Source organism: Oncorhynchus nerka, linkage group LG26, assembly GCF_034236695.1.
Source record: "Oncorhynchus nerka isolate Pitt River linkage group LG26, Oner_Uvic_2.0, whole genome shotgun sequence".
In the NCBI taxonomy this organism is placed as follows: Eukaryota; Metazoa; Chordata; class Actinopteri; order Salmoniformes; family Salmonidae; genus Oncorhynchus; species Oncorhynchus nerka.
In genome coordinates, this window is record NC_088421.1 from 26,569,233 (window position 1) to 26,681,172 (window position 111,940).

The 111,940-nt window shown below is 42.7% G+C and overlaps 4 protein-coding genes and 1 pseudogene across 4 annotated transcripts; 4 read left to right on the plus strand and 1 right to left on the minus strand.

The window, feature by feature from the left end:
* Positions 1 to 13,709: 13,709 nt before the first annotated feature.
* Positions 13,710 to 14,852, plus strand: LOC115110932 (4-galactosyl-N-acetylglucosaminide 3-alpha-L-fucosyltransferase 9-like; annotated as a pseudogene).
* An 18,144-nt stretch (positions 14,853 to 32,996) lies between these two features.
* Positions 32,997 to 69,298, plus strand: LOC115110832 (adhesion G protein-coupled receptor E5-like). The gene is made up of 19 exons (XM_029636755.1): positions 32,997 to 33,395; positions 53,004 to 53,081; positions 54,796 to 54,978; positions 56,220 to 56,372; positions 56,524 to 56,745; positions 57,061 to 57,189; positions 57,366 to 57,409; positions 57,513 to 57,617; positions 58,354 to 58,507; positions 58,759 to 58,878; positions 59,037 to 59,227; positions 59,447 to 59,608; positions 60,084 to 60,278; positions 60,617 to 60,834; positions 60,978 to 61,044; positions 61,143 to 61,234; positions 61,407 to 61,575; positions 62,180 to 62,281; positions 68,338 to 69,298. Exons 1-19 carry the CDS (start codon positions 33,365 to 33,367, stop codon positions 68,377 to 68,379), a joined length of 2,457 nt encoding a protein of 818 aa, XP_029492615.1. The 5' UTR covers positions 32,997 to 33,364; the 3' UTR covers positions 68,380 to 69,298.
* A 17,528-nt stretch (positions 69,299 to 86,826) lies between these two features.
* On the plus strand, positions 86,827 to 88,485 carry LOC115109939 (prostaglandin E2 receptor EP1 subtype-like). Its single transcript, XM_029635189.2, has 2 exons — positions 86,827 to 87,770; positions 88,024 to 88,485. The coding sequence occupies exons 1-2, from the start codon at positions 86,853 to 86,855 to the stop codon at positions 88,285 to 88,287; spliced, it is 1,182 nt and encodes a 393-aa protein (XP_029491049.1). The 5' UTR covers positions 86,827 to 86,852; the 3' UTR covers positions 88,288 to 88,485.
* Positions 88,486 to 89,427: 942 nt separating this feature from the next.
* On the plus strand, positions 89,428 to 103,343 carry LOC115110833 (long-chain fatty acid transport protein 1-like). Its single transcript, XM_029636756.2, has 13 exons — positions 89,428 to 89,913; positions 90,339 to 90,506; positions 90,710 to 91,104; positions 92,576 to 92,743; positions 96,331 to 96,400; positions 98,485 to 98,576; positions 98,739 to 98,848; positions 98,982 to 99,191; positions 99,418 to 99,544; positions 99,734 to 99,871; positions 100,033 to 100,197; positions 100,893 to 101,039; positions 101,185 to 103,343. Exons 2-13 carry the CDS (start codon positions 90,340 to 90,342, stop codon positions 101,340 to 101,342), a joined length of 1,947 nt encoding a protein of 648 aa, XP_029492616.1. The 5' UTR covers positions 89,428 to 89,913; position 90,339; the 3' UTR covers positions 101,343 to 103,343.
* LOC115109940 (zinc-binding protein A33-like) lies at positions 101,275 to 108,268 on the minus strand. Its single transcript, XM_029635190.2, has 6 exons — positions 107,778 to 108,268; positions 106,754 to 106,849; positions 106,368 to 106,598; positions 106,202 to 106,224; positions 105,036 to 105,154; positions 101,275 to 104,891 (listed from the first exon to the last, which is right to left on the minus strand). Exons 1-6 carry the CDS (start codon positions 108,177 to 108,179, stop codon positions 104,350 to 104,352), a joined length of 1,413 nt encoding a protein of 470 aa, XP_029491050.1. The 5' UTR covers positions 108,180 to 108,268; the 3' UTR covers positions 101,275 to 104,349.
* Positions 108,269 to 111,940: the final 3,672 nt, after the last annotated feature.

A 111,940-nucleotide genomic window follows, 5' to 3' on the forward strand; every position in this document is an offset into this window, starting at 1 on the left:
GCCTAACCTTAAATAACTTAGACTCCTATGCCTAACCTTAAATCATTTAGACTCCTATGCCTAACCTTAAATCATTTAGACCCCTATGCCTAACCTTAAATAACTTAGACCCCTATGCCTAACCTTAAATCATTTAGACCCCTATGCCTAACTTTAAATCATTTAGACCCCTATGCCTAACCTTAAATAACTTAGACCCCTATGCCTAACCTTAAATAACTTAGACCCCTATGCCTAACCTTAAATCATTTATTCCCCTATGCCTAACCTTAAATCATTTAGACCCCTATGCCTAACCTTAAATCATTTAGACCCCTATGCCTAACCTTAAATAACTTAGACCCCTATTTCTAACCTTAAATCATTTAGACCCCTATGCCTAACCTTAAATCATTTAGACCCCTATGCCTAACCTTAAATCATTTAGACCCCTATGCCTAACCTTAAATCATTTAGACTCCTATGCCTAACCTTAAATCATTTAGACCCCTATGCCTAACCTTAAATAACTTAGACCCCTATGCCTAACCTTAAATAACTTAGACCCCTATGCCTAACCTTAAATCATTTAGACCCCTATGCCTAACCTTAAATCATTTAGACCCCTATGCCTAACCTTAAATAACTTAGACCCTATGCCTAACCTTAAATCATTTAGACCCCTATGCCTAACCTTAAATCATTTAGACCCCTATGCCTAACCTTAAATCATTTAGACCCCTATGCCTAACCTTAAATAACTTAGACCCCTATGCCTAACCTTAAATCATTTAGACCCCTATGCCTAACCTTAAATCATTTAGACCCCTATGCCTAACCTTAAATCATTTAGACTCCTATGCCTAACCTTAAATCATTTAGACTCCTATGCCTAACCTTAAATCATTTAGACTCCTATGCCTAACCTTAAATCATGTAGACTCCTATGCCTAACCTTAAATCATTTAGACCCCTATGCCTAACCTTAAATCATTTAGACCCCTATGCCTAACCTTAAATCATTTAGACCCCTATGCCTAACCTTAAATCATTTAGACCCCTATGCCTAACCTTAAATAACTTAGACCCCTATGCCTAACCTTAAATCATTTAGACCCCTATGCCTAACCTTAAATAACTTAGACCCCTATGCCTAACCTTAAATCATTTAGACCCCTATGCCTAACCTTAAATCATTTAGACCCCTATGCCTAACCTTAAATAACTTAGACCCCTATGCCTAACCTTAAATAACTTAGACCCCTATGCCTAACCTTAAATCATTTAGACCCCTATGCCTAACCTTAAATAACTTAGACCCCTATGCCTAACCTTAAATCATTTAGACCCCTATGCCTAACCTTAAATCATTTAGACCCCTATGCCTAACCTTAAATCATTTAGACTCCTATGCCTAACCTTAAATCATTTAGACCCCTATGCCTAACCTTAAATAACTTAGACCCCTATGCCTAACCTTAAATAACTTAGACCCCTATGCCTAACCTTAAATCATTTAGACCCCTATGCCTAACCTTAAATCATTTAGACCCCTATGCCTAACCTTAAATAACTTAGACCCCTATGCCTAACCTTAAATCATTTAGACCCCTATGCCTAACCTTAAATAACTTAGACCCCTATGCCTAACCTTAAATCATTTAGACCCCTATGCCTAACCTTAAATCATTTAGACCCCTATGCCTAACCTTAAATCATTTAGACTCCTATGCCTAACCTTAAATCATTTAGACTCCTATGCCTAACCTTAAATCATTTAGACCCCTATGCCTAACCTTAAATAACTTAGACCCCTATGCCTAACCTTCAATCATTTAGACCCCTATGCCTAACCTTAAATAACTTAGACCCCTATGCCTAACCTTAAATCATTTAGACCCCTATGCCTAACCTTAAATCATTTAGACCCCTATGCCTAACCTTAAATCATTTAGACCCCTATGCCTAACCTTAAATCATTTAGACCCCTATGCCTAACCTTAAATAACTTAGACCCCTATGCCTAACCTTAAATCATTTAGACCCCTATGCCTAACCTTAAATCATTTAGACCCCTATGCCTAACCTTAAATCATTTAGACTCCTATGCCTAACCTTAAATCATTTAGACTCCTATGCCTAACCTTAAATCATTTAGACTCCTATGCCTAACCTTAAATCATTTAGACTCCTATGCCTAACCTTAAATCATTTAGACCCCTATGCCTAACCTTAAATCATTTAGACCCCTATGCCTAACCTTAAATCATTTAGACCCCTATGCCTAACCTTAAATCATTTAGACCCCTATGCCTAACCTTAAATAACTTAGACCCCTATGCCTAACCTTAAATCATTTAGACCCCTATGCCTAACCTTAAATCATTTAGACCCCTATGCCTAACCTTAAATCATTTAGACCCCTATGCCTAACCTTAAATAACTTAGACCCCTATGCCTAACCTTAAATCATTTAGACCCCTATGCCTAACCTTAAATCATTTAGACCCCTATGCCTAACCTTAAATAACTTAGACCCCTATGCCTAACCTTAAATAACTTAGACCCCTATGCCTAACCTTAAATCATTTAGACCCCTATGCCTAACCTTAAATAACTTAGACCCCTATGCCTAACCTTAAATCATTTAGACCCCTATGCCTAACCTTAAATCATTTAGACCCCTATGCCTAACCTTAAATCATTTAGACTCCTATGCCTAACCTTAAATCATTTAGACCCCTATGCCTAACCTTAAATAACTTAGACCCCTATGCCTAACCTTAAATAACTTAGACCCCTATGCCTAACCTTAAATCATTTAGACCCCTATGCCTAACCTTAAATCATTTAGACCCCTATGCCTAACCTTAAATAACTTAGACCCCTATGCCTAACCTTAAATCATTTAGACCCCTATGCCTAACCTTAAATAACTTAGACCCCTATGCCTAACCTTAAATCATTTAGACCCCTATGCCTAACCTTAAATCATTTAGACCCCTATGCCTAACCTTAAATCATTTAGACTCCTATGCCTAACCTTAAATCATTTAGACTCCTATGCCTAACCTTAAATCATTTAGACCCCTATGCCTAACCTTAAATAACTTAGACCCCTATGCCTAACCTTCAATCATTTAGACCCCTATGCCTAACCTTAAATAACTTAGACCCCTATGCCTAACCTTAAATCATTTAGACCCCTATGCCTAACCTTAAATCATTTAGACCCCTATGCCTAACCTTAAATCATTTAGACCCCTATGCCTAACCTTAAATCATTTAGACCCCTATGCCTAACCTTAAATAACTTAGACCCCTATGCCTAACCTTAAATCATTTAGACCCCTATGCCTAACCTTAAATCATTTAGACCCCTATGCCTAACCTTAAATCATTTAGACTCCTATGCCTAACCTTAAATCATTTAGACTCCTATGCCTAACCTTAAATCATTTAGACTCCTATGCCTAACCTTAAATCATTTAGACTCCTATGCCTAACCTTAAATCATTTAGACCCCTATGCCTAACCTTAAATCATTTAGACCCCTATGCCTAACCTTAAATCATTTAGACCCCTATGCCTAACCTTAAATCATTTAGACCCCTATGCCTAACCTTAAATAACTTAGACCCCTATGCCTAACCTTAAATCATTTAGACCCCTATGCCTAACCTTAAATCATTTAGACCCCTATGCCTAACCTTAAATAACTTAGACCCCTATGCCTAACCTTAAATCATTTAGACCACTATGCCTAACCTTAAATCATTTAGACCCCTATGCCTAACCTTAAATAACTTAGACCCCTATGCCTAACCTTAAATCATTTAGACCCCTATGCCTAACCTTAAATCATTTAGACCCCTATGCCTAACCTTAAATCATTTAGACCCCTATGCCTAACCTTAAATAACATAGACCCCTATGCCTAACCTTAAATCATTTAGACCCCTATGCCTAACCTTAAATCATTTAGACCCCTATGCCTAACCTTAAATAACTTAGACCCCTATGCCTAACCTTAAATCATTTAGACCCCTATGCCTAACCCTAAATAACTTAGACCCCTATGCCTAACCTTAAATCATTTAGACCCCTATGCCTAACCTTAAATCATTTAGACCCCTATGCCTAATCTTCAATAACTTAGACCCCTATGCCGAACCTTAAATCATTTAGACCCCTATGCCTAACCTTAAATAACTTAGACCCCTATGCCTAACCTTAAATCATTTAGACCCCTATGCCTAACCTTAAATCATTTAGACCCCTATGCCTAACCTTAAATAACTTAGACCCCTATGCCTAACCTTAAATCATTTAGACCCCTATGCCTAACCTTAAATCATTTAGACCCCTATGCCTAACCTTAAATCATTTAGACCCCTATGCCTAACCTTAAATCATTTAGACCCCTATGCCTAACCTTAAATAACTTAGACCCCTATGCCTAACCTTAAATCATTTAGACCCCTATGCCTAACCTTAAATAACTTAGACCCCTATGCCTAACCTTAAATCATTTAGACCCCTATGCCTAACCTTAAATCATTTAGACCCCTATGCCTAACCTTAAATCATTTAGACCCCTATGCCTAACCTTAAATCATTTAGACCCCTATGCCTATCCTTAAATAACTTAGACCCCTATGCCTAACCTTAAATAACTTAGACTCCTATGCCTAACCTTAAATCATTTAGACCCCTATGCCTAACCTTAAATAACTTAGACCCCTATGCCTAACCTTAAATCATTTAGACCCCTATGCCTAACCTTAAATAACTTAGACTCCTATGCCTAACCTTAAATCATTTAACTCCTATGCCTAACCTTAAATCATTTAGACCCCTATGCCTAACCTTAAATCATTTAGACCCCTATGCCTAACCTTAAATCATTTAGACCCCTATGCCTAACCTTAAATAACTTAGACCCCTATGCCTAACCTTAAATAACTTAGACCCCTATGCCTAACCTTAAATCATTTAGACCCCTATGCCTAACCTTAAATAACTTAGACCCCTATGCCTAACCTTAAATCATTTAGACCCCTATGCCTAACCTTAAATCATTTAGACCCCTATGCCTAACCTTAAATAACTTAGACCCCTATGCCTAACCTTAAATCATTTAGACCCCTATGCCTAACCTTAAATAACTTAGACCCCTATGCCTAACCTTAAATCATTTAGACCCCTATGCCTAACCTTAAATCATTTAGACCCCTATGCCTAACCTTAAATAACTTAGACCCCTATGCCTAACCTTAAATCATTTAGACCCCTATGCCTAACCTTAAATCATTTAGACCCCTATGCCTAACCTTAAATAACTTAGACCCCTATGCCTAACCTTAAATCATTTAGACCCCTATGCCTAACCTTAAATCATTTAGACCCCTATGCCTAACCTTAAATCATTTAGACCCCTATGCCTAACCTTAAATAACTTAGACCCCTATGCCTAACCTTAAATAACATAGACCCCTATGCCTAACCTTAAATCATTTAGACCCCTATGCCTAACCTTAAATCATTTAGACCCCTATGCCTAACCTTAAATAACTTAGACCCCTATGCCTAACCTTAAATCATTTAGACCCCTATGCCTAACCCTAAATAACTTAGACCCCTATGCCTAACCTTAAATCATTTAGACCCCTATGCCTAACCTTAAATCATTTAGACCCCTATGCCTAACCTTAAATAACTTAGACCCCTATGCCTAACCTTAAATCATTTAGACCCCTATGCCTAACCTTAAATAACTTAGACCCCTATGCCTAACCTTAAATCATTTAGACCCCTATGCCTAACCTTAAATAACTTAGACCCCTATGCCTAACCTTAAATCATTTAGACCCCTATGCCTAACCTTAAATCATTTAGACCCCTATGCCTAACCTTAAATCATTTAGACCCCTATGCCTAACCTTAAATCATTTAGACCCCTATGCCTAACCTTAAATAACTTAGACCCCTATGCCTAACCTTAAATCATTTAGACCCCTATGCCTAACCTTAAATAACTTAGACCCCTATGCCTAACCTTAAATCATTTAGACCCCTATGCCTAACCTTAAATCATTTAGACCCCTATGCCTAACCTTAAATCATTTAGACCCCTATGCCTAACCTTAAATCATTTAGACCCCTATGCCTAACCTTAAATCGTTTAGACTCCTATGCCTAACCTTAAATCATTTAGACCCCTATGCCTAACCTTAAATCATTTAGACTCCTATGCCTAACCTTAAATCATTTAGACTCCTATGCCTAACCTTAAATCATTTAGACTCCTATGCCTAACCTTAAATCATTTAGACTCCTATGCCTAACCTTAAATCATTTAGACCCCTATGCCTAACCTTAAATCATTTAGACCCCTATGCCTAACCTTAAATCATTTAGACCCCTATGCCTAACCTTAAATCATTTAGACCCCTATGCCTAACCTTAAATCATTTAGACCCCTATGCCTAACCTTAAATCATTTAGACCCCTATGCCTAACCTTAAATCATTTAGACCCCTATGCCTAACCTTAAATCATTTAGACCCCTATGCCTAACCTTAAATCATTTAGACCCCTATGCCTAACCTTAAATAACTTAGACCCCTATGCCTAACCTTAAATCATTTAGACCCCTATGCCTAACCTTAAATAACTTAGACCCCTATGCCTAACCTTAAATCATTTAGACCCATATGCCTAACCTTAAATAACTTAGACTCCTATGCCTAACCTTAAATCATTTAGACTCCTATGCCTAACCTTAAATCATTTAGACCCCTATGCCTAACCTTAAATAACTTAGACCCCTATGCCTAACCTTAAATCATTTAGACCCCTATGCCTAACTTTAAATCATTTAGACCCCTATGCCTAACCTTAAATAACTTAGACCCCTATGCCTAACCTTAAATAACTTAGACCCCTATGCCTAACCTTAAATCATTTATTCCCCTATGCCTAACCTTAAATCATTTAGACCCCTATGCCTAACCTTAAATCATTTAGACCCCTATGCCTAACCTTAAATAACTTAGACCCCTATTTCTAACCTTAAATCATTTAGACCCCTATGCCTAACCTTAAATCATTTAGACCCCTATGCCTAACCTTAAATAACTTAGACCCCTATGCCTAACCTTAAATCATTTAGACCCCTATGCCTAACCTTAAATCATTTAGACCCCTATGCCTAACCTTAAATAACTTAGACCCCTATGCCTAACCTTAAATCATTTAGACCCCTATGCCTAACCTTAAATCATTTAGACCCCTATGCCTAACCTTAAATCATTTAGACCCCTATGCCTAACCTTAAATAACTTAGACCCCTATGCGTAACCTTAAATCATTTAGACCCCTATGCCTAACCTTAAATAACTTAGACCCCTATGCCTAACCTTAAATCATTTAGACCCCTATGCCTAACCTTAAATCATTTAGACCCCTATGCCTAACCTTAAATCATTTAGACTCCTATGCCTAACCTTAAATCATTTAGACCCCTATGCCTAACCTTAAATAACTTAGACCCCTATGCCTAACCTTAAATAACTTAGACCCTATGCCTAACCTTAAATCATTTAGACCCCTATGCCTAACCTTAAATCATTTAGACCCCTATGCCTAACCTTAAATAACTTAGACCCCTATGCCTAACCTTAAATCATTTAGACCCCTATGCCTAACCTTAAATCATTTAGACCCCTATGCCTAACCTTAAATCATTTAGACCCCTATGCCTAACCTTAAATAACTTAGACCCCTATGCCTAACCTTAAATCATTTAGACCCCTATGCCTAACCTTAAATCATTTAGACCCCTATGCCTAACCTTAAATCATTTAGACTCCTATGCCTAACCTTAAATCATTTAGACTCCTATGCCTAACCTTAAATCATTTAGACTCCTATGCCTAACCTTAAATCATGTAGACTCCTATGCCTAACCTTAAATCATTTAGACCCCTATGCCTAACCTTAAATCATTTAGACCCCTATGCCTAACCTTAAATCATTTAGACCCCTATGCCTAACCTTAAATCATTTAGACCCCTATGCCTAACCTTAAATAACTTAGACCCCTATGCCTAACCTTAAATCATTTAGACCCCTATGCCTAACCTTAAATAACTTAGACCCCTATGCCTAACCTTAAATCATTTAGACCCCTATGCCTAACCTTAAATCATTTAGACCCCTATGCCTAACCTTAAATAACTTAGACCCCTATGCCTAACCTTAAATCATTTAGACCCCTATGCCTAACCTTAAATAACTTAGACCCCTATGCCTAACCTTAAATCATTTAGACCCTATGCCTAACCTTAAATCATTTAGACCCCTATGCCTAACCTTAAATAACTTAGACCCTATGCCTAACCTTAAATCATTTAGACCCCTATGCCTAACCTTAAATCATTTAGACCCCTATGCCTAACCTTAAATCATTTAGACCCCTATGCCTAACCTTAAATCATTTAGACCCCTATGCCTAACCTTAAATAACTTAGACCCCTATGCCTAACCTTAAATCATTTAGACCCCTATGCCTAACCTTAAATAACTTAGACCCCTATGCCTAACCTTAAATCATTTAGACCCCTATGCCTAACCTTAAATCATTTAGACCCCTATGCCTAACCTTAAATCATTTAGACCCCTATGCCTAACCTTAAATCATTTAGACCCCTATGCCTAACCTTAAATCATTTAGACTCCTATGCCTAACCTTAAATCATTTAGACCCCTATGCCTAACCTTAAATCATTTAGACTCCTATGCCTAACCTTAAATCATTTAGACTCCTATGCCTAACCTTAAATCATTTAGACTCCTATGCCTAACCTTAAATCATTTAGACTCCTATGCCTAACCTTAAATCATTTAGACCCCTATGCCTAACCTTAAATCATTTAGACCCCTATGCCTAACCTTAAATCATTTAGACCCCTATGCCTAACCTTAAATCATTTAGACCCCTATGCCTAACCTTAAATCATTTAGACCCCTATGCCTAACCTTAAATCATTTAGACCCCTATGCCTAACCTTAAATAACTTAGACCCCTATGCCTAACCTTAAATCATTTAGACCCCTATGCCTAACCTTAAATCATTTAGACCCCTATGCCTAACCTTAAATAACTTAGACCCCTATGCCTAACCTTAAATCATTTAGACCCCTATGCCTAACCTTAAATAACTTAGACCCCTATGCCTAACCTTAAATCATTTAGACCCATATGCCTAACCTTAAATAACTTAGACTCCTATGCCTAACCTTAAATCATTTAGACTCCTATGCCTAACCTTAAATCATTTAGACCCCTATGCCTAACCTTAAATAACTTAGACCCCTATGCCTAACCTTAAATCATTTAGACCCCTATGCCTAACTTTAAATCATTTAGACCCCTATGCCTAACCTTAAATAACTTAGACCCCTATGCCTAACCTTAAATAACTTAGACCCCTATGCCTAACCTTAAATCATTTATTCCCCTATGCCTAACCTTAAATCATTTAGACCCCTATGCCTAACCTTAAATCATTTAGACCCCTATGCCTAACCTTAAATAACTTAGACCCCTATTTCTAACCTTAAATCATTTAGACCCCTATGCCTAACCTTAAATCATTTAGACCCCTATGCCTAACCTTAAATCATTTAGACCCCTATGCCTAACCTTAAATCATTTAGACTCCTATGCCTAACCTTAAATCATTTAGACCCCTATGCCTAACCTTAAATAACTTAGACCCCTATGCCTAACCTTAAATAACTTAGACCCCTATGCCTAACCTTAAATCATTTAGACCCCTATGCCTAACCTTAAATCATTTAGACCCCTATGCCTAACCTTAAATAACTTAGACCCCTATGCCTAACCTTAAATCATTTAGACCCCTATGCCTAACCTTAAATCATTTAGACCCCTATGCCTAACCTTAAATCATTTAGACCCCTATGCCTAACCTTAAATAACTTAGACCCCTATGCCTAACCTTAAATCATTTAGACCCCTATGCCTAACCTTAAATCATTTAGACCCCTATGCCTAACCTTAAATCATTTAGACTCCTATGCCTAACCTTAAATCATTTAGACTCCTATGCCTAACCTTAAATCATTTAGACTCCTATGCCTAACCTTAAATCATGTAGACTCCTATGCCTAACCTTAAATCATTTAGACCCCTATGCCTAACCTTAAATCATTTAGACCCCTATGCCTAACCTTAAATCATTTAGACCCCTATGCCTAACCTTAAATCATTTAGACCCCTATGCCTAACCTTAAATAACTTAGACCCCTATGCCTAACCTTAAATCATTTAGACCCCTATGCCTAACCTTAAATAACTTAGACCCCTATGCCTAACCTTAAATCATTTAGACCCCTATGCCTAACCTTAAATCATTTAGACCCCTATGCCTAACCTTAAATAACTTAGACCCCTATGCCTAACCTTAAATAACTTAGACCCCTATGCCTAACCTTAAATCATTTAGACCCCTATGCCTAACCTTAAATAACTTAGACCCCTATGCCTAACCTTAAATCATTTAGACCCCTATGCCTAACCTTAAATCATTTAGACCCCTATGCCTAACCTTAAATCATTTAGACTCCTATGCCTAACCTTAAATCATTTAGACCCCTATGCCTAACCTTAAATAACTTAGACCCCTATGCCTAACCTTAAATAACTTAGACCCCTATGCCTAACCTTAAATCATTTAGACCCCTATGCCTAACCTTAAATCATTTAGACCCCTATGCCTAACCTTAAATAACTTAGACCCCTATGCCTAACCTTAAATCATTTAGACCCCTATGCCTAACCTTAAATAACTTAGACCCCTATGCCTAACCTTAAATCATTTAGACCCCTATGCCTAACCTTAAATCATTTAGACCCCTATGCCTAACCTTAAATCATTTAGACTCCTATGCCTAACCTTAAATCATTTAGACTCCTATGCCTAACCTTAAATCATTTAGACCCCTATGCCTAACCTTAAATAACTTAGACCCCTATGCCTAACCTTCAATCATTTAGACCCCTATGCCTAACCTTAAATAACTTAGACCCCTATGCCTAACCTTAAATCATTTAGACCCCTATGCCTAACCTTAAATCATTTAGACCCCTATGCCTAACCTTAAATCATTTAGACCCCTATGCCTAACCTTAAATCATTTAGACCCCTATGCCTAACCTTAAATAACTTAGACCCCTATGCCTAACCTTAAATCATTTAGACCCCTATGCCTAACCTTAAATCATTTAGACCCCTATGCCTAACCTTAAATCATTTAGACTCCTATGCCTAACCTTAAATCATTTAGACTCCTATGCCTAACCTTAAATCATTTAGACTCCTATGCCTAACCTTAAATCATTTAGACTCCTATGCCTAACCTTAAATCATTTAGACCCCTATGCCTAACCTTAAATCATTTAGACCCCTATGCCTAACCTTAAATCATTTAGACCCCTATGCCTAACCTTAAATCATTTAGACCCCTATGCCTAACCTTAAATAACTTAGACCCCTATGCCTAACCTTAAATCATTTAGACCCCTATGCCTAACCTTAAATAACTTAGACCCCTATGCCTAACCTTAAATCATTTAGACCCCTATGCCTAACCTTAAATCATTTAGACCCCTATGCCTAACCTTAAATCATTTAGACTCCTATGCCTAACCTTAAATCATTTAGACTCCTATGCCTAACCTTAAATCATTTAGACTCCTATGCCTAACCTTAAATCATTTAGACCCCTATCCCTAACCTTAAATCATTTAGACCCCTATGCCTAACCTTAAATCATTTAGACCCCTATGCCTAACCTTAAATCATTTAGACCCCTATGCCTAACCTTAAATAACTTAGACCCCTATGCCTAACCTTAAATCATTTAGACCCCTATGCCTAACCTTAAATAACTTAGACCCCTATGCCTAACCTTAAATCATTTAGACCCCTATGCCTAACCTTAAATCATTTAGACCCCTATGCCTAACCTTAAATAACTTAGACCCCTATGCCTAACCTTAAATAACTTAGACCCCTATGCCTAACCTTAAATCATTTAGACCCCTATGCCTAACCTTAAATAACGTAGACCCCTATGCCTAACCTTAAATCATTTAGACCCCTATGCCTAACCTTAAATCATTTAGACCCCTATGCCTAACCTTAAATCATTTAGACTCCTATGCCTAACCTTAAATCATTTAGACCCTATGCCTAACCTTAAATAACTTAGACCCCTATGCCTAACCTTAAATAACTTAGACCCCTATGCCTAACCTTAAATCATTTAGACCCCTATGCCTAACCTTAAATCATTTAGACCCCTATGTCTAACCTTAAATAACTTAGACCCCTATGCCTAACCTTAAATCATTTAGACCCCTATGCCTAACCTTAAATCATTTAGACCCCTATGCCTAACCTTAAATCATTTAGACCCCTATGCCTAACCTTAAATAACTTAGACCCCTATGCCTAACCTTAAATAACTTAGACCCCTATGCCTAACCTTAAATCATTTAGACCCCTATGCCTAACCTTAAATCATTTAGACCCCTATGCCTAACCTTAAATAACTTAGACCCCTATGCCTAACCTTAAATCATTTAGACCCCTATGCCTAACATTAAATCATTTAGACTCCTATGCCTAACCTTAAATCATTTAGACTCCTATGCCTAACCTTAAATCATTTAGACTCCTATGCCTATATAACGGATGTGAAACGGCTAGCGTAGTTAGCGGTGCGCGCTAAATAGCAATTCAATCGGTGACGTCACTTGCTCTGAGACCTTGAAGTAGTAGTTCCCCTTGCTCTGCAAGAGCCGTGGCTTTCGTGGAGCGATGGGTAACGATGCTTCGAGGGTGACTGTTGTTGATGTGTGCAGAGGGTCCCGGGTATGGGCGAGGGGACGGTTTAAAGTTATACTGTCACACCCTGACCTTAGAGCTTTTTACGTCTCTATTTTGGTTTGGTCAGGGTGTGATTTGGGTGGGCATTCTATGTTCTTTTTTCTATGTTTTTGTATTTCTTTGTTTTGGCCGGGTATGGTTCTCAATCAAGGACAGCTGTCTATCGTTGTCTCTGATTGGGAACCATACTTAGGTAGCTTTTTCCCACATGGTTTTTGTGGGTAGTTAATTTCTGTTTAGTGTTTTGCACCTTTCAGGACTGTTTTGGTTATTCCCTTTGTTATTTTGTGATAGTGTTCTGTTTTAATAAAGAAAGCATGAACACTTACCACGCTGCGCTTTGGTCCGATGATTCCTCTTCTTCAGATGACGAATACCGTTACACTAACCTTACGTTTTCATTCTGCTGGTTGAATATGCACTTCCTTTATGTTTGGTTATTCATCTCTTTATTGTCTCTTATTGAAACAATTGATCACTTTCATTGTTTTACTGTGAAGTGTGCTGCGATTTTAAATGCAAAGTTTGATTTAATGCAATTTGAGTTTGGGATCAAATCCCTTTAAATTCCTGACTGTTGAATTGGACAAGGAATTCCTCCGTAAGAGTCAAGTCCAATTTGTGAATTGATTAGACTGTAGTTGGAAGTGAACTTCTTTCCTCAGAAGGAAACCCTGAAAGGATTAGTTTTGTATATTTACATAATCTATAAAGTCATCAATGTCTTATTTTATTTTCCAATGTCTGATGAAGCCAACTCTCAACGCACATCATTATGTCTTCATCGGCATTGTGATCGGCTGTGCCCTAACTATGTTCTACAATGGGCTGTCACCATGCCATACAAAGGTACAGTCAGAGGCATCGAAAGATCTCTCTCCAGTTCAACCCAGGTCACAAGACAAAGACACCATACTACTGGTCTGGTTCTGGCACTTCAAATATCACTTTGAACTCACATCCTGCAGGTCAAACGTTCAACATCGAAGGCTGTCATCTGACAGTGGACAGGGAGCTGTACAGTCAAGGGGACGCCGTTCTCATGCAACCACAGAGAGATCCAAGAGGATTTATCCAACCTGCCCCAAGAACCCCAGGCCCACCTTCCACAAATGGGTGTGGATGAATTTTGAGTCGCCAATGAACACACGTAAGACATCTGGACTGGGGAAACTCTTCAACGTGACGTTCAACTACTGTTGGAATGCTGACATTAATGTGTGCAAGAGATTAGTCTTCAAGAACAGTGAGATTGAGGAAGACCTACCCATTGAGAAGAAGGTTACAAACTGCTGGATTGTAAGCAACTGGAACGGGAACCATTATAGGGTCAAATATGACCAACTCCTGAGCAAGTTCATAACTATCAACACATATGGAGTCCACTTTAATAACAAGCAAATTAGTCATGAAGAATATACAAGCACAGTGGCCAGCTGTAAATTCTACTTGTCATTTGACAATACGAGAGAACACCCTGACTACATGACTGAGAAACTGTTCAATGCCATGAAGTTGGGCTCTGTGCCAGTTGCCCTAGGACCGCCCAAGCAGGTTTATGAGAAGTTCATCCCAGGTGATGCCTTTGTCCATGTGGATGATTTCTCCAAACCGGAGAAGTTGGCTCAGTATCTACAGAGCATGAGTGAGGATGAATACTCTAAGTTGTTCAGGTGGAGGAAGTTCTTCAAAGTTAATTGATGTGTCTTTCCTATTAACCATGCCTGTAGACCGTGCCAATTTGTCCATCAGAAACAGCAATACCAGGTCACAACCAATCTGATCCAAATGGCACTGGGTTAGGTGCATGAATTGTTTCAGCAACTGAGCAGATTTCTGCCTGATCCACTTTAGGCTGCGGCCTGTGAAGCCTAAGCTAAATTGGAAGGAATCATTTCTAACACACGTATGTAAATAGTGGTGGAAACCCTTGATTCAGCAGTAGACTAGAGCTTATTGTTCTTGGACATACAGTTCATTGTAATATGACATCATGTCTATGTTAAACATACCTAGAGCCAAGAAACTCAATATTAGGTCAAAGGTGATTGCCTAAAAATGTTAGGCTATTCTGCCCTACAAGGGCAAAGTGCAGTAAAAGTGCAGTAACTGCGAATTCGTCAAATACACTGCTCAAAAAAATAAAGGGAACACTTCAACAACACAATGTAACTCCAAGTCAATCACACTTCTGTGAAATCAAACTGTCCACTTAGGAAGCAACACTGATTGACAATAAATTTCACATGCTGTTGTGCAAATGGAATAGACAACAGGTGGAAATTATAGGCAATTAGCAAGACACCCCCAATAAAGGAGTGGTTCTGCAGGTGGTGACCACAGACCACTTCTCAGATCCTATACTTCCTGGCTGATGTTTTAGTCACTTTTGAATGCTGGCGGTGCTTTCACTCTAGTGGTAGCATGAGACGGAGTCTACAACCCACACAAGTGGCTCAGGTAGTGCAGCTCATCCAGGATGGCACATCAATGCGAGATGTGGCAAGAAGGTTTGCTGTGTCTGTCAGCATAGTGTCCTGAGCATGGAGGCGCTACCAGGAGACAGGCCAGTACATCAGGAGACATGGAGGAGGCCGTAGGAGGGCAACAACCCAGCAGCAGGACCGCTACCTCCGCCTTTGTGCAAGGAGGAGCAGGAGGAGCACTGCCAGAGCCCTGCAAAATGACCTCCAGCAGGCCACAAATGTGCATGTGTCTGCTCAAACGGTCAGAAACAGACTCCACGAGGGTGGTATGAGGGCCCGACGTCCACAGGTGGGGGTTGTGCTTACAGCCCAACACCGTGCAGGACGTTTGGCATTTGCCAGAGAACACCAAGATTAGCAAATTCGCCACTGGCGCCCTGTGCTCTTCACAGATGAAAGCAGGTTCACACTGAGCACGTGACAGACGGGACAGAGTCTGGAGACGCCGTGGAGAACGTTCTGCTGCCTGCAACATCCTCCAGCATGACCGGTTTGGCGGTGGGTCAGTCATGGTGTGGGGTGGCATTTCTTTGGGGGGCCGCACAGCCCTCCATGTGCTTGCCAGAGGTAGCCTGACTGCCATTAGGTACCGGGATGAGATCCTCAGACCCTATGTGAGACCATATGCTGGTGCTGTTGGCCCTGGGTTCCTCCTAATGCAAGACAATGCTAGACCTCATGTGGCTGGAGTGTGTCAGCAGTTCCTGCAAGAGGAAGGCATTGATGCTATGGACTGACCCGCCCGTTCCCCAGACCTGAATCCAATTGAGCACATCTGGGACATCATGTCTCGCTCCATCCACCAACGCCACGTTGCACCACAGACTTTCCAGTAGTTGGCGGATGATTTAGTCCAGGTCTAGGAGGAGATCCCTCAGGAGACCATCCGCCACCTCATCAGGAGCATGCCCAGGCGTTGTAGGGAGGTCTACTGAGCCTCATTTTGACTTGTTTTAAGGACATTACATCAAAGTTGGATCAGCCTGTAGTGTGGTTTTCCACTTTAATTTTGAGTGTGACTCCAAATCCAGACCTCCATGGGTTGATAAATTTGATTTCCATTGATCATTTTTGTGTGATTTTGTTGTCAGCACATTCAACTATGTAAAGAAAAAAGTATTTAATAAGAATATTTCATTCATTCAGATCTAGGATGTGTTATTTTAGTGTTCCCTTAATTTTTTTGAGCAGTGTATATTTGATCTGTTGTAATGGCCAGGTATATTCTCTGATTAATGTGACATTTAGTTTCCTGACACAAGAACAAGCAAGTCGATCAGAATATATCATGAAGTACCCAAAATTGCTCTCTGTCTAGACAGAAAAGACTTTGAAGTCAGATTTTGCAGTTACTTTTTTACATAGCTACTGCTTTTGCCTTTGAGGGCAATATTGTGGGTTTGCTTTGTATTGAAATCAAATAAAAAAGTATACACAATAATGTTATGTATGTAACTTTCTTCATTTAAAATGTGTTTGAAGGCATTCTGTTGTGGGAATAAGTTGAGAATGTGTTGGGAGCAGGTTTGGGTAGGTTACTTTCGAAATGCAATCCATTACAGTTGCTAGTTACCTGTCCAAAATTGTAATCAGTGACATAACGTTTGGATTATCCAAACTCAGTAATGTAATCTGATTACTTTCAGTTACTTTTGGATTACTTTCCCTTTAAGCAGCATTAGAAGGTTGAACAACATCTATTGCAGGATAAATCAATGTTAGAGTTTACATAGATGGCCATTAATGGATGTTGCAGGTGCGTCGGCTGTGTCCGAGGGGGATCAGGGGTTGTCGGTGAACCGCAAACATCCATGAACTGTGGCCTCTCGCTCTGGCGAAGGGCGGTGGGGGAAAGGAGGGCAACCTCCCCCTTGTTACCCAAATGGGCCCCCATCTGATGATTAGCAGAGCAGAAGCAGGCTACCTACATTCTGCATCAAGGGCCCCCTACGGGCTTGGGCCCCAGGGATTCAGACCCTGTAAGCCCTCGCATTAATCAGGCCCTTGATCCGCACTGTGCAGCCACTGTGCAGCCAAGAGCCATTTTTCACTGGCTGCCCACTGATCTGCAGTTTAAACTTCTTTAATTCAACCATAATTGGGTTAAAATACACATTCAGCACCAGTCAAAACTTTGGACACACCTACTCATTGCAGGGTTTTTCTATATTTTTATTATTTTCTATATTTTCTCAAATTTCAGCCCAAATAATTGCTTCAGAGTTCAAGTAACAGACACATCTCAACATCAACTGTTCAGAGGAGATTGCGTGAATCAGGCCTTCATGGTCGAATTGCTGCAAAGAAACCACTACCAAAGGACACCAATAAGAAGAAGAGATTTTTGGGCCAAAAAACACAAGCAATGGACATTAGACCGGTGGAAATCTGTCCATTGGTCTGAGTTCAAATTTGAGATTTTTGGTTCCAAATGCCGTGTCTTTGTGAGATGCAGAGTAGGTGAACGGATTATCTCCGCATGTGTGGTTCCCACCGTGAAGCATGGAGGAGGAGGTGTAATTGTGTGGGGGTGCTTTGCTGTTGACACTGTCGGTGATTTATTTAGAATTCAAGGCACACTTAACCACCATGGCTACCACAGCATTCTGCAGCGATACACCATCCCATCTGGTTTGGGCTTAGTGGGACAATCATTTGTTTTTCAACAGGACAATGACCCAACACACCTTCAGGCTTTGACCAAGAAGGGGAGCAATGGAGTGCTGCATCAGATGACATCACAATCACCCGGCCTCAACCCAATTGAGATGGTTTGGGATGAGTTGGACCGCAGAGTGAAGGAAAAGCCGCCAACAAGTGTTCAACATATGTGGGAACTCCTTCAAGACTGTTGGAAATGCATTCCAGGTGAAGCTGGTTGAGAGAATACCAAGAGTGTGCAAACTGTCATCAAGGCAAAGGGTGGCTACTTTGAAGAATCTAAAATCTCAAATATATTTTGAGTTGTTTTAACACTTTTTTTGGTTACTTCATGATTCAATATGTGTTATTTCATAGTTGTGATGTCTTCACTATTATTCTACAATGTAGAAAATAGTACAAATCAAGAAAAACCCTGCAATGAGTAGGTGTGTCCAAGCTTTTGACTGGTACTGTATACATTTGTGAGAAGCCATCCACAACCACTATCCATAATGTGCAAAAAGCTAATAGCTAAATAAGAGAGCAGCAGTGTGATTCACATCAATGCGCTATGTAGATATCTTTCCTCCCGTATGCTACACCACTGCTGTCGTCCTCCAAGCGTTTATTCAAATTGCATGATCTGTGGATGCTGACAACAGTCACACCATTGGAAGGCATAGCTTGGACTGTAGCCTATAGAAAAATGTTCCTACTAATTTTCTCGCGATCGTTCAAACAAACGCATTTGATGTGTCATCATAATGGTCGCTGACTTTTTTTTTTTAGAAAAGCGTTGCAAAACGTCTATGTGTCCACAAGATGTCGCTACATCCCTGTGTAAATCACTCAACACTTCAGATCACAGCTACTGGTATGCTGATAGTCTGCCTATTTAAGTAACACTGTTGGCTAAATGACTGATTGATGGTCCTAAAATTCTTTAATAAAGCAAATGTTAATAGGGTTGATTGTGTTGTGTGTTCTGTCCTCTCCACCGTATCACCCCTGAACCACATATGACCTGTACAACTTTCTCACAGTCTTCAGTCATCACATTGACTAATTTACACTACAGGACAACAGGAGGAATTTACAAACAAGAAGTGGGAACATTGACTATTGTATACGGCACTTATTTATGGCATCAGATTCAGTAGTAGTTGCACAACGTTTGGGCCCTCCCTACTTATACACTAGCAGTAGCATCCTGTGTGAACACCACAGATAAGAGTTTCTGGAACCTGCTCTCCTCTCTAGCGTTACTGCGTTGATTGAAATAAATAATCTGGCCTTCTCAGTTTTACAGGCCTGTCACTGCTATAACTTCATCAATTCACATCTGTGCAGGCAACAGTATGAACTGTGCTGTATGGGAGATGGAGCTGGTTGTCACATGGGTTGGGTGTCATTTAAAATAAGATACTTAAAGTAGTATTTTACTGGGTGACTTTCAGTTTTACTTGAGTCTTTTTTTATTAAGGTATCTTTACTTTTACTCAAGAGTCTTTTTTTGGATTAAAATTGGTATCTTTACCACTTTTACCTTTTCCACCACTGTATGACAAGTGGAGTACCTTTTTCCACCACTGTGGAGGTGTATAAATTGGAGTGGAGGTGGGTATAAATTGAGTACTTTTCCACCCCTTTTATAAATTGAGTACCCACCACTGTGGAGGTGGGTATAAATTGGTACTTTTTTCCACCACTGTGGAGGTGGGTATAAATTGAGTACTTTTCCACCACTGTGGAGGTGGGTAAATTGAACCTTTTCCACCACTGTGGAGTGGGTATAAATTGAGTACCTTTTTCCACCACTGTGGAGGTGGGTATAAATTGAGTACTTTTCCACCACTGTGGAGGTGGGTATAAATTGAGTACTTTTTCCACCACTGTGGAGGTGGGTATAAATTGAGTACTTTTTCCACCACTGTGGAGGTGGGTATAAATTGAGTACTTTTTCCACCACTGTGGAGGTGGGTATAAATTGAGTACTTTTTCCACCACTGTGGAGGTGGGTATAAATTGAGTACCTTTTCCACCACTGTGGAGGTGGGTATAAATTGGTGGAGGTGGTGGAGGTGGGTATAAATTGAGTACCTTTTCCACCAAGGTGGGTATAAATTGAGTACTTTTCCACCACTGTGGAGGTGGGTATAAATTGAGTACCTTTTCCACCACTGTGGAGGTGGGTATAAATTGAGTACCTTTTCCACCACTGTGGAGGTGGGTATAAATTGAGTACTTTTCCACCACTGTGGAGGGAGGTGGGTATAAATTGAGTACCTTTTCCACCACTGTGTGGGTATAAATTGAGTACCTTTTCCACCACTGTGGAGGTGGGTATAAATTGAGTACATTTTCCACCACTGTGGAGGTGGGTATAAATTGAGTACCTTTTCCACCACTGTGGAGGTGGGTATAAATTGAGTACCTTTTCCACCACTGTGGAGGTGGGTATAAATTGAGTACCTTTTCCACCACTGTGGAGGTGGGTATAAATTGAGTACCTTTTCCACCACTGTGGAGGTGGGTATAAATTGAGTACATTTTCCACCACTGTGGAGGTGGGTATCAATTGAGTACCTTTTCCACCACTGTGGAGGTGGGTATAAATTGAGTTTGACAGATGTGCGCCTGTTTCATTATCATCATCATTCATTCGTTTTGTAGTTAACTGTAACAAAGTTACACTGTAATAACAACATGTGACTGGCAGTAATTGCGTTCTGTAATTATAGAGGTGTAACAATGAATGCTTGTTATCATGCTTTGTTACAAATGGACGGGTTTCCACTAAATTCACCAACTTAGTGTTTTGTTTCTTCTCAGCTGCATCCGATTCTTTGTGTCACAAAGGTTTTGACCCCTCATGGATGCGCTGGGTGTCTGGGAGATTATGCTAAATAGGCTCCAATTACTTAGCCATGAATGTGCAATGTTGAAAAAATATCTCCATGCAATGTTATTGCTAGCACTTGCCAACAAAATAAAGTGTACCAACTGGGTTAACTAACTTTGTCATCCCGGATGAGGAAAAACACATTATTTGAAATGTCACTGCATCCTGACAACTTGGCCCTCATTTTAGAGCTTCTGGAAGTTTCACTTCATTTCTGTACCTTATTGCGAAATAAAGTGAAACTACCAGAATCTTTAAAATGAGGCCAGGTTGTCAAGATGGGTAATGTACTGTATAAGTACATTAATTACAAGTAAGTAACCCTCAAGGTACACTTCATTTTAACTAGCTATAGCCTGTGTAACAACTAGTAATTACATTGTACTTAGGCGAATATGACATGTACAATGCTTTGAAATAGAGTATTTTTCCACATCTGGGATGCCACCCATATTAGATCCCAGTCAGTGAGGTTGACCTACTGATCTGTTTTTACCTGCTCAACCAAGTCAACCCAATTGGTACCCTTTATTTTGGGGGCAAGTGCCAGCAACAACACTGTGTGGAGACATCGTTTGAACAGTGCACATTCAAGGATAAGTAATTGGAGCCTATTGAGCATAGGCTCTAATCTCTCAGACACCCAGCGCATCCACGAGGGGTCACAACCTTTGTGACAGTTGTAACTGTATGCAGCTGAGAAGAAGTGAAACACTAAGTTACATACCTCAATTACTACCAGTTACCTGTTGTTATTACACTGTACCTATGAGTTGTTACACCTTGGTAGTTACATACCTCAATTACTACCAGTTACCTGTTGTTATTACACTGTAACTATGAGTTGTTACACCTTGGTAGTTACATACCTCAATTACTACCAGTTACCTGTTGTTATTACACTGTAACTATGAGTTGTTTACACTGTAACTATGAGTTGGTAGTTACATACCTCAATTACTACCAGTTACCTGTTGTCATTAACAAAGAGTTGTTACACCTGTAACCTAATGACCTGTTGTTATTACACTGTAACACCTTGGTAGTTACATACCTCAATTACTACCAGTTACCTGTTGTTATTACACTGTAACTATGAGTTGTTACACCTTGGTAGTTACATACCTCAATTACTACCAGTTACCTGTTGTCATTACACTGTAACTATGAGTTGTTACACCCTCAATTACTACCAGTTACCTGTTACACTGTAACTATGAGTTGTTACACCTTGGTAGTTACATACCTTACCTGTTGTTATTACACTGTAACTATGAGTTGTTACACCTTGGTAGTTACATACCTCAATTACTACCAGTTACCTGTTGTTATTACACTGTAACTATGAGTTGTTACACCTTGGTAGTTACATACCTCAATTACTACCAGTTACCTGTTGTTATTACACTGTAACTATGAGTTGTTACACCTTGGTAGTTACATACCTCAATTACTACCAGTTACCTGTTGTCATTACACTGTAACTATGAGTTGTTACACCTTGGTAGTTACCTTGGTATGGCAGAGCTGATGATTATGGTGAGGTGTTAGTGGTTTAAAAACATACCTCAATTACTACCAGGCCTGGATGAAGATGTTACCTGGAAGTTATGCTAAGAGAGTGTGACACTAGCTAGGTTTCAATTATCCAATGTTGCATTACATATTTTCATGCAACTATTCTAAAATCTGCATAAACCAAAATGAAGTGTTACCCCATGTTGTTCATTTTTGGTGTCTCACAGACAGATTGAGTTATGAGCAAAGAGATGAGTTTTACTCATCAAACAGACTTTTTATGTGAGTGTTAACAGGCCTGGATGAAGATGATGACACTAGCTAGGTTTCCATCCAATGTGCACATATTTTCATGAAATTCTAAAATCTGCATAAACCAACATGCCATTTTCTCACCAGAATGAGTTTCCATCAAACAGACTTTTGTGGTTAACAGGCTGTGCGTGATGACGTAACGATGCGCAACGAATGAAAAACGATGCGCTATAGCGAACACCTCGCAGATACAGTGTGGATAAGGTACCTATATTATGAGATTATTATTGATAAAAAAAACAATATGTTATCTGTCAAACGGCAGCTAAGCATCGATCATGTCATTAGAATAATACCCTTGATATCTATTGGAAAGGAGCATCAAGCTCATCACCTTCTACTTTCACCACCCTGTGAAGTTCAGAACTTATTTTATCTGTAGTCTCATAAACTGCATGTTTTTCCGAGTTGTAGTGGGAGAACCACACAACATACTGTATCATCACGTGACTACGAATTTACTTTGAGATGGTTATTATATCAATATTTGCGCATAAAGAAAATTACACTGCCATTTCTCGCATAATTAGTTTTTCAGATACAAAAAGATTCCACCTTGTCAGACGAACAAATTGTCAAATTGTCTGTCGGCATTTATAAATAAAAAAATTCCAGCATTTAATGTTTCCATTAACCCGGTCGTTGGTTATTGGTTTAGATTAACAGAATCTCACACTTAGAGAATTCACATCCTCCCATCAACACCTTCAGAAAGTCAACTTCCTGTAAGTTACTGGCCTCTGTTCTGAAAGTCCCCACACTAAGAAATGTTCTCTAACACTTATTGAGCAGAGAAAAATGAATTCATAAGGGAGATTAATACTATATTTCATATATGGATTTTAGCAAGTAATACAGTCAAAATAAAAAAGGATCAACATTACAGGTACAAGGCTTTGTGACATAATGTACAGGAATTCTCAATTACCCACAATCCTCAAGCAAACTTGCTACAATATTGTTTGTTTTACAGAGCATGCTCATCCATAAAACCAGTCAACATTGCAGTCTGAGCTAGGACTGGGCTGTGCCAACTAGTAACCATGAATTCCAGCCTGGTCTCATAGACTAGACGTAACATGGTGAAAGTAAATCCGGGAAACTCAAATTAGTATCATATGTTATGTTTGGTATGGTTATAGAAGACAGAAGGTCACTTGAGGCAAAATCGAAAGGAGGGTGGTTGTTCGGAGTGGATTGCTGGGCATATAACACGAACATCTAGAAAATCAAAGGTTGTGTGTTCGAATCTCATCAAGGACAACTTTAGCATTTTAGCTAATTAGCTACTTTAACCATCAGACATTGTTCTTCATGAATCTTTGCCACACTTGATGTTCTGACTCATTTTCTGTATTCTGACACGTTATGTTCTGAGTTCATCTTCTGTCTCACTTTGTAAAAAAAAGCAGAAACAGACAGAGAGATACAATAGCTGACCCACTCAATCTCCCAGCACACTTTCCTGTGTGGGAGGGTGGATAAAGTCCAAGAGGAAAGCATGTTTGTGTGTGTGTGCAAATTTACGGCTGGTCGCTGTGTGCCTATGGTTTAAACACAGCTGTCTGTGTCGAATACAATACTTCTAAACTCACATCTCAATGTGAACAGCCACTGGTGTTGTTCTATGTACTGCCTGTCATACAATAAGTAACCTATAGCCATACTCTCTGTCATACTATATTTAACCTATATCCATACTGCCTGTCCTACTATATTTAACCTATATCCATACTGCCTGTCATACTATATGTAATCTATAGCCATACTGCCTGTCATACTATATGTAATCTATAGCCATACTGCCTGTCCTACTATATTTAACCTATATCCATACTGCCTGTCCTACTATATTTAACCTATATCCATACTGCCTGTCATACTATATGTAATCTATAGCCATACTGCCTGTCATACTATATGTAATCTATAGCCATACTGCCTGTCATACTATATGTAATCTATAGCCATACTGCCTGTCCTACTATATGTAATCTATAGCCATACTGCCTGTCATACTATATGTAATCTATAGCCATACTGCCTGTCCTACTATATGTAATCTATATCCATACTGCCTGTCCTACTATATTTAACCTATATCCATACTGCCTGTCCTACTATATTTAACCTATATCCATACTGCCTGTCATACTATATGTAATCTATAGCCATACTGCCTGTCATACTATATGTAATCTATAGCCATACTGCCTGTCCTACTATATGTAATCTATAGCCATACTGCCTGTCATACTATATGTAATCTATAGCCATACTGCCTGTCCTACTATATGTAATCTATAGCCATACTGCCTGTCCTACCATACTGCCTGTCATACTATACGTAATCTATAGCCATACTGCCTGTCATAATATACATAACCTATAGCCATACTGCATGTCATACTATACGTAACCTATAGCCATACTGCCTGTCATACTATACATAACCTATAGCCATACTGCCTGTCATACTATACATAACCTATAGCCATACTGCCTGTCATACTATACATAACCTATAACCATACTGCCTGCCATACTATACATAACCTATAGCCATACTGCCTGCCATACTATGCATAACCTATAGCCATACTGCCTGTGATACTATACATAACCTATAGCCATACTATACATAACCTATAGCCATACTGCCTGTCATACTATACATAACCTATAGCCATACTGCCTGTCATACTATACATAACCTATAGCCATACTGCCTGTCATACTATACATAACCTATAGCCATACTGCCTGTCATACTATACATAACCTATAGCCATACTGCCTGTCATACTATACATAACCTATAGCCATACTGCCTGTCATACTATACATAACCTATAACCATACTGCCTGCCATACTATGCATAACCTATAGCCATACTATACATAACCTATAGCCATACTGCCTGTCATACTATACATAACCTATAGCCATACTGCCTGTCATACTATACATAACCTATAGCCATACTGCCTGTCATACTATACATAACCTATAGCCATACTGCCTCATACTATCCTTTCAAATTATCCCAGGTTTCCCATCTTATTATTATTATTTTTAAATTTCACCTTTATTTAACCAGGTCGGCCTGTTGAGAACATGTTCTCATTTACAGCTGAGACCTGGCCAAGATAAAACAAAGCACTGCGACAAAAACAACAGAGTTACATGGCGAGGTTTGTAAATGTCTAAGCAAGATGCCTGGACAAGTCAAATCAAATTTCAAATCAAATCAAATGTATTTATATAGCCCTTCATACATCAGCTGATATCTCAAAGTTCTGTACAGAAACCCAGCCTAAAACCCCAAACAGCAAGCAATGCAGGTGTAGAAGCACGGTGAATACATGGTGACTCCTATAAATGGTGTCTGAGGGAAGCGGTGTTGGCAGATAAAAACAAATGACAGGACTCTAATAGAGGCCTACCCTTCCAACCCTTCCAACCGTTACGATGACGTTGAAGGCTGAATGGAAAAGAGAGACGAGGAGGAGGGAGGGGTGAGTGCTTAGATGGGGAGAGTGGATGAAAGAGACTCAATGCAATTGTGAAAATTCTATAAATAAAAAAATGTAAATCATGATTTCCGGAAAGAAAAGTTTGCTCAGCCACAAATAGGACAGGCTTCATAAAATTTGTTGAAAAATTTGTTTTTAAATACCTAACCAACGTCTCTCTACCTCACTATCCATACCCTGACACAGGAAGCAGCAGATTTTACAGCGTTCCTAAAACAGCTGCCAGGAAATGGAACCTATTATATCACCATCAGGGTATCTATTCAGGGGCTGGTTAACAGTGGTCCCAGGCTATCTATTCAGGGGCTGGTTAACAGTGGTCCCAGGCTATCTATTCAGGGGCTGGTTAACAGTGGTCCCAGGCTATCTATTCAGGGGCTGGTTAACAGTGGTCCCAGGCTATCTATTCAGGGGCTGGTTAACAGTGGTCCCAGGCTATCTATTCAGGGGCTGGTTAACAGTGGTCCCAGGCTATCTATTCAGGGGCTGGTTAACAGTGGTCCCAGGCTATCTATTCAGGGGCTGGTTAACAGTGGGACCAGGCTATCTATTCAGGGGCTGGTTAACAGTGGGATCAGGCTATCTATTCAGGGGCTGGTTAACAGTGGGACCAGGCTATCTATTCAGGGGCTGGTTAACAGTGGTCCCAGGCTATCTATTCAGGGGCAGTGGGACCAGGGTATCTATTCAGGGGCTGGTTAACAGTGGGACCAGGCTATCTATTCAGGGGCTGGTTAACAGTGGGACCAGGGTATCTATTCAGGGGCAGTGGGACCAGGGTATCTATTCAGGGGCAGTGGGACCAGGGTATCTATTCAGGGGCAGTGGGACCAGGGTATCTATTCAGGGGCAGTGGGACCAGGGTATCTATTCAGGGGCTGGTTAACAGTGGGACCAGGCTATCTATTCAGGGGCTGGTTAACAGTGGGACCAGGCTATCTATTCAGGGGCTGGTTAACAGTGGGATCAGGCTATCTATTCAGGGGCTGGTTAACAGTGGGACCAGGCTATCTATTCAGGGGCTGGTTAACAGTGGTCCCAGGCTATCTATTCAGGGGCTGGTTAACAGTGGTCCCAGGCTATCTATTCAGGGGCAGTGGGACCAGGGTATCTATTCAGGGGCTGGTTAACAGTGGGACCAGGCTATCTATTCAGGGGCTGGTTAACAGTGGGACCAGGCTATCTATTCAGGGGCTGGTTAACAGTGGGACCAGGGTATCTATTCAGGGGCAGTGGGACCAGGGTATCTATTCAGGGGCAGTGGGACCAGGGTATCTATTCAGGGGCAACAGGGTATCTATTCAGGGGCAGTGGGACCAGGGTATCTATTCAGGGGCAGTGGGACCAGGGTATCTATTCAGGGGCTGGTTAACAGTGGGACCAGGCTATCTATTCAGGGGCTGGTTAACAGTGGGACCAGGCTATCTATTCAGGGGCTGGTTAACAGTGGGACCAGGGTATCTATTCAGGGGCAGTGGGACCAGGGTATCTATTCAGGGGCAGTGGGACCAGGGTATCTATTCAGGGGCAGTGGGACCAGGGTATCTATTCAGGGGCAGTGGGACCAGGGTATCTATTCAGGGGCAGTGGGACCAGGGTATCTATTCAGGGGCAGTGGGACCAGGGTATCTATTCAGGGGCAGTGGGACCAGGGTATCTATTCAGGGGCAGTGGGACCAGGGTATCTATTCAGGGGCAGTGGGACCAGGGTATCTATTCAGGGGGAGTGGGACCAGGGTATCTATTCAGGGGCAGTGGGACCAGGGTATCTATTCAGGGGCAGTGGGACCAGGGTCGGTACCCTTTTGCCTACACACTGTACTGTACAGCCAACAGTACCACGTTGTTCACACACTAGTGAAAGTTCTGAAGCTGTGGTCAACCACCTCAGACTGTTGTTAGTGCCACTTTCCATTGTGGACAGGCAAGGTGCTCTCATTTTAACATATTTTTTTCCATGAAGAAAGCAATCAAAACCTAATAATCTATCTAGTGCAGTATATCAGCTTTGTGGTGGTGCTGCTGTAATGCTTGACATGATGCAACAGTTATGTTAATGTTTGCAACTCAACAGTTCATTGGTTGCAGAGCAACAGCTTGTGTTTTATAAGGGGATGTGGTTATGAGAGGGTGGTTTTCAGGGTTGAGTTAAATATATTCTGCTTTATAAAAGGCTGGCGTAGAGTAACAGAGCAAGGAGGTCACAGAGCGAGCTGTGAAGAGCTGATCTACACTAGCTATTAGATCATTTTGTTATCTTGTAATGACTTTTGATTGATTCTGTTCAATCTAAAACAGTTTGCGTATGTTATGTTATTTGAACAGTATGTCATATTATTTTTCTGTTATGTGACTATGTGGGTCAAAAACACTTGTTTTCATTTTCCGTTTGCAAAACGATTTCATGGGGTGTGCCCTAATGAACACAACCCTTTCCTCTCCAGATGCTGTGCCGGCTCCAGTCAGGCCCCTGGTCTGGTCCAGGTCAGGAAGTCGTTGAGACAGGCAGCCCATGTTTGAGGGCTGTCTCGATTGTTTGAGCCTTTAGAAAGAAACTCAATAAAAAACAAATAGATCCGAAATAAAGCCCAAACATTTGTCTAATTTATTCATCATCTGCAGGAACAGGAAAAGGGGTGAGGAGACAACAGGATGAGCTGGAACCGTGCCAAGATCATATCTATTGGCCCGTGATTGGCTCGCTAGTATATAACTGGACTGTGTGGAATTGTGTGTGTTGAATGGCTAGTAGAGGAGGAACTTTGGGACAGAATAAACTGGTGTGTGAAGTGAATGTACAATGACCCATAAAAACCACTCCAAGATCAGTGACAAACCACTTACCCACTGTGCAAAAACTGGTTGCATCAACGCTGTTTCCATGTCATTTCAACCCTGAAAAACGGATTTTAAAAATTCATCAACGTAAGGGAATTTTGTATTTTTTTAACCTAACTTTTAACCGATGACAGGGAGAAATTTGTAGTTGATTTCACGTTGAATTCACATTCAATTCAATAGTTGATAGCTCAACCAAATGTAAATCCTAACTAGACGTTGAACTGATGCCCAGTGCCCAGTGGTTATGCATTACAATCAGTCAGGCTATTATGGTGAACATGCCCATTTTTCCAAGTCTGGGGTAATATGATGAAGCAAGAAGGGTAAACTCAAAGGGTTAAACAGAGGGGCGAACTTTAATCTGACATGACATTTGACATGATTTAGGGTTTTTGTGTATTTAGTGAAATGTTTCTTTTCCTTGGTACTGTAGCCCAGTCTCACTGACTGGCTTTAACATCAGCTCTGAATAAAGTCTGTGGTGGACTATGTATACATCTGTGCTTCTTTTCCTGTAGGGTCCAGAACATGTACAGCAGCTAAATACTGTTGTAATCCTGTGTAGAAGAACTACATTATCTAAAGCAAAGGCTTTGTGTACATACTCATTGTGACTGTGAGGAAGTACATCTTCCCACTAAGCTATTCTTTGTGTTTTTATGTATTGTAAGAAAGTTGTTGGGAAATGAGCTACACTAGATTAGTTATTGGCAGTGATTATTTTTTAAGGGATAAATGGTAGGTTATCAAAATGTTTTTCAGGCCCCACCTGCTCAAATATCTCAAAACTGCATCTGTAATCTTTTCTGCATTAGTTCACAGTGTCATTTGACAGTGTAACTTAGCCAGAGTTCACTCATCACTACCATAAGAATCCTTGGCGCCTACGGGCAGTACGTACAACAGACCCACACTAGGAATCTTGATGAATTCTTTGATCCATTGTTGGCACCACTAAAGTCTTGCCCAGGTCAGATTCTAGTCACACTAGGGTCACAGTACAGCAAAACTGCTGCTCCTCCCTGGGCACCAGAAGGAATCCAGTCAAGGCCATGCCAGTTGTCTGTCACCACTAGGTCCACAGGTCACCAGAGCTCCATGCCTGTGCTATTGTTTAGGAGCGAGGAACACTGGCATATTCCACATGGTCGTTCCCACCCGTCACCCAAATGTCCTCACCCCAAGACCCAAAATAGACAGAGCTATACTTGTATGAACAGACCCTGTATACATTTATTGGGAGCTAAGAGTTATAAGATGGGAGGTAAGGCTCATTAGCATTAGTTAGTATCCAATATTTCCTCCATCTTGTAGCAATATCAGTTATTTTTAAGTCTTGGTTCCATTAGTTTACTTTTTTTTAAAGAGATTGGATAGTTGGATTGGCTCTCTGCAAGGTTTTATAGATCATATAAATATAGTTCTCTCACAGAAAAAGGATTCCCTCAACATTACTCTGATGTCCAAAAGATTCCGTAATATAAACGTTTTAAGTTGCATGTATTTGAAAATATCTACATTGGTGAATCCAAAATTGCTTTTAATGCTGTCATGGAAATAAATGTATTTCCTATTACCTAGTCATGTTGTTGATCTCTGCCCTTTAGGGTTCCATGACAACAACACGACCTAAACTGGCCTTCTCTCTCTGGAAGATGTCAGGATATCAGGATGCCAATAAGAGGACATCCCTGTTTTTTGCTTTAGGACATTTATATAATATATATATTTTTTATGTATTATTTTTGCTGGAAAGTTCAAAGCTTCTAAAGTTTTGAATAGAAAAGGCCATTCAAGAAGGTCAAAAGCCTTTTTGGCATCACCAGCCATTATTGGTAAATCTATATAATTTGTTTTTGCGTAAATTGTAAATTGCGCTGGATAAGATGTAAAATAGTCCATCATGTTGCTTGATTGGTGGTTAGGCTGTGTCACACCCTGATCTGTGATTGTCTCCACCCCATCCAGGTGTCGCTTACTTTCCCCGGTGTATTTATCCCTGTGTTTCCTGTCTCTCTGTGCCAGTTCGTCTTGTCAAGTCAACCAGTGTGTATTTCCCGTGCTCCTGCTTTTTCTATTCTCTCTTTTGCTAGTCCTCCCGGTTTTGACCCATGCATGCCCTGACTCTGAACCCGCCTGCCTGACCTCGAGCCTGCCTGCCACTCTGTACCTCCTGGACTCTGACCTTATTGTGATCTTTTTGCCTGTCCACGACCATTCTCTTGCCTGCCCCTTGGAAACTAATAAGTATCAGAGACTCAAATCATCTGCCTCCCGTGTCTGCATCTGGGTCACGCCCTGTGTCCTTATAGGCAGGTCAAAATGAGGCTACATGAAAAGTGGAATACTGTTAAAATAACCGTGTTAGTGTGGGTTTTCAATGAATTTATGTCAATTACAAAGCTCATCTGTATTTCCTCAACCGCATTTCCTGTCATCAAATGAAGTGTCTACAGTGGTGAGGCGTGCCACTAAGGTGTTGACAACACCATAACCAAAAAGAACACTGTGTCTCTATAACGTTGTCAGAAACGCCACATTGCACTCAGCCCTCCTTCTTCCTCTTCTAAGACAAATCATAACTGTACTAGCAAGACTAGCAGAAGTACAGTTGATATACTGTTGAATATGTGTTATAGAATGACAACGAATGTTTAAGAAATAGAATAGTGGCATTAATAGTTAAAATCCTAAAGAAATTGATTATGATTGTGACACAACAGCGATGATGATATTGTTCCTTTGAGTAAAATGTTGAATGTGCATTTTCTGTGTGGACCAAATAAACCACACGTTCTAAACTTGTGGTAAACCTGTGGTTTGTGTGGATGACTATTCTGTTTTCTGTCATTCAAAAGCTAAATTGTGCTGTCCTATACTTAAAAAATATAAAAAATAAGTTTAAAATAAAATGTTTACTTTAAACCGAAATATTTGATTTACGCACAGTTCCCAAAAAGAAAATGGCTTGTTTTTTATGTCCATTGTTAGTGGATTCTACTGGGAGCTTTGTATATTACACTACATTGTTACATTGTTATCAGTATGAACAGACGCCATCTGCTCAAAGACGAAAAGGAGAGAACCATATATTTGTCATCACCACCATTAATAGACAACCACAGCCTATGGGAGTGTGTCCAAGCAGTGTTCTGTATCACAATGAACAGTCTCACTACCCAGACTCCTTAATGTCTGATTCAATTTAGACCATACAGTCTGATAGAGTGGAGGAAGTGGAAAACAAGGTTGTAGATAGAAAGTGAGGGGGTGGAAACTATTTGCACGTCATTACAGCACAGTATATATCCGTAATATGACATTTGAAATGTCTCCATTCCTTTGGGGAGAGAAAAAGAGAGAGAGTGTGTTCACAAACACACCCCGCAGAGCCCCAGGACAGCAACACAATTAGACCCAACCAAATCATGAGACAACAAAAATATAATTACTTGACACATTGGAAAGAATTAACAAAAAAAACTGAGCAAACTAGAATGCTATTTGGCCCTAAACAGAGAGTACACACTTATTTCACTTGCTTTGGCAATGTAAACACATGTTTCCCTTGCCAATAAAGCCCCTTAAATTGGAGAGAGAAAGAGAGAGAGGCCAGTTTAGGTTGTGTTGTTGTCATGGAACCCTAAAGAGCAGAGATCAACAACAAAAAAATCAATAGCAGCAGTTGCAAAACCCCCATCCTCGTTCTCCAACCTCATTTCCCCCCCTCACTGTCTCAGGGGCGTGACTCAACACCAGCGGCTCAACTGAAACTCTTCCCAGAAACCTCTTAGTATGTCAGTGAGCCAGACACAGCCCAGACCACCACAGTCAAACACACAGGGTGGAAGAGAAGGAGAGCGAGTCAGAGACAGAGAGTTCTAGGCAAGTGATGAGAGCACAGTGACTACTTGTCATTTTCTCACTCATCTGGTGATGTCAGCAGAACTCAATCTACTAGACAGAAGCTTGACTGAGTTGATGGTTACGGGTGCCATTTTTCTTCAGTAAAACAACCCTGAGAAACTCCTGAGAAGAAGAGAAGACGGATCTTTATCACACTTTTGAATAGACCGTTCAGATAGGGGCAGAGTTTCAGCCCTGGTCTAATCTTGTGCGTTGTGATTCTCATAGAAGAGATAGTGAGATTCTTCTTCACCATGACAGGCAGACTGCATCTCCTGATTCTGGGTGAGTCCTTTTTGTAAACTGTTTACACAGAAATCATGTTGCCATGGAGAAGGTTGTGTGTTTTTTAGAGAAAGCACTAAATCAGACAGTGTTTATGTTTGGTCGGGGATGGTTAGATGAAGAGTAAAGTAAAAGACATGTGGCTGTTGAACTTGAAGAGGCAAATCCTAACTTGAATTGAATTTTCACTTAGTTATGCTTTGATATCAATGGGAGACTAAGTGTTAATTTGACTTCAATTAGAATTTGCCTGAAATGCTAACGTGCAAATTCATTGGCAGGTCATCATGATCAGGGTCCCACAGGAGGTCACTACAGGGTTGAACACCTCTCAGCTTAGCCTGCTCCAAGATCTGTTCTTACTGTCTTGACAACCCCTATGGTCATGGTCACATGCCAAACACAAACAGATCTGGGACCAGGCTACTCTCACAATGCATTAGACATCATTTCTGACATAAACTGAAACTACATTTAGGAACAACTGAAAAATGTTATTAAGTAAAGCGGAATGTTGGAGTCAGCGGTGGAAAAAGTACCTAATTGTCATACTTAATGAAAATTAAAGGTACCTTTATAGAATATTACTCAAGTAAAAGTGAAAGTCACCCAGTAAAATACTACTTGAGTAAAAGTCTAAAAGTATTTGGTTTTAAACGTACTTAAGTATCAAAAGTAAATGTATATATCCTTTCAGATTCCTTATATTATGCAAACCAGACGGCACAATTTTCTTGTTTTAAAAATGTATGGTTAGCCAGGGGAACACTTCAACACTCAGACATCATGTACAAACAAAGCATTTGTCCTTAGTGAGTCCGCCAGGCAGTAGGGATGACCAGGGATGTTCTCTTAATAAGGATGTAAATTGGACCATTTTCCTGTCCTGCTAAGCATTCAAAATGCAATGAGTACTTTAGGGTGTGAAGGAAAATGTATGGAGTAAAAAGTACATTATTTTCTTTAGGAATGTAGTAAAGTAAAAGTAGTCAAAAATATACATAGTGAAGTACAGATTCACCAAAAATCTACTTAAGTAGTACATTAAAGTATTTTTACTTAACTACTTTACCATTGTGCCATTGTGTGTGCAAAGGTTGGAATCCATTTAAAATCCTGTTAATAGCCTGTTGAAATTGTTGAGTTGTTCAGTTTATTGCAACTATTTTACATGTGGCTAATAGATCTGTCTTGCTTCCTTGTGGAATCCCTTTTACGGCATTAGCATTTATAACTTATTTCCAGTAAGTGGAAAATCAGCAAGTACTTTTTACTGGTTCATTGAGTAAGACAGAGCAATAGGGACACAGCTCTTAAAATGGAAACAATGACACTCATCAGAACTGAATGGAACCTAAAGGACAAACCATTGTCATAACACTGAATGACTTTTGGGAATCTGAGGACTAAAAGCCTGAAGGAGCACATTCAGAGGAATTAGTAGTAGACAGAGAGACCGCCAGAGAGAGACACTCTCCCTATTCTTCATCCTAGACTCTGTTCCTTGGCCTTTATTAACAGTGGTTTCTATAATAGAGGTCGACCGATTAATCAGAATGGCCGATTAATTAGGGACAGTTTCAAGTTTTCATAACAATCGGTACTCTGCATTTTTGGACACCAATCATGGCCGATTACATTGCACTCCACGAGGAGACTGCTGGCAGGCTGACTACCGATACAGTGCCTGTTAATTTATCATTGAATCATAGCCTACTTCGCCAAACGGGTGATTTAACAAGCGCATTCGCAAAAAAAGCACTGTCATTGCACCAATGTGTACCTAACCATAAACATCAACGCCTTTCTTAAAATCAATACACAAGTATATATTTTTAAATCTGCATATTTAGTTAATATTACCTGATATCATGAATTTCTTTTAACTAGGGAAATTGTGTCACTTCTCTTGCGTTCTGTGCAACAGAGTCAGGGTATATGCAGCAGTTTGGGCCGCCTGGCTCGTTGCGAACTGTGTGAAGACCATTTCTTCCTAACAAAGACAGCCAACTTCGCCAAACGGGGGATGATTTAACCAAAGCGCATTTGCAAAAAAAGCACAATCGTTGCACAAATGTACCTAACCATAAACATCAATACACCGAAGCATATATTTTTAAACCTGCATATTTAGTTTTAAAAAAATCCAAGTTAGCAGGCAATATTAAACTAGGAAAATTGTGTCACTTCTCTTGCGTTCATTGTACATAGAGTCAGGGTATATGCAACAGTTTGGTCCGCCAGGCTTGTTGAGAACTAATTTGCCAGGATTTTACGTAATTATGACATAATGTTGTGATAATGTTGTCATCAGGTTGTGCAATGTAACAGGAATATTTAGATTTATGGATGCCACCCGTTAGATGAAATACAGAACGGTTCCATATTTCACTGAAAGAATAAACATTTTGTTTTCGAAATGATAGTTTCCGTATTTGACCATATTAATGACCTAAGGCTCGTATTTCTGTGTGTTATTATGTTAGAATTAAGTCTATGATTTGACATTTGATCCTGGCTGACTGGCGGATCTGGAAGATCCTGGCTGACTGGCGGATCCTGGCTGACTGGCGGATCTGGAAGATCCTGGCGGATCCTGGCTGACTAGCGGATCCTGGCTGACTGGCGGATCTGGCAGATCCTGGCTGACTCGCGGCTCTGGCTGCTCCATGCAGACTGGAGCCTCTGGCTGCTCCATGCAGACTGGAGGCTCTGGCTGCTCCATGCAGACTGGCGGCTCTGGCTGCTCCATGCAGACAGGCGCCTCTGGCTGCTCCATGCAGACTGGCGGCTCTGGCTGCTCCATGCAGACTGGCGGCTCTGGCTGCTCCATGCAGACTGGCGGCTCTGGCTGCTCCATGCAGCCCTGGGTTCTCCATGCAGACCGGCAGCTCTGGCTGCTCCATGCAGACTGGCAGCTCTGGCTGCTCCATGCAGACTGGCAGCTCTGGCTGCTCCATGCAGACTGGCTGCTCTGGCTGCTCCATGCAGACTGGCAGCTCTGGCAGCGCTGAACAGGCGGGAGACTCCAGCAGCGCTGAACAGGCGGGAGACTCCGGCAGCGCTGTAGAGGAGGAAGGCTCTGGCAGCGCTAAACAAGCGGGAGACTCCGGCAGCGCAGAACAGGCGGGAGCACCTGTGTTGATGGGACGGAGAGACAGCCTGGTGCGGGGTGCCGGCACTGGTGGTACCGGGCTGGGGACACGCACCTCAGGGTCGAATGCCTTGCATACTATGCCAAACCAACAGCCTTCTCTCTATTCTGTCCAATACATCCTCACTTTCAGACTCAGCACTCAGCTTCGCCGACAGCTCCAATTCCATCCATGGCTCCTTACGGTAAATAGTGGGAGTTGGCTCAGGTCTGACTCCTGACTCTGCCACACTCTCCCTGTGCCCCCACCCCCCCAATACATTTTTGGGGCTGCCTCTCGGGCTTCCAGCCGCTCTGCCGTGCTAGCTCCTCCTGCTGCTGCTTTTGCTGCTGCTGCTGTTGCTCCTGCTGCACGTGTTGCTTCTCCTGCTGCTGCTGTTGCTGCTGCCTTTACCACTCCGCTTGGTCCTTGGTTGGTGGGTGATTCTGTTACGGTTTTCTTGCGTTGAAGGAGAGGTGGACCAAAATGCAGCGTGGTAATTTTTATACATCTTTAATGAAGATAAAAACGAACAATACAAAACAAGAAATGTGAAAACCTAAACAGCCTATCTTTTTTTTTTTTGTAAAAAAAATAATTTATTACCTTCAATACCATTCATTCTTTACAACTCATAATTTTCATACATATTCCAATAATGGTATTTTAATTTAACTAAACAAAAACCCCAAACAAAACCTCAGGGGAGCATCTTCCCTCCCAGTCACCCTACAAACTACCTTTCCCTATCTCCCCGTCCCTAATCTATCCCCTTACAAATCTAAATGACACCCAGCCCTAAACCCCCTTCCACCTCTCCCGAGCAGCATGCTGCCCCCACTTCCTCTCCTCCCTCTTCATCCTCCCCCTCAAATCTCCTTCCACCCTCCTCACTATCCCTTCCACCCCCCAATATCTCCCTGTCTTCACCATGTTCTGCCTGGCTTCCCACAGCCCCCGTTTAAAGAGACTCATGAGAAGCCATAGCAGAAACCTGTCCCTATCCGTCCCTCTCGCTCTCCCTACACCTCTCTCTAACCTGGCCCACGTCAATACAAAATCCCCCCTTACCAAACCTAACAACACCCGTGCCCTAGCCCATACAACTCCGGCAGAGGCACAGTCCCAAAAGACATGGCGCACAGTCTCCTCCCTGCCACAAGAGGATCTTGGACAGGTGGGGGTTGCACCAAACTATACCGGTACATGATGGAACGTACCGGCAAGCACTTATGGAGGCTCAACCAATTCAGGTGATCCCTCCCAGACCACTTCCGAGATGCCCACTACAGGCGCCGGACTCCCTGCCTTTCTGACCTCCTCGTACAGGTGCCTGTGATCTAAACCTACTCGGGCAACTTCAACCTCAGGGTGCGCACGCAGCCACTTGGCCGCATGACCAAAGTGCCATGGCAGCTGTTCCGCCCGAGGACCCATGTTAGACCACACTATTACGCTTCTCGCCTGATACGAGAAGAACACCCGCAGGAGGTAACCGGACGGTTGTATCACTGGATGAGCAAGCTCCGTTAACAAGAAAGAAACAAAAATTGCGTCCAGCTTGAGAGGGAAATGTGGTACCCCCCTACCTCCCTCCCCGATGGGACAGAGCATGCGTGCCCTGGCGACCCACTCGCACCTGCCACTCCACATGAACTGAAACACAAGCCTCACTAGAGGCCTCCTCAGACAAGCCGGCAATGGGTAGATGTACGCCAAATACAAAAGAGACGGCAACACACCCACCTTTAGGACCAGGACTTTGCCCATAAAAGACAAATACCTAGCCTTCCACATTGCTAGCTTCCTCTGTACCACTGCGATACGCATGTTCCAGTTCAGCGTCGCTGAGCCAGAGGTCTCAAAATGGACCCCGAGAATCCTCAGGGCCCCCTCACAGAGAGATAACCCCCCGGGCACATCCGTTCTACCGCGCCATCTTCCGAAAAACTTGACGGAAGACTTTACATGGTTCAGAACCGCTCCCAACGCTCGGGTGAAATCCCCAAAGATGGCAAGGGACCTTGTCAGGCACGAGTCCTTGCACAGCAGCAAGGAAGTGTCGTCGGCGTACTGCGTCATCTTAACACGCAGCCCACCACTTCCAGGGATCAACAAGCCTTCCACCCCTGTGTCTGCCCTAATGGCAGCCCCCAGAGGCTCCATGTACAGAACGAAGAGGAGAGCCGAGAGTGGGCACCCCTGCCTGACCCCAGATGAGAGGTCAAAAACATCACCCAAGTGACTATTTACACTAACTCGGCACCCCACTCCGACATATAATGTACGAATCCATCCTATGAACTTCTCCCCAAATCCTAATCGACCTAACACTCTGAATAAAAAGGATCTATTCACGCGATCAAAGGCTTTCGTCTGATCTAGCGCTGCTACCATTAAAGGCAGTCCTCTATCTTCAACCCAAGCGATGGAGTCCCTGATTAACTGTAGGTTCCATATAATAGAGCGGCCCTCTACCCCACACGTCTGATCCTCATGGATGACGTAGGGAAGGGCTGTGCGCAACCGGTCTGCTAAAACCTTTGCAAGTAGCTTGTAATCTACACACAGCATGGTCAACGGCCGCCAGTTGCCAAGGTCTGTTACTTCCCCCTTCTTATATAAAAGCGACAGCACACCAACAGCCATTGATCCCCCCCCCCCGGGACCCCCGTCTCAAGGATGGCCTTCAAGACTTGGAGGACCACTGGTCCAAGTATACCCCAAAACTTGAGATAAAACTCAGCCGGCAGCCCATCCATCCCAGGCACCTTCCCTTTTCCCATCCTCCTAAGAGCGCTCTCAACCTCTTCTAGTGAAATCTGGGCCTCCATCACTTCTCTAATGTCCTCCGGCAACCGCCTGGACAAGTGTTCTAAAACACATTTCCCTGCTCTACATCTATTTCCCTTTCCTTAAATAAACCTTGGAAATGATCAGTTGTCACCCTGACCATATCCTCTGGTTCTCTAACTATACTACCATTTTCTTCCCTAACGCCATGCATTACCTTCCTACTCTGTCTGGCCCTAACCGACTTAAAGAACATAGCAGAACAAGTCTCATTATGTTCTAGAAAGCCACTATGCGCACGCTCCAGGAAAGCTCGAGCCTTCCGCTCCTGCAACTCCCTGAGCTGCGCCTTTAGGGTTGCGGATCTCTCCCAGTCAAACGACCCGCCGAGGTTGCCTGCCTCGTATTCGAGTTCAATTAACCTTTGGATACGATCCACCTCCCTCCTCTCCTCCCTTTTTTTTTCCTCTTGCAATACCCTATTATAAAAGCCCTAATCCTCACCTTAACTAATTCCCACCACTCTAACACCCCCTCGCACATGGACCGGAGGCCTTCAAGCCTCAAAAGAAACCATAAAACCCGTCAACAAAAGCCTGCTCCTCCAGCACATCCCGATCTAACTTCCAGTACCCCTACCAAAGAGGCAGACTGGCGACCCCACCTGCAGGAGCACCCCGTCGTGATCCGAAGAAAACAGGCAACAGCCGCCCAGACAACTTACCCAAAGACCTGGGTACAAAAATATAGTCGAGCCTCCGCTCAACCCCCTGGGTTGCGCCATGTAGGACCGTCCATTTTCGGAGTAGTGTGCAGACCACCATCTACCAGACCATGGCAAGCCATTAGCCCGGCAATGGCGCCTGCACTGCTATCCCCCCTATTCCTAAATCTGTATTAAAATCCCCCTATCACTAATTTCCTATTTGTGACACACAGGGGCGTCAGACAGTCCACCATCTCCCTCCTGTCTGCCACCACCTGTGGCCCATACACCACCACTAATCTAAATTTACAATCCCTTATCGTGACATCCACCCCTATAACCCTCCCTGCATTACCACAAAAGAATCCTCCACTTTTACCTCCCTGTGCCCACACAAAATCCCTACCCCCGATGAGTGCACCCCCCCAATACCCCAAACCGACTCCCCCTTGTCCCACTCCCTCTTAAACCTACTAACATCCCCTCCATCCCTCAGGTGAACCTCCTGTAAAAAACAAAAATCAAACCCCACACCCTCCAAATAACTAAAAACCGCCCTCCTCTTAACAAAATCCCTTAAACCCCTTACATTTAAACTAACAAAAGTAAAATTAGACCCCATGAAAGAATAAAATAAAAACATGTAATACACTCAAATTCTAAACCCAGACAGAAAAAAAAAAACAGGAGACTCACCCGATGCTCCCCTGCTCCATATCTACCGGTGAGAACACCATCCGTACTCCCGACATCCCCCTCTTCCTCCATCTCACCAACCCAGGATGCAGGAATAGTGTTTGGCTCGGGGTGCCCTGCACCCTGGGTCTACCCCCACAATCCTCCCCTCCCCAGTGCTGCAGCTGGTTTGGAAAAAATTGGGGAGGCTGAGTCCCCAAACAAAAACTCCCCACCTCCTCCTGTACCCAGTCCTGAGTCTTGTTAGGTGTGTCCCCACCCAACAGAAGTTGAGGGCCTGGGAAACCAGCAGCAACCCAGAGGTTTCTCCCACCCCCATCACTCTCTTGGCCATCCCTCCCTCTCACTGTCGGCCAATCGCACCCTCCTCTTCATTCTCTTCTTTGGTGATGGCGGCAGTGGAGAGATACCACCCCCCCCCACCAGCTCCTCCACCATACCCCTCATCTCTTCCACCAGGGCACTTTCCCCCCAGTCCACTTGCTCTTCCACCGTCTCCTTCTCCAACACTCCTCCCTCGCTTTCTTCTCTCTCATGCTCCTCCACTCGGTTGCCTTCTTCCGCCGCTTTTCCTGGTTCTCCTACTCCCGTGCCTTCCGTTTCCTTCTCTCTTCCATCCGCCGCTTCTTGCTCCTCCTCCTTCCTTGCGGCCTTCCCCTCTGGACCTGTACTCTGGTCATGAGGCGTGCTTCCTTCCCCTCCTCTTCTTCCCCCATCCCCCGCTCCTGCTCCCCCCAGCCGCAGACGCATATGACCTCTGACGAGCCGGGCACCCCCGCCACAGGTGTGCTGACGAGCCACACCTGTGGCACGCCTTAGGCTTGTCACAATCCCTCGCCTCGTGTTCCTCAGATCCACAAAATCTGCATTTTCTTGTGCTGCACAAGGCGAATATGTGTCCGTAGGCCATACAGCGCCTGCAAAATGGGGGCTGACGTGCATAAAACAACGTCCCCCTGTCAGCCCCTAGGGAGAACATAGCAGGAGGATGGAGGTAGCCACCATGTCCCTTTGGGTCCTCTCTGAGGAGGGCCTGGAAGCCTCTCCTCCCATTCCAAAACCCAAGGGAGTCTTTGAGGTGCCTTGCTGAGGAGACGTTATCCATGTATCTCCCCAAAAGGCCCTCACCTCTTCGTCCTTAACGTATGGGTTGTAAATGTTGACAGTTACAACCCTAAAGTTGTTCTTCGCCAGGCTTGTTATTTCAGTGGCTCATCGGCCTCTCACCTCTCACTGCTCTTGCCCTTCTCAGGATATCATCGTGTTTCTCCTCTGTATATAGTGCCACGTCGTATGCTCCCTCAAACGAGTTGCCTTGGAAACAAAACACGTCCTTCACCGTCAGCTTTAGAATCCCCATCAATATTATCCTTCCAAAAGTTTCCCGTCCTAAAGGCTCCAACTCCTTTTCCTTCCAAGCAAACCGAATCGTGTTGGCCAGCCCAATCCCAGGGACCGACCGTGTTGATGTATTTAGCACCATCTCCGCAAGGAGAATGGCGCTCGTTCTCTTCTCTTCCAAAACAAGGAAAAAGGAAAAAACCAAAGTGACTGAGCCTATTTTTTTTTTTTTTAATAAAAATAGTTTATTATCTTCAATACCATTCATTCTTTACAACTCATAATTTACATACATACACAAATAATGGTATTTTAAATAAACTAATTAAACTAAAACATAAACCCCAAACAAAACCTCAGGGGAGCATCTTCCCTCCCCGTTACCCTACAAAATACCTCTCCCTATCTCCCCGTCCCTAATCTATCCTCTTACAAATCTAAATGACACCCAGCCCTAAACCCCCTTCCACCTCTCCCGAGCAGCATGCTGCCCCCACTTCCTCTCCTCCCTCTTCATCCTCCCCTCAAATCTCCTTCCACCCTCCTCACTATCCCTTCCACCCCCAATCTTTCCCTGTCTTCACCATGTTCTGCCTTGCTTCCCACAGCCCCCGTTTAAAGAGACTCATGAGAAGCCAGAGCAGAAACCTGTCCCTATCCGTCCCTCTCGCTCTCCCTACACCCCTCTCTAACCTGGCCCACGTCAATACAAAATCCCCCTTTACCAAACCTAACAACACCCGTGCCCTAGCCCATACTACTCCGGCAAAGGCACAGTCCCAAAGACATGGCGCACAGTCTCCTCCCTGCCACAAGAGGATCTTAGACAGGTGGGGGATTGCACCAAATTATACCGGTACAAGATGGAACGTACCGGCAAACACTTATGAAGGCTCAACCAATTCAGGTCCTTGAGCCTGTTATCCAGACCCCGCGCCTGCACTCCCTCCCAGACCACTTCCGAGATGCCCACTACAGGCGCCGGACTCCCTGCCCTTCTGACCTCCTCGTACAGGTGCCTGTGATCTAAACCTACTCAGGCAACTTCAACCTCAGGGTGCGCACGCAGCCACTTGGCCGCATGACCAAAGTGCCACGGCAGCTGTTCCGCCCGAGGACCCGTGTTAGACCACACCATTATGCTTCTCGCCTGATACGAGAAAACACCCGCAGGAGGTAACCGGACGGGTGTATCACTGGCTGAGCAAGCTCCGTTAACAAGAAGGAAACAAAAATTGAGTCCAGCTTGAGGGGGAAATGTGGTACCCCCTACCTCCCTCCCCGATGGGACAGATCATGCGTGCCCTGGCGACCCACTCGCACCTGCCACTCCACATAAACTGAAACACAAGCCTCACTAGAGGCCTCCTCAGACAAGCCGGCAATGGGTAGATGTATGCCAAATACAAAAGAGACGGCAACACATCCACCTTTAGGACCAGGACTTTGCCCATAAAAGACAAATACCTAGCTTTCCACATTGCTAGCTTCCTCTGTACCACTGCGATACGCATGTTCCAGTTTAGCGTCGCTGAGCCGGAGGTCTCAAAATGGACCCGAGAATCCTCAGGGCCCCCTCACAGAGAGATAACCCCCCAGGCACATCCGTTCTACCGCGCCATCTTCCGAAAAACTTGACTGAAGACTTTGCATGGTTCAGAACTGCTCCCGACGCTCGGGTGAAATCCCCAAAGATGGCAAGGGACCTTGTCAGGCACGAGTCCTTGCACAACAGCAAGGAAGTGTCGTCGGCGTACTGCGTCATCTTAACACGCAGCCCACCACTTCCAGGGATCAGCAAACCTTCCACCCCTGTGTCTGCCCTAATGGCAGCCCCAGAGCTCCATGTACAGAACGAAGAGGAGAGCCGAGTGGGCACCCTGCCTGACCCCAGACGAGAGGTCAAAAACATCACCCAAGTGACTATTTACACTAACTCGGCACCCCGCTCCGACATATAATGTACGAATCCATCCTATAAACTTCTCCCCAAATCCTAATCGACCTAACACTCTGAATAAAAAGGATCTATTCACGCGATCGAAGGCTTTCGCCTGATCTAGCGCTGCTACCATTAAAGGCAGACCTCTATCTTCAACCCAAGCGATGGAGTCCCTGATTAACTGTAGGTTCCATCGAATAGAGCGGCCCTCTACCCCGCACGTCTGATCCTCATGAACGACGTAGGGAAGGGCTGTGCGCAACCGGTCTGCTAAAACCTTTGCAAGTAGCTTGTAATCTACACACAGCATGGTCAACGGCCGCCAGTTGCCAAGGTCTGTTACTTCCCCCTTCTTATATAAAAGTGACAGCACACCAACAGCCATTGATCCCCCCGGGACCCCCGTCTCAAGGATGGCCTTCAAGACTTCGAGGACCACTGGTCCAAGTATACCCCAAAACTTGAGATAAAACTCAGCCGGCAGCCCATCTATCCCAGGCACCTTCCCTTTTCCCATCCTCCTAAGAGCGCTCTCAACCTCTTCTAGTGAGATCTGGGCCTCCATCACTTCTCTAATGTCCTCCGGCAACCGCCTGGACAAGTGTTCTAAAACACATTTCCCTGCTCTACATCTATTTCCCTTTCCTTAAATAAACCTTGGAAATGATCAGTTGTCACCCTGACCATATCCTCTGGTTCTCTAACTATACTACCATTTTCTTCCTAACACCATGCATTACCTTCCTACTCTGTCTTGCCCTAACCAACTTAAAGAACATAGCAGAACAAGTCTCATTATGTTCTAGAAAGCCACTATGCGCTCGCTCAAGGAAAGCTCGAGCCTTCCGCTCCTGCAACTCCCTGAGCTGCGCCTTTAGGGTTGCGGATCTCTCCCAGTCAATCGACCCGCCGAGGTTGCCTGCCTCGTATTCAAGTTCAATTAACCTCTGGATACGATCCACCTCCCTCCTCTCCTCCCTTTTTTTCCTCTTGCAATACCCTATTATAAAAGCCCTAATCCTCACCTTAACTAATTCCCACCACTCTAACACCCCCTCGCACATGGACCGGAGGCCCTCAAGCCTCCAAAAGAAACCATAAAACCCGTCAACAAAAGCCTGCTCCTCCAGCACATCCCGATCTAGCTTCCAGTACCCTCTACCAAAGAGGCAGACTGGCGACCCCACCTGCAGGAGCACCCCGTCGTGATCCGAAAGAAAACAGGCAACAGCCGCCCAGACAACTTACCCAAAGACCTGGGTACAAAAATATAGTCGAGCCTCCGCTCAACCCCTGGAGTTACGCCATGTAGGACCGTCCATTTTCGGAGTAGTGTGCAGACCACCATCTACCAGACCATGGCAAGCCATTAGCCTGGCAATGGCGCCCGCACTGCTATCCCCCTCTTCCTAAATCTGTATTAAAATCCCCCTATCACTAATTTCCTATTTGTGACACACAGGGGCGTCAGACAGTCCACCATCTCCCTTCTGTCTGCCACCACCTGTGGCCCATACACCACCACTAATCTAAATTTACAATCCCTTATCGTGACATCCACCCCTATAACCCTCCCCTGCATTACCACGAAAGAATCCTCCACTTTTACCTCCCTGTGCCCACACAAAATCCCTACCCCCGATGAGTGCACCCCCAACACCCCAAACCGACTCCCCCTTGTCCCACTCCCTCTTAAACCTAATAACATCCCCTCCATCCCTCAGGTGAACCTCCTGTAAAAAACAAAATCAAACCCCACACCCTCCAAATAACTAAAAACCGCCCTCCTCTTAACAAAATCCCTTAAACCCCTTACATTTAAACTAACAAAAGTAAAATTAGACCCCATGAAAGAATAAAATAAAAACATGTAATACACTCAAATTCTAAACCCAGACAGAAAAAAAAAAACAGGAGACTCACCCGATGCTCCCCTGCTCCATATCTACCGGTGAGAACACCATCCGTACTCCCGACATCCCCCCTCTTCCTCCATCTCACCAACCCAGGATGCAGGAATAGTGTTTGGCCCGGGGTGCCCTGCACCCTGGGTCTACCCCCACACTCCTCCCCTTCCCCAGTGCTGCAGCTGGTTTGGAAAAAAATTGGGGAGGCTGAGTCCCCAAACAAAAAACTCCCCACCTCCTCCTGTACCCAGTCCTGAGTCTTGTTAGGTGTGTCCCCACCCAACAGAAGTTGAGGGCCTGGGGAAACCAGCAGCAACCCAGAGGTTTCTCCCACCCCCATCACTCTCTTGGCCATCCCCTCCCTCTCACTGTCGGCCAATCGCCCCTCCTCTTCATTCTCTTCTTTGGTGATGGCGGCAGTGAAGAGATACCACCCCCCCCTGCCAGCTCCTCCACCATACCCCTCATCTCTTCCACCAGGGCACTTTCCCCCAGTCCACTTGCTCTTCCACCGTCTCCTTCTCCAACACTCCTCCCTCGCTTTCTTCTCTCTCATGCTCCTCCACTCGGTTGCCTTCTTCCGCCGCTTTTCCTGGTTCTCCTACTCCCGTGCCTTCCGTTTCCTTCTCTCTTCCATCCGCCGCTTCTGGCTCCTCCTCCTTCCTTGTGGCCTTCCCCTCTGGACCTGATACTCTGGTCATGAGGCGTGCTTCCTTCCCTCCTCTTCTTCCCCATCCCCCGCTCCTGCTCCCCCCCAGCAGCAGACGCATATGACCTCTGATGGGCCGGGCACCCCGCCACAGGTGTGCTGACGAGCCACACCTGTGGAACGCCTTAGGCTTGTCACAATCCCCGCCTCGTGTTCCTCAGATCACAAAATCTGCATTTTCTTGTGCTGCATGAGGCGAATATGTGTCCGTAGGCCATACAGCGTCTGCAAAATGGGGGCTGACGTGCATAAAACAACGTCCCCTGTCAGCCCCTAGGGAGAACATAGCAGGAGGATGGAGGTAGCCACCATGTCCCTTTGGGTCCTCTCTGAGGAGGGCCTGGAAGCCTCTCCTCCCATTCCAAAACCCAAGGAGTCTTTGAGGTGCCTTGCTGAGGAGACGTTATCCATGTATCTCCCCAAAAAAGCCCTCACCTCTTCGTCCTTAACGTATGGGTTGTAAATGTTGACAGTTTACAACCCTAAAGTTGTTCTTCGCCAGGCTTGTTATTTCAGTGGCTCATCGGCCTCTCACCTCTCACTGCTCTTGCCCTTCTCAGGATATCATCGTGTTTCTCCTCTGTATATAGTGCCACGTCGTATGCTCCCTCAAACGAGTTGCCTTGGAAACAAAACACGTCCTTCACCGTCAGCTTTAGAATCCCCATCAATATTATCCTTCCAAAAGATTCCCGTCCTAAAGGCTCAAACTCCTTTTCCTTCCAAGCAAACCGAATCGTGTTGGCCAGCCCAATCCCAGGGACCGACCGTGTTGATGTATTTAGCACCATCTCCGCAAGGAGAATGGCGCTCGTTCTCTTCTCTTCCAAAACAATTGAAAAGGAAAAAACCAAAGTGACTGAGCCTATCTGGTGCAAACTAACACAGAGACAGGAACAATCATCCACGAAACACTCAAAGAATATGGCTGCCTAAATATGGTTGCCAATCAGAGACAACGATAAACACCTGCCTCTGATTGAGAACCACTCCAGACAGCCATAGACTATGCTAGAAAACCCCACTAAGCCACAATCCCAATACCTATGAAAAACCCCAAGACAAAACACACCACATAAAAAACCCATGTCACACCCTGGCCTGACCAAAATAATAAAGAAAACACAAAATACTAAGACCAGGGCGTGACAGCAAGGAACTTAAATGTTAGCATTTTTAGCTTTTCTTCTCCAACACTTTGTTTTTGCATTATTTAAACCAAATTGAACATGTTTCATTATTTACTTGAGGCTACATTTATTGATGTATTATATTAAAATAAAAGTGTTCATTCAGGATTGTTGTAATTGCCATTATTACAAATAAATTAAATTGGCCGATTAATCGGTATCTGCTTTTTTTGGTCCTAATCGGTCGACCTCTAATCTATACTCTGATCTCCCCTGAAGCACCCCACAGTCTGATAACACTCACACCCCTCACCCATATGGTATTTGAAACTCACACATGTTTATGTACACACACAAACACAAAAACACACACATGTATGCACACACATACACTTTGAGAGAAAAACAATATCCTTGTTGCCATGACATCACAGCAAGGTGATAACATTCAGTGTGATTTCTCGCTGCCGTGAAGAAGACAGGAAGTCTTTGATGACACGTTGCAAGGGGTGGCTAATTGAGGTGAGGCAACTATCCCTCTTTAGGTGCATTTGGTTAGTTAGTGTCTCAATGGCTGAAACCTTTTATGTCAAATTCTTTAGAATTTAGAAGTATCAAATAAAATAAAATGTAATACATTGGGCAGACCACACCACCCTCTGGAGAGCCCTGTCTTTGTGGACGGTGCAGTTGCCATATCAGGCGGTGATACAGTCCGACAGGATGCGCTCAATGGTGCATCTGTAAAAGTTTGTGAGGGTCTTATGGGCCAAGCCGAATTTCTTCAGCCTTTTGAGGTTGAAGAGGCACTGTTGCGCCTTTGTCACCACACTGTCTGTGTGGGTGGACCATTTCAGATTGTCAGTGATGTGTGCGCCAAGGAACTTGAAGCTATTCACCTTCTTTACTGCGGTCCCGTCGATGTGGATGGGGGCGTGCTCTCTCTGCTGTCCACAATCTGCTCCTTTGTTTTGTTGAAGTTGATTGACAGGTTATTTTCCTGGCACCACTCCCCCAGGGCCCTCAACCCTTTCCCTGTAGGCTGTCTCGTCATTGTTGGTATCAGGCCTATCACCGTTTTGTCATCTACAAATGAACGTGACGAACGTGGCCACGCAGTCATGGGTGAACAGGGAGTACACAAGGGGGCTGATCACGCACCCTTGTCGTGCCCCTGTCCGTAAACACTCCAGCCAGCTGGTCTGTGCATGCTCTGAGGATGCGGCTAGGGATGCCGTCTGGGCCGGCAGCCTTGCGAGCGTTAGCATGCTTAAATGTCTTACTCAAGTAGGCCACAGAGAACGAGAGCTTATAGTCCACGGCGCTGTGATTCCCTTGAAGCGGGCAAAGGTGTTTCGCTTGTCAGGTAGCAAGACGTCTTGTTTTCCCTTTATAATCCGTGATTGTCTGGAGTCCCTGCCACATACAGTGGGGCAAAAAGGTATTTAGTCAGCCACCAATTGTGCAAGTTCTCCCACTTAAAAAGATGAGAGAAGCCTGTAATTTTCATCATAGGTACACTTCAACTATGACAGACAAAATGAGGAAAAAATATCCAGAAAATCACATTGTAGGATTTTTTATGGATTTATTTGCAAATTATGGTGGGAAATAAGTATTTGGTCAATAACAAAAGTTTATCTCAATACTTTGTTATATACCCTTTGTTGGCAATGACAGAGGTCAAACGTTTTCTGTTAGTCTTCACAAGGTTTTCACACACTGTTGCTGGTATTTTGGCCCATTCCTCCATGCAGATCTCCTCTAGAGCAGTGATGTTTTGGGGCTGTTGCTGGGCAACACGGACTTTCAACTCCCTCCAAAGATTTTCTATGGGGTTGAGATCTGGAGACTGGCTAGGCCACTCCAGGACCTTGAAATGCTTCTTACGAAGCCACTCCTTCGTTGCCCGGGCGGTGTGTTTGGGATCATTGTCATGCTGAAAGACCCAGCCACGTTTCATCTTCAATGCCCTTGCTGATGGAAGGAGGTTTTCACTCAAAATCTCACGATACATGGCCCCATTCATTCTTTCCTTTACACGGATCAGTCATCCTGGTCCCTTTGCAGAAAAACAGCCTCAAAGCATGATGTTTCCACCCCCATGCTTCACAGTAGGTATGGTGTTCTTTGGATGCAACTCAGCATTCTTTGTCCCTTTTACCAAAAGGTTCTATTTTGGTTTCATCTGACCATATGACATTCTCCCAATCTTCTTCTGGATCATCCAAATGCTCTCTAGCAAACTTCAGACGGGCCTGGACATGTACTGGCTTAAGCAGGGGGACACGTTTGGCACTGCAGGATTTGAGTCCCTGGTGGTGTAGTGTGTTACTGATGGTAGGCTTTGTTACATTGGTCCCAGCTCTCTGCAGGTCATTCACTAGGTCCCCCCATGTAGTTCTGGCATTTTTGCTCACCGTTCTTGTGATCATTTTGACCTCCACGGGGTGAGATCTTGCGTGGAGCCCCAGATCGAGGGAGATTATCAGTGGTCTTGTATGTCTTCCATTTCCTAATAATTGCTCCCACAGTTTATTTCCTCAAACCAAGCTGCTTACCTATTGCAGATTCAGTCTTCCCAGCATGGTGCAGGTCTACAATTTTGTTTCTGGTGTCCTTTGACAGCTCTTTGGTCTTGGCCATAATGGAGTTTGGAGTGTGACTGTTTGAGGTTGTAGACAGGTGTCTTTTATACTGATAACAAGTTCAAACAGGTGCCATTAATACAGGTAACGAGTGGAGGACAGAGGAGCCTCTTAAAGAAGAAGTTATAGGTCTGTGACAGCCAGAAATCTTGCTTGTTTGTAGGTGACCAAATACTTATTTTCCACCATAATTTGCAAATAAATTCATAAAAAATCCTACAATGTGATTTTCTGGATTTTTTTTTCTCATTTTGTCTGTCATAGTTGAAGTGTACCTATGATGAAAATTACAGGCCTCTCGTCTTTTTAAGTGGGAGAACTTGCACAATTGGTGGCTGACTAAATACTTTTTTCCACCACTGTAGGTCTCGTGTCTGAGCTGTTCAATTGCGACTTCACTTTGTCTCTGTACTGACGTTGTGCCTGTTTGAATGCCTTACAGTGGGCATAACTGGACTGTTTGTACTCAACTATATTCCCAGTCACGTTGCCATGGTCAAATGCGGTGGTTTGCAAAAATGCTGCCATCTATCCACAGTCGTAATAGTCACAGTGGGAACAACATCCCCTATGCACATCGTAATGAACTCAGTCACCGTGTCAGTGTATACGTCAGTGTTATTCACAGAAGCAACCCGGAACATATCTCTGTCCGCGTGATCAAAACAATCTTGAAGCATGGATTCCAATTGGTCACACCAGCATTTAATAGTCCTTACCATGGCTACTTCCTGTTTTAGTTTCTGCCTATAGGAAGGGAGGAGCAGGATGGAGGCGTGATCTGATTTGGGCGTGGGAGGGCCTTGTAGCCATCCCGGAAGGGAGAGTAGCAATGGTTGAGAGTTTTTGAAACTCGCGTGACGCAGACGATGTGTTTATAAAACTTCAGTAGTGTTTTCCTCAGATTTACTTTATTAAAGTCCCCAGCTACAATAAATGCGTCCTCAGGATATGTGGTTTCCAGTCTGCACAAAGTCCAGTGTAGTTCCTTGAAAGCCGTCATGGTATCAGCTTGAGGGGGAATATACACGGTTGTGATGATGACCGTAGAGAATTCTCTCTGGAGGTAATGCAGACTGCATTTGATTGTGAGGAATTTCTAGGTCGGGTGAACAAAAGGACTTGAGTTCCTGTAAATTACCACAATCATACCATGAGTAGTTTATCATACACCTCTGCCTTTCTTTTTCCCGGAGAGTTCTTTATTCCTGTCTTTGCAATGTACAGCTGGCTGTATGGAAGGGGACAGTATGGAAGGAGATCCTCGCCCTAAACTTGTCTACATTATTGTCCAGGGACTGAACATTAGCGAGTACTCGGGAGCAGTGGGTGGTATTAACGCCTCCACCGGCAGCATCCTGGAGCAGTCACTGGGATAAGTGGAATTGCCTTGGGGGGGTAAAAACAAAGGATCAAAGTTACCGCCGCTCTAATATTCAAAAGTTATTTCTGGCTGTATGTAATAATGCAAAGGACGTTCTGAGCTAATAAGGTGAGAAATAACATAAAAAGGAGCCATGAACAGGGCGACCATGTCTATCAGCGCCATCTTGAAAGCTATGCAAGGGGAAATAGATTATATGCCTTGAGAGGCACCTAAGGGTAGAATAATGACAAGCCCTGATGTCAACTGTCACACTCTAGCAAAACAGTTATCTGTGGAGGGAAAACACGGTAGATCCATTCTGCTACTCAGTTCAGTGGTAGCAGCTGGAAAGTTAGTGTCAGTCTGGTTGGCAGATGGAGTGGAAAAGGATAAATGGAGGGTTGTGAAGGGAGAGAACAAAGCTACTGTATCAGAGAACATTGTTTGACAGATGGTTCCTCAATGAAAAGTTACACTATTTAAAAAACGTTTTTTCTTAATATTTTTTACTAGTTAGAGTGAAACAGAGAGCACAATAAAAGTGGAACTTAAACAGTGCCAACAGATCGTTTAAGAAGACTCTCTCTGTGACCACAACATTCCACACTACTGCTGCCTCTTCTCTCCACCCATTACCACAATGGACTGACTCCCCATTTACTATCATACAGACTGAGGAGGTTTACAGTCATTATCACACAGTCCCATGCCAGGTGATGGCTTCCTGGTAAAGAGGAAATGGTCACCTCCGGACAGCCGTGTGCAATTCAGGGGTTATTATGGGCATATCCTGTGAGCACAGTTGCCGTAGGAACAATCTGCTGAAATCCAGATAGGGGGTATACCTTTTTGAACAGAGAGAGATAAAACCTTTTAAACCTTTACAAATTATTGCTGCAAGTGTCTGTGCCTGAAACCTCTCCAACTGATTAAGGTTACAACCTTACAATCATAGTCAAAGGTTGGTTCTACACAAGTAGTTTTGTCATGTACTTGTCAATATTACACATGTTCAGGGCACTCCCCCAATACCATTAATGTTCTGTGCTATCCAGGATCCTTGGGACATCCCTACCATATTGAATTTGAAATGTAAAAAGGTAAGGGTGAAGGTTAGGGTAAGGTGAGGGTTAAGGTTAGGCTTTAGGGTAGGGATGTTCCAAGTATCCAGGATAGCACTGACCATACGATAATGGGATAACGTATTGGAGAATCTGCCTGTTACTTACTCTGCAGCTCTTCACCTTGCCCTGCTGATGGAACATGCATCAGGCTGTCCTAAAGGATTCTATACAAATGGGAAACATTGCATTGGTATGTACATGTCTGTCTTGTATTATATCTTCTATATAGAGTTGAAGTCGGAAGTTTACATACACTTACGTTGGAGTCATTAAAACTAGTTTTTCAACCACTCCATAAATTTCTTGTTAACAAACTATAGTTTTGGCAAGTCGGTTAGGACATCTACTTTGTGCATGACAAGTAATTTTTCCAACAATTGTTTACAGACAGATTATTTCACTTATAATTCACTGCATCACAATTCCAGTGGGTCAGAAGTTTACATACACTAAGTTGAATGTGCCTTTAAACAGCTTGGAAAATTCCAGAAAATCCTGCTTCTGATTTGAGTCAATTGAAGGTGTACCTGTGGATGTATTTCAAGGCCTACCTTCAAACTCAGTGCCTCTTTGCTTCGACATTATGGGAAAATCAAAAGAAATCATCCAAGACCTCCACAAATCTGGTTCATCCTTGGGAGCAATTTCCAAACGCCTGAAGAAGGTACCACGTTACTCTGTACAAACAATAGTACGCAAGTATAAACACCATGGGACCACGTAGCCGTCATACTTCTCATGAAGGAGACGCGTTCTGTCTCTTAGAGATGAACGTACTTCGGTGCGAAAAATACAAATCAATCCCAGAACAACAGCAAATGACCTTGTGAAGAGGCTGGAGGAAACAGGTACAAAAGTATCTATATCCACAGTAAAAATGAGTCCTATATCGGCATAACCTGAAAGGCTGCTCAGTAAGGAAGAAACCACTGCTCCAAAACTGCCATAAAAAAGCCAGACTGCCGTTTGCAACTGCACATGGGGACAAACATCGTACTTTTGGAGAATTGTCCTCTGGTCTGATGAAACAAAAATAGAACTGTTTAGCCATAATGACCATCGTTATGTTTGGAGGAAAAAGGGGGAGGCTTGCAAGCCGAAGATCACCATCCCAACCGTGAAGCACGGGGGTGGCAGCATCATGTTGGGGGGGTGCTTTGCTGCAGGAGGGACTGGTGCAATTCACAAAATAGATGGCATCATGAGGTAGGAAAATTATGTGGATATAATGAAGCAACATCTCAAGACATCAGTCAGGAAGTTAAAACTTGGTTGTAAATGGGTCTTCAAAATGGACAATGACCCCAAGCATACTTCCAAAGTTGTGGCAAAGTGGCTTAAGGACAACAAAGTCAAGGTATTGGAGTGGCCATCACAAAGTCCTGACCTCAATCCCATAGAAAATTTGTGGGCAGAATTGAAAAAGCGTGTGCGAGCAAGGAAGCCTACAAACCTGACTCAGTTACGCCAGCTCTGTCAGGAGGAATGGGCCAAAATTCCCCCAACTTATTGTGGGAAGCTTGTGGAAGGCTACCCGAAACGTTTGACCCAAGTTTTTTTTAAATTAAAGGCAACTCTACCAAATAGTAATTGAGTGTATGTAAACTTCTGACCCACTGGGAATGTGATGTAAGAAATAAAAGATGAAATAAATCATTCTCTACTATTATTCTCTACTACTGACATTTCACATTCTTAAAATAAAGTGGTGATCCTAACTGACCTAAGACAGGGGATTAAATGTCAGGAATTGTGAAAAACTGAGTTTAAATGTATTTTGCTAAGGTGTATTTAAACTTCCGACTTCAACTGTATATCTCTCTTATATTTTGAATGACCATTCCCATTCCCCAACCATTCTACCTCTCTTCACACTTTCTCAATGCCTCTGTCTTTGACCCCAGATGAGAATGAGTGTAATCCTCCTAGTGATGACTATAACAATGACACTGAAACACCACATATCTGTGGTGAGAATGCAGCATGCATCAACACCAATGGAAGCTTCTACTGTCAATGTGCTCCTGGGTTCAGATCATCATCACAGCGGATGAACTTCACAGCTCTCTCACCTGAAAAATGTCAAGGTAAACAACTCTCTTTTTTAGTTACCTTATAGCATTTACATACATTGCAGTCCTGGCCAGAGATCACAGCACTGCTGCAATTTCGGAATCCATACACTTATTTGCTATAGTGACTATACTGTACTGAACAAAATATAAACGCAACATGCAACAATTTAAAATATTTTACTGAGTTACAGTTTATATAAGGAAATCAATCAATTGAAATAAATAAATTAGGCCATTATATATGGATTTCACATGACTAGGAATACAGATATGCATCTGTTGGTCACAGATACCTTAACAAAAGGGTAGGGGCGTGGATCAGAAAACCAGTCAGTATCTGGTGTGACCACCATTTGCCTCATGCAGCACAACACATCTCTTTCGCATAGAGTTGATCAGGCTGTTGATTGTGGCCTGTGGAATGTTGCTGGATATTGACGGGAACTGGAACACACTGTTGTACATGTTGATCCAGAGCATTCCCAACATGCTCAACATGTCTGGTGAGTATGCAGGCCATGAAAGAACTGGGACATTTTCAGCTTCAAGTAATTGTGTACAGATCCTTACGACATTGGTCTGTGCATTATCATGCTGAAACATGAGGTGATGGCGGCTGATGAAGGGCACGTCAATGGGTCTCTGGATCTCGTCACAGTATCGCTGTGCATTCAAATTGTCATAGATGAAATGCAATTGTGTTCGTTGTCCGTAGCTTATGCCTCCCCATACAATAACTCCACCGCCACCTCTGTTCACAATGTTTACATCAGCAAACCACTCGCCCACACAACGCCACACATGTGGTCTGCGATCACGAGGCCAGTTTGAAGTACTGCCAAATTCTCTAGAACAACATTGGAGGTGGCTTTTGGTAGAGAAAAAAACAAATTCTCTGGCAACAGCTCTGGTGGACATTCCTGAAGTCAATTGCACGCTCCCCCAAAACTTGAGAAATCTGTAGCATTGTGTTGTGTGACAAAACTGCACATTTAGGAGTGGCCTTTTATTGTCCGCAGTACAAGGTGCACCTGTGTAATGATCATGCTGTATAATCGGCTTCTTGATATGCCAGATTATCTAGGCAAAGGAGAAATGCTCACTAACAAGGATGTAAACAAATGTGTACACAACATTTCAGCTCATGAAACACGGGATCAACACTTTACATGTTGCGTTTATATTTTTGTTCAGTGTATATTCTACGTTTGCATTTGAGGTGTGACTGACTATTCCTTTCTCTGTGCCTCAAGACATCAACGAGTGTTTGCAGAATAAGGACACCTGTGGTCCCAATGCCAAGTGTAACAATACATTAGGGTCCTACTTCTGCATCTGCAATGAGGGCTTTGTCACCAGTACTGGAGTGGAAAAATTTATATTTGGCCAAGGAGTCACGTGTGAAGGTAAGATGCCAAAGAAAACTAGGGATTAACACTAAATATCAAAAGATGTGTACAGTACATCCAGAGAGCATATCAGGCATATACAGGATGTCATCCTGTATGAAATGGTGAGAGTTTCCTTTTCCTAATGGTCGTTTTTACCCACATGTAGATAGAAACGAGTGTGTGGACAACATCACAATTTGCGGGAAGCATACACAGTGCGTCAACACACTAGGCAACTACTCCTGTGTCTGCAATCCAGAGTTTGGCCTGAAGTCTGGCAAAGCTCAATTCACAGGGAATAAAGAATCATGTGAGGAAATAACAGATCAGAAAGCCACCACAGACCAGACAGCAACCACAGACAGTGAGGATGCTCAAGGTGCTAAAGGTATGGGAGGAATTGTATTATCACCCTGGATGGGTTTTCTAGAAATCCTGGTTGGAGGCCTCCAGATTTCCTGCTAATTCCAGGAATATTTCAACTGGGATTTGTGGAAAAGCTGGGAATTTTAAGAAAATTAAATATTTTTTATCTATACCCCTTGATGTATTTTGCTCAATTGCTCCTCTTCCTCATGAAGTACCAGATACTATTTTCTTTATGACCAGAATGTGTAATTGATATTATGTGAATTGATCGGTTTTAGGTAGATGTGAACATCTTATGAAAATGTCACCTGTGCTTTCTGTCATTCCTTTGTAGACTTGTGTAAAAGAAATAAGTTTATCTGTGGAGGGAATGGAACGTGCCATAATGCCACCAACAGTGGACATCGGTGTGCGTGCCATGCAGGATTCACCAACTACGGAGACCCGCAGGGGAGATGTACTGGTGAGAATCACATTTATAGATCATCATTCTCATTGAGATGGAGCTGTTTCAGCATTCGAATTGCAATACTTCCACTGCATGATCAAGTTCTCATCACTTAATTTCATTGTCATCAATAGTTTCATCAATAGTTTCATTTAAGATGCCTTTTTCACTCATCTCTTCTCTTTCCACAGAGTTGAACTGTGACACGTTTGCGAGCGAGAAGCATCTTAAGATGGTAAGCCACATGAGTATACAGTGTAATGATTCACACCTGCAGGTATCTGCAGAACAATATACAGACTAACTTCCTCCTCTCTCTACTCATCCCTCGTTCTCAGGTCATCCCAGGTCTGCAGGATGCTGTGGCCCTGATGAGGACCAGTTGTCTGAAGTTGAGTGAGAGTAATACAGCAGAACAAGTCGATGGAGAGGCCCTGCTAGAGGTACTACTGCTTATTTATATATTTATATTTGAGGCCCTTATTTATATTTGAGGCCCTTATTTATATTTGAGGCCCTTACTTATATTTTAGGCCCTTACTTATATTTATATTATAACCCAGGCATCCATCATAGAGGTTGACATATGCAGGTTCAGACACATTAAGGAAAGGATACATGCAGGGAAACAACGACTGATGGTACTTCTAGCTTATAATGGAAACTAGCCTCCTTTCGCTGTATGACTTCTAAACATAGCATTGTGGTTAGTGTATGCCAAATATATAGTCATGTACCCGGCACAACCAGAAGAGGACTGGTCATAGCCTGGTTCCTCTCTAGGATTATTCCTAGGTTTTGGCCTTTATAGGGAGTTTTTCCTAGCCACCGTGCTTCTACACCTGCATTGCTTGCTGTTTGGGGTTTTAGGCTGGGTTTCTGTACAGCACTTTGAGATATCAGCTGATGGGCCATATAAATACATTTGATTTGATGTACATTTCGGAATTGGCCCTGACCCTGCTGTATATTACATTCTTCTTCTTCTTCTCTTATTTCTTGTTTTATTTCATTGATTTATTTGATCAGTTCTACTATTTTGATATTGAATACTGCAATGTTGCGTAGGGCTTGCAAGTTAAGAATGTCACTGTACTTGTGCATGTGACAAATAAAAGTTTCAGCCTCTCAGACTGTGTCTATGTACCCCTCCTCCCCCACCTCTCTCTGTCTCTGTAGACTCTGTTGTCTGCTATAGACAGGCTCCTGTCTGGCGGGCCTCTGAAAAATAACAAGGAAGTGAGTGTCTTGCTGGACCTGGTAGAGACTGCTCTGAGAATTATAGGACCTCTGCTGAAACACCCCGAGACCAGGAGGTTCAAAATTCATACCGGTAGGAGAACATCCTGAACTCAGCCATGAGTCCAGACAACATAAACTCAGCCATGATTGTTTGGCTTTTGAAGCCACCTAACGGAAGACAAGTTGTTATAACTTCCTTCGTATAATATGTTCATTTGTCACATTTCATTGCATAATTTCCTGCACACAAGTCTGCCTTTCTAACAGATAACCATTCTGAGAGTTGTAACATCTCACCTACTGTAGGCCTGTTTGTGAAGATGTGAATGTATTTGCTTCCAGAGGTGGAGCTGTTGGTGCAGAGAAATGCCTCCTCACCCCAGGGGCCCCTCACCTTGTCCTCTACACACGCTCAGCTAGACAGCCACTGGGAGACTGCTGCTGGAGACACCTCCTACCCAGGTTACCATCTTCATCATCCTCATCTTCATGATTAGCTTCAACACTGCCATCATAATCCCACCACAACCATCAGAACCAATCTTTATAATGTAATGATATAATGTGAAATGAATGTACACAGTGTACAAACTCCTAGACTTCAACATTTGCTTTCTCAGGATTTGCAACAGTGTCCCTGCTCAGCTATAAGGGTCTGGAGACATCCACCAACCATTCATTCTCAGGGCTGAAGGCACAGGAGGGCCACAGCTTTCAGATCAACTCCAAAGTGGTGACGGCCACCATGAGTAACAAGGACACATCCTTTCTCAAGGAGCCAGTCACATTCACCTTCTCCCATTTGAAGGAGGTGAGGAGCAAAAGCATTACCACTCTATCCCATTATTATGGTCTATGTGAATGTGGCAGTATCAAATCGTCTTCATATGCTGCAATATATTTCAAGATCTATGCAGACATCTGAGTGAACCTGCTTTGCTTTTTCTGGGATGGTCACTATGTGAAGTGTCCTGGAGTAACATAGTTTTTCTACTTCTCTTCTATGGTAATTATGAATGTTGTTTCCCAGTCAGATGAAGGGAACTACACCTGTGTGTACTGGGATGAGTTGGGAGAAGGGACCTGGTCTGATCGAGGCTGTTTCCTGGTGCAGTCCAATGCCACCCACACTGTGTGCTCCTGCTACCATCTCAGCAGTTTTGCTGTTCTTATGGCTCTCTATGAGTTCAAGGTGAGAGGGATTTCTCTCTTAGTCTAGCTGTGCTTCTGTTGTAAGATAGAGCAGGAACAATGCCTTTTCTAATAGTTTCATTTCACTTTCTATGTAATTGTGCAATAGGAGATCGTTTGGCTTTTAAAAAGCTTGCATTCATTTGAGAACAGTGAAGATTTTTTTTGTTTTAAATTAGTTCTGTGTCTTGCCTGGCTAGATAGGGCTCCATTATTATTTCTCCAGGGGTATGTTGTCTATATTATTAAGACACATGCATGAAAGTTGTGTCAGTCACTGTGACTCACAGGAGGTTGGTGACACATTAACTGGGGCTTGTGGTAATGGAGTGGAATAAGTGGAATGGTATCAAATACATCAAACATATGGTTTCCATTTACTCCATTCCAGCCATTATCATGAGCCATCCTCCCCTCAGCAGCCTCCACTGCTGTGACTATATGGTGACGTGTCTTCGCCTCCATTCCTCCTCCAGGACACATTCCAGCTGCAGCTGATCACCTGGGTGGGCCTGTCCCTGTCCCTGCTGTGTCTCTTCATCTGCATCCTCAGCTTCTCCCTGATCCGCTCCATCCGGAGCACCCGCAATACCATCCACCTCCACCTCTGCCTCAGCCTCTTCATCGCCAACCTGATCTTCCTCGTCGGCATCTCACGCACTGAGAGCCAGGTAAGCTTGCATCCAACCAATCACATACGCTCTGCCCTCGAGGCAGAATTGCCCTCGGGAACAAGATTGAATAAGGAAAACTCCACTGAGCTTTTCTGGCCGTGGGAGGTCAGAGGATGTGACAATATGTGTTACATTTACATGTGGCGTACGTACTCTGTCCATGTGGGTGGTGAGAACAATGTTTTAGTAGGAAGAAATGTTCATGTATGCAACGATTGTGTTGTGGGTAACTTATTGTATTGTGAACCTTATCACTATCTACAGTATATGTCATTTCGTTTTCTCGATCACTCTCACCCCTTTATTTCCTTTCTCTTCATCCCTCTCTTCCTCAGGCTGGTTGTGCGGTGGTGGCTGGGCTGCTTCACTTCTTCTTCCTGTCAGCGTTCTGCTGGATGTGTCTGGAGGGAGTGCAGCTCTTCAGGATGGTGGTCCTGGTCTTCAACACCACCTTCAGGCCCCTCTACATGATGGCGGGGGGCTACGGCGTTCCTGCTGTCATCGTCGCCATCTCTGCCCTCGCCAACGCCAAAGGATACGGAACCGAGCGCCAGTGAGTGACCACTACATTGATCCCTGACAGTGTCATCTCCTGACTGGATTCCCTATATATATATATATATTTGTCTGACTCTCTGTCCTTCTCTGTTGTGTACTATAGAGATCAGGTATTCATGTGTGCATTGTGTGTTTTAGCTGCTGGCTCAACCTTGAGGATGGATTCATCTGGAGCTTCTTTGGCCCTGTCTGTATCATCATCATGGTGCGTATCACAGATGAAAGGTGGAATAGTTTCATCACTCCTACTTACAATGTTTTGTGTCATGTTAGAGTTCTACTTATCTCCCTCTCCCCTCCTAGGTGAATGTGTTTTTCTTCCTCATCACAGTGTGGAAGTTGGCCCAGAAGTTCTCCAGCCTGAACCCTGACCTTGACAAACTCCGCAAAATCAAGTGAGCTGGCAAAGAAATGGACGATCTCACACAGGCTGCGTTATAGCCCATAACAAAGGACCACTGTTTTTCCTGGCCAGAACATGTGGGAAAAAACAGGCCTTACTATAAAATGACATGTTGTGACCCAGGCTCTCGATCTAACTTTATGTGTGTTTGTCGCCTCCTGCAGGGCATTCACCATAACTGCAGTGGCTCAGCTGTGTGTGCTGGGCACCATGTGGATCTTTGGCTGTTTCCAGTTTGAGGAAAGCACGCTGGCCATGTCGTACCTGTTCACCATCCTCAACAGTCTGCAGGGGGTCCTAGTGTTCCTCATGCACTGCCTGCTCTCTAAACAGGTACGTCACGACTCAAGACTCGGTCAATCAGCGTCCTTGAAGCAGTTCTAATATGGACATCGTACAGATGAGTCCAAACTGTTGGGCTTGGTGGGATGAAATGTAATCTCAGTAGTGGGCCGCGAACCAAAAAACCTGAAATAACATTGATCATCAATACATAAGATCATTCTGGAAGCTTCTGGCAGTCCAAACCAAATGTCAAGGACCAAGTCAAAGACCCTCCCCCTAACAAAAGCCTAGGGGGAGTGATTCAGCATTGTATAAATAGTCCCCATGTAGGGCCTACAGTTAAGGGTAGGCGAATATGTGCTTGTTGGACTCATAACAACTATGGTGGATAATTAAGATGATGCATAAAAGCTGTTTACCATTGAAATAAATGGTCAAGGTTCTGTCTATGTAAATGACCCTCTCTCTCATGAGCATGCTTTACCGCATGCTCAAACATGGTCACACTAGAGAAGGAACGCCTACTTACAGAGACAGGAACAATGGAGGAATGAACAGCTGGTTCTGGTCTACTTATTCCCTTCCTCCCACCCCTGCTCAACCAGCTTTCTCTACCGTCTTTGCTCATAGTGCTCTCTTTTGCACCTTGTAGGTGAGAGAGGAGTATGGCAAGATCCTGGACAGCATCTGTGCACTGCAGAAGACAAAGTACTCAGAGTTTTCCTCCAACCAGTCAAGCAACAGCAAATCACAGGTATTATCTCTTACTAATTGAGTAGCCAATATCTAAAAGAGCAGAAAGTCCTTTAATGTGATGTAAGTACATGTCCTCCAACACGGTTGAATTTGAGTGACAGCGAACACGAGGAAAAGTTCTGCATAAAAGTTCTGCGAGTAAAAGTTCTACCATATTTATTGTTTACAGGAAAGTCATTAAGTATATTCTGACGAACTGCCCATGGAAAAAGAATGGGATGGTCAAATCTATTTCTATCATGTACTAAGAAATTCCATATCTTGAGGTGTAATACGTTTTAATAGATCCTCAAGGAAGATGGATTGCTTTGATTATACTACTTGATGATAAACAGATAGCTCATACATTTATATGGACCGAATAATGACCATCCAAACTTCTTTGAAAATATTTATATTAATCTAAATAGATACTTAAAACTGTAAGTGTTATTTGTAAGTCAGTAGACTGTAAAGGAAATCATACTACCAACTATCACCCTCTGGTGCTCATAGAGATTATGAATATTATGGGCACGTTGGAATTGACTGACATTGGCTCAGAAACCCGGATCTCGTAAAATAGACTTGGAGGAGGCTTAATCAAGCTAGTACTGCAGAAGCACTGAATAATCTATACACAACGTAAAAGGAGTTTGAGGAACTTATTCATGAGAAAATCGTGTTTAACTTATCTAAAAAACCGAGCAAATTGGATGGAGAATGGCAAAAAATGCACACAATTTTTCCTAAACCTTCAATATAGAAACACAACCAAAAATAACCTAAGGAAAAAGTTACAAAGATGGATAAATTCTTATCTCACCAAAAGGATAAACATATTTTAAACAAGCTCTTGTCAAGTTCCTCAAACCTCATTTGACAATGAGTTTTGTTATATCTTTCTCCCCCAAAAATCATGTTAAACTATTTCAGAACTAAAAAATATTAAAAATATTAAAAATATTGCGAAGGCCTTAATTACACAAGACAATCTATGGTTGGCACTTTACTCTTTCAGACGGGAAAAACCTCTGACCTTGATGGCATTCCAATAGACATATATTCAACTTTTTATGAACTACTGAAAGATCCACTACTATTATGTTTTAATTAATCATATATTAATTGCCACCTGTCGGACACAGAAAGAGTGAATGATCACTCTCTTACTGAAGCAGGAGCCAGGAAGGCAGTACAAAGCAGTATCTTTTTAAAAAATGCAAAAAAAGATATTGAATTAAAAATGTTCTACCAGACATCATTTATCACGATCAGACGGGATTCTTAAAAGGAATATATATTGGAGACAACATTACACAACTACTAGAAATAATTGAAAACTACGGGAATGCAGGGACACCAGGTCTAATCTTTATAGCAGATTTTGAGAAAGCCCTTTATCCTGTCTAGAATCTGTGTAAGTGCCTGGATTTTTTTGTTTGTTGCAGAATCTCTCATAAGATGGGTAATGTACAACAATTCTTCATGCAAAATAATAAATAAGTTACTTCTCTGAGAATGTTGAATAGTCAAGAGGAGTAAAACAATGTGTCCTCTGTCACAACTTATTTGTTATAGCCATTGAACTGTTAGCTGTAAAAATCTGACCTAGTGATATCATTAAAGCTGCACTGCAGAAATCACACCCCCATTTCCTGGTTGCTAAAATTCTCATTTTAGTATGTGACAAAACAAGCACATAGTGTAGGGCATCCTTGAGCCATCTAATCCACTGTGATATATGTTCCATTACCAAATATATTGTACTTTCAGCTGGTGTACAAAACTGAAATTAAAAGACACAAAACTAAACTTAAGAATGGGAAGAATAGAAATAGCTCACAGAACAGATGTACCGCTTCTTAGACTTGCTTTTGATGAGAATGACAGATCGATAACTCACTTTTTTGTGAATTTGGTCCCCCAAAAAGTTACATATTGCCGCTTTAAGGGGCAAAAGATTTATGAATTAGAGACAAAGGTATCAATGTACGCCAATGATTCAAGATTTTCTTGAGTCCTCAATCTTGAACCTTCAACCTTATTGAGGACCTGTATAGTTTCTCTGGGCGAAACTCACCTATGATCAGTGTATTATATTATGGATTGGGTCTCTAAACTTTAACTTTGCCATGTGAACTCCGGATTTAAATGGGTGGACGGTGAAGTTTGTGCTTGGTGTACATATACCAGAAAAGTTGAACGATCTTGGAACTCTTAACTTCGATAGAAAACAAAATAGATATGATCCTTAAATCTTAGAGAGGGAAACACCTGTCCATCTACGGGAAAGTTACCCTGATTCATTCTCTATTGATATCTCAGTTTATATATTTACTAATGGCTTCAGGAGGATCCTTTTTCAAGTCATGCGAGATTTTTTTAAAAATTTTTAATGGCAAACCTGATAAAGTTATATTTCTATAACGAACATGAGTTTGGATATTAAGGCATTAAACCTCTCTCTTAAAGCCTCTATTACACCAAAATGATATCTAAATCCAAACTGGTTTTCCAGATGGATACTAAGAGGCACATCCAATGGCAAAAGTGAGCTTTTTGCTTTTCTACTGATTAAAACAAACCATTGTCGGCGGTGTGATAACGTAGCCCTGTTTAAATTATTCTTCTTTTAAAATGAAGCCATACAGAGCTGGTCAAAATACTCATTTCATCCTCCAGAAGAGGCAGAACAAATATTACAACAAATAATATGTCTAAACTCCAATGTACTGCTTTTTGGGGGGAAGAAATGTAGAAGGAAGGTATCACGTTTATGAATGACCATGTAACTAAGGACGGTAAAATTATGTCACACAAGAAATGACCAAATGTATATGGAGATAAATATAGAAGTATAACCAAGTCATTGCAGATCTGCCACAAAAAATGGAAGAGACAATTACTCAAAACAGAAACAAATTAATTGGTTTGTCTGCCTCAAACAATAAAACATGCATGGCTTAAAATGACAGGTATAAATCATAAAATGTACCAGTTTCAATATAGGGTTGAGAGGTTTGACAACTATACAGCATAAAATTCAAAATAGTTGGGAACAGGTTTTTGGTGTCCCAATACCTTTGAATCAGGTTTATGAACTAACATACAAAACAAAAAACGGACGCATCAATCCGATCTTTTCAATGTAAACTACTATATAAAATTCTCAATATATGACACATTGAACAGTCAGCCCTGTGCAGACTCTGTCATGAGGAAACACAAACAGATCTCTTTTGGTGCTGTCCTTCAGTGGCTCGGTTTTGGAGTCTTCATCCCCCTTGGCATTTTGGTTTTGGAGTATTCATCCCCCTTGGCATTTTTCCTATTTTGTTGCATTACAGGTTGTAATTTATATTGATTTTTATTAGGATTTCATGTAATGGACATACACAAAATAGTCCAAATTGGTGAAGAGAAATGAAAATAATAAAATAAAAAAGGGAAAAGTGGTGCGTGTATATGTATTTACCCCCTTTGATATGAAGCCCCTAAATAAGATCTGGTGCAACAAATTACCTTCAGAAGTCACATAATTAGTTAAAGTCCACCTGTGTGCAATCTAAGTGTCACATGATCTGTCACATGATCTCAGTATATAATATATATACACCTGTTCGAAAAGGCCCCAGAGTCTACAACACCACCACCAAGCAAGCGGCACCATGAATAACAAGGAGCTCTCCAAACAGGTCAGGGACAAGGTTGTGGAGAAGTACAGATCAAGGTTGGGTTATAAAAAAATATCCGAAACTTTGAACATCCCACAGAGCACCATTAAATCCTTTATTAAAACATTTAAAGAATATATCACCACAACAAACCTGCGAAGAGAGGGCCGCTCACCAAAACTCACGAACCAGGCAAGGAGGGCATTAATCAGAGAGGCAACAAAGAGACCAAAGATAACCTGCCAAGCTCGACAGCAGGGAGATTGGAGTATCTGTCCATAGGACCACCTTAAGACGTACACTCCACACAGCTGGGCATTATGGAAGAGTGGCCAGAAAAAAGACATTGCTTAAGAAAAAAATAAGCAAACACGTTTGGTGTTCGCCAAAAGGAATGTGGGAGCCTCCCCAAACATATGGAAGAATGTACTCTGGTCAGATGAGACTAAAATTGAACTTTTTGGCCATCAAGGACAACGCTATGTCTGGTGCGAACCCAACACCTCTCATCACCTCGAGAACACCACCCTCACAGTGAGGCATGGTTGTGGCAGCATAATGCAGTCGGGATGTTTTTCCATCGGCAGAGTCTAGGAAACTGGTCAGAATTGAAGGAATGATGGATAGCGCTAATTACAGGGAAATTCTTGAAGGAAACCTGTTTGTCTTCCCGAGTCTTCCCGAGACTGGGATGGAGGTTCACCTTCCAGCAGGACAATGACCCTAAGCATACTACTAAAGCAACACTTGAGTGGTTTAAGGGGAAACATTTAAATGTCTTGGAATTGCCTAGTCAAAGCACAAACCTCAATCCAATTGAGATTCTGTGGTATGACTTATAGATTGCCCTACACCAGCGGAACCCATCCAACTTGAAGGAGCTGCAGCAGTTTTGCCTTGAAGAATGGTCAAAAATCCCAGTGGCTAGATGTGCCAAGTTATAGAGACCGATCCCAAGAGGGGGGGGGGGGTAGTTATGCATGCTCAAGTTCTGTTCTTTTTGTCTTATTTCTTCTTTGTTTCACAAATAAAATATTTTGCATCATCAAAGTTCAAATTCAAACCCCAACAAATCCATTTTAATTTGCAAGGCAAAAACTAAAAAAATATTTTGCTGTTTTTTGTCTTATTTCTTCTTTGTTTCACAAATAAAATATTTTGCATCATCAAAGTGCTCGGCACGTTGTGTAAATCAAATGATACAAACCCCCAACAAATCCATTTTAATTACAGGTTGCAAGGCAACAAACTAGGAAAAAATGCCAGGGGGGTGAATACTTTCACAAACCTCTGTAAGTCATATCGCTGTTCAGATGGACCTACAAACTGTACTGTTAGGAGATCTGAAAAACCACGATAAATCGATGGGAAATATGATTACACTCTTCGGTAAAGTATTTATCTTTAGAGTAATCTTGGTAGAAAGGGTACAAATAGAGAGGTTCAAGACCCATCACAGTAAAATAGAAGGATGTATTGCAAAAGGAAATAGTCAAATGGTATTGTACTAGGAAAGATGGGTTAGTCTGTGGACAACGGAGGGTTGGAATTAAGATTAGAGTGCACTGTATATGTGAGCGAAGATAGCTGTGAGTAGCAATAGAATAAGTATTGTTGGCCGTTAGTTTTCTCCAATCAGGGAAGGATTGATAGTGCTGAAAAAATATAATAATAATAATAATAATAATAGGGGGATTAGAAATTAGACAAATTTGCTTGATAGAAACCAGAATCTGTAATATTATTAAGGCTGATCTGCAAGTTAAAGTTCTGGATAAAATATTACATTTACTGTATTATACAAAGGAAATAAGCATATTTAGAATATTTAGATACAAGTCAAATGTGCAAACATCCAAACTTCAGAGTACTTCAATCTCAATTTCTCAGAGGGCACCCTCTTATCAGGTTTACGGCCAATTTGGAACATTTGTTTTACAGCGCATTGTAAAATTCTCACTTCTTTCCCCATCCAGAGACATCTTTAATGAATCAGTCCATTAATTTAATTGCTAATCATTACTGACTATGGTTTGGGACATCATGTCCAGGCCTGAGCAGAGGTGTGATCAGTCTAGTCATTTCCTTCAAGTGAGATTGTTCAAAGGCTATTTTTAAAAACCTTTCAAAGCACAACAAAGGAGGAAAAGAACTGTCATTTTTGATGATTTCCATAAAATAGGCAAACGTGTGATTCTGGGCCAGAGCTGAAGCTCCCTAAAGATAATGAGGTGGGTGAGGAAGGTGTTAAGTGAAGCCTTTTGTCTGGCGAGTGAAAGAGAGAGACAGCAGAGCCACTTGTGCATTAATAATGAAGGACTGTGATGAGATTCTGATCAAAAAGCAACTGATTGATGTTGTTGTCTGTCTTTGCCCTCTCTCTGTCTGTGTCCCCCAGACATCCAAGAGCGCACAGAACACAGGAGAGTCTCAGATCTAGGGGGCTGGACGCTGGTTGCTGGACATGACCCCATGATGCCTGACCTCGTGACCTCCTAGCAACAGTTTTATAAAACCAGAATCACCCTGGTTTAATGACAGGCATAAGTTAATGCTTGCCTGGTCCGAGATCTGTTTGTGCTGTCTTGCCAAAAGAGCACAAAAGGACCAGGATAGATTGATGGGATGGTTGATGTCCGTTTTTTTTGTGACAACTTTATTTCGCTTTAAGCAGTATTGTGCACATTTTTGAAAGATTCTGTAAATATTACTGTACTTTTTCGTTGGGCTGGCCTGGATATTATTTTAAGCTAACTCCAAAGAGTAACGATAAAAAAGTTATTTATTGGTTTACACTGATTTTCCTATTCACAGTTTCATGTGTCTTTTTCCAACCTTGAAATTCTTTGGATTATATAATGCTGATGAGAAACCCCCCTCCTACTGTAGAAGAGTGGACTAGTCCAGCATGGTTTAACCAGGGACAACTGGATTATTACATTATGCATTATCCAGGTACATTCTCTGATCGTAAAATACATAAACAGATGAAAGCAACAAAATATAAAAAATAGTCATAAACTATCATGGTTTTATTAAAAAAATTATTGTTTAAAACAACCATCAAAGGTGGAGTTGTGAGAGTCAGATTGAAATCATGTCAGATTGAAATTTATATTTTGTGTATATAGTTTTATAATTGTATCTCAATTTTAAAAGAGATCAACCAAAAGGTGTGCATCCTGTCAAATAAGGACAAATGAAAATCATTGTAAATATTTTCTTTGTAAAGATCATTTGTATGATTGTATTTTTTACTGGGAAATGGCATGCTTTTACCACTGTACTGTAACTTCTCTGATTTAGACTTTCTTTGCCATGCAATATTATAATTCAATAAAATATTAAAATATTTTGTATCTATGTAGCTTGATTTTATTTAGTTAAATGTGGTTCAAGATACTCTATATCTAAGAAATGTTTTGTCTCTGTTTTAGATTAAGGCAACTGCAGTATGTGTAGTCTACCTGAATCTGATGTGGAATTGTTTTGAAAAGGTTTCTGATTGGTTCAGAACTGTTTGTTTTAGTACAGACGCCAAACTCTGAATGGGTGGGGATAGAGTCTCCATCAGATTGCATCTTCTGAGATGAGGGACAAACTGACAAAGGTCATTTCAGCAGGTTATTTAGAGCCTCAACGGCTTTGCGAGTCAGAGTCACATGGTATAAAAACAGGAAATTAGAAATGTTCGCCTTGAAGTACCTTGATTTATTATAATTGCTTATAAACAGTCACCTCAAATTATTGGAAACCTTGATAAAGACGAGGAAAACAGACTGTATAAAATAAATAATACAAATACTGAGCTATAATGTATGCTAAAAAAAAAGAAAATTATATTGTTTAATAAAAATTAAATTGCTCAGAAAAATATGTTAAAGAAATAATTGTTAGAAAATACTTTGTGCACCATCCTCATTCCAACAGTAGAGGATGCCTCGTTATTCTTTAAAAAGTGCTTTCCTCACCATCTTAAATAAGCATGCCCCGTTCAAAAAATGTAGAACTAAGAACAGATATAGCCCTTGGTTCAGTCCAGACTTGACTGCCCTTGACCAGCTCAAAAACATAATGTGGTGTACTGCAGGCAGTTAAGGAAAGCAAAGGCTAGCTTTTTCAAACAGAAATTTGCATCCTGTAGCAGAAACTCCAAAAAGTTCTGGGACACTGTAAAGTCCATGGAGAATAAGAGCACCTCCTCTCAGCTGCCCACTGCACTGAGGCTAGGAAACACTGTCACCACCGATAGATCTACGATGATCAAGAATTTCAATAAGCATTTTTCTATGGCTGGCCATGCTTTCCACCTGGCTACCCCTACCCCGGTCAACAGCTTTGCACCCACAGCAACTTGCCCAAGCCTCCCCCATTTCTCCTTCTCCCAAATCCAGATAGCTGATGTTCTGAAAGAGCTGCAAAATCTGTACCCCTTCAAATGAGCTAGGCTAGACAATCTGACCCTCTCTCTTAAATGATCCGCCGCAATTGTTGCAACCTCTATTAATAGCCTGTTCAACCTCTCTTTCGTATCGTCTGAGATCCCTAAAGATTGTATCTCCCCCTCTTCAAAGGGGGAGACACTAGACCCAAACTGTTACAGACCTATATCTATCCTACCTACCCTGCCTTTCTCAAGTCTTCGAAAGCCAGATCACCGACCATTTCGAATCCCACCGTACCTTCTCCGCTATGCAATCTGGATTCCGAGCGGGTCATGGGTGCAACTCAGCCACAATCGAGGTCTTAAACAATATAACCGCCATCGATAAAAGGCAGTACTGTGCAGCCGTCTTCATCGACCTGGCCAAGGCTTTTGACTCTGTCAATCACCACATTCTTAGCGGCAGACTCAACAACCTTGGTTTCTCAAATGACTGTCTCGCCTGTTTCACCAACTACTTCTCAGATAGAGTTCAGTGTCAAATCGGAGGGCCTGTTGTCCAGATCTCTGGCAGTCTCTATGGGGGTGCCACAGGGTTCAATCCTCGGGTCGACTCTCTTCTCTGTATACATCAATGATGTCGCTCTTGCTGCTGGTGATTCTCTAATCCACCTCTACGCAGACGACACCATTCTGTATACTTCTGGCCCTTCTTTGGATACTGTATTAACCTCTTGCTCCTACCTGGCACGCAGGCGTCCCATCTAGAGCTCTGGAAATGCAAATGCGCTACGCTAAATGCTAATAGTATTAGTTAAAACTCAAACGTTCATTAAAATACACATGCAGGGTATTGAATTAAAGCTACACTCGTTGTGAATCCAGGCAACAAGTCAGATTTTTAAAATGCTTTTCGGCGAAAGCATGAGAAGCTATTATCTGATAGCATGTAACACCACAAAAGACCCGCAGGGGACGTAAACAAAATAATTAGCATATTCGGCGCTACACAAACCGCACAATAAAATATAAAACATTCATTACCTTTGACCATCTTCTTTGTTGGCACTCCTAGATGTCCCATAATCACTATTGGGTCTTTTTTTCGATTAAATCGGTCCATATATAGCCTCACCGCTCCAGGAACAGTCTCTATCTGTTCAGCGCGATGCCTGCTTTCAAATGACACGTTCATTGTGAGAATCCCACGAGCCCTGCACGTGAGTCTCTGATCCACCTCTACGCAGACGACACCATTCTGTATACTTCCGGCCCTTCTTTGGACACTGTGTTAACAACCCTCCAGGCAAACTTCAATGCCATACAACTCTCCTTCCGTGGCCTCCAATTGCTCTTAAATACAAGTAAAACTAAATGCATGCTCTTCAACCGATCGCTACCTGCACCTACCCGCCTGTCCAACATCACTACTCTGGACGGCTCTGACTTAGAATACGTGGACAACTACAAATACTTAGGTGTCTGGTTAGACTGTAAACTCTCCTTCCAGACCCATATCAAACATCTCCAATCCAAAATTAAATCTAGAATTGGCTTCCTATTTCGCAACAAAGCATCCTTCACTCATGCTGCCAAACATACCCTTGTAAAACTGACCATCCTACCAATCCTCGACTTTGGCGATGTCATTTACAAAATAGCCTCCAATACCCTACTCAACAAATTGGATGCAGTCTATCACAGTGCAATCCGTTTTGTCACCAAAGCCCCATATACTACCCACCATTGCGACCTTTACGCTCTCGTTGGCTGGCCCTCGCTTCATACTCGTCGCCAAACCCACTGGCTCCATGTCATCTACAAGACCCTGCTAGGTAAAGTCCCCCCTTATCTCAGCTCACTGGTCACCATAGCATCTCCCACACTGTAGCACACGCTCCAGCAGGTATATCTCTCTAGTCACCCCCAAAACCAATTCTTTCTTTGGCCGCCTCTCCTTCCAGTTCTCTGCTGCCAATGACTGGAACGAACTACAAAAATCTCTGAAACTGGAAACACTTATCTCCCTCACTAGCTTTAAGCACCAACTGTCAGAGCATCTTACAGATTACTGCACCTGTACATAGCCCACCTATAATTTAGCCCAAACAACTACCTCTTTCCCAACTGTATTTAATTTATTTATTTATTTTGCTCCTTTGCACCCCATTATTTTTATTTCTACTTTGCACATTCTTCCATTGCAAAACTACCATTCCAGTGTTTTACTTGCTATATTGTATTTACTTTGCCACCATGGCCTTTTTTGCCTTTACCTCCCTTCTCTCCTCATTTGCTCACGTTGTATACAGACTTGTTTATACTGTATTATTGACTGTATGTTTGTTTTACTCCATGTGTAACTCTGTGTCGTTGTATCTGTCGAACTGCTTTGCTTTATCTTGGCCAGGTCGCAATTGTAAATGAGAACTTGTTCTCAACTTGCCTACCTGGTTAAATAAAGGTTAAATAAAAAAAAATAAAAAAATAAAATGTATTGTCTAGTTTTAATTAAACCCTGGTTTGAATTCAAACAATAGTTGTTGATGACTTCACAAATGCTATAGGCCTAAATAGTCTCATTGATGATTATGCTTTATGAAGTATGGTTCCATTTCATTTGCTCTGTTAAACCTACCCTTTGGAATGACTTTGATAGCAACCGTAAATCTATTTAGTTATTAAGAGATCTCTCAATAATCATTCTCGTGATAGCACATTGGTGGTAGTGAGTGACAAATATAAAATCTAAGCAGGGCTCTATTAAATCTCTGGAAAGGAGGCCAAAGGGATAGCTGTAGAAATGTCCAGTAGGTGGTGCTTTCCAGACTATTTTTGTTTCTGATAGTGGGTATAACGTTGAAGATCTGACGTTGTTTCAAAAGTAGAAATTCAACATATTTTATACAAGTGTTGAGTAAAAACGGTTGGCTGGTATTCCCTCACCCTTCTGAGCATTGGCTGTGAATACCCTTACCTGCTATGTACTTATAAGTGATTGGTTTGGTTTTGCCCACTATAGTGCTGTCCGGTCAGAACATGATGTTGAGGCCCATACTGAACCCTTGGTAATCAACACAATCACACAGACACAGCTGATACCCTCAAAGTTCTTTGTGTGGTAATCCAAATGACTTCAAATCTCACTGTTGTGGTTCTATAAGGGAAATATGTGCACACAGGTAAACAGTGTTAGTTAAGGGGTATAACTATGCAATATACACATGTACATGAATAAATGGGAAATGGCATTACACTTACAACATGGAGTCATACCCCAAACAGAAGCCATGGATTACAGGCAACATCCGCACTGAGCTAAAGGGTAGAGCTGCCGCTTTCAAGGAGCGGGACTCTATTCCCGGAAGCTTAAAAGAAATCCCTCTATGCCCTCCGACAAACCATCAAACAGTTAAAGCGTCAATACAGGACTAAGATCGAATCGTACTACACCAGCTCCGACGCTCGCCGGATGTGGCAGGGCTTGCAAACTATTACAGACTACAAAGGGAAGCACAGCAGAGAGCTTCCCAGTGACAAGACAGCCTATAGAGAGGAGGTCAGAGACCTGACCGTGTGGTGCAAGGACAACAACCTCTCCTTCAACGTGATCAAGACAAAGGAGATAATTGTGGACTACAGGAAAAGGAGGACCGAGCACGCCTCCATTCTCATCGACTGGGCTGTAGTGGAGCAGGTTGAGAGTTCGTTGGCATCCACATCAACAACAAACTAACATGGTCCAAGCACAACAAGAGAGTCGTGAAGAGGGCACGACAAAACCTATTCCCCCTCAGGAAACTGAAAAGATTTGGCATGGGTCCTCAGATCCTCAAAAGGTTCTACAGCTGCACCATCGAGAGCATCCTGACGGGTTGCATCACTGCCTGGTATGACAACTGCTCGGCCTCCGACCGCAAGGCACTACAGAGGGTAATGCGTATGGCCCAGTACATCACCCGGGCCAAGCTTCCTGCCTGACGCTCAAGTGTTTTAGTACTATATCTCTTGACACAATGATGAAAATAATCATGGCCTCTAAACCTTCAAGCTGCATACTGGACCCTATTCCAACTAAACTACTGAAAGAGCTGCTTCCTGTGCTTGGCCCTCCTATGTTGGACATAATAAACGGCTCTCTATCCACCGGTTGTGTACCAAACTCACTAAAAGTGGCAGTAATAAAGCCTCTCTTGAAAAAGCCAAACCTTGACCCATAAAATATAAAAAACTATCGGCCTATATCGAATCTTCCATTCCTCTCAAAAATTTTAGAGAAGGCTGTTGCGCAGCAACTCACTGCCTTCCTGAAGACAAACAATGTATACGAAATGCTTCAGTCTGGTTTTAGACCCCATCATAGTACTGAGACGGCACTTGTGAAGGTGGTAAATGACATTTTAATGGCATCGGACCGAGGCTCTGCATCTGTCCTCGTGCTCCTAGACCTTAGTGCTGCTTTTGATACCATCGATCACCACATTCTTTTGGAGAGATTGGAAACCCAAATTGGTCTACACGGACATGTTCTGGCCTGGTTTAGATCTTATCTGTCGGAAATATATCAGTTTGTCTCTGTGAATGGTTTGTCCTCTGACAAATCAACTGTAAATTTCGGTGTTCCTCAAGGTTCCGTTTTAGGACCACTATTGTTTTCACTATATATTTTACTTCTTGGGGATGTTATTCGAAAACATAATGTAAACTTTCACTGCTATGCGGATGACACACAGCTGTACATTTCAATGAAACATGGTGAAGCCCCAAAATTGCCCTCGCTAGAAGCATGTGTTTCAGACATAAGGAAGTGGATGGCTGCAAACTTTCTACTATTAAACTCGGACAAAACAGAGATGCTTGTTCTAGGTCCCAAGAAACAAAGAGATCTTCTGTTGAATCTGACAATTAATCTTAATGGTTGTACAGTCGTCTCAAATAAAACTGTGAAGGACCTCGGCGTTACTCTGGACCCTGATCTCTCTTTTGAAGAACATATCAAAACCATTTCAAGGACAGCTTTTTTCCATCTACGTAACATTGCAAAAATCAGAAACTTTCTGTCCAAAAATGATGCAGAAAAATGAATCCATGCTTTTGTCACTTCTAGGTTAGACTACTGCAATGCTCTACTCTCCGGCTACCCGGATAAAGCACTAAATAAACGTCAGTTAGTGCTAAATACGGCTGCTAGAATCCTGACTAGAACCAAAAAATGTGATCATATTACTCCAGTGCTAGCCTCTCTACATTTACATTTACATTTAAGTCATTTAGCAGACGCTCTTATCCAGAGCGACTTACAAATTGGTGCGTTCACCTTAAGACATCCAGTGGAACAGCCACTTTACAATAGTGCATCTAAATCTTTTAAGGGGGGTGAGAAGGATTACTTTATCCTATCCTAGGTATTCCTTAAAGAGGTGGGGTTTCAGGTGTCTCCGGAAGGTGGTGATTGACTCCGCTGTCCTGGCGTCGTGAGGGAGTTTGTTCCACCATTGGGGGGCCAGAGCAGCGAACAGTTTTGACTGGGCTGAGCGGGAACTGTACTTCCTCAGTGGTAGGGAGGCGAGCAGGCCAGAGGTGGATGAACGCAGTGCCCTTGTTTGGGTGTAGGGCCTGATCAGAGCCTGGAGGTACTGAGGTGCCGTTCCCCTCACAGCTCCGTAGGCAAGCACCATGGTCTTGTAGCGGATGCGAGCTTCAACTGGAAGCCAGTGGAGAGAGCGGAGGAGCGCGGTGACGTGAGAGAACTTGGGAAGGTTGAACACCAGACGGGCTGCGGCGTTCTGGATGAGTTGTAGGGGTTTAATGGCACAGGCAGGGAGCCCAGCCAACAGCGAGTTGCAGTAATCCAGACGGGAGATGACAAGTGCCTGGATTAGGACCTGCGCCGCTTCCTGTGTGAGGCAGGGTCGTACTCTGCGGATGTTGTAGAGCATGAACCTACAGGAGCGGGCCTGTCAAAGTAAGGGCTGATTTCAAGGTTTTACTGCTAACCTACAAAGCATTACATGGGCTTGCTCCTACCTATCTCTCTGATTTGGTCCTGCCGTACATACCTACACGTACGCTACGGTCACAAGACGCAGGCCTCCTAATTGTTCCTAGAATTTCTAAGCAAACAGCTGGAGGCAGGGCTTTCTCCTATAGAGCTCCATTTTTATGGAACGGTCTGCCTACCCATGTCAGAGACGCAAACTCGGTCTCAACCTTTAAGTCTTTACTGAAGACTCATCTCTTCAGTGGGTCATATGATTGAGTGTAGTCTGGCCCAGGAGTGGGAAGGTGAACGGAAAGGCTCTGGAGCAACGAACCGCCCTTGCTGTCTCTGCCTGGCCGGTTCCCCTCTTTCCACTGGGATTCTCTGCCTCTAACCCTATTACAGGGGCTGAGTCACTGGCTTACTGGGGCTCTCTTATGCCGTCCCTGGAGGGGGTGCGTCACCTGAGTGGGTTGATTCACTGTTGTGGTCATCCTGTCTGGGTTGGCGCCCCCCCCCCCCTTGGGTTGTGCCGTGGCGGAGATCTTTGTGGGCTATACTCAGCTATACTATGTCTCAGGATGGTAAGTTGGTGGTTGAAGATATCCCTCTAGTGGTGTGGGGGCTGTGCTTTGGCAAAGTGGGTGGGGTTATATCCTTCCTGTTTGGCCCTGTCCGGGGGTGTCCTCGGATGGGGCCACAGTGTCTCCTGACCCCTCCTGTCTCAGCCTCCAGTATTTATGCTGCAGTAGTTTATGTGTCGGGGGGCTGGGGTCAGTTTGTTATAACTGGAGTACTTCTCCTGTCCTATTCGGTGTCCTGTGTGAATCTAAGTGTGCGTTCTCTAATTCTCTCCTTCTCTCTTTCTTTCTCTCTCTCGGAGGACCTGAGCCCTAGGACCGTGCCCCAGGACTACCTGACATGATGACTCCTTGCTGTCCCTAGTCCACCTGACTGTGCTGCTGCTCCAGTTTCAACTGTTCTGCCTTATTATTATTCGACCATGCTGGTCATTTATGAACATTTGAACATCTTGGCCATGTTCTGTTATAATCTCCACCCGGCACAGCCAGAAGAGGACTGGCCACCCCACATAGCCTGGTTCCTCTCTAGGTTTCTTCCTAGGTTTTGGCCTTTCTAGGGAGTTTTTCCTAGCCACCGTGCTTCTACACCTGCATTGCTTGCTGTTTGGGGTTTTAGGCTGGGTTTCTGTACAGCACTTTGAGATATCAGCTGATGTACAAAGGGCTATATAAATAAATTTGATTTGATTTGATTTGATCCAGGACCTCTACACCAGACGGTGTCAGAGGAAGGCCCTAAAAATGGTCAAAGACTCCAGCCACAGTAGTCATACACTATTCTCTCTGCTACCGCAAGGTAAGCGATACTAGCTTCTACCCCCAAGCCATAAGACTCCCAAACACCTAATCAAATGGCTACCCAGACCCCCCCCCACCCATTCTACGCTGCTGCTACTCTGTTATTGTCTATGTATAGTCACAATTTCTTGTTGATCATTGCTAGACAACCATTTTCAGGTCTTGCCATAGATTTTCAAGTAGATTTAGGTCAAAACTGTAACTCGGCCACACAGGAACATTCACTGTCTTCTTGGTAAGGAACTCCAGTGTAGATTTGGCCTTGTCTTTTAAGTTATTGTCCTGCTGAAAGGTGAATTCATCTCCCAGTGTCTGGTGGAAAGCAGAATGAACCAGGTTTTTCTCTAGGATTTTCCCTGTGCTTAGTTCTATTCCATTTATTTTTTATCCTGAAACACTCCCCAGTCCTTAACGATTACAAGCATACCCATAACATGATGCAGCCAACACTATGCTTGAAAATGTCATGCCCTGGCCACAGAGAGGCTTTTTATTCTCTATTTTGGTTAGGCCATTGTGTGACTAGGGTGGGCGTTCTATGTTCTTTTTTCTATGTTTTTGTTCTATGTTTTGTATTTCTGGTTTGGCCTGGTATGGTTCCCAGTCAGAGGCAGCTGTCAATCGTTGTCTCTGATTGAGAACCATACTTAGGCAGCCTGTTTTCCCACTATGGGTTGTGGGTAGTTGTTTTCTGTTTTGTGTGTTTGCACCTTACAGGACTGTTTCATTCGCTCTCTTTGTTGTTTTGTTATTCAGTGTTCAGTTGATTTATTAAATATTAACATGGACATATACCACGCTGCGCATTGGTCCGATCTTGACTACTCTTCCTCAGATGGCGAGGAGAACCGTTACAGAAAATATGTTTTACGGGATTTGCCCCAAACATAACAATTTGTATTCAGGACAAAAAGTGAATTGCTTTGCCAATTTGTTTTGCAGTATTACTTTAGTGCCTTGTTGGAAACAGGTTTCATGTTTTGGATTCTGTACAGGCTTTTTCTTTTCACTCAGTCAGGTTAATATTGCAGAGTAACTAAAATGTTGTTGATCCATCCTCAGCTTTCTCCTATCACAGCCATTAAACTCTGTAACTGTTCTGAAGTCACCACCAGCCTCATGGTGAAATCCCTGAGCGGTTTCCTTCCTGTCAGGCAACTGAGTTTGGAAGGACGCCTGTATCTTTGTCGTGACTGGGTGTATTGATACACCATTCAACGTGTAATTATTAACTTCACCATGCTGAAAGGGATATTTAATGTCTGCTTTTTTTAACCCATGAACAATAAGTCCCTTCTTTGCGAGGCATTGGAAAACTTCCCTGGTCTTTGTGGTTGAATATGTGTTTGAAATGCACTGCTTGACTGAGGGACCTTAGATATAATTGTATGTGTGGGGTACAGAGATGAGGTAGTCATTAAGACTATTATTACAAACAAAGTGAGTCCATGCAATTTAGTATGTAACTTGTTAAGCAGATTCTTACTCCTGAACGTAATTAAGCGTGCCATAACAACTGGGTTGAATATGTATTGACTCCATACATTTCAGCTTGTCATTTTTAATGAATTTGTTTAAAAAAAATTGAAAACATAATTCCACTTTGATAATATGAGATACGATGTGTAGGCCAGTGACAAAACACATATTTTTAATTCAAGCTCTAACACAACTAAATGTGGAATAAAAGAAAGGTGTGAATACTGAGATAATGTACATGTGTTTTTGAGAATGCTCAGTGGTCTCTGACCTCTGAACATACATTTAAATACCTTCTTCAAACCTTGATAGAGGTAAATGTATATATGTCACCTCGTCTGTTTTACTAGGAATTAATTTTGGCATTCAATGAAATTGTTCATGTGTGCCATAACTGCTGCCAAAAATGCAATTTAAAAAAGAGTGGTTTGATCCAAACATTTATTTTCAATGTTCCTGGAAAGTATACTTTTTTAAACATTGTTATTCTGGAGAAGTCCACAGCTAAGCTGCATGGCTCAGCTACGTAAGCTTTAGTGCATATCCACCATCAAAGACCTTTGTTGGGTAGTAATATTATCGCTCAATGGTTGTATCTTGAACTGCTGTATCAATCCCTCCCTACTTGCTCATGTTTTTTTGCTGTGCAAATCATGTGACTGTTACGTCTTGTTTGATTGACACAATACGTTGACAAATGACATTGAAACAATGTTGATTCAACCAGTTGGTACCCAGTGGGACAGACCTTTTCAAAAAGTCATTGTGCTGTATTGTGGGTGAACACATGGAGGGCAGGACTGAATGGAATGGATGTCTCTTATACACTACAAGTTTCTGGATGAATACTGCCAGAGATGTGGGCAAGTGACTCCTTGCATCAAGGATTTCAGCAGCGCCAGCAACAACATTTACATTTAAGTCATTTAGCAGACGCTCTTATCCAGAGCGACTTACAAATTGGTGCATTCACCAATAACAACAACCACGGGGCATCAACAAGATAGAATCACATTTCCATTAAAAAAGCGTCAGTGTGTAGAAAATAGATGGGTTGCTTTTTAAGCCAGTCATAAAGCCAGCAGAAATTGGATACACCTATTTGATTTATATACCCCAAATTGCAGGGCAATCCTTAGTTAACCTCTACAGGATTGGTGTGTGTGTCCCCCCACACCCTCACGGGACGGTTAATCTAACGTAGACTAATATGAATAGCATGAGGTTGTAAGTAACATGAACAATTCCCAGGACATTGACATATCTGATATGGGGAGAAAGCTTTAATTCCTGTTAATCTAACTGCACTGTCCAATTTACAGTAGCTATTACAGTAAAATAATACCATGCTATTGTTTGAGGAGAGTGGACAGTTATGAACTTGAAAATGTATTAATAAACCGATTAGGCACATTTGGGTTGTCTTGATACAACATTTTGAACAGATATGTGGTTCATTGGATATAAAACTTTGCAGGTACACTGCTGCCATCTACTGGTAACAATCTAAATTGCGCCTGGGCTGGAATAATACATTGTGGCCTTTCTCTTGCATTTCAAAGATGATGGTACAAAAGAAATACAAAAAAATCATTGTTTTTTTCTTTGTATAATCTTTTACCAAATCTATGTGTTATATTATCCTACATTCATTTCACATTTCCACAAACTTCAAAGTGTTTCCTTTCAAATGGTATTAAGAATATGTATCTCCTTGTTTCAGGTCCTGAGCTACAGGCAGTTAGATTTGGTTATGTCATTTTAGGTGAACATTTTAAAAATTAAAAAGTTGGATCCTTAAGAGGTTTTAAAACATTAACAAAGCGGTTTGTTCATTTACAGCTGGCTCCAGATTGCTCCTTTAAGGTTGAACATTCAAGGTGACTGCTTATTTCTAAACTTCACAGAAGGAGGTAGGATAATTAACTGTAAGCTCAAATGATTACCCCAGTCAGGAGTTGACTGAAGCGAGTGGCTCTCTCTGCTGCTCTGTCTTTTGTTGCTATGCTAACTGGTTTTCTTTTGTTGTTCTTTCTCAGGATTCCCCACAGGTGCCTTGGAGACTGGTGGAGAATATGGAACCGCTGCGTCTCACCCAAAATCCTCTCAGGCACAGCCAATTGAAGTGCATGCAGGAGGAGACAGCATCACGTTCCTCTGAGCTAGACTGCTACTCAGGGACAGAAAACAAAGAGAAATTCAATGGCTTTATCACCAAGAGATTCAGCTGGAATGTAGAGGGACTGTACCGTTTTGTTTACCTTGCCTTATCTTTATGTTACCTACCAGACCTGTAAAGAACTTAACAAAACATTTAAAGATTTTATGTGGAAAAAATATATAAAAATAAATCTGTTCTGTCTAGTAAATGGTCTGAAGGTGGTTTTGAATGTTTGCAAATTGTTTTATCTGATACTTTATACTTTATGAAAATGTTTAATTGTGGCTGCTCTACAGTTCCTTTTGAAATGTAATTGTCTACTAATTATCTAATATCTACCAATCCATTTTTTTCCCATGAAGTTCCATGAAGAAGCTATTTTATCTTTGAACTTTTCTCCTCACATAGTACTACTGTGAAACAACTAAAATATTACCATTAAAACAAATCTGTATTATTCCCTAAATGATATTGTATCTTAGAAAATTGCCTGAGCAGCTATGAAGAGACTGGAATGAAAAATGTATCTAAGATGTTACTTGACAGCCTTTTTATACTGAAACCAATTACAATTATTTGTGGAGGCAAAAAGGTGACAGGACCACACAGCCACACATCTGACCCCCTGCAGCCCAACTGTTACTTATAATCGTTATTACAGACAGACCAGATACTTTATTAGGCAGAACATCCTGGTGATGATGTCTGTGATAAAGAGAAAACATGATAAAATATGTGAGAATTATAAATATTTGGACAGTAGGAGGGCTCAGACACCCAGAGAGGGGCTAAGAGAGAAGATTATGCAGGTCCTGTGGGCGAAGATCAGATAAAAGCAACAGAAGAGTCAGAGAGAGTGGTGGGAAGGGGGAGAGAGAGTGGAGAGAGAGAGAAGATATAGACTCAGAGAGAAAGAGAGGAAACGAGTGTCACAATGAGTGTCTCAGTGACTGGACTATAGTAATGAGAGAAGAGACGGTGCTCCTCTGCCTGCAGAATTGAGTTTGACAGACCCATGCTGGCACAGCTGCAGACAAGAGAGGCTGATTTGGGTATCGGATGGGTAAGACCTTCACACCTCATCCATCAATCCTGCATTCTGTATCATTCCACAAAGTGACATTCATATGAAGAACCATGCCCGATTGATTGTGTAAGGTAAGTGTGATTAACTCAGGAATAATCATGTTGGCACTAGGCATGCAATTGCTTAATAAAATATTCAAAACATTGGTTCAATTATTTTAATTCGCTATGCCATAATTAGGTTCTAATTTACTGTCATCTCATCAATCAAAATGGGGGAGGGGGTTACTAAGCTAACATATGGAATTGTTTTAAGATGTTTATACTATGGATCATTTAGCTATTTGATTTAGAATTGTTGAAAGTATATATAAAATATATATTAAAAAATGATTTGATAAAATATTGAATTTGGCCTTTACTACTATAGCTCATAGAAACGCATTGAATAACACTTTCAGAAATAAAATAAATGAGAGTAAAAATAAATAATCATAAGAAATACGGTTTTGAAGTGTCTGTCCTATATCTAGGAGATATCTGTTTTTTTGGACACATATTTAACCTTATTTTTGTTGGCACAAATCTACCTCCATACTTCCATGAATTTGTATGGGTTACCTTCAGAAGAGTCTACCCTTTCACAGTGGCGTCATATTAGTTTGTAGCCCAAACGGTTCAGAAGCTACAGACGGTTTCGTGAGAAGACCCTTTTTAGGGATGTCTCCTGGTCTGATAAACAGCACGGTTGCTCTGCCACTTTCCACTGCAGATGCAGAAGGACAACATAGGCAGATATGTTTAATTGAGACATGCAAAATAACAGATATCTCTAAATGTAATGATTTTTATGTGGATTTTTGTATTATGTTAATTAAATAGTGTATTTCTAAATACATTCCAATATTCAACTACTTCTATTTTCAAAGAAAAACTATAAAAATAGTTACTTCAAAATGTCTTTGAAAGTAAGTGAAATACCCGACATAATATTTGAACCCCCATCTGTTTCATATGTATTTTAGCTACTATAGCTCTTCTCAAGTTTGTGAGGGGAGGAGATGTGTTTGCAGTTGTTAAAGCATGGTTGCATCTGCAGTTATGTTTGATAGGGAGCACTTGTGTACTGTGATTCAAACAGGAGCACAACGCAGTAAAGAGAATCAAGGGGAAACGTAATGTATTCACTTCAGATGACATGACGACTAATGGCTCGTCTTAGGTCATTGTCACTGCCCGCCCTCTACTAACATGAACCATGTGGTCTTATAATCAGGGAGGTTCTTTGTCAGTTTTACTTTTACTCTCTCGAGTTGAAATGTTCAGCTTTATATTCACCTTGGTTCCTCCATGGATATACCTCCATTGGCAAGGAAGCGTCTAAAAGAAGGGGAGGGGAGTGACAGAGAGGGTATAAAAAACTGCGGCAGAAAGAAAGAGGGATAAAGGAGTACAGTGAAAAAAAAAGCTATCCAGCAAGTTTACAAAGCTACTGATTATTCCCATGCCCACCTGGAGATGTCATTTTGTCATTGTGCCAGGTGTAATTTTACCCCAGCAGAAGGAAGGAAAGGTAAGGAAGGATGCAATTTGTAATTTGCTGTTTGAAAAGAGCTGGCTCATGAGTTTGAAACATCATTATCCTCTGTCAGGCTAGCATGGATGTAGTGGATTGGGCAGCTATACTAGCAGACTGTAGAGGAAATGAATGAAGACTTGAGTGCTGGCCATGTTCAGTGATGAGATCAGTCATTTTCTCATTCAAGTGTTGACTACGGGCACAGAGCAATAACCCTGCATCAATTTTCTGTTCTGAGCTGCTCAAAAGTACCCTGTAAGCAATCTGTTTTTCACTCTCTTTCTTTAACCTGTTGAGACCCAAGCATATATCAAAATTAAAAATTATAAATGCAAAATAAATACTTTTAATAGGCCTCTGATTATGAAAATATATATTTTTTGGAATTTCAAGTTTGTAGAACATTTTTCTGGAAACGTTGCAAAAATGCAACATTGGGCTTCAATGGTATGTGTATTAACACAATTGTGAAATAAAATGAAAATTACATCAAAATGGATCACAAGCATGTACACGTGATGGAACATATCATGTCATGTATACACATTTGAAATTAAGTCATATTTTGTCTGAAATAGCCAAATTGATTCACTTGAACGATCCACATTTTTGTATTTTTCCACCAAAAGCATATATTTTTTAAATAATAAACTATTGTGTGTTTTCTATGTATGGAGAACATCTAACTTACTTTTAGTCATATTTGGTTGTCCTTTTGGTTGACAAGCCAAATTTCTTCAGCCTCCTGAGGTTGAAGAGGTGCTGTTGAGCCTTCTTCACCACACTGTATGTGTGGGTGTGATGTGTGATGTGTGATGTGTATGCCGAGGAACTTAAAACTTTCTACCTTCGCCACTGCTGTCACTTCGATGTGGATAGCGGGGTGCTCCCTCTGCTGTTGAGCTTGGAGTAAACTGATGAGCTTGGAGGGTACTACGGTGTTGAATGCTGAGCTATAGTCAATGAACAGCATTCTTACATAGGTATTCCTTTTGTCCAGAAGGGCAGATAGGGCAGTGTGCAGTGTGATGACAATTGTGTCGTCATTGGACCTGTTGGGGCGGTATGCATACTGAAGTGGGTCTAGGGTGGCCAGTAAGGTGGAGGTGATATGATCCTTGACTAGTCTCTCAAAGCACTTCATGATGACAGAAGTGAGTGCTATGGTGTGGTAGTCATTTAGTTCAGTTATCTTTGCCTTCTTGGGTACAGGAACAATGGTAGCCATCTTGAAGCACGTCGGGACAACAAACTGGGATAGGGAGCGATTGAATATGTCCATAAACACACCAGCCAGCTGGTTTGTGCGTGCTCTGAGGACGAGGCTAGGGATGCCGTCACAACGACTACCTTATACACACAAATGTAAATGGATGAATAAGAGACAGTCTTGCAAGGGTTAACACATTTAAATATTTTACTCACATCAACCACGGAGAAGGGTGGGGGGGGCAGTCCTTGTTAGCGGGCCACGACGGTGGCACTGTATTATCCTAAAGAAGGTGTTTAGTTTGTCTGGAAGCGAGACGTCGGTGTCCGAGACGTGGCTGGCTTTCTTTTTGTAGTCCGTGATTTCCTGTAGACCCTGCCACAAACGTCTCGTGTCTGAGCCGATTAATTGCTGTCCCTGTACTGGCATTTCACTTGTTTGATCTCCTTGCGGAAGGAAGTCATAGTCCCAGACCTCTTTCCATGGTTCAGTTTTGCGCCATCCATCCACAATTTCTGGTTAGGGTAGGTTTTATTTTTTGTAATTTTTTTATTTATCCCCTTTTCTCCACAATTTCGTGGTATCCAATTGTTAGTAGTTACTATCTTGTCTCATCGCTGCAACTCCCGTACGGGCTTGGGAGAGACGAAGGTCAAAAGCCATGCGCCCCCCGAAACACAACCCAACCAAGCTGCACTGCTCCTTAACACAGCGCGCATCCAACCCGGAAGCCAGCCGCACCAATGTGTCGGAGGAGACACTGTGCACCTGGCAACCTGGTTAGTGTGCACTGCACCCGGCCCGCCACAGGAGTCACTAGTGCGCGATGAGACAAGGATATCCCTACCGGCCAAACCCTCCCTAACCCGGACCACGCTATGCCAACGGACCTCCTGGTCACGGCCGGCTGCGACAGAGCCTGGGCGCGAACCCAGAGTCTCTGGTGGCACAGCTAGCACTGAGATGCAGTGCCCTAGACCACTGCGTCACCCGGGAGGCCGAGGTTAGGGTAGGGTTTAATAGTCACAGTGGGTACATCTCCAATGCACTTCTTTATAAATGCACTCACCGAGTCAGCGTATAGGTCGATGTTGTTCTCTGAGGCTGACCGGAACGTATTCCAGTCCGTGTGATCAAAATAATCTTGAAGCGTGGCTACCGATTGGTCGGGCCAGCGCTGAATGGTTCTCATCACTGGTTCATCCTGTTTGAGTTTCTGCCTATAAGACGGTAGGAGCAAGATGGCGTCGTGGTCAGATTTGCCGAAGGGGGGGTGGGGGAGGGCTTTGAAGTTAGAGTAGCAGTGATCGAGGATTTTGCCCATGCACGTAGCGCAATCAATATCAAAGTAACTAAAAAGTAGTAAGTCGTTGAAAAGTTACTAATTAGCTAAAATGCTCAAGTTGTCCGTGATGAGATTCAAACTCGGAACCTTTGGGTTGCTAGACATTCGCGTTATACACGCACCCATCCATCCCAACTTAAGCATCTGTTTTATGTACCCATACCAAATGTAACATATGATACAAATTTGTGTGCCCTGGATTTACATGTACTATGTTACATCTAGTCTATGAGACCAGGCTGGATTACATAGATCTAATACTCAAGTATTGTTTGCTTACAAACATTTGAACCAGTCTTCAACTTAATATCGCTCATTCTTTGCAGATGGCATTGAAGCTGAATACTCTGTGCTCCTCTATGACGTCATGGCTACAGTCTCTGCCCCCTCCTCTCCCTCTGTCCTCCATCACCTCCCAGAGCTCAACTTCTCCTCCTGCCCCTGTCCATCCATCCAGACCCTGAATGCCACCACACTGCCACCCCTCATCAACCCTCCCTCCTTTGGATTGTCCTGTTTCACCATGACCCTGGGTGGCCTCTCCAACCTAAGCGCCCTGGGCATCCTGGCCAAGTCCTATGTACGCTTCAGACATCGGGCCAAAACTCCGTTCCTGTTGTTAGTGGGGGCTCTACTGCTAACCGACCTGGCTGGTAATTTGATCCCTGGTGCCTTTGCACTCCATCTGCACCTGGGTCAGAGTCGGAGGCACAGGGTGGCTGCAGGAATGCGTGACACCACCGAGCCTGCCGGGATGTTCTGCCAACTGTTCGGTGCCAGCTTGGTGTTCTTCGGCCTTTGCCCTCTATTACTGGGCAGTGCCATGGCCGTGGAGCGTTGTATGGGCATTACCCAGCCCCTCCTCCACTCTGCCCTGATCACGGTGGCCCACATGCGTCTGGCTGTCCTCCTGCTGTCCTCCCTAGCTCTGCTGCTGGCCGGGCTCCCCCTGGTGGACGTGGGTAGTTACACAACCCAGTTCCCTGGTACCTGGTGCTTTCTGACAGTCCACGGGCCGCTCTCCACGGCCGACGCCAGCCTGGCCCTCACCTTCTCCGGCCTGGGGCTCACGGCGCTCAGCCTCTCCCTGATTTGTAACACCCTGAGCGGGCTGGCTCTGCTGCAGGCCAGGCTCAGCTCCCAGGGAATCAGGACAAACACTACAGCAGCACCAGGACGATATGGAAGAACCTCCTCCTCTCCCCTACGCTCACTGGATGTAGAGATGATGGCCCAGTTGACAGTGATCACGATGGTGTCCTGTGTGTGCTGGAGCCCCTTTCTAGTGAGTAGCTAGAGCCTCCACTGACATTGGACCTTGTTTATACTGTAGATGGTTTAACATTGGTAGCCTGCTTATTGTAGACAAGGCTTTTGCTTGTTTAAACACAGACACTTAAGTGCTTCTAAAATTAATAGTAGGATACAACATATTCACCTCATTTATTCAGGCCTGTCTCATATACAGTGTGCCTTTCAATGACCCACAGTGGCTTTTATGTCCCTAACATAGTGGCTTTTCTGTCCACCATCACCAGATCTCCATCTCTCTGCTGGTGGGTCAGTTCTGCCGCGGCGGGCGAGGCTCCAGCCACACAGTACGTCAGTCAGAGAAGCTGGTTCTGTTGGGCCTCCGCATGGCCACCTGGAACCAGATCCTGGACCCCTGGGTCTACATCCTGCTCAGACGGGCTGTGCTGCGCAGGGTCTTCCGCGTCCTCCAGCCAGACTCCAGGTCCACCCTGACACAGAGCAGCTCCTGCACTACAGCCTCACGCAGACAGGGGATTGGACTACATTGAACCATGAATGTGTGTAAAGATATTCCCATTTGTGGATACACTCTCTGTGATGAACTGAGTGAAGAGAGAACTCAAAAACACCAAGTGAAACAGGTTTGAGATACTGCACATCGATGCATAGGCCTACAGTACAAGAATGTGGACATGTACTCATAGCAGAAGGGCAGTTGGCAGTCATGAGTTGGTCAACTCATAAACACATTAGAGATGTTTCACTTAGTTTAGTGACCTGTAAACACCTGCAAGCTTATCAGTCTCTAATTTGTACTACTGTATTTGTGTTGAAATGCTTCTAAACAGTGAAGAAGAGGCGAAGCGACAGGGTTTACTCCGTCCAAAATCTTTCCATGAAAATAAGACCACGAAGTGAGGAATTTTTGAATGGTCAATGCCAGTGTCAAATATGGTCAACAAAAAAATGTAATTGCTCATTTGCTATATGAGGCTTATTTGATCGAATATACGTTTTGTAATGGTTAGGTTGTTACACGTGGTATTTCGGCAACTTTGGAAAAACAATATCTTTATATCAGTTATGACTGTTGTTCACAAGCTTTTTCTGCCCTCTCATTGGCTAGAATGGTTCCACCTGATCTCGCCTCCCGCACCTGCTTTCCATCTTTAAGGACATGTATTTCCATTGTGAGATCGACCACTTGACTATCTTGTCAATATAATAGATCATCTTTGTTGTAACCCACCAGACTGTTGTAATGTTTATGTTTACTTTAAATTGCGGCATGGAATTGCTTCATTGTGATTCAAAATAAACAGCTGCTCCTTCACAAAGTTTAATTTCAACATTTGTAGAACGAATTAGGCTACTGTAGAGGTCAAAACTATTTGACTCATAAGGAAAGTATAGCCTACCTGAGAGCCTCTGTATGAAGTAGAGAATAGATCAGGGCTTTTTGCATCACACACATATATCGTATCAGTAGGATATCTGTATACAGTACACAGTATTTATCTGAATTTGATTTAATAGTCTCAATATGTAGCAACACTTGCAATCATTGGTCAACTAGATGAAGTGAACCTGAAACAGGCGGGCCAAGAGGCGGATTCTCCTTCGTCCATCATAACATCGGCCAATGGGATTGAGTCGGTAATTCGATGAGGAGCTAATGTCTGAGTTCACAGAGAAAGGACGATACTATTTGGGCGGTGCTGTTGGGGGTCGTCGCAATGCAATAACATTCAATATGGAGTACACAGTACTGTGATTCTTATATTTCGGCTACTACAAATAGATAAGTATCCATTAACTGTCTAGTCATTCATCATTTAGTGAATCTGTTTCGGAATTATTTAGAGCGCGTAGGATATGCATTTGATGTTCATAAATTGATGCATTGTTACATGAGGCGTTGTTCTAATAGCAATTTGGTGCGGTGACAGTTAAACTGTTGTAACGTTTAGATACGTATTAATGTAGCAATATTTCAAATGATAAATGTTATCCTTGCAACGAACTCAACAGCGTGTGGTGGCGATTCTAATTTGTATACAAGCCTGATAGTGGCTAAAGCGCTATTGAACGTTTTGTAGAATACTCGGTTACTAGGTGAAAGGTTAAGGACATCACTCTCAAATAGTTCGTCGTCGGGTCGTGTATGATCATAGGTAAGAGACCAGGCCTACGCTCTGTAGGCAACGCTGCATTATATGATAACATTTTTGCACAGTGCACTTTAACTAGCCTGCCTAAAATAACAAATAAATCACGGTTCAAACACCAACTATACAGTATGTAATCCTATAAACCATGCTATAAGGTCGAGGCTACCTCGCATTTAATTTTAATTAATTACAAATATTTAAATTTTCACTGTTGAAATTAGTCAAGTTAGGTAGTCATTTACAGTCAAGTTAGTCATTTTTATAAGAGAGACTGGTCCAAATGCACTCTTACCTCTGTCCTCCACTGCCACGTGTAGTACACCCTCTATCCTTACCCCTCTGCCATTACATTTTAACACCATGCTGTAGGCCTGTCTCGCTCACTTATCCCACCCTTATAACCCTTTGAAACTCCTCTCCACTGCTAGGATGCGCAATGCAGCGAGTGCCTCTTTGTCTCTGGGATCGCTGGGTCTGCTGCGTCTCTTCGGGGTCCCCTGGTCCTGGAGCTTAGCGGCAGGCTTCGGGGTCTTTCTGGGCACAGGTGGTTGGAAGTACCTCTACATCGTAGTCCGTACTGCCAAAAGAGACCTAAAGTGAGTGCCTTTAATTTGTTAAGAATATGTAGTGTGCTTGCGTCAACTTCTACTACCATAAAAAAAACACATTTAGACTGCTGAAGCAGGCACACACATTTTCTTCAGGAAATGTACCTTTTTACTAGTTAGTCATCATCACTATAGGTAATGGTAAAATAGTAACATTCCCTCACTAATCTCCCTCTCTGTACTCCTTCCAGTGGCCTTTACGTGTTGTTACGAGTCAAGATAGCCTTGTGGCACCACCTACGGCGCAACAGCAATATCCCCTCCATCTTTGCCCAGACGGTGAAGCAGCACCCAAATAAACCTGCCCTCATCTACGATGCCACAGGAGAGACGTGGACCTTCACCCAGCTGGACCTGCTGTCTAACGCTGTGGCCCAATGGGCTCTGGCCCAGGGCTGGGCCCCGGGTGATGTGGTGGCCCTCTTCATGGAGAGCCGGCCCTTGCAGGTGGCTCTCTGGCTGGGCCTGGCCAAGGTGGGGGTGGAGGCAGCACTCATCAACTTCAACCTGCGGAGGGACGCTCTCCTGCACTGTGTTGGAGTGTCTGTGTCCAGAGGGATCGTGTTCGGAGCCGAGCTGGCTGGTGGTAGGTGGGATTTGGAAATGTGGGGTTTGGGGTAGAGGTCGACCGATTAATTGGAATGGCCAATTAATTGGCGCCGTTTTCATAACAATCGGCATTTTTGGACATGATCATGGCCGATTAAATTGCACTCCACGAGGAGACTGCGTTGCAGGCTGACTACTGTTATGCAAGTGCAGCAAGGAGCCAAGGTAAGATGCTAGCTAGCATTAACCGTATCTTAGAAAAAAATAATCAATCTTAACATAATCACTAGTTAACTACACATAGTTGATGATATTACTAGTTTATCTAGCTTGTCCTGCGATGCATATAATCGATGCAGTGCCTGTTCATTTATCATTGAATCATAGCCTACTTCGCCAAACGGGTGATTTAACAATCGCATTTGCGAAAAAAGCACTGTCGTTGCACCAATGTGTACCTAACCATAAACATCGACGCCTTTCTTAAACTCAATGCACAAGTATATATTTTTAAACCTGCATATTTAGTTACTATTGCTTGCTAAGATGAACATGTTTTAACTAGGGAAATTGTGTTACTTCTCTTGCGTTCTGTGCAACAGAGTCAGGGTATATGCAGCAGTTTGGGCCGCCTGGCTCGTAACAGGAATATTTAGACTTATGGATGCCACCCGTTAGATAAAATACGGAACGGTTCTGTATTTCACTGAAAGAATAAACGTTTTATTTTCGAAATGATAGTTTCCGGATTTGACCATATTAATTTTCCTAAGGCTCGTATTTCTGTGTGTTATTATGTTATTATTAAGTCTATGATTTGATATTTGATTGAGCGATGGTAGGCAGCAGCAGGCTTGTAAGCATTCATTCAAACAGCACTTTAGTGTGTTTGCCAGCAGCTCTTCGCAATGCTTCAAGCATTGTGCTGTTTATGGCTTCAAGCCTATCAACTTCCGAGATTAGGCTGGTGTAACCGATGTGAAATGGTTAGCGGGGTGCTCGCTAATAGCGTTTCAAACGTCACTCTCTCTGAGACTTAGAGTATTTGTTCCCCTCTGCAAGGGCTGCGGCTTTTGTGGAGTGATGGGTAACGATGCTTCGAGGGTAGCTGTTGTCGATGTGTTCCTGGTTCGAGCCCAGGTAGGAGCGAGGAAAGGGACAGAAGCTATACTGTTACACTGGCAATACTAAAGTGCCTATAAGAACATCCAATAGTCAAAGGTATATGAAATACAAATGGTATAGAGATAAATCGTCCTATAATTCCAACCTAAAACTTCTTACCTGGTAATATTAAAGACTCGTATTAAAAGGAACCACCAGCTTTAATTTGTTCTCATGTTCTGAGCAAGGAACTTAAACGATAGATTTTATTCCTATTCTATTCCTATTCTATCCCTCTCTCTCCCATCATCTTTCTCCCCCTTTCTCTCTGCCTCATCTCTCTGCCTCTTTCCTCTATTTCTCGCACTCCTATCTCTCCCTCCTCTCTTTCTTTGTCTCCTCAGCCATGTTGGAGGTGAGCTCATCCCTGAGCCCGTCGATGGTGCGGTTTTGTACAGGAGAGCTCAGTGTAGACTGTCTGGCCTCCCTGTCTGCCCAGAATCTGGACTATATCCTGGCCTCGGCCCCTACACTGCCCCCTCCTTCCTGCATCCCACCCAAGAGCTTCAATGGTGAGTGTCCTCCTTCCCCTCACATCTTATTCTTCATCCAGTCTCCTATAACTTACAGATACCTGTGGCTGGACACTTATTTTGAAGCATTTCAGAATGTAATATTGTGTATAACACCATAATACTACACACTACTATGCTCTCTTGCTGCCAAGGTAACATATACCTCACAATCTCTGGCCAGTCTCCAACAAGATAAAATGTATCTCGCCATATGTAAAACAACTATCAGCTAATACCCATCTCACATTGACAGCTTAGTAGGTCAGAGCTAATGGGTAAAATATGGCCACAAGAAAAAAATGGATCTGTATGCATGGTGTGTTTTCCACATGAATATTCCACTGTCATCCTCACTTTTTCAAGTGAAATAAAACAGTTCAGTCACTTTCCCTTGTCACTCACTGTCTCGCTCAGACAAAGAGCTGTAATTACCAAGACTAAATTGGAAGCTCTTTCCCTAAGATGATTGATCTATCCCAATTTCCTGGTGATTTTGTATTCTACTCAGTCCTGGTTATTTTTTGGTATGCGTGTCACAGATTCAGTCTAGGGCAGATGTGGCTTTGATTGACAGCTCCAGGTGTCAGCTGAGCTTTGAGTAAATAATGTGTTGTTGGTATGAACTTATCTCCAGGGAAAATTAACTTCTCCTCACATACCCTCAGCCAATTCCATGTATTTGATTTATTCCAGTTCTAGCGTACCTGATTTAACCTGTCAACTAATCATCAAGCCCTTGATTAGATATATCAGGCCTCCTGAGTGGCGCAGCGGTCTAAGGCACTGCATTGCTAGCGTCCCACCTGGCCAACATCCAGTAGGATTGCAGAGCGCCAAATTCAAATACAGAAATGCTCATTATAAACATTCAGAAAAGATACAACTATTTTACATAGGTTTAAAGATGAACTTCTTTTGAATCCAACCACGGATTCAGATTTCAAAAATGCTTTACGGCGAAAGCATACTTTACAATTATTTGAGAACATAGCCCAGCAGACAAATCATTACAAACAGTAACCAGCCAAGTAGAAGAGTTACTTACACAAGTCAGAAATGGAGAGAAAATTAATCACTTACCTTTGATCTTCATATGTTTGCACTCATAAGACATTCATTTATGCAATAAATGTTCCTTTTGTTCGATAAAGTCTCTTTTATAGCCGAAAACCTCAGTTTGTTCGCTTTTTCTTCATTAATCCACAGGCTCGAACGCAGTCACAACAGGCAGACAAAAAAACAATACAAATTGTCAAACAATGTTTATATTCAATCCTCAGGTTGTTTTTAGCCTAAATAATCGATAATATTTCAACCGGACAATAATGTCGTCAATATAAAAGGTTAACAAGAAAGGCACTCTCTCGGTCGCATGCATGAAAAAGCTCTGTGACACGGCAGGGTCCACTCATTGACTGCTCTTATTCCCTCATTTTTCAGAATACAAGCCTGAAACTATTTCTAAAGACTGTTGACATCTAGGCATAGGAACTGCAATTTGAGTCCTGAGTCAATGGATACTGTAATGACATTGAATAGAAAAATACAACAACAACAAAAAATCTTACTTCCTGAATGGATTTTTCTCAGGTGTTCGCCTGCCAAATCAGTTCTGTTATGCTCACAGGCATTATTTTTTCAGTTTTGGAAACTTTAGAGTGTTGTCTATCCAAATCTACTAATTATATGCATATCTTAACTTATGGTCCTGAGTAGTAGGCAGTTTAATTTGGGCATGCTTTTCATCCAAAATTCCAAATGCTGCCCCCTACCCTAGAGAAGTTAACTTGGGTCAAACGTTTAGGGTAGCCTTCCACAAGCTTCCCACATTAAGTTGTTCCCATTCCCCCTGACAGAGCTGGTGTAACTGAGTCAGGTTTGTAGGCCTCCTTGCTCGCACACGCTTTTTCAGTTCTGCCCACAAATTTTCTAAAGGATTGAGGTCAGGGCTTTGTGATGGCCACTCCAATACCTTGACTTTGTTGTCCTTAAGCCACTTTGCCACAACTTTGGAAGTATACTTGGGGTCATTGTCCATTTGGAAGACCCATTTGCGACCAAGCTTTAACTTCCTGACTGATGTCTTGAGATGTTGCTTCAATATATCCACATCATTTTCCTACCTCATGATGCCATCAATTTTGTGAAGTGCACCAGTCCCTCCTGCAGAAAAGCACCCCCACAACATGATGCTGCCACCCCTGTGCTTCACGTTTGGGATGGTGTTCTTCGGGTTGCAAGCCTCCCGCTTTTTCCTCCAAACATAACGATGGTCATTATGGCCCAAAAATTATATATTTGTTTCATCAGACCAGAGGCTTTTTTATGGCGGTTTTGGAGCAGTGGCTTCTTCCTTGCTGAGCGGCCTTTCAGAATATGTTGATATAGGATTCGTTTTACAGTGGATACAGTGGATATCCAGCATCTTCACAAGGTCCTTTGCTGTTGTTCTGGGATTGATTTGCACTTTTCGCACCAAAGTACGTTCATCTCTAGGAGACAGAATGCATATTTTTCCTGAGCGGTACGCCGGCTGCGTGGTCCCATGATGTTTATACTTGCGTACTATTGTTTGTACAGATGAACGTGCTACCTTCAGGTGTTTGGAAATTGCTCCCAAGAATGAACCAGACTTGTGGTCTACAATTTTTTTTCCGATTCCTTGGCTGATTTATTTTTATTTTCCCATGATGTCAAGCAAAGAGGCACTGTGTTTGAAGGTAGGCCTTGAAATACATCCACAGGTACACCTCCAATTGATTCAAGTTATGTCAGTTAGCCAATCAGTTAGCCCATCAGAAGCTTCTAAAGCCATGACATAATTTTCTGGAATTTTCCAAGCTGTTTAAAGACACAGTCAACTTTAGTGTATGTAAACTTCTGACCCACTGAAATTGTGATACAATTAAATAATTTGACTGTAAACAATTGTTTAAAAAATTACTTGTCATGCAGAAAGTAGATGTCCTAATGGACTTGCAAAAACAATAGTTTGTTAACAAGAAATTTGTGGAGTGGTTGAAAACGAGTTTTAATGACTCCAACCTAAGTGTATGTAAACTTCCGACTTCAACTGTATATATTTATTTATTTTTATCAGGTGTGCTAGAACGGGAATAGATTGAATAAGTGGACCAGGCTGGGAGTACTCGAGGAGAAGTTTGGGGAACTTTCTCTAGGGTATTGCTTAGTCAGTCTCAGGTGTATCAGTGGGCAGCCCCGTCAGTCAATTGGCCACCCCGGAGAGTATTATGGAGATGCCAGGATTTTGCTAAATATCTGGGGTCTCTGTGCTCTCATTTAGGACAGTGTGAGTGGGGGTCCGCATCTTGGTTTGCATGGGTACCAGTTACCACTTGTCTCTCTGTGGTTGTGAGTATCAGTCTCACTGTTGTAAATAGAATGTGTTGTTTCAGTCATGTTATTTAACCTTCCCTTCCTCTCATCATCCTCTCCTGCTTCCCTCTTCCCTCCCTTCCTTTTATCCTTCCTCCACCCTCCCATTTCCCCCCCTCTCCTTCTCTTCACCCTCTCCTTCACCCTTTCCTCTCTCCATCCTCCCCCACAACCACCAACCCCAACAGATCGTCTGTTCTATATATACACCTCAGGCACCACAGGACTCCCTAAAGCTGCCATAGTGGTGCACAGTCGGTGAGTCTCTCAGTCTCAGCATTCTAATATCCAGCAGCGAGACACTTGTCTGGTGTATTTCTGCGTATAGTAATTCCCAATGCTATAGCATAGCTTAGCACCCACTGCATTCATGTATTTGATTTTTTTTTTTTTTTTTTTCACCTTTATTTAACCAGGTAAGCAAGTTGAGAACAAGTTCTCATTTACAATTGCGACCTGGCCAAGATAAAGCAAAGCAGTTCGACACATACAACGACACAGAGTTACACATGGAGTAAAACAAACATACAGTCAATAATACAGTAAAAAAAAACAAGTCTATATACAATGTGAGCAAATTAGGTGAGAAGGGAGGTAAAGGCAAAAAAGGCCATGGTGGCAAAGTAAATACAATATAGCAAGTAAAACACTGGAATGGTAGTTTTGCAATGGAAGAATGTGCAAAGTAGAAATAAAAATAATGGGGTGCAAAGGAGCAAAATAAATAAATAAATTAAATACAGTTGGGAAAGAGGTAGTTGTTTGGGCTAAATTATAGGTGGGCTATGTACAGGTGCAGTAATCTGTAAGATGCTCTGACAGTTGGTGCTTAAAGTTAGTGAGGGAGATAAGTGTTTCCAATTTAAGAGATTTTTGTAGTTCGTTCCAGTCATTGGCAGCAGAGAACTGGAAGGAGAGGCGGCCAAAGAAAGAATTGGTTTTGGGGGTGACTAGAGAGATATACCTGCTGGAGCGTGTGCTACAGGTGGGAGATGCTATGGTGACCAGCGAGCTGAGATAAGGGGGACTTTACCTAGCAGGGTCTTGTAGATGACATGGAGCCAGTGGGTTTGGCGACGAGTATGAAGCGAGGGCCAGCCAACGAGAGCGTACAGGTCGCAATGGTGGGTAGTATATGGGGCTTTGGTGACAAAACGGATTGCACTGTGATAGACTGCATCCAATTTGTTGAGTAGGGTATTGGAGGCTATTTTGTAAATGACATCGCCAAAGTCGAGGATTGGTAGGATGGTCAATTTTACAAGGGTATGTTTGGCAGCATGAGTGAAGGATGCTTTGTTGCGAAATAGGAAGCCAATTCTAGATTTAACTTTGGATTGGAGATGTTTGATATGGGTCTGGAAGGAGAGTTTACAGTCTAACCAGACACCTAAGTATTTGTAGTTGTCCACGTATTCTAAGTCAGAGCCGTCCAGAGTAGTGATGTTGGACAGGCGGGTAGGTGCAGGTAGCGATCGGTTGAAGAGCATGCATTTAGTTTTACTTGTATTTAAGAGCAATTGGAGGCCACGGAAGGAGAGTTGTATGGCATTGAAGCTTGCCTGGAGGGTTGTTAACAGTGTCCAAAGAAGGGCCGGAAGTATACAGAATGGTGTCGTCTGCGTAGAGGTGGATCAGAGACTCACCAGCAGCAAGAGCGACCTCATTGATGTATACAGAGAAGAGAGTCGGTCCAAGAATTGAACCCTGTGGCACCCCCATAGAGACTGCCAGAGGTCCGGACAGCAGACCCTCCGATTTGACACACTGAACTCTATCAGAGAAGTAGTTGGTGAACCAGGCGAGGCAATCATTTGAGAAACCAAGGCTGTCGAGTCTGCCGATGAGGATGCGGTGGTTGACAGAGTCGAAAGCCTTGGCCAGATCAATGAATACGGCTGCACAGTAATGTTTCTTATCGATGGCGGTTAAGATATCGTTTAGGACCTTGAGCGTGGCTGAGGTGCACCCATGACCAGCTCTGAAACCAGATTGCATAGCAGAGAAGGTATGGTGAGATTCGAAATGGTCGGTAATCTGTTTGTTGACTTGGCTTTCGAAGACCTTAGAAAGGCATGGTAGGATAGATATAGGTCTGTAGCAGTTTGGGTCAAGAGTGTCCCCCCCTTTGAAGAGGGGGATGACCGCAGCTGCTTTCCAATCTTTGGGAATCTCAGATGACACGAAAGAGAGGTTGAACAGGCTAGTAATAGGGGTGGCAACAATTTCGGCAGATAATTTTAGAAAGAAAGGATCCAGATTGTCTAGCCCGGCTGATTTGTAGGGGTCCAGATTTTTCAGCTCTTTCAGATTATTGAATCCTTTTTGTGTTCTATCTTCAGGTATTACCGTATCGCTGCTTTTGGCTACCATGCTTTCCGCATGCGCCAGGATGACATCATCTACGACTGCCTTCCCCTCTACCACTCTGCAGGTGTGTGTGTCTTCTCTTCATCCATCTCTCCATCTTTTGCTTCTGTCCCATCACCTTCCACTGTCTTTCAGGAGTCATTTGGTTTGGTCTGACAGTGTGGTCCTGATTCTCCTCCTCAACCTGTCACCCTCACTGGCTGTCCAATGTTCCTTTCCTTTACAGGTAATATCATGGGTGTAGGCCAGTGTCTCATCAATGGACTCACTGTGGTGGTGAAGAAGAAATTCTCAGCCAGTCGCTTCTGGGAAGATTGCATCAAGCACAACTGCACTGTAAGTAGAAAAAAGCTTGTGTATCCTTTTCTATGAGCATAGGAAGAACATCTGACTCTTAGGTGGTCGATGTGCAGCTACAAGAGTTTTGATTGAAACCCGCATTGAATGCTGTTCCCCATCCGTCCACTAGGTGGTGCAGTACATAGGGGAGATCTGTCGCTACCTGCTGTCCCAGCCGGTGCGGCCTTCTGAGAAGGGTCACCGGGTTCGCCTGGCGGTGGGGAATGGGCTGCGCCCTAGCGTCTGGGAGGCCTTCACCGAGCGCTTTGGGGTGGCCCAGGTTGGGGAGTTCTACGGAGCCACTGAATGCAACTGTAGCATCGCCAACATGGACGGCAAGGTAGGGGTCATGGGTAATGTTGTCAACTGCCTTAATCAACAAGTATGTAAATAATAGAGAGCAATATATTTTTGCTAAAGACGACAACTTTTATAGAGCCACAATACAATGCTGTGTACCTCAATGATCTATTCTTGGGCCATTATTATTTCTTATTTACATAACATTTACATAAAAGGCTCTTCCTGTGGTATCAAATACTTTTTATGTCTTCTCCACTGACAAGGTGGGAGCTTGTGGGTTCAACAGCCGCATCCTGCCCAATGTGTACCCAATCTGCCTCATGAAAGTGGATGAGGAGACCACAGAGCTGGTGAGGGACAGGCACGGCCTGTGTGTGCCCTGCCGTCCTGGTAAGTAAATGAGCACCGATATCGAAAGTCTACATTTTTAGACGCGATATCGATAAATATAGGACTTTTACAAAACCAACTGTGTGAATGTTAACCTGGGTAACTGTAAAGCATGTTGTGAAAAATGTAAAAAGGGATTCATAACTAGACTTGGATAGATTGACCTCTCCATGGGATTGACCTCTCCAGGGGAGCCAGGGCTGCTGGTGGGAAGGATCAACCAACAGGACCCGCTACGGAGGTTTGATGGCTACGCCAACCAGGATGCCACCAGGAAGAAGATTGCCAACAACGTCTTCAAGAAAAATGACTCGGCATATCTGTCAGGTAAACCCACAGGCTCTTAGTGTGATTAAACAATAATTGTCGATTTAATGTTTATTTCGATTATCATACTTGGAATTAATGCTATTATATCAGTCATTATCTTTTTATTATTTTTACCACAATGTGATTTGTCATCAACTCACCTCTCTGCCTCCTACCAGGGGATGTGTTGGTGATGGATGAGCTGGGCTACATGTACTTCCGGGACCGCAGTGGAGACACGTTCCGCTGGAGAGGAGAGAACGTCTCCACCACCGAGGTGGAGGGAACACTGAGTGGTCTGCTGGGCCAGGCCGATGTGGCTGTGTATGGGGTATCTGTACCAGGTGAGATGAAGTTCACATTATGTGCACCATGTTACATGTATGATAGTGACGGGAGTTGAAACCAGGAGTTACTCTCCACTTAAAGGCCCAGTGCAGTCAAAATTCTGTTTTTCCTGTGTTTTGTATCATTGTACAGCTGATCATTGTACAGCTGATGAAACAAACTCTGTAAAAGTGTTAACAAAATTGACCAGTGCTATTTCCTGATAGTTGCTGGTTGAAAATATAATCTACACAGGAACTTATAATCAGCAGGTTTTGCATGGGTGGAGTTTCGGCTTGCCTGGTGACATCACCAGGTGGTAATTCTAGTTAATCGACCAATAAGAGTTCCAAACCTCTCTGCCAGTAACAGCTAGTTTTCAGTTGTCTCCTCTACACTCAAACCACTCCCAGGCAAAATTCTTGCTTGAGAAATTGTTTTTTGCTAACAAAAAAAAAGCAATTTGTTTATTTTTTTAAAAATTTTAATGGAAAAATATCACTATTGTTATTAATTGTTACCCAGAAATGATTTGATATTGATGTAAGAACAGCTGAATTGGGACTTTTTAAATGTTGATTTGACAGCATTGTCCCTGTTAAATAAATGTTAAACTGGACCAGTCTACAGGGAGGTTGTGTGATTAGGAAGACTTTGGCCCTTTGCAGCATGGTGTTGTGAAAAGCCTGGCGTGTTGTTTGTCTCCCCGTAGATGTGGAAGGGAAGGCAGGGATGGCTGCCATCGCAGACCCAACAGGGACATTTGACTGTGATGCGTTCCTGCGAGAGGTCCAACAGGCCCTGCCCCCTTACGCCCGTCCCGTGTTCCTACGCATCTCCCCACAAGTAGACACCACAGGTGAGTGGACTGGACACAAGGCTAATTCTAATGTGAAATATCCATCAATTGTATTTTTTTACAAGGCCTTGCAGGAAGCGTCTAATGCTCATTCCAAGAAATAATCAAATATATTAATGACCTATTTTCTTTCTTTCCCTCCTAGGTACCTTTAAAATCCAGAAGACCCGGTTGCAGAGGGAGGGATACGATCCACGCTTATCAACCGACCAGATTTACTTTTTGAACTCCAGAGCAGGGCGTTATGAGGCTGTGAATGAGGAGCTACACAGTGCTATAGTGGAGGGTAGAATGGCTCTATGAGATGGACTATTTTAAGCTGGGTTTACACAACACGTTTATGAGACTGCTTTGAGCCACAGCTTGTTGTAGCTACGTTAAATCTAATCACATAACTGTTTTCGCGAGACACGGTGGTATGGACAATCCTCACGACCAAGTGAGGAATCTTGTAGTGTGTGAGCCCGGTCTGTGCCACATGGTCTACTGTGTGAGCCCTGTCTGTGCCACATGGTTTAGTGTGTGAGCCCGGTCTGTGCCACATGGTCTACTGTGTAAGCCCTGTCTGTGCCACATGGTTTAGTGTGTGAGCCCTGTCTGTGTCACATGATTTAGTGTGTGAGCCCTGTCTGTGCCACATGGTTTAGTGTGTGAGCCCTGTCTGTGCCACATGGTTTAGTGTGTGAGCCCTGTGTGCCACATGGTTTAGTGTGTGAGCCCTGTCTGTGCCACATGGTTTAGTGTGTGAGCCCTGTCTGTGCCACATGGTTTAGTGTGTAAGCCCTGTCTGTGCCACATGGTTTAGTGTGTGAGCCCTGTCTGTGCCACATGGTTTAGTGTGTGAGCCCTGTCTGTGCCACATGGTTTAGTGTGTGAGCCCTGTCTGTGCCACATGGTTTAGTGTGTGAGCCCTGTCTGTGCCACATGGTTTAGTGTGTGAGCCCTGTCTGTGCCACATGGTTTAGTGTGGCATCACTACGTTGGCAAGACAACAAAATACTACAGGAAAGACGGTCGTTTAGTGCGAGAGGCTCAGCCATGTTAGGATCATGAAAGTCATGTAGTGCACACCGGCTTTAAGAAAGTGACTGTCAAGGTGTCAGATACTGGAGACTGTGATATGCTGGAGTGGAAAAGCCTTATCATGCCTTTATAATGCATTGTAAGACTTGTCATAAGCATGCATGACCCCTTATAATGTCTTATCAACTCATAATGATCCTGTCTAAACATCCAGCAATTTTGTCAGTTGATATTTTCATACGTTGTGGAAAATAACATATTATAAAGGCTCATCTGTGCTTAGAACACGTTATAAAGCAGTACACCTGCAGGCTTTAAGTAGTGTTATTGCTGAAGTCTCCATGTATTAGTGTTTCTCCCTGGATCTAGTCTAGATCAGGGGACTGAAGGGCTACTGATCAATCAATAGGGAAACCTTAGTACTGTTACAAAACCATCTTTTAACACTATCAATAACGTCCAAGGACAAGGTTGGATGAGGGCTTTTTCCCCCTTTTGTATTTCTTCATTTGTGTTGTTTCTTAGTTTAGCCAAATGAAAACGTTCAAGCCTTCAACACTACAATGCACATAGAGCAGAGCAAGTTTTCACATTAAACCAGGATGTCTGTTACAATGACAGCATTTGTCTGTTTGTTACAATGAGAGTGTAAAGGAAATGAGAGCTGGGACTGAATATACCACAGTCGTTGAGATACCAGTCTCTTGAAGATTGTGTTCCAGGCTATTTGCTCCCAACCTTGTAATAGTAGTGTGCCACCATGTAAAGAACAAAATACTGAACAGGTTTTTAGCAATACTTGAGTGTCCATGTTGGATGAGGTGTTGCTACCTGTGTGTTAGTAGTATGATAGAACATGCCTCTTATTCCGAACACTAACTGTAGGAGTTTTGATTGCGAGATTACATTTTTTTTATGTAAAACTTAACCCGATTACGTAACATGTTTGAAGTAATGGATGATATGCACTGACTGACCACTCAGGTTCACACACATTGATATTATGTGCCTTGTGGGAACCCTGTGGAAGCCCTGTGTGTCCTGGAACTATTGGGGTTTTATGCTTAACCTGACTAGGGAACTCCAATACATAAGAGCATTATTTAAACAATATCTTCAAAATCTGTCAATTAGTCAGCGATCATGGTTGCCCTATTATTATGTAATAAAGCAATTTCTCAGAGTAATATTGTAGATAGAATTGATTGGGAACATTATTCTAGGTCTCCATTTTCATACATTTGTTTAGGTGTAACTCAAAATAAAGGTTTGTAAAAGACACCAGTGTTATTTTATTTTGTGTTTCAGAACAGAGTTATAAGGGCTCTGGCATTCTAGGACAAACTTGTACCTTTTTAGGGCTGCTAACTAGTTTCAGGTCTACCTATTTCAAGACTTGCTACCTTTTCAAGTCAACATGTACACTGACTGTCCAAAACAATAGGAACACCTACTCTTTCCATGACATACACTGACTGTCCAAAACAATAGGAACACCTACTCTTTCCATGACATACACTGACTGTCCAAAACAATAGGAACACCTACTCTTTCCATGACATACACTGACTGTCCAAAACAATAGGAACACCTACTCTTTCCATGACATACACTGACTGTCCAAAACAATAGGAACACCTACTCTTTCCATGACATACACTGACCAGGTGAAAGCTATGATGCCTTATTTAAATCACTTGTTAAATCTACTTCAATCAGTGTAGATGAAGGGGAAGAGATGGGTTAAAGAAATACTTTTATGCCTTGAGACAATTGTGTATATGTGCTATTCAGAGAGTGAATGGGCAATATAAATGGAGTATGGTTTTAGGTGCCAGTGGCACCGGTTTGAGTGTTTAGAACTGCAACGCTGCTGGGTGTTTCACGCTAAACAGTTTCCTGTGTATATCAAGAATGATCCATCACCCAAAGGATATCCAGCCAACATGACAGAGCTGTGGGAAACATTGGAGTCAACATGAGCCAGCATCCCCGTGGAATGTGTTCGACACCCTGTAGAGTCCATGCCCTGACAAATTGAGGCTGTTCTGAGGACAAAGGGGGTGCAACTCAATATTAGGAAGTTGTTCCTAATGTTTGGTATACTCAGTGTATATCATCTGTAGACACATAATACTCACAAACATAAGACCATTACATGCTTTATTCCAGACTGTCCCAAGTGATCAGCCTTCATCATCTTGGACTAGGTAGTAAACTCAACTGGATCTTTCTGTAAGTAATTGAGCCTCCACTGCTTGTTAGTAATGAACCCCCATGGAGCCCTCTAGAGCACCACAGCAGCAGACAGCCTGACGGGCAGCAGTCTCAGTGGGTGTTCCTTACAGGCAGTGCAGAAGTAAGGAAACACCCGGGGTGAGATGAGGTCTGTAAACGTATAGAGGGGCGTCCTCTCCCGGGGGTCAAAGAAGGTCACCTTGCCCCTGTCCATGTCCAACACCACCCTGATGACCTGAGGCTCCTTCCTCATCATGGTCAAGGGCGCCCACGGTGCCGTGCACGCCTTGTGCTCGCCGTTGCGGAAGCGTATAGTCCAGAAGCCCTCGGCTGGCGTCAGCACGTGCTTGCCCTTCCTGTTGATGGACTCGCTGGCCACACCTACCACCCAGTATGTGTTAGCCTTTACCTCTACCTCCCAGCTGTGGCGGCCAGAGCAGAACCCCTCAGAGCCCAGTAACTCAGCACTGATGTCAAACCTCTCGGGGTTGTTTGGGAGCTTGAAGACCTGGGAGCAGCACTGGACCACAGTCAGATCCTCAGACAGGATGAAGCAGCTAGCGGCTGTGTTGGGGTCCAGAGTCACAGGAGCTGGGGAGAGAGGGGAAGATATGAGCCTCAAATGGAAGACAGAGATGATAGAAAGAGCAGAACTGAGATTAAATTAAATAACTTTATTTCCTGTGAGGAAACAGTACAGTCACTTCTACCGACTCATATTTGATTAATACTCACTATATTGAATGATGCTCTTCATCTTGTCCCAGATGTTGAACTTTACAGAACCCAGGTGCTTTGCCACATCAATCAGAGTTCCAGGAATCATCTTTGGATCCAGCGGCATATTCCAGGTTCTGGAATGACGACAAATCCTGTCTATTATACCAGCGAAAATATATCTTCTTTTACCATGAAATTGATGTATGATTGATTGTATCATATTTATTGCTATTTTGTGTCAAAGTAAAGTTCATTTTAACATGATGATCTGTTTTTATTAAAGGTAGACTCAGTGAAATTACATTGCCACGAGCAGCACCGCAGATATTGCGATGAGCGAGATGCAACTTTCACACAGTCATACACAGTATCTATATGTGCATGGGTTCGCTTCATGCTGCTAGAGCGTCGTAGGTACCAAAACAGCTAAGAAGTATAGCCTCGCGCTTCAACGCTCTTAGTTGTTGTATGCTGTTTACTTTGTGCACCTGCTTCATATCGCTGAGTCTACCTTTAAAAGCTCTATTCAATCAGTTACTCTTAAGCCGACATCCGCATAGCTGTTGTTTTGACGGTGTTGGAGGTGGAACTGTGTTAGAGCTGTCAAATACACAAGCGGCTCCTGGCATTACACCTAAAGTGGACATTGCTATTGGCTGCACGGAGTTGCCTTGTTTACAATTTTGATACCTTGAATTTGAGATGTAATCTACACCTCAATTAGGCTGATACAAATCCTCATTATTTAGTTTTATGATTTTCTATTTGACTGTCATTATTTCTATATTGCCTAAACTTTCTCATTTTAAACTTTCGACGTGAGTGGGAGGGGTGTGGCTTTGTGACTATGAGCAAGAGCATCTGCTCACCATTTTGACAGCTCCTACAGTTACACCTTCGATACCGCCAAAACATCAGCAATGCAGGTGTCGCCTATCACTGGTTAAAGATTGATCTGATTGATTCTAGGCCTAAGTTAAGAAAATAATTGAATCTGGAAACACACATTAGCCTTAGATGTGTCTGCCACATTCACTAGCTAGATGACTGTTTTCAGTAGTATATTATGGGCACATGATAGTGAGGCAGTATGGGTCTCTGTCTATTTTTGTATTTTGCTTCTGTTAGCTCATGACATCAACCCGTGGGTCAAATGAATGGCTATTCCTGACTCCACTTACCTCTTGATGATATCCTTGTAGTTCTGAAAAGCAAGTAAATGTATCACTTTTAGATGGACAGCTACAATATTCCACATGCATGTTATGTTTCTATATTTGAGTCTTTATTTTGCTTTGGGACATCCCTTTGTACTGTAAGTAGGGTTTAACTTCATACTGTGTATACCTGTAGGAATGGGATGTCCTGAGACCTCATCTCTTGCTCTACGGTTCTGATGGTGTTTGAGAGGGACGTCAGTTCGTTGGACATCTCCTCAATCTTCTCCTTTAGAAGCAGACTCTTCTGATCCTCCTCTGCCTTCAGAGCATTCAATCTGGCTGCCTCCTCATCTCTCAGGAACTGGCGAAGGGTTTCAAACTCTTCCTTTATCTGCCTTTCAGTATGCTCAACCTGGTTCTGGAATTAGACATGTTTAGACATGAAAGACCTGAAACCCTCAATGAACCCAGGTTACATTACTGATGATGGGTTCCATGAGCATTAGAAGATGTATTGATCCAGAAAGGAGACCAACAAAATCTTTCTAAAGTGCTAGAAATACAATACCCCACCTTGATGTGCTCTGCCGTTTGATCACAGACGACCATAGCCTTCTTGAACAGCTGCAGCTTCTCCTTCAATGGGGTCAATGCAGTTTTGAGTTCCTCCTGGAATGTAAAGGCAAGATATTTACACTTTAACACATACTACAGGGTCAGGCTGGCCATAAGCCAGCAGCGCAATGTGTTGCTTTCAACTGACAGGTACCTCTGCATCGCAGCCCCATCACAGCATTCAGCTGCATGTGTAAAGGTTCTCAATGCCTCCTTGACTGGAAGATCCAGATCAATTGATAGCTGGACCTAGCTAATGCCACGGCAACATTAACAGAGTCTGGATCATGTGACTAAGTGACATCGAGGGTGGAGACGATGATGAAACAAAAGACTACACACAGATTCAGAAAGTCAACGTTCCAGAGCAATGTATAGAACGTTTGGACATGGAGTTTTCTGCATTGAGGTACACTGAAGCTCATGATCCATGCTCTGTTGATGTTGTCTTTGAGAATTAAATTCTAACATTAAAATGTTTCTTGTTCCTAGAACAGGGTCAAGGACAGCTGGTGGGCCAGGGGAGGAGGGGAACGTAGATGGGTACACTTGAGAGAGCTGGGATCTGGTTTCATTCCTCCCAGGGGCCCAAGCATCGACCAAACCAACATATGAATGTATTAATAGAATGATCAACTTTTCCAAACCCCCCTGTTAACCATCCCACTGTGTCAAAGATGGTTTCTATAACACACACGGTTTTACAAAACAAAACTGTCAAACAAAAAACTAAAAAACTAATATATTCCTTTTAATGATGAAAGAAGTGCTGCTGGTTTAGTAACTTGTGAAAGTTTTGAGCGTTATTTGACAATGCGGGCGGTAAAGGATGGCAGCTGGAGGTTAGATGAGACTGAACATACAGATGAAAGTTAGTTTCCCTCTGACAAAGTTAAGAGCGAGGGTATGGATGATGAGTGACACATTCAGTGACAGTGACACTGACGGCACAGTGAAGACAACCAAGGATGTGTTCGCCTACCTTACAGTCGTGTGCACCTTCCCCAATGGGGTAGAGCCTGTGCCCCTTGTGTACCGCCGACGTCTGGCACGCAACACAGATGGGCTGCAGATCGTCCAGACAGAAGAGTGAGAGCGTCTCTCCATGTTCCTTACACCCCATAGGGTTATTCCTGCTGCTCATCTCCTTCCTGAAGGACTCGCAGGTCTTCTCCAGAATGGTGTTTACCACAATCTCATTCATGCAGGAACGTCTCCAGCATAGAGGGCAGGAGAGGCAGTCGTCCTCACTGTCCTGGGTACTCCAGCTGTCTTGGAGGCATGTTTTACAGAACCTGTGTCTGCAGGAGAGCACAACGGGTTGGTTGAAGATAATTCCACAGAGGGGGCAGGAGAGATTGTCTTCGCGGTGCCTGGACGTCATTCTGCCTGTCAGGTTTTTAAAACAGGGCTGGAGCAGCAGCAGGGTCAGATAAGGTTACTATGCTCCTCCCACCGCTGTTGCTGGGGTTCTCTGGGGTCTACCTCAGTTAAACTTTAATGCTTAAAGGAAATGAATATGTCCATAGGGCTTCCATTGGCTTGAGTAGTGGATATGCAAATAAACACCTCCCACTGCATGATAAATCACAGCTATCCACCAGATATCTTTGGAGGAAGACCAGAGAGTGAGTGATAGTCCCATTTCATTGACGCAGTGTTCTGAGATCAGTGTTGTTGGAAAGGTGGAGATTGGCACTACAGAGTGATGATGCAAGGGGGTCTGCCTTATACAGCCAATAACATTTTGATGAGGGTGATGCAATACTCATTTGATCATTTAATAAGTCACAAGACTGGTGGGGCCAGCGTATTCCAGAAGAATGATACGGTCCATCTGGGATCTCTGGGAAGAAACACAATAACCAAGAAAAGATGGAAAGACGGTGAGTATTAATAGAAGTAGAGAATGTATTAGGTGGGAGGGAGGAGGGTAAGAAAATACCCCTCCACTGACCCCTGCAAAGTTTTCCACAGTCCAACTTAGCCTTGACTAAGTGCTGGGTCTAACATTTGACAAATCCCTGTCCTAAAAACAGCCCAGGGTCTACAATATCTTAAAATACTAAATTGTTGTACAAACGGGCCATAATTTACTTTTATTTTGTCCTAAATAAGTCCATTTAAGTCACTGTAAATGTCTAACCTGCATTTGTTGGTAACACTTTACCCAAAGCCTACAGGTATAATGCATTATGATGTGGTTGTAATGCATTTGTAAGACCTATAATGTCTTAAAAGGATAGTTTGCTTTTTTAAAGATTAGCTCATTTTCAAGCTAGGGTGTTAAAAACGGTTTGGTGGAAACAACAACACCCTGGGGAAGTTGAAAACAAGCCAAACGTTTAAAAAAGCAAACTATCCCTTTAATGTATTCATTTTGTTGTTCTGTCCAGCTTTCTGGTGCCTGATGCTCTCATTCAAATCAGAATCATGGGTTTTACAAGAGGAACATCAAAACAGCAACACTTTTGGGCACACTTAGGGAATATTTATTGGGGACGAAGTCATTCAAGTTTAGTGGCATTTAGCTGAATGTGCATTCTGGTTGCCGAAACTATTATTATAGTAACCTAATAGTTTGGGTAGTGGGAGTTAGCCCAGAAGGATCAACTCCTGCACTGGGAATAGATTTAAACACTAAATAGATTTGCTGTCGCAGCTTACCTTGCAGTACACCACTGCCTCAACTATTGGATACACTTTGTGATCCTTATGGTCAACTGACCAATGATAATCACAGATAGGTTGCAGGTCTGTGACACAGAAGATCTTCAGTTTGTCCCTGTGTTCCTCACACGTTCTCTGAGGACCTCCAGGGTAGTCGATAATGCACAGGGGACAGATTTCAGAACCCTGCTGCTCCCAGAACTCATCCAGACAGAGATTGCAGAAGCTACAGCCACAGGTATGACAGCTGAGAACCACGGGAACAGAGAAGACCTTTCTACATACAGCACAGGAGAGATCATCATCCTCCAGGAGAGTGGAAGATTTGGCCTCCATTTTCCCACAGAGCTAGAGCTGGACTCCGGTATGCATCTATAATAGGCCGCAGTGGCTCAGATATGGTTACACTGGCCTGTGAGCTTTCACCTCTCTGACATTTATTTTACTCCAAGCTTTGTGAATCAAGTGTGAACTTTATAGTGACATTGAATAGCAGCCCAAGTGAATATCTACAGTGCCTTGCAAAAGTATTCATCCCCCTTGGCGTTTTTCCTATTTTGTTGCATTACAAACTGTCATTTAAATAGATTTTTATTTGGATTTCATGGAATGGACATACACAAAATAATCCAAATTGGTGAAGTGAAATGAAAAAAATGACTTGTTCTTAAAAAATCAAAAATGGAAAAGTGGTGCGTGCATATGTATTCACCCCCTTTGTTATGAAGCCCCTAAATAAGATCTGGAAGCAACCAATTACCTTCAGAAGTCACATAATTAGCTAAATAAAGTCCACCTGTGTGCAATGTAAGTGTCACATGATCTCAGTATATATACACCTGTTATGACAGGCCCCAGAGTCTACAACACCACTAAGCAAGGGGCACCACCAAGCAAGCGGCACCATGAAGACCAAGGAGCTCTCCAAAAAGGTCAGGGACAAAGTTGTGAAGAAGTACAGATCAGGGTTGGGTTATAAAAAATATCAGAAACTTTGAACATCCCACGGAGCACCACTAGATCCTTTTTTTTTAATGGAAAGAATATTGCACCACAACAAACCTGCCAAGAGAGGGCCGCCCACCAAAATTCACAGATCAGGCAAGGAGGGCAATAATCAGAGAGGCAACAAAGAGACCAAAGATAACCCTGAAGGAGCTGCAAAGCTCCACAGCGGAGATTGGAGTATCTGTCCATAGGACCACTTTAAGCCGTACACTCCATAGAGATGGGCTTTACAGAAGAGTGGCCAGAATAAAGACTTTGTTTAAAGACAAAAATAAGCAAACACATTTGGTGTTCGCCAAAAGGCATGTGGGAGACTCCCCAAACATATGGAAGAAGGTACTCTGGTCAGAGCAAAAAATAGACCATGTTTGTATGCGGCTTTATTAAGTCAATGATTATTATTATTTCATTTTTTTACATTGTTTACAAACTGATATGTGACACACATTAATACCAAAATAGGCAACCCCCGCCCCCAAAAAATGCTTTTCTTTTGCTAAAAATGTGGGGCTTAAAAGCACCACCTGCGCTGAATGGCAGGTCTCCACTGTTGCTGACTGACAAAGCGTTTGTTTGTGATTGATAATTTGTTTGATTATTTCTTCATACAAAAGTCTATCATGTAGTATATGTAAAATGTCCAAAATTTCAGCCACCTGAAATTTGTCAGGGTAGCCTACATATGTAGGATCTTAATTTGAGCCAGTTTGCTACATCAGGAAAATAATCCTGCAGCAACAAGAAATGTGAATAGTTATGTGGATTATAATTAATGGACAAGTTTGACATTTCAAACTTCAGAAGCCTTCTTAAACCAGGAAAGTTCTCCTGCAACCAGGTGATCAAATTAAGATCCTACATCTGTAGTACCTCTCAGCCATAAAAAAAAACTTTGCAGTTCCTCATATAATCACTGTCAATGTGATAAAAGTACCCTGACTGAAGCTCAAAAACATAGTACAGTACACCACTCCCATACTTTAGTGTGGAGTAACAAGGTGTCAAGGTCAAAGCTAGCCTACTGTAGATAATCAAAGTGTCGTCATTCCACACAGTAACACTCATATGTTATTCTAGTCCATGTGTAGGTACTGTGTTTGGCAAAAATCTGAGAATTGTCAGTTGGAAATACAAACAGGTAAAAGGTTCATAAAGCATGATGAGGCAGCCATATGGACATACAAAAGTAATGTCTGTATAAATAAAGGTAGGGAAATCCATAGGGTACAAAGGTTGTTAATGTGCTATATTGCTTATCACCACTGTGGACGGGGATGTAGAATACAGGTGCCAGGTCAAGTTCACAACAAGCACCTTCTCAGTAGCACGTAGCCCTAAAAATGAACGTCTGACATATTTGCTAGAAAAAATCTCTGTATTATTGAAATATTGCATCAATTATCCACAAAGTATTCACAAAATTAACATAAAACAAACCAAAAGTCCTCACTGAGGAGCATAATTTGA

What these genes read in the sequence shown, in the direction of transcription:
- LOC115110832 (XM_029636755.1), top strand. Translation starts at nt 33,365, where the DNA reads ATGACAGGCAGACTGCATCTCCTGATTCTGG. An exon ending in AAATGGGAAACATTGCATTG is followed by an intron (nt 53,082 to 54,795) that starts GTATGTACATGT and finishes CTTTGACCCCAG; the next exon opens with ATGAGAATGAGTGTAATCCT. An exon ending in CTGTCTGTATCATCATCATG is followed by an intron (nt 61,045 to 61,142) that starts GTGCGTATCACA and finishes CTCCCCTCCTAG; the next exon opens with GTGAATGTGTTTTTCTTCCT.
- LOC115109939 (XM_029635189.2), top strand. Translation starts at nt 86,853, where the DNA reads ATGGCTACAGTCTCTGCCCCCTCCTCTCCCTCTGTCCTCCATCACCTC. An exon ending in TGTGCTGGAGCCCCTTTCTA is followed by an intron (nt 87,771 to 88,023) that starts GTGAGTAGCTAG and finishes CACCATCACCAG; the next exon opens with ATCTCCATCTCTCTGCTGGT.
- LOC115110833 (XM_029636756.2), top strand. Translation starts at nt 90,340, where the DNA reads ATGCGCAATGCAGCGAGTGCCTCTTTGTCTCTGGGATCGCTGGGTCTG. An exon ending in GCCATAGTGGTGCACAGTCG is followed by an intron (nt 96,401 to 98,484) that starts GTGAGTCTCTCA and finishes TTCTATCTTCAG; the next exon opens with GTATTACCGTATCGCTGCTT. An exon ending in TCCCCTCTACCACTCTGCAG is followed by an intron (nt 98,577 to 98,738) that starts GTGTGTGTGTCT and finishes TTTCCTTTACAG; the next exon opens with GTAATATCATGGGTGTAGGC.
- LOC115109940 (XM_029635190.2), bottom strand. Translation starts at nt 108,179, where the DNA reads ATGACGTCCAGGCACCGCGAAGACAATCTCTCCTGCCCCCTCTGTGGA. An exon ending in AAGGTGCACACGACTGTAAG is followed by an intron (nt 106,850 to 107,777) that starts GTAGGCGAACAC and finishes TTTACATTCCAG; the next exon opens with GAGGAACTCAAAACTGCATT. An exon ending in GAAGAGCATCATTCAATATA is followed by an intron (nt 104,892 to 105,035) that starts GTGAGTATTAAT and finishes CTCTCTCCCCAG; the next exon opens with CTCCTGTGACTCTGGACCCC.